We start from the raw sequence: 144179 nt of genomic DNA, 5'->3' as shown, positions 1-144179 counted from the left end.
AGAGTGGCTGAAGCGCAGGGAATGATAGGGAAGGCAAGGCTGAAAACAGTGGACAGATCACGAGGTCCTAGTAGGCCATAGAAGTCTTGTCTCTATCCTCATAACAGGACTCCTTAGAGGATTCTAAGGACTTTCATTTGTGTTTCTAAAAGGCCACAGTGGCCACACAATGGAAAAGGGTTTGGAGAAGGGCAAGGGCAGAAGCAGGAATTCCAGTTAGGAAGCGATTGCAGTTGTCCAAGTGAGAGATGTTTCGATTGTGGTAGTAATAGAGGAAGCAGAAATAAAGCATGAAGATAAATTTAAGAAGTAAAACTGACAGCACTTAATGATGGATGTATATCTGTGAGTGTGTGTTGTGTCTAGAAAAATGTCTTGGAAAATAGCCACCAAAATCTGAACAGAGACTATCTCTGGATAGGGAGTATATTATTAATACATTTTATTTTCTTCCTTTTGACTGTGTTTTCTAAAATTTCCACAATGAACATGGACTACTTTTGTAATTAAAAAAGGAATAAAGTTATTATATGTTTAAAATTCCTAAGGAAGATGACATTGACCTTAACCATTGACACAAGGGTGCTCTTTGATATGCTGATCCCCTCAAGAGGCCCTCCACTCCCCAGAGAGAAAACCCCCCTGGGAAACTGCCTTCAGGACCTGCAGCCCAACCATGCAACCTTCTTGATGGCTTCACGTCTTCATCTTTTGAGAAAGGGCATAAGGTTTTGGAAACAGTCATAAGCTATTTGGAACCAGATCTGTTGGAGCCTGCCTGGGGTGGGGGTGGGAGTGGGAATAGGGGTGGGGTGGAAGGCTGGATGATACTATGTTAGTTAAGACAAGCACCACCTGTGACTCCAAAGTAGTAAGCCGTGGTTGTCTTTTTTGGTTGGTAAATTGGCTCTGAAGGGAAAAGGGATATTCCAAGGAAGCCTGTTTCCAGGTGGCTTTTGAGGAATGGGAGCATCCTTAGAGGTAACCTATACAGCCCCCCAAGTTTAAAAATCAAAATCAAGCTCATGACCTTACAGTCATTCTTTACATATTATAGGCAAACTCTCCTTTCAGAACAGCAATGAGAAATTCCTCCATCTCATCCCATTCCTTTAACCAACAGCCTGGGTTTTAGGCATTGTCCCCACATGGCACTAGTTTAATGTCAGAGATGATATTCAGAAATGTTATTAAGTACATGAATCAGAAACAGAAGAGAGAGGCCTCTTCTGGGAAAGCAGAAGACCGAAAAGTTGCCAGCACAGAAGGCCGCAGCTATATTCCATGATCAAAGGATAATGGAGAAAAGTGATTGAAAAAAAAAGATTACAAAATATGAGTTTGGGCTCTTTTCCAGTTCCCTTGCTGATAACCCAAATGCTGATACCAGCCAATCAGATGTGATTTTCAATCACAGGCAGCAGCTGTTTTGGTTCTAAAAGAAAAATAATGAGTCATCTAACTTTTTTACCAATTTATGTTAAATTTTCTAAAACTTACCTCTTGTCAGTGATACATTAGATGACTCTTAGTATTTTATGGTGACGCATAAAAATAATATAATTGTGGATGTGCCATTTGCAGAACAAAGTCAGTATCTTGGGGAAAATTGCTATTGTAATTGGCTTCAATAACTATCCTGGGTTTAAGGACCCGAAATATGTGATTGTCATGCAGAAAAACTAAAGGAAGTTACAATAAGGACTTCAGTGCTAAAGTACATAACTTTCCCCAGGATCTTAGTGTCTGAGTGCTCTCCATTGGCTCTAGGTCTAGAAAGGGAAGAAAGTCACTGGTCTGCCTGACCCTCTCAATCTCTGCTTGAAAACTAGAGTTAGGATGCTTCCGAGCACTAACCTAAGACCATGGCTATCCCAAAGCACTGCAGAACTCCAGAACAGTGAAAAGATAAAACCTCACTTGTTTTGCCAAGCATTTGAACAGATTTTTGAATGTGACTCTTTATTACTTACTTGTTTAAATGGAAGAGAGATTTCTAATGCCTTATCTCTTCAGAGGAAAAGGTAAGCTCTCATGGTCTGCTTCCAGACACATCTTCCAAAACTGCAGGACTGATCATGATACTCACCTGTCAAAACACCTCTTGGTGCTCTCAGCCCACCCCACACTGCCTTCCAAATAAAATACATGAGCCTGTCAGCCAAAGCCCTCTAACTGCCTGGTTCCCAATCAACAATTCCAACTGTATTTCCCAATACACAGAACCCCTTTCACATACACTACACTCAAGGTAAATTTAAGTAATTCCTATTCCTCTAACGTGCTCCAGGCTTTCCTGCCTTATTCTCTATATCAATGTTTTCTCCAGCCCTTCTCTGTTTTGTTAAGTCCAATGGTGAATTTTCAATCCTCATCTTACTGAACATCTCAACAGCATTTAATCCCGTGACTGCTCCCTCTTTCTTGAAATTCTCTCTCCCCTTGGCTCCTGGGACACCTCACTCCCCAGAGTTTTCTCCTATCTGTGTGGCTTCCCTTTCTTCTTTACCAGGCTCATTCTCCTACTCTTCACAACTTGTTGATATGGGAATGAGTGAGGACTGAGTTGAGTCCTAGGCCCCTCTTCTCTTTTCTATATTTTTTCCTTAGGTGATCTCATGTAGCCTCATGATTTGTATAAAAAAAAATAAAGAAGGAAGGAAAAGAGAACCTCTTTACAAAGGTAGTTCTCAAATTTGTATCTCGAGCTCCAAACTCTATCCTAGCTCCAGACTTATGTATCCAACTGCCTACTTGTCTTCTCCACTTGAATCTTAAATTAAACAGAGGATCAATCTCCCTCTCCCCCTCCACACACTATATCAATAAATTTGCCTCTCCCTCAATCTTCCCCATCTCAATGAATGACAAGCCTAAGACAGAAGAGCTAAGGCAGAAACCTAGATCTCATTTTTGTGTTCCCCTTTCCCCACATTCCATAGATCCAGCCACTAAGAGAGAGATGCAAGTTTTATGAAAGGAATGGCAAGTTCTGATTTACACTTATGGAGTCTGGGGTGCCTGTTGGTCACCCAGGTGGAAATGTCAAATAGGCAGTTGGACTTATATACGTGTAGCTCAGGAATGAGGCCTGGGCCAGGGATTTGGGAGTCATCTCAAATTCAAAGAAGAGGGAGATGAATGACAGGAAGGCGTCTTAAGGCCCAAATGATTAGTTTGGGTGATTGAGTGGATGGTGATATCATTCACTGTGACATAGAACACCAGAGACAGAATAATTTTCAAGAAAGGTGATGGAGGTCAGGTGTGGTGGCTCATGCCTGTAATCCCAGAACTTTGGGAGGCCAAGGCAGGTGGATCACTTGAGGTCAGGGGTTCAAGACCTGCCTGGCCAACATGGTGAAACCTCATCTCTACTAAAACACACACACACACACACACACAAACAAAAAAAATTAGCCAGGTATGGTGGTGTGTTCCTGTAATCACAGCTACTCAGGAGACTGAGGCAAGAGAATCACTTGAATCCAGGAGGCGGAGGTTGCAGTGAGCGAAGATTGCACCACTGCACTCCTCCAGCCTGGGCGACAGAGCGAGACTCCATCTCACAAAAAAAAAAAAAAAAAAAAAGGTGATGGGGTTGGTCTTAGATCTGTTGAGTTTGAGATGCCCATGAGTGACCCAGATGGAAATATTAAATAGGCAATTGCCTGTATAGTTTTGGAACTCAGGAGAAGACCGTGGCTGAGGATAAAGCCTTAGGCAACATTCACATTTAAGCCATGAAAGAAGGAAAGGGGGCCCACTAAGGAGTCTGCAAAGGAAGAACAAGAGAGGCCCAAGGAGACCCACCTCATGCTTCCAGCATACAAGAGACACCACATCAAAATATCAGAAATACAGCAGCATTCCACTCCCAGGTCCTGGTTTTCTCCCAACTTTAAACCCTCCGTTACAGTTTGGAAACTTGTAGATGCTGAATGCCAGAGCTGGATCAGAACTTAGAGATAATCAAATTCATAGTATGGAAGTGAAGTGCACAAACACTATAGCGAGAATGCCTGTTTGTCCTTAAACAGGAAATTTGTCCCTCAGATTACTCATCTGTAAAATGGGTATAGCCCATTCTTCATAGGGCTGTAATGGGGATTAAACAAGCTAATATTTGTAAAGCACTTCGAGCAGTGTCTGGCACATAAGTGAACAGGATACAAATGTTTATTAAAATAAATAAAATACAATAGAATCAGCAGAAGAGATTCTGGTTTAATTGATATGAGCTGGAGCCAGGCATCAGTGTTTATTTAAAACTCCTTAGGTTATAATGTGCAGCCAGGGTTAAGACCCAATGATCTAGTCCAATGCTTCTTAAATTTTAATGTGTATAAATTCACATGGGATCTTGTTAACATACAAATTCTGATTCAGTAGAGTTGGGGCAGAGGCAGCATTTTTAACAAGCAAACCGGTGACACAGATGCTGCTGTTCCATGGACCACACATTGAGTAGCAAGGATCTGATGCAATTTCCTTTAATTTCCAATTAATGTTAATGACTTGCCTGACATCATACAGCTTGTTAGTAGCAGAACTGATTCAAGATTCTGACATATCTTTCTATTTTCTTTTATTTTTCAGCTCCATCTTTACTACTACCTCACACCAAACACAAAATGTGCCCTTGATATTCAAGAGCAGCATCTCTCCATCTTTTTTCTTAACAATGATTCTCTTGCCTTATGGGACATATCCATGCATGGAAAAGGCATAGGCAAACCTGTAGTCCCTGCTGTTTCCACATCTCTAGTCATACCTCCTCACTGTCTGCCATTTCAGGAAACAGGTTCAGGTGCGATTGAATGAGGGCAACATCAATAGAGGGTCAACTCTGAATGTGCTTAAACTTCTTGAGTCACTGAAACTTTGGTCCATTACTAGTAACATGACCACCCAAGCCCTCACCATCAGTCTTGTGGTACACATCAAGCACAAGGATAGTGCTATCTTAGAGCCTTGTTTTTAAAAGGATTCCATAGCTGGGTGGTGGTTCAAGCCTGCAACCCCAAGGCTTTGGGAGGCCAAAATGGGAGGATCACTTAAGCTCAGAAGTTCAAGACCAGCCTGGGCAACATCGGGAGACCTCTTCTCTACAGAAAAATAAAAAATAAAAATTAGCTGGGCATGGTGGCATGCACCTGTAGTTCCAGATACCCTGGAGGCTGAGGCAAGAGGGTGACTTGAGCCCAGGATATTGAGGCTTCAGTGAACTATGATGGCACCACTGCATTCCAGCCTGGGCGACACAGCAAGATCCTGTCTCTAATAAATAGATAAACAAATAAATAAATAAATAAATAAATAAATAGGATTTCTCATGGTGACTCCTTTTTTTAAAGCGAATCATCTTAACAAGGGGAAAAAATTGTCCTCTTAGAACATCTGTGGGCATGTGGACTTTTATAGCTCAGGGTTACTTGAAATGGGCTGTGCTAATGGTGTTTGGTGGGCATAGGTAATAAGGAATCTGGGTGGCTGTGTGAGCCCCAAGGCCTGGAGAGGTGGGGGAGGGGAGTTGTACTCGTTGCTGCTAGCAGCCTCTGGAAGACACGGCTCCACCAGATTCTTCCCCCTCCCCAGCAGCCACATCCCTGGCTTTCCCAGAGGTCTTTCCCTCATCAGCTGCTCCACCTGCTACTCAACTCATTTAAATGTCAAACCAGCTTCACCAGTTAGCACCGGCCCAACCATCCAGAGCCTGAAAAGGAATGAGATGTAAATGCAAAAGTCAGGATGAAGAAGCCCCTATAAAATGCCTCCCCTGCACAATGTGCAGGTTTACTACATATGTGTACATGTGCCATTTTGGTGTGCTGCACCCATTAACTCGTCATTTATGTGCACACCAACATGGCACATGTATACATATGTAACAAACCTGTACGTTGTGCACATGTACCCTAGAACTTAAAGTATAATAATAAAAAAATCAATTAAAAAAACGCCTCCCCTGACCGGCTCTTGCGTTTCGTCAATGTAGAAACGCTTTTTCATAAGATGCTGTGGGAGCAGGGAGGGTGACACATGAGCAACAAAGCAAATAGGGCCAAGAAAGACCTTAGTGATCTTTTCAGGTTCTGTTTGCAAAGCTGTATTGAATTTTCTCTGGAAACCTTATGACATTCAACAGGGGAAATAAAAGTATTGCTGTGAAGTGTTCACATGGAGATTGTTAATAAGCAGTACATTCAACTGTTTGTATGGATTAATCAGACTCATTAAAAGAGAAATGTTGATAATTGTGTCCAAATGTGCTTAGGTTTTATGACAGATACAAGAGTCACCTGGGACTTTCCTGAGATGGCCATATGCACCCCGATTTGGACTGCAGATGATATTTAGCTATCAGGCACTAGGATCAAATGGCTGCTTTATGACAGACAACAGTCTACACTTTCTTAAGTTTTTCAACTGAGTCAAACTGGTAATGCCATATCCAGGCAGCAAAATGATAGTTGTAATTAACACTACTATTTTGGACCTCAGTTCCTCAAAGTTACCTCAAGAGAAATGGTCCTCACTTCTGTTTGCCCTCCATCTTAAAGTGCAGAAGCACCCACTCCCAGCTCCCAGGGCTGCTGCCACCAATTCTTGTCACTAGCAATGATGCTCAAGAAAGAAGAAATGTCCCAGGGAAAAGTCAGGCAGCAAAAGTCAGACTGAAGAATTCAGGACTGGAAGACCCAGAGTCAAGTCCATGATCTGCCACTAATTCACCTGGTAACCCCTCTGGTACTCTCTCAGCCTCAGTTTTCTCATCAGTAAAATGTGGGGAGCAAATGAGGTCAGCTCAAACATGACATCCAGATCCTACCTGCTAGTGTTTCTCCAGATCCAGTTTACTTTCTCTTAACTGTCATTGCACCGCCACTGAAGCACATGTGCCTAATATATTTGTGCTCAGATTCCTGCTTTCCACCAAAGGGCCAAAGTCTCCAAAACTGGAGGAAGGATGCTGTTGATCATCCGTAGATTTGTTTCAGCCTTTGCAAACCAATTCCCCAAGGTCTCCAGAATTTCTATTCTAAACATGTTTGTAAGGCAGAACTTTCACAAGTCTACAGTGAGCAGGTTTTAGTACTTAACATATGGATTAGGAAATTGAGTCAGAGAAAAATCTCAAGACATCAGGTCCAACAGAGCAGACAGATCTGGGTTTGCATCCAAACTCCACCCCATCCTAACTGTGTGACCCTGAGCACATTACATAACCTCCCAGAGTCCCAGTTTCCTCACCTGTAAAATGGGGATGCTATTAATAGTACCTACCCCACTGAGTTCTGCTGAAGATTAAAAGAGACAAGATATATGCCCTTCCCAAAGCACGGTGAACATTCACTAAAGGGCAGGTCTGATGATCAAGCTTTTCATTGCCCTCCTGCACATGCAACAGTTGGAGGAGCAGATGTCTCCCTGTCTGCCTGAAGTTTTTACACACCCATATATCTCTCATAGGTCCTCAAACAGAAATGCTGGCAGTGCTGCTGGATGCAGATGGAGAATGAATGGGACAAACCCACATGAAGAAAGAAAAAGAAAGGCAAGACCAAGAAAAAAGAAAGAAGGCAAGGCACATTTCATAGGATTTTAGGTGATACTTTGTGTACTTATGGCTTTTGAATCTCTTGTTTTGAGGTTGTGGTTGTGACTATGACTGTGGTTGTTTCGAAGATGGAACTTTTTTCCCTTTTGCCTAGAAACTAGCTGGGAAATTCCCTATGGGTGGGGCAGAGGAACAATTAGGTTCATTCTTTTTTGGCACCTGTTGGATTAAAGTTCAAATTATTTAGTCCAAGCAACATGGAAGCCGAAAACTTCTGGAGAAAGTTCTACTGGCTCCCTCCTTTGTTTTAGGGCCCTAAACTGAATTTAGCAGAATACATTACTTGGAAGTGTGCTATTTTGCTTTCTCACCCATCAAAATTCAAAATCAAGATCATCTAAGCCTTTCTTAGATGCCTAAGATCAGAGTCATTCCCTCTCTTCCTTCACTGGCCCAACGAAATTTTCTTTCCAATCTTTTGTTGGAACTTCTGAGAAATGACAATGCAGAATATTGGTGCCGAGAAGCATTTTGCTCTGCAATTGTTTTCATTTTTCCTTTTAGAAGCAATAGCAATTGAAGAAAAATGAAGTTGGATTATCTTAAGATAGGAAAAAAATGTATGACCAAATAAAAAAAAATCACAAAATGTTCTTCTTTGCACTGAGAAAAACAAATCTATTACTTCTCTCTTGGGGTCCAAAAGCCCTCATACAGCATATGGTGTCTGGGCACTTCATAAATATTGTTTAATGGGATGATGATGATGATGATGATGATGATGATGATGATAATTTTAATGGTAAGAACAAATGCCTCCCCACCATGCACACGTCTTAGCCTTCTTTTCTATAACAGAACTAGTGTTTTTCCTTTCCCATCTTTCCCTATAGATGACCTTTTCTAGGGAATATCAAAGAAGGGTTCAGAGCAGGGGATTCAAGTCCTGACTCTGCAACTTACCTGCTGTGTGTCGTCAGACAAGTTATTTAGACTCTGTGTACTTCAATTTCTTCGTTTTGAAATACATTTCTTTCCCAGTTTTGCTGTGCTGATTAGAGTCATGTAACATAGGCTAAGAACCTGACACATAGACGTTGCTCGAGAGCTGCTTGCATGACAACCCTTTACTGTAAGGACCGTGACAACTGTTTGACATCAAAGACACTCCATCGACCCCTACTTATTCAGGGAAACAGTCAGAAAATCCTCTACCCTTAACATTGAATAATTTTTTATCTCTTTTGAAATGTCACCAAACTGCTTATTTGCCCCCTTGCAGCCAACCAAGGACTGCCAAATATACCTGAAGACCCATTACAAAGTCTCCCCTCATTCTAAAATTCCCATTCTAATAAAATGTTTGCCAATCAGAGGCTTTCTCAGTATTTCCTCTTTTATATTCTAAAACTCACTGTCCTTTCTAACACTTTTGTACCCCCACTAAAATGAAAATGATGGCCACAAGTTTATGAATAAACAGCCTTTGTCAAATTTTCTCGGATTTCTTTTTTTTTTTTTTTTTTTGACAAGCTCAGGAAAAAGTAGCTATGTTGATTCATAGTTCTAAACCCCTCCCAGTTGCCAAATGTTTTATATCAAATGCTCAATAGGGCCTTGCACATAGAAGGCACACGATCCATATTCATGAAATAGTTAATTGTATGTTAATAATTATTCTATCCAATATTTGTTAAGCCTTCTATGTCACTAACCAGTGTGCTAGAGGTTTTCATACACAATCCCTCTTTTTATTATATTATTGACAAACTAAATCTTATACAGTTTGAAAACCTGTTCATTATTTTTTAGAGGTTGTGTTAACAGAAAGAAAAGGGGGAGCTCTTGTGTCTATGAAAACTGAGATTTGGAGAAAATCCCAAGCCCAAGACATTTTTGACTTATACTTCAGCTACGGGTTTTCGTCAGCATGCAGGAATCAGGACAAATTAAATAATGTTCTTCTCTCTTCTCTCGTTTTGCTAACTCATGAAATGCACTCTCCCTAATTGCCTTCAGAATCTTTTCAAATGTTATGCTGTGTGGGAATGTAAGGTAGGGTCAGTGGAGGAAAGATCCCTTTAAAATGAGATGTATCCAACGTTCATTGATAGATGAATAGATAAATGAAATGTAATATATCTATATAATAGAATCTTACTCAGCCTTCAGAAGAAAAGAAATTCTGTATTATGCTAAGTAAAAGAAGCCAGTCACAAAAAGACAAATACTGTATGATTCCACTTACATGAGATAACTAGAGTAGTCAAATTCATAGAGACAAAAAGTAGATGAGGGAAGGGAGGAATAAGAGTTGGTATTTCAAGGGTCTAGAGTTCAGTTTGGGAAGATGAAAAAGTTCTGGAGATCTGTTGTACAAAAATGTGAATATACTTAACATTACTGGACTACATAGGATGGTAAGTTTCATGTTATGTGCTTTTTATCACAATAAAAGAATAGAGGATGAAGATTCCATAGTGGTCAGAGAGCCTTGGTGGAGTGGAATAAATCCAACAGGCACAGGCGTCTCCCATGATGCCTTTTCTTTCAAATGAAGGCCTGTACTCAACACACATACCTCTCTTCCATTAGCATGACTTCTGGATCTTCTTAATTTATGATCCTGCTAGTGAGCTTTACTTCAGGGTAGGAGGCTAAGGAGGCAGAAGTGTATGAGACAAGCATTTTCCCACCAATTGTCTTCCAATTGATATTGAGAAATTTTCTACTCCCCCTAAAGAACAGCAAGCAGAAATTTGCAGCTGCTCATCTCAACCATATCTCTTATTACCAGGAGCTCTCTCAAAGTCACTCCACGTGAACTTTTGCCTAAGTTTGTGCATCAACTAAGTCACTTTCTGCATATGAAACATATTCATAATACATTTTTTAAACCCCAGAGCCTACTTTTAAATATCCTCATTACTGTAAAACTCATCAGTTAAAAAAAAGGGACTCCAAGGCAAAAGTGACCTAACAGCACAAAATTGATGGGCACAGAGTGACTTGGAGAGAAAAAAAAAACTCAGCTCCAGTTAAAATTTCACCTTGTTGATCCTGGGTTTTTCGTTTGTTTATTTGTTTTTGTGTGGTGATTTCTGACTAGTCTGGTATGTTTTAATTTATTGTAGTGTTCATATAAACAAGGCAGTTAATTGTCCAAATGTTTTAAATATTTCCAGCCTAACTGAGGAGAACATCAATATGGTTTTTTGACCCCTAACCATTTACATAATAAACTCTAAACAAATCTCTCATTACCAACTTCCCTAAAAAACAAACATTACCTCCTAAAAATGGAAATCCCACAAACAGATGGAGATGGGCGATCCCAAATCACCTTCATTCTGTCCTCATAGTTTCGTCTGCCCAAGACCTTGCCTCTCCCTCCTCCACTCCCATATCCCCTGCCTGAAGCAGTGCCATCCTATCAGTGGATGCTTACAAAATAGTCCTCTAATCATTTCTTGACCATTGGATGTTTTCTTAATAGTAGTAACAGCAGCAGCAGTGATGATGATGATGATGATGATGATGACGACGATGATGATAGCTACAATTAGTTGAGTCCTTAACATGTGTCAGGCATGGCAGTACATTTTTTTATGTACATGGCCTCCTTCAATACTCATAAAAAGTACTATATTGTGAAGTAGGCATTACTGTTACCTCACTCTACAGATAAAGAAAATTAGCTCAAAACTCAACAGAACTAGTAAGTGAAACTAGGTCTGTCTGATCCTTTCTGCTTTCCCACACCACCCCTAAGAATTGTGTTTTCAGGCTGGATGTGGTGGCTCACTCCTGTAATTCCAACACTTTGGGAGGCTGAGGTGGGAGGATTGCTTGAAACCAAGAGTTTGAGGCCAGTCTTGGCAAAGTAGTGAGACACAGTCTCTACAAAAAATTTAAAAATTAGCCACGTGTGGTGGCAGAGCCTATGGTAGCTAATAGGGAGGCCTGAGTGGGAGGATCACTTGAGCCTGGGAAATGGAGGCTGCAGTGAGCCATGATCATGCCACTGCATTCCAGCCTGGGTGACATAAGAGAGACCTAGTCTCAGAAAAAAAAAACAAGAATTATGTTTTCAGAATTGGGCAAATATTATAAAGAGCTCCAGGTGTTATATCCCACATTCATATAACATATGAATACAAAGTCAAATATGGTTTGTGTTTTTCAACCAACCACCAAAACCAAGTGAATGATAACACTCTGAGTTGTACCCACAGGAGGATATACACTGATTTCAAGGACATAAACAGTGCTCCAAACTTTCTGCTGCACTTTTTGTCACAAATTTCTCCAAAACTCACTTTTAAGCCACACAGGAAAGTCCTTCCCAGAGAGACACAGCTCATTTCTAAACCCAAAACATTCATCACCAAGCATGATTACCCACTTTATCCACCAGTGTGGGCTCTGATGACTTCTAGCTGTTTGTTTAAATATAGCCTATTCTGAGGACAAAGATTTGTCACCACTGAGGAGATTCAAAGGAATGTGCGACAGGCTCTGAAGGCAATTTGACAATTGGGTTTCTTCCTCCTTTTCAACATTTAGCATTTGGTTTGCCTTTTCAAAATTTTGTGGTGAACAGACAATGAGAAATCAGGTTTCTTTCTGAATTGAAAAACTTTTCCCTGAAAAATTCCTCAAAGTGTAATGATGAGTTCCAGAAAGTGTGCGCTCTCCAAGAGACATTCATAGACCCTGGAAAGGCTATAAGTGGAAACCAGTTGCTATTTGGCCTTTGATTTGGAGTGGCCAGAATCCAACTGGCTTCCTGGGGGTTATTCACAGTGAAATAGGAAAAAACTACTTCTCACTGCAACTCTCCTTCACTTTTTACTCCAGTAACAAGTCAATTTATGGTATAAAACTCTATTCATAATCTGTCTGATGTATGTCTGTGAGAGGAGAGAACAAGCTCCTTTGCTAGGTGGCCTCTTGGAGACAAATGGGCACTGGCAAACCGATTGCCAATTGGCCGTCCTTGCCACCAGCTTTAAATACATCTTTCAAGCTGGCTCTCCTGCCCCTACTGATAAAATATTCTAGCATATTTATTGCCCAGGAAGTAGTCATCTCAACATAAGCTTGATGTACCAAACCACATTGCTAAGTAAGATATATGTTTCATGGATCGATTACCTTTATGCAAATAGCACATCACTTTAATTTAGCACTCTCATTAAGTGTCGAGCTTTTTGCATTTGAGTGCGACAAAGGACACAAGGAAGAATTGTTTTTTGGTGCTGGGCATATTATGCCAACCTAACATCCCCGGGCCAAACAATGAGACTTTCTGGATGTGGGAGTTGCAAAAAAAAAGAAAAAGAAAAAAAAGGCAGGGAGGGACTTCAAAATAGCCTGAGCAAGCAATGGCCAACCTATGGCTAACCCTTGAGCAAGTGTGGAAGAAAACCAAAAGCCATTCTGAATGGGATTGATGCCATAATTAAACGTCATGTCATATCCCTTGGATTATATATTGCCTTTGAAATTCTGGGAGCACTGTAATCAACAAGCAATGGAGAAAAGGGGTTTCATGATCTTTTTTTTCCAGTAAAGCAAACAGTGGATTGAACCATTTGTCAGAGGCACTAGTGATGTCTAGCATTTGCCTGTAGATTCTATTGAAAATCTCACTCTGAATAATCCAGGAAACAATATTTTTGGCAATTTACTGGGGGGCTTACTGAACTCTTGAACTTTTCTACCACCTTTCTCTTCTCACTTTTCATTCCCAGCCTCCCACGTTTCTCTCTATCTCTGATAGTCAACTGAATTAACTCTTATAGACCTCAAGAAGTTGGTCTAAGATGCTACTCTGTGTTAATATGCAGTCTTTTGTGACTGTCTTAAACCTGCGTTTAACTTTGTAAGGTAACAAATTCAAGTGAAACCCAGCTGAGATACCCAACTGAGGATCTGGTGTGAAAAGCACATTATCAACCAAATGTGTCTAGAATATTCTTGTTAGTGAGTAAAATTCACATCCCTATATGAACTGGAAATGCTCAATTTCTTCCCCAGGGTTTTCCCTCTTGCCAGGCTGACTTCAGCAGAGTTAAGGCACAGTAAAATATCTCTTATTTCTGTGTGTGAGTATGCAAGCCTCTAAGAGCTCTTTAGTCATTCTCCTCCTCAGTCTGGCTTTTAATATTCCTCAAGGGAGAGAAATTTGTTTCACATGTAACCTGAGAACATGACAATGTCCAAATCATTTTATATGCCAGTGAAATGTTGTAATAAGCACTGTTAGAAAGTAAGCAAGGTCCATAAACGTCACCCATGCTTGCTGCACATTTGCTCTATTTCCATGATCCATCTGCATCAAGAAAAGTTTTAGAATAGGTGCAGTGGCTCAGGCTTGTAATCCCAGTGTTTTGGAGGCCAAATCAGGAGGATCATTTGAGCCCAGGAGTTCAAGACTAGCCTGGGCAACACAGTAAGACCTTGCCTCTGAAAACAAAAAAATTAGTTGAGCATGGTGGCGCATGCCTGTGGCCTCAGCTATTCAGGAGCCTGAGGTGGGAGGATCACTTGAGTCTGCAAGGTCAAGACTGCAGTGAGCCATGATTGCACTGCTGCACTCTAGCCTGGGTGACAGAATGAGACCCTGTGTTAAAAACAAACAAAAAAAGAATGAAAGAAAAGTTTTAGCAATATTAATGTGGCATTATAACCCTGAATGCATTTGGTTTTCTTTGTTTATAAATAGAAACAGGAAGACCTAGGTTATAAGGCTGAATGCCTGGCTGTGGAAGCAGTTCCTTCTTTTTCTGCCATGTTATTTTCTTCCCATAAAGACTGTTGGTTCTTGGGAAATTTGCTTCTTGGTGAGCCACATGAAAACTCAAATTGATAATGAGGAATTTGCATTTTCCCTAGCTCCCAGGAGACTGTCAGCCAGAGAGAGAGCATTCCCAGTTTGCCATTTTTCAGGCCAGCATGTGGTCTGCCGCTAGTGAATCACAGATCATGAGTACAATTCCTCTCAACAGCTGCATTTGCTGCAGTGGAAGTTTGTGGAAACACCACATTTGGCAAAGAGTAATTCTACGTAAAGTTCCCTGGTACTGAGACCAGATTTTTTTTCTCTGCACCTCTCTTCAAAATGTCTCATATTAGTTTAGAAAATCGAGCAGTGAAACAGCTTCTAATGGCATTCCCATAACCTGTCAGCAGCCCCAAAGTCAAGTTATAAGAGCCACTCGCAGAGCTCTTGTAGACTTGTTTAGAGAATTCCTTTCCTTTGTACTACAGCAGAGACCTAATCCCCATTTAGGTAAAATGCTTCACCAGTTCAATATCCTGCCTGGATATTGCTGCAAATTCTCCCTGCGCCATTCTTTAGGAGGAGTAAGAAATTTATAAATATCAATTGGTAACCATTTAAAGCATGCATTGATGAAAGACTTTGTGAGTAATGGCTATGGGTACAGCCCTGGGAGGGTTGCTGAATACACACTTTGACTTGATGAAGTTTTTATGATTGTGAGACAAATCAGAAATCTATTCCCAGCCCGGAACCATTGAGAAGATGTGAGTACATCTTCAGTAAAGTCAATATAAAGTGAATATAGTCTCACTTTTTTAGTTGTTGCTAGGAGATTTCTCAGCCTGATGACATTCCTAATACTACTATTCATTGTCAGTTTATAAATGTACTCGGCAAACATTTCTCCCTTTATTTGCACAGAAGGCGTCCAACTACTTATTGATGATAAAACTCACTGGTCAAAGGAAGTGCTCAATTTGGCTTTTTTTCTTCTCCCATTTTTGGGACTGTGTCAAATGCCACATGGACCAGCATTAGCAGCTGTCTACAACTATAATCATTTTTCTCTAATAATACCTGCATCTACTCTTAGAGAAGAGGGGGCTGAGCAGGGAGGCAGGCAGGGAGAAGGGGAGGAGGAATGGAGTGACTTACATTATCACTACATTGTAGTGATGGTGTAAAAATGGAGAGCTTAGTGAAGCCCCTTGGAATAATGGTAATAGTGCTTACTCAACTCCTAGTATTGGCCCACATGTCAAAACCAAGAAAAATTAATTATTTCCTCTGTTCTTTAGGAAAATACGTATTATTTTAAGTACTGAGATAGGTTTTCTACAGCCTGTAATATAGCTGAAATTGGCTTGTTCTGCACACTAGACCCCAGGACTCCTGTCATTGCCACGTCACTTGGGTTTAAGTCCTAGTTCTTCTCCTTTCTAGCTGTATAATCCTGAGGAAAGTCACTTCACCTCTCTGAACTGTTTTCTATCAGGAGAATGTAGAAAATCACAGTACCTACTGCACAGGGCTGTTGTGACACTCAAAATCGTGATGAGAGGATAGGGCACCGTAAAGTGCTCTATGCTGCATGCAGACACTAAAGCAGCCTATAAATGTAAAGTGGCATTATCTACAATGTAGTGGTAACCTCGGTTCATGTGGCTGCTGAGAGAAGCTGCAAGATCCCAGAGTGCTTTTTGAATCCACAAAGGCACATTCGATTGTATGGAATATAATTTTGCCATAAGAAGTTTGCTGTGTTCTTGTGCCTTTATGCATGTGCCATCCATTCATGTGGCATATATCTATTAAGCAAAGCAGTTGGTTAACCAGAAACCCCACCTCCCAATCGGTCTGGGTAGAAGAGTTAACCAACTCTTTTTAACGCAGAGCTGGGTGCACCCCCTCATCTTGGTGCCTCTCTTACCCTTCCCAGGCATCAGACACCTCCTGTTTTAACATGCAGGCTTCTGCAAGTAGCTCTGGCTTCCCAGGAGGAAATTGCATCTTTACCAACATGCACAAGAGAGATGGAGTGAAATCTATGTGTGGTGTGACCCCTTTACTACATGTAAACAACCAACTGGAAGCTACTTGGCTATTGGCCACTCAAATCCTAGAGACCATCTAGCAATGAGATTGCATTTACCCCTCCTGGGGCTTACAGATATACACTGGACAGCAACTAGCTCAATCCATGGCTATACAATTTCACTCCAGCTATCCTCCACAAAAATATTTATGCCTAATTCCAGCATGAATAACCAACTAACAACCCATTGTCATTGGTTGGTCACATAAGTACTGTGTATGAGACAAGCATTTCACAGATATGATACCAGGTGTATTTGTATTATATTCTCGTGAAGTACTTTGCCTCACATTATTCTACGTTTCTCCTGACAATAATCCTGAGGAGCAGGCTAGGCATAGACAGGTGCTACCCTCCACACTTTCTAAATGATGAGATTAAGTCATAGGATGTTACATGACTTCCTTCAAGTAATACAGCTGGTTAATGAGAGGCCCAAGCCTCAAACCCAGGCTTCCTGACTCCCCGTGCTTTCTCTAGATGCTGATTTGTAAACATTTATTATATGGCTTAATAAGAAAATAAGTTGGAGTCAATGTAAGTGATGAGAAACAGAGAGGAGCTATCAGAACAGCCACATCACGACTACCATCTTTGTTGGCTCATCAACATGCAGCACTTCCAAGGCAAGCTCTTTGATTTTCAATGCAAACCCTGACTACCTGCTTCAAGAAAGGAGAAGCACCCTATGTTAACAGGCACATTTCTTTGCATTCATCAGAAAATGCTGGCTGTAACGCAGTATCTTTTTCTCCCTAGAAACCCAGCTTCTGCTGACTCCTATCTGAAATTCACCAGCCTAACTTCCAGAATCACGTTGTGTAACCCCTACAATTTTACTGTGACATCATTAATTCCTCGGCTTCTTGGCTTCTCTTTAGGAACAAGCAGGAGAAAAATCACACTGCGACAAGAACATCTTGGATCATTCATTAGCAGTCATGGCAGGAAAAAAATCTCAAAGAAAAACAGGGCTGTCTTTAAACAGGTTGCATTTTCTTCACTTTCCCCTGGACTGGATCTCTGCTGAGCCTACGAAAAAAAAAAAGAAAAAAAGAAAACAAAAGCTATTTTTGTTGTTTTTACAAACAGTAGTCCCCCCTTATCTGTGATTTTCCTTTCCACAGTTTCAGTTACTCACAACCATGGTCTGAAAATATATACAATAAGATATTTTGAGAGAGAAAGGGAGCTCAAACACATTTGCATAACTTTTATCACAGTATATTGTTATAATTGTTCCATTGTATTATTATTGTTGTTAGTCTCTTACTCTGCCTAATTTATAAATTTAAATTTATCAATAGATATGTCTGTATAGGGAAAAACATAATATATACATGGTTTGATGCTATCTGTGGTTTCAGGCATCCACTGGGGGTCTTGAAACAGATCCACTGTGGATAAGGGGGGACTAATATAATGAGCATGCCTGTGGGACTGCAAACTTTCGCATTGGAGAAAAGTTGCAAAGAAAACAGTCATGCTATTAAGCCACAAACATTGGAAGTCATTTTCATACTCCCTAGCTCTACTAATTACCGAAAATAATTATGCAACAGTAAGAGCTTTCTTCCTCATTGTGGCTGGGTTGATCATAATAGACCATCCTCAGGCAAATTTGAAGCCCAACAACTGCTTTGTTCCAAGTGGGAGACAACAGTAAACTGGGAGGAGGAGAGCATGGGGCAGAGCCAAGAACTGGAGCGATTTAGGTTCACTCAGAAACTTCTCACATCAGAAATAGAATCAATTTCCTAATGGTTCTTCTTGCATGTTAAGTGCAAAGCAATAACAGCTCTTGTGTACCCCAATTGACTCTTAGGCTCTCCCTGAGCTGGAATAGGTAACCCTTTGGTCAGGTAGATAAAGGTGATTTTCTTGCCAGAGAGAGGCCACTCACTTTGGTGGCAGTTCCCCACGAGGAATCCCAGAAGTCAGTTGCAACCAATGAATCCAAGCTGCTGCTCTCAGGGAGGGGCTTACCTAGACTCTACCATGCCCAACTCACTGCAATTGCTCATGGCGGGTCTCATCCTGGTACCTATATCCCATCCGTTGTTTGCTCCTTTACAATTGTTGCAAGTAAAATTTATAGAGAAATGCACAAATCTTAAGTGCAACATTCAGTAAGTTTTGACAAACGCATATACTAGGATAGCCCAAACTCCTATCAAGATATAGAACATTTCAATCACCCCAGAAAGTTCCCTCATGCCCCATTATGGTGAGGACAAACATACTCAGAGGCAACCACTGGTTTGATGGTTTGCAACGTGGTCTATTTCAACTGCTAAGGCAATTGGAAGCCTTTGTCAGGCAGTGCCATGATCTCCTTAGTGATTCAGAATGGGAACTGTGGTGGTTTTAAAATATGGCTGCAAATTCTTTGACACACTTCCCATTGAAAGGTGGAGTCTATTTCCCCTCCTGCTGAATCTGTGTGTCATGACTGCTTTGACCAGTAAAGTACAAGGGAAGTGATGCTATGTGATTTCCAAGACTACACATAGAAGGCCTTTCAGTTTCCACTATGTTCATTTAAATATTCATTATTGGAAACTGACCAGCATGTAAGAAGTCTGATTACCCTGAGGATATCAAGCTGTAAGGAAGCCCAAGCCACATGGAGAGGCCACATATACAGATTTATCTATTCAGTTGTTCATTCCTTTGTATTGCCGAGTAGAATGCCAATACATAACTGTACCACAGTTTGTTTATCCCTTCACCAGTTCACAGACATTTAGGTTGTTCCCATTTGGAGGTTATGACAAATAGAGCTGCTATGAGCATGCCGTTACAAGTGTTTGTGTGGATGTATGCTTTCATTTCTTTTCTGTTGGGTAAATGCCCAAAAGCAGCATTGCTGGGATAGAGGGTAAAGTATGCATAGTTAAATATAAAACTGCTAGATTTTTTTCAAAGTGGTTGTACCATTTTACACTCCCACCAACAGTGTATAAATATTCCAATTGTGCCACACCTTTGTCAACACCTGGTATTGTCAGTCTTTTTATTTTTGCCATTTCAGTGGTTGTGTAGTAGTATCTAGAGGTTTTGATTTGTATTTTCCTGATAACTAATGATGTTGAGCACTTTTTCATGTGTTTATTAGCCATTTATTATATCTCTCTTGGGAAGTATCTGTTCAAATCACTTTCCCATTTTAAATTGGATTGCTTGTCTTTTTATTATGGAGTTATAAGCATTCTCTATACATTATAGATATAAATCTTTTGTTTTATGTGTTGTAAATATTTTCTCTCAGTCTGTGGCTTACTTATCCATTTTCTGAAGGGTGTCACTTGGTGAGAAGAAATTACAAATTTTGATAAAATCTAGTTTATCATTTTTTTCTTTTATAATCTTTGTTTTCTGTGTCCTAAGGATCCAATCCATTTTTAAGCTCACCTCTTTAGCTGGTCTCAAATCTAGCCCCTCTTCTCCTCTCTTTCCCTTTTGCAAATGACCAACTCCAAGCCACCATCATCTTTTGTCAGGACCACTGTGAGAGCTCCTTAGAGATCCAAAATAGAACTCACAATATCCAACCCTCCACCCCTGTCCCTACCTGTCCCTCCCTCACTCTTCCCCACCTCTTTAAAAGCACCGCCATATAACTGGTCACTCAAGACAAAACCTAGAAGTCATCCTGGGCTTCTCTCTCCCTCACTCCCTACATTCAGCTCATCACTAAGTCCTTTGGATTGTACCTCCTACCTATCTCTCAAATGCATGGGCATTTCTTCATCTCCTCTTCCACAACCTTAGCCCAGGCCACCGTGACTGTGGCAGCAACTTATATTTTTTTTTTCTGAGACGGAGTCTCACTCTCTCACCCAGGCTGCAGTGCAATGGCACGATCTAGGCTCACTGCAACCTCGGCCTCCCGTATTCAAGCAATTCTCCTGCCTCAGCCTCCCGAGTAGCTGGGATTACAGGTGCCAACCACCTCGCCCAGCTAATTTTTGTATTTTCAGTAATGAAGGGGTTTCACCATGTTGGCCAGGCTGGTTTCAAATTCCTGACCTCAAGTGATCCATCCACCTCAGCCTCCCAAAGTGCTGGGACTACAAGCATGAGCCACCACGTCCGGTCTACAGCAGCAACTCTTAACTACTCTCTCCAATTCCACTCTTGCTCCTTCCAAGCCATTCTCCATTGAGAAGCAAGAATGATTTTTCCATTTATCTACTCCTGCCTAACAAAGCACCCCAAAACACTTAGCAGTGTAAAACAACCACCATATTTTGTGCCCCGAGAGTCCAGGGGTCAGGAGTTTGGAAAAAGCACAGCAGGGAAGGCTTTTCTCTTCTCCTTGATGTCTGCCTCAGCTGAGAAGAGATGAACAGCTAAGGACTCAAATTATCTGGAGGCTTCCTCACTCATAGGTCTGGCTCCTGGCCTGAGATCACTTAAAAACTGGGTTCAGCTGGGACTGTTTGCCAGCGTGCCTATATGTGGCCTCTCCATGTGGCTCGCGCTTCCTTACAGCTTGGTATCTCAGAGTAACCAGACTTCTTACATGCTGATTCAGTTTCCAAGAATTAATATTTAAATGAACATAGTGGAAACTGAATGGCCTTCTATGTGTAGTTTTGGAAATCACATAGCATCACTTCCCTCATACTTTACTGGTCAAAGCAGTCATGACACACAGATTCAGCAGAAGGGGACATAGATCCCACCTCTCAATGGGAAGTGTGTCAAAGAATTTGCAGCCATGTTTTAAAACCACCACAGTTCCCATTCTGAATCACTAAGGAGATCATGGCACTGCCTGACAAAGCCTTCCACTTGCCTTACCAGTGACTCTCAAGTGAACATAGTCCCGTCTTAATGGTGGCTCAGGATCTCCTGAGGAGCAGTCCAGCCTTCCAGAAGTTTATGTTCTTCAAAGTTCATGAGCTTAACCAACCAGGTAATTTTTATTCATGAGCACCAGAGAACATTAAAATAAAGTCATTTAAGACCTTAAAAGGATTTCTTTATAAAGGTTAAGCAGTAGGAAGAGGGAATGGCCTAACGAAGATGATGGAAAACTTTCTGAAAAGCAATTTAGCTCTCTGCATCATAAGATTTTGACCTACCAATGCCTCTTTTAGAATTCAATCTGGTAGGAACTGGGGGAATCCAGAAAAAAATTATGTACAGTAATTTTCATTTATAATAGTAAAAAATGGGCAACTGAAATGTCCAACAATTAGGGACTGGACGAGTACTATAAGGGAATACTATACAGTCAATGAAAGTGGTTATTTTTAAGACATTTAATGACATGGGGAAATGCTCATTTAAGTTGGTAAAGCAAAACTCAGAAGTACATATGCAGTATGCATATTTTTGTTCTTTATTGCTGTATACACAGTGCCTAGAACAGCCCCTGGCAAATAATAATGCCTGGCTTAATAATCACTAAATATATTATATATATGTATATACAATATCTGGTTATATATAATATATAACATGTATATATAATTTAACATTTATAATATAGTAATTGAATAACTAAAATGACTGAGTGCTCACAATGTGTCAAGCTTTATGCTAAAGCTATATGTGGTGTAACATAACATTTAATCTCATAATCGTTGTGAGACAGTTACTGACATCATCCCAATTTTTTCGTTTTGTAGAGATGGAGACTCATTCTGTCATCCAGGCTAGAGTGCAGTGGTATGGCCATAGCTCACTGCAGCCTCAAATTCCTGAGCTCAAGTGATCCTCCCACCTCAGCCTTCTGTGTAGCTGGGATTACAGACACAAGCCACCATGACCAGCCACCCTCAATTTTTCCAGATGAGGAAATTGAAAATCTGAAAGGATAAATGATTTTACTTAAGGGCACATAGTTACTAAATGCCAGAACCAGGATTCAAACCCCAGCAGCCTGACTCCAGAGGCCAAGCTCTTTAACAATATAGTATTACTTTATGCACAGTTTTGAACACGTAAGGAACAAAGACTGGGAGGAAAAACACCAGTGTGTTACCAGGGCCTTATTTCTAAGTGGTAGGATATGAGGGAACTGGTATTTTCTTCTTTTGCTCTTCTTTATTTTCCAAATCCTTTACAATAATTATGTGTTGCTTTTGTGTTCAGATTTGTAAAATAATTTTGCTTTTAACCAACCAAAGATTTTGGAGTTCTCAGTAATCATCCCCAGCCCTTGGGAGCTTGCCACTTGGAACAGATTCACCCACTCTGCAGTCCTAACCTGACAATGTGTTCTGCTTCTCCCTCAGCAAACCTACCTTGACTGCAAGCTGCCAGTGTAAACAGCACTTCTGGCTCATGTTTGCATTAACTGTGTCCCTTTGCAGCTTTCCTGCGTAGTCTCTGCTCTAAGTACCCTGTTCTGCCTTTGCCACCTAGGTGCTCTGCCTCCTGGCAAATCATATTCTTCATGCTCTATCCTCATCTTTCATTCTCTCAGAGCCTATAGGCTCAGGATGATGTCATAGCAACACCCAGTGCAATAGTTAGGGGATGAGAAGGGAGTCTGTGTACAGAGTACTTGCAACACACAGTATTCAGGGACAAGCCACGACAGCCTTCTCTTTCCTCTGACTTCTTCACATCTCTCTTCAATTACAGACCCCAAGCTAATCACACTACTCTAATAAGGCCCTGATCAATGCTAAAGGTTATTTTATGATTCCTGTAGGTTGTATTTCTGTTATTATTACACATCACTGCATTGCATTAGCTTTCAAAAAACAACCAGCATTGATTTGCTGACTCACTCTATGGCCTCCTATGACGCCCAGATCTTTCCATTATGCTTGCATCTCTAGGCAAAGAGAGAATTGATTTCCTCTCTAGTCCTTTGTAAGAGGTTCCTGTTCACTAGCCACTCCCAATCTTCCCTCCAGCCTCAGTACTACAATTGGAGAAGTATGGAAAGCAACAAAACCCTGAGTCCATTTATCAAACCCCCAAACCACAAGAAAACAAAGCAAAACAAAAGGATCATAAGTAAACTAAAGGCTCTGGCCTACTTTCCACCAGATCTCTCCAACTTTTGTTTTAAAAACTTGGGTAGCCAAAAGTACCGTTTATTTTATAGGTTGGAAACGAATGGAGTAGGATAGTCAAGAGTTTAAGCTATGGAGTCAGGGAGATCTGGATTCAAAATCCAGTTCTGTAGCCCCATAGCCAAGTCACTTTTCCTCTTAAGCTCTCAGTTTTGCCACATGCAAAATGGGAGTAATTATAGTAAGCTAGTTCTGCTAAACTGTGACATATGTGTTCCTAAAAATTTCCACACTGTGCAGAATTGTGCATTAAAAGTCAGAGGGCTTATGGGAAAAAAATGGCTTTAGAGGTACAACACTCAAAAACTTCATCAAAACATTTCAAAAGATAAGAACCTAATGAAAACAGCATCACAGTTTTGCAGACAAATACCACAATAAATGTGGAACTTTAAAAAGACCTGAGTTTGCTTGTGGAAGTGACTCTTGGAAGAGTCACAGTTCTTGAGTTCTTGTGAAGTGGTAAAAGGATGGTGATCTGAAATCAAATAGAAGTTTTAACAGCAGATGTGGCCCAGTGTGGCTCATCCCACACATCTTGGTGAACTGAGGTAGCTGGTAAATGTTGGATGTGTGTGTATGTGTGTGTGTGTGTGTGTGTGTATGCATGCAAGAATGCCCATGATTTGTGTTTTCCTGTGTGGTTCAATTCAGCTGGGTACAGTTTCTTGTATTCACTTAGTGTTTCTTGTGTTCACTTAGTGTTTCTTGTGGAAGAAATTGCCCATAAGCAAACAAAAAGTTCATGTTATGCCCAAATTGTTCCCTAATATTGTCAATCACATAAAGCAAATTCACATTTTTCAAAACAAGAGTTATAGCAGAACTAACTGTACCAACCTTCCCGGCTAGAGAAAATTACATGAAATAATGCCTTGGATAATGCTTTTAGCAAAAGGCCTGGCGCACAGTAAGCTCTCAATAAGTGATAGCTGCAGGTATCAAAAGCAGCAGTAGAATGTTCAAACATATGGAACCCTCCAGTGCCTGTAGGTGGAACCTGGAACTGCCTTGATATGAGTTTTCCTTCACACATCTGATGAGAGGCAATGGAAGCCCTGTAAAGGTCAGCTCTGTGAGGAGTCACCTCTCTTCACACCCCGCCTGCCAATGAAGTGCCTGTGACATTTGCAACGAATTCTATGACTCTCTCCTTACGGCCCTAGTGTGCCAGACAGGGGCTAGGCAGTGTAGGACCTACAAGAGGAGTCAAGGGCTCAGCTTATTCTCTAATGATTGGTGAGAAGGATAAGGCATGATCAAGACCAGAGTGGGCTGGCTGGAGGGTCTCCAATAAACAATAGAGAGATACTGTAGGTTCTGGAGCAGGGCATTGACAGGATTAAAGCCATGTTTCACAGCAGATGTCAGCAAGCATTTTCTGTTAAAGGCCAGATAGTAAGTTTTTAGGCTTTGTAAGCCATCTGATCTCTGTCAAAAGCAATCAAATGTGCCATTGTAATGTGAAACCAGCAACACATACACCAGTGAATATGGCTGTTATCCAGTAAAACTTCATTTACAACACAGACAGTGGGCAGGTGTGCAGGCTGTAGTTTGCCAACCTTTGTTTTAGCAATCCCGTCTAATAGAAATAGAATTTGTGCCACAAATGTAAGCCACATAATTAATTATAAACTTTTCTAGTAGTCACACTTTAAAAAGTCAAAAGAGGCCTAGTGCAGTAGCTCATGCCTGGAATCCCAACACTTTGGGGGGCCGAGGCAGGCGGATCACCTGAGATCAGGAGCTCAAAACCAGCCTCACCAACATGGTGAAATCCGTCTCTACTAAAAATACAAAAATTAACCAGGTGTGGTGGCGGGTGCCTGTAGTCCCAACCACTCGGGAGGCTGAGGCAGGAGAATTGCTTCAACCTGGGAGGTGGAAGTTGCAGTGAGCCAAGATCATGCCACTGCACTCTAGCCTGGGTGACAAAGTGAGACTTTGTTTCAAAAAATAAATAAATAAATAAATAAAGTAGTCAAAAGAAAGAGGTGAAATTAATTTTAACAATATATTATATTTAAACCAATGTAGTTGACCGTTGAACAATGAATGCGGTGCTTAGGGGAACTGACCCTAACTACATATAACTTTTGACTCTTCCAGAACATTACTAATAGCATACTTTTGATTGGAAGGCTTACCAATAACATTGACAGTCGATTAACACATATTTTGTATGTTATATGTATTATATGCTATATTCTTACAATAAAGTAAGCTAGAGAAAAGAAAAATTGTGAATACAATCATTAAGAAAAAGAAAGTATACTTATTATTCCCTAAGTGGAAATGGATCATCATAAAGGTCTTCATCCTTATTGTCTTCACACTGAGTAGGCTGAGGAGGAGAAAGAAGAGGGGTTGGTTTTGTCTCATAGGTGGCAGAGATGGAAGAAAATCTATGTATAAGTGGACCCGTGCAGTTCAAATCAGTATTGTTCAAAGGTTAACTGTATACCCAAAATGTTATCATTTCAATGTGTAATGAACAAAAAATTATTAATAAGATGTTTTACATTTTTTATCATACTAGGTCTTCAAAATCTGTTATGAATTGAATTGTGTCACCCCAGTAGATGTTGAAGTCTTAACCTCTAGTACCTGTGAATGGATCTTATTTGGAAATAGGATCTTTGCAGATGGTCAAGATGAGATCATTAGGGTGGGCCCTAATCTGACATGTGTCCTTATAAAAAGGGGAAATTTGGACACAGATACAGACATGCACACGGGGAGAACACCATGTGAAAATGAAAGCGGAGATCAGTGTAATATTTCTACAAGCCAAAGAATGCCAAAGATTGCCAGCAAACCACCAGAAGCTACAGGAGAAGCATTAAACAGATTCTCCCTCACACCCCTCAGATGGAACCAATCCTGTCAACTCCTTCACCTTGGACTTCTAAGCCTGCAGGACTGTGAGACAGTACATTTCTCCTGTTTTAAGTCACTCAGTGTGTGGTACTTTGCTATGGCAACTCTAACAAATTAATACAAAATCTAAGTCTGTGTATTTTACACTTCCAGCACAACTTAATTCATCCTAACCACATTATAAGTGCTCAACGCCATCCATGGCTAGCAGTCACCAGATTGGACAATGATGTAGCTTGAGAAAGAGCAATTTGGTTACCCCAAAAGTGGTGATTAGCATGAGAAGAGAAAGGAGACAGAGATATGGGGAGCTTAGGTTTAAGTGTAGACAAAGAACTTTTTTAAAGCCTTAACCTTCTTTGAAAACGTATTAAATGAGATGATGCTAGGAGTTTACTTTCTCTCATCTCTTTGGGAGCGCTCAGGAAGTGACCATGGCACAGGCAAAGAATGCTGTATTTTCTTTGGCCAAAATTATCTCATCCCAGAGCTCTGTTTTTGCTTCTGTGGTATGTGATCATTTTTGTATCCCAACTGATTTCCTCTGGACTCAATATGTGATATTTTTCCCTTGAAGTAATTTGGCAGTTTCATCATTTTATTCATCTTACATTCCCCATTAACTTGGCAGTTTTATCATTTTATTCATCTTACATTCCCCATTAACTGTACTAGAGCACGTAATATATCACCCAAAGTGACAGGGAGATTGTAACAAGAAGTCCAGCTCCATCTTTTATATTTAACCGCTGACAGCTTTTGAACTCCCCACTCCCCTTTTCCCCTTTTGCCCCACATCTAGACAAGTCAATAAGAAAGCCCAAACACTCCCTCCCTTTTCCTTTGTGCCAGTGAGGAAGCTCAAACCAAAAAACCAAACAAAACAAAACAAAAAAACAAAAAAAAAAACAACAACTCTGGCCCACATGCACAGAACTTCCCTCCGACTGCACTCCTAACCACACTAAAAACCAGAGCCATTCATCCCTCTTTTACTTCAGCCCAATGGACAGGCTTGAGTGCTTTCCGTAATCTCTCCAGAAAACCTCATGATATGAATAGTAAACCTTTTCATACCCTCGTGGTACATGTGTGGCATCATCAGTCTCAAGATCTAAACTCTCGGGTAGGGGTAAGGGACTTGGCCTTCCCCTCTGAGAAGAAACCTCAAGACCATTGGTGCTGAGAGCTGGATGGTCTAAGAGATGACTATTGCCTCCTGGAGGGCTTTCTTCTCTTACTTTCAGTTTACTAACTGGCTCTGAAGCCTGCTGGCAAGCATGCACTCAGAGCTGCTGCCTGAGTGTGCTCTTTGAGCTGTGCTCCTGCCTGCTAGTAAGTTTGTGTTAGAGTTGTTGCCCTAAGTCAGAAGTTTCACATTTAGGGACAAGAGTACAGGATTGCAGCCCTCCTTAAAATTGCCCCAGTTTTGGTATCTCAGCCCAAACCTATCTATTTCAGATTGAATCATGTGCCTCAATTTCAGCATGAACTGTGACTGATGCTAGACTCAGAGAGATGACTCTTACTCTGTGTCTATTGGTTGTGTGTTTCAGCCAGGCATTGGTCTCATTCTATAGAGTGTTCAAGAAAAAGATTGATACCATGTGCAATATGCAGGCCCATCAGGTGGTCATGGGTGATTGCTGGTGTGAGGAAGAAAATAGGCAGTCACTATGTCGAGTGCTGAGGTCACATTCTTAAAAGAAGATGGCTCATTAGGACCCTAAGTGCTTCTAGTGCAAAAAAGATCCTGATCCTCAGAATTATAAGGAGAAACACCCATGACACCCCCATGACAGAAACCCTTATGAAAAGCACTCTAAATGTTTTTCCCCTACCCCTCTTAAAGAGCCAGAGGACACCATCACCCTATTGGATAATTGTAAAATGGACCAATGAAGACTCTAGGTCCTATTGAGAGCCACAGCTGATCAACATGCGAAGGAGTTAATTCAAACTTGACTTAAGTTTAGTGTACCTTGACCCAATGAAATAATAATTGCCATATTAAAGGCCCCTAACCCTGATGATACTGATTTGGGACTCTCTGGAGGAAGAAATTTATAAACATGATCAGAGACAACCCCTTTTCCCCCATAAGGTATATCTGGTAACCACCAAAACAAAAACAACAACAAAACAAAAAATTAATACAAGGTGAGGAAAGAGTAGCTGAAGCAGAGGTTTGAAATTTGACCAAATTGTATACCCAAAATTTACTAAAATAATTTATGCAACAGAAAAATGAAAGAGTGCTGATTGGCTTTTGCACCTGACATAAGTCCTAAATTAACTTTAACATCTGCTGAAATGCACCAACTGGCAAACTTTCATGGCCTTAATTGACACTAGGGCTCAAATCACAGTTATACATGGAGGTCCACTAAATTTAAATGTGGGATCTTCTATTCACTTACGGAAGTTACCAGATATAAAAATAGAAAACAAACAGGTATGTTTCACCTTAACCATCAAGAACTACTGCCTTAACTAAATTCCCCATGGTCATAGTGCCCATTGCCCTACATAGCTGGACCCTCTCAGTACCCACATCATTAAATGAAGCCCAACATCTTTCAGACATTTTTGGTCCTGGAGGTAACATATTCTTTGTTTACAATTTTTGCTTAAGCTCACTTATACAATTTTTGCTTAAGCTCAGCCCATCTTGTATGGGACCTCCTGCTACAAAAGGCTCCAGAATGTGTCTAAACTGCAATGGCAGTTCCATTAGTGCCCTCCAAAGAGTTCTTCACTGTAGGGGTTTTAGCAACCTCTTGTGTCTTGTGGAGTCTCTGGACCAGCTATGATGACCGTAAGTTGTCTGTGGGCTGTTGATGCAAAAGAAAAACCTACTCTCCTCAGCCCCACACTACATACCGTTAGAGCAACAACTGCTGGCTGCATACTATGCCGTTTTGGAGACGGAGACTCTGACGGGGGGCTCTCTGCACCCAGCTGCCCATTATGCTTTTGATCGTGAAGGCCACACCCCTCCTTATTGAAATGAAAATGATACTTACATGATGGAGCCAAACCTGGGCCATCTGGCATAGTCCACTGAAAGGAAGGGGTGGCCTCTCCTGTCCCCAGTCCCTTAAGAGATGCAAAGGAGATTACCCATGTCTCAGATTCAATGACCACATGGGGAGCCCCTTGGGATCAACTGGATGATCAGAAAAGGGAGTCTGTACACCTTACACATGGCAGTGTTGCTGGAGAGCTGCTGCTGTCTATCTCCTACCCTGGATGTCCCTGATCAAGGATGTTACCAACAATCCGGCCATCTGGTCTAACCAATGGCACCTACGACCCCTTATCCAAGGTTTCCCCCTTTAAGGCAAAGAATTCTGGAAATTTATTCCCTCACAAATAACCAAAATACAAATCAAGCACATATTCAACACCATAATACAAGGCCTCACCAAGGAACTAATTATCCTCTTCAGAGTTCCAGACATCATTGACAGTGACCAAGGCACTCATTTCACTTCTCAGAATCCACAGTGCTGGTATCTTAAACAAGATATTCAAAGAAACATTCACCTGCCTTACTGATCTCAGGCTGCAGGCCTCATAGAGCACCAAAATGGCTTACTTAAACAAGTTCAAATTCAATTAAATAAAACGTAGCACAATTCAGTCATCAGTGAAACATCAGAGGTGAATTGCAACAGAGTCTCACTTCGATTTTGATGTTTGACTGCTAACAGCTTTCAATCCCAACTATCCCCTTTCCCTTTTTCCCCATATTTGAGCAAGCCCATGAGAAAGTCTAGGTAATACTTCCCTTGGAGCCCATGGGGAAGTTCAAACCATGCAAACTTCAGCCCATGCATGTGAACTCTCACCCCAACCCCATGCCCTAACTACAATAAAATCAAAGCCACTAGCCCCTTCCTTCACTCAGCCTTTGGTGTCTGCTTTTGGACCTGTTTGGGGGCCTGCCCTGCCCTCCCAAGAAAGTCTCATGAGGCAAGAATGCCTTTTCATACTTCTTGGTGCATGTGTGACATCATCAGCCTCAACTTCCAAACCAGTTAGGGGTAAAGGGTTGATCCCACCCTCCTTAAGGCAACCACTAGACAGACATTCTAATTAATAAGCATTATAAAGCTTATTAATCATGTTTCTAATGAAATCTAACCCCACCTCCAGCAGAAATTGACTTTTAGTTACAAAGGGGATTTTCTCAATTGTATTTGTGAAGGAAGAAGACATTTTAGAAGCTTACATAACATGTCACATAGCTCCCCCACTCCCACTTAGCTGCAGATTAATTTCCCCTTAAATGTATTCGCAAAAGCTGACTTTTCCAGTCAGGCAGAAAAGAATACAAGATTCAAAGTCATCATCTGTACAGAAATCCTGATAAAGACTTTAAAGAACTGCAACGTCACAGCTCCCCTCAGATTGTTAATCCTTGAAAAGGGGAGTCTACATTGTCCAAGCAAGCTTTGTTAATACTATAACAATCACACATTTGACCAACAACAACAACAAAAAGCAGCAGCATTAAGATTGAAGTTCTAAGTAGGTTTTATAGAACAGAAGGCTCTGTAAGACGTTGTATAGTGAAAATGATACTGACAAATGCCATAGCAACCAAAACTGCTTGTTGCCTTGTGAAAATTAAAATCTTCCTGATAGTCAGGCATTTGGTGCGTGCCCATAAATGAGTATGTGAATAAAAAGGCTCCCTTGGAATAAAAATCCATTCCATCATTGCTAACACTGTTCAGGAAAGGGGAAACTTTGATTCTAAAAATCTCTTTTTCTCAGACCAATCCTGCACAGAAGATATCAATTTTGGCTTTCACTGAGAACAGTAAGAAGAAATCTGTATTTATGCGAGAATGTGAAGCAGAAAGATGCCTCCAGAAGCATCCACTTAACTGCCTGCCCATCAGCGGGGTTGTGCTCCCAGGCAAGGCTCTTTAGAAATACTGTGTTTCCACAGAATGGGATTTCATTTCCTCCCTTTGCTAAACACTGATCACAGCCCTCACTCACAGAGTTCTTTCCGAGTCTAACTTCCATTCTTCTTGCTTCTTCTGTCAGTGCTTCTCTTTCTTTTGGAGATTGTTTTCCTTACACCTAATTGGTAGATTTGATGACGGTTCAGCATCCTGTCAGTTTTGGGATAAGTCCTCAGCTCCTTAATCCAGGCTGGTCCATAGGTTAACAAACTCAGAAACATTCCTATTCAATCACCATGCTCACCCTAGCACTAGTCCCCTTGAACATGAATCCTCCTCTCTCTTTCCTAGGAGTTGCTGCACTTCACTATTTTCATGAAAAAGGAATTCTAGTGAACAGGTGTTTTCTCCTTCTACTGCGCCCCCATCCCCACCTCAAATCAACAGGTTCTCAGGATCCACAATCTCACCAAAAGCAGAATGAACAACAAGTTAAACTCTTCTTATGAGCTTCCCACTTGATGAACCTCTCTGATCCTCACTCAGCCCTATAGGTGGTTGTTGTCCATTTCCACATGAGGAAACTGAAGCTCTGAGTCAGAGGGAAACCACTCAAAGTACTAGTACTTCGCAGAAGGAAGAATCCAAACTTTAACTCCTAGTTGCCAAATGTGCCCCCAGGGGCCTCAGGCTAGCCCAACTCCTCACCCACCATCCAGCCTGGAGATCTACGTCACTCCTTCCCTCCCACCTTGAAAAGTGCTGGTGACACCAATGAGAATACCCAGTAGCCCTTTCTGGGAGTCCAGCCTACCACCCCAACTGAAGAACGCCTCGTACAGAAAACAAACAAACTAACCATGCAGAGGTACGTCCCTCAGGCCCTCTGCCTACTTCTCTCAGGGGTCTTGCCTACTTCCCTCTAAGCCAAAGATATATGAGTCTCTGCTAAGTCGTGAGCAGTGGGAATCTTCTTTGATATTTGGCCTACTCTTCCCTCCCAATTCTTCTACTTGCAAGGAAGTTGCACAGTTGCAGAGAGGAGCAAGCATTTGAAAACTGACAGAAAAAATCAAGTTTGAACCTTGGATTTTGTACATGTAGGACAATAGAATTTAACATATAGAGAATATGTGCAGTTTGCTGCATAGCTCAGGGGTTAGAGCACTGGCCTTGTAAAATGTAGAGGAGGTAAAAGGAGAAAAAGAAAAAGAAGAAAAACACGCATTTAAGAAGATCCACACAATATGAGTGCTGCTGTAAGCTTTGGATTGTTTGAAGGTGGCATGCAATGTTTTTTGAAATTGTATTTCTCTTATCATTTTCTCTCTCCAGCCTCTTACAAATCTGCCTTTCACAGAAAAGACATTTAGTGATGGGTACTAAATTGGAATGTTCTACTTGTGATAAACCTGTCCTACCGAGTTTACATAAAAGGAGAGGGGAGAAGGAAAAAAAAAAACTCAAATAAGAGAAGATAATGCCATAATTCAAACAATAATAATTCTTCTTACTTTGTACTTTAAAACATTTTAACATTGGAAGGGATGAATACATGTTCTCGCAGTCTCTGCTGTTCAATAGTAAAACTCATTAGGTGGCAACAGAGAGAAACCTTGGTGTCATTAAGAACACAGAGAAGGGGGGAAATGAAGGCCAGTGTTACAAGCCCCATGGCCAAATTCAGAAATGAATGATAATTAAATTGCCTTTCAAAGTGCGCTCGCGATCCAGACACACATTTTGAATCCCATCCACATTTGCAGAGGGAAGAGGTAGACAACGCCTGGAATGTTGTCTTTCGGAAGTATTAAATGAGCACTATAAATTTCATCCACGTATTAATGATAATTCAGTCCTCATTAAGCGCCCGTGCTGATAGCAACCCACATTTCGGCACAGCAGGCCCTGGCAAATTTATTTTCCCTTTGTTAAATCCAGTTTACTCTAACAGTTTGCCAAGCAATAGACAGAAGCTGCGCGGGTGGTAGAAATCGATGTCTAAGTCTGATCAAACACCGGGTTTTCTAAAACGACAGCGCCCGCGCGCGAGCGGCACGCGGGCATCTTCCTGGCATCCGAGGAGATGGGGCTGCGCCTGGGGCCACCGGGTTACGTTTAGTGAGGAGTAGACTGCCCCTTTCTCCTCTCAGTGCTTCTCCAAACAAAAATGGTAGCGAGGGCAGCAGATGACAGTCGCGAGGGCGCTGCGAGATGGGGACTCGCACCTCGAGTTGAGTTAGGGGTGTGGGTGACCCCTGCTGAATCTTATCGCAGGCGCTGCTCTCTGGAGGAGACGGCGCCCTCGGGGACAGGTGCCGCAAAGTCAAAAACCGACAGAGCCCCCCGTTTTAGTAAACTTTTAGCTAAATAAATAAATGAAAAACAAACAAGAAGCGGTCTCGGATCTGCATCTTATGGGTCTGTGGGGGGTGGTCAGGACACCCAGGAATGAAGATTGGGGTATGCGGCCGTGCCAAGGGATCTTCACAAACACCCTTGGTGGGGCGGGGAGAGCTGGGGCCGCGGGCACCCGCGCAGTGACAGCTCCTGGGCACTAGAGGGCGCCGTGCGCGCAGTTTGCCTTCGCTGCGAGCAGGGAGAGGGCGGGGTTAGGGGCCTCCCAAAGGGTGGGAGTAGGAGCGAGTCTACAAGCCCACTCCAACCTCCGCTAGTTGCCCGCACCGCCCGCGGGCCACCCCTGGGCGGCCCACGGGGAGGGGCCTGCCCTTCTCGGGAACATCAGACCAGATAATATCTGACGACAACTCAGCAAAACGCAAATGAAGGAGGGGGAAGCATCCATAACACCTACAGCAACTCAACCAAATGTCATTTTTAAACTGCTGGGGATGAGCAATTGCCGTCAGACCCCATCGTGCGGCACCTCACAATCACCCAGAGCTGGCGATGTCCGGAGGTATGCCCACCTGGAAGATGCGGAGGTCCCACACACCGCAGGGGGCTTCCTGTACGGGACGCCACGGAACTGCACCATCATCATCACAATAGTACCTACTACTTGCCATCCGCTGCTGTGAGCACTTTCACACCAATCATTTGATCCTTAAAACAATGAGGTACTCTAGTTAGCCCCACTAGTTCCCATGAGTTACTCTAGTTAGCCCCACCTTCCCCACTTACAGAAGGGGAAATTAAGGCTCAGAGGGGTTCTAGAACCTCTCAAGTTCACAAGGAACCCATGTTCTTTTTACTTCCCAGCACTGCCTCACTGATGGGAAGCACAGCTGTCAACATGGTTGCTTATACACTTCTTCAAACCAACAGGAAATGTGGGAGCTAAAAGTATGCATATGAGTTCATGAAAATAAAGCTGGCTCTAATCGGTGTTCACCTTGGAAACGTCCCCCCGCCCCCCAACTTTTCTCTGGTGTGCTTTGAATGCTGTATCTCAGGCTGGTTGAGGGAAGGAAGTCTTCTGCACTTGAGTTAGGAATTGATTGCACACACCAGGAGCTGCAGCAGCCCCAGACACCCAAAGCCTTTTCTTTCGGACTCGGGCATGGGCTTTCGCCAGGATTTGCAAGATCTGCTTTCTGTACACAGAGGAACGAAAAGTGTCCAGTTGGCCCCGAGGTGTTACCAAGCACACTGGTATGAACTGCTGATGCTAGGGTCTTAGCTCCTCCCAGAAGCTCTCAGCCCACATCAGCTTCTTCTACCTCTGACCTTCCCCCAGCATTTGATGTATGAACCACCTTATAGCAACTTGCTTGCTTCCATCTCCTGTTCTCTGATTCTCTCCTGTGTGTCTGTCTCCCCAGTGGGCTGATGAGAACCACAGGAGCAGAAACCATGTCAGCACTGGGCACATAGCAGCTCTCAGAGAGTTGTGAAATTGAATTATGCTGCATCTCTACTTAGAACATCTACCACTTTCCACCAAGTAAAAAAGATAGCCTTGTTTGCTTTTTTTCTGGTTTTTGAGCTTGTTTACTTCAAACAATGAAGTCTGCTGACAGGTATAGTTTATAAAAAGACCAGTGAATTTGTGAAAATATGAATCATTTCCTTTGCACAGTGCAATGTTCATTTCATCCCCTCTTCATTTGCATCCCTGTTTCATCTCTCTTTTGCTCCCGTCTTTTGATAACAGGTACTCACCTATGCTATAGGAAGCCAAATACAAAGTAATGGGGTTTTTTGTTTGTTTGCTTTTTTGCTTGTTTGTTTGTTTGTTTCTTGAGACGGAGTCTCACTCTATCGCCCAGGCTAGAGTGCAGTGGCGTGATCTCGGCTCATGGCAACCTCTGCCGCCTGGGTTCAAGCGATTCTTCTGCCTCAGCCTCCCGAGTAGCTGAGATTATAGGCACCTGCCACAGCGCCTGGCTAATTTTTGTATTTTTAGTAGAAACGGGGTTTCACCATCTTGGCCAGGCTGGTCTTGAACTCCTAACTTCATGATCCACCTGCCTCAGCCTCCCAAAGTGCTGGGATTACAGGTGTGAGCCACCACGCCTGGCCAATACAAAGTAATGTTAAAAGGAAACACTGTCATCCAGCAGATTCCCATCTTCTCCATCAGTTGCTAGAATGTGCTGAGCCTGTTCTATAGCAATCAGACCTGCTGGGCTAGATACCTCCCAACTCCCGCATAATGCAGTACCCAAACTGGCTGTTACTGGTAAGAAATGGAAAGATGGGTAATGAATGAGGGGGAGTAAGGGAGGATTAATGAGGAAACAAGAAGATAAAAGGCAGAGTGTGGAGGGGATGGTGTGGAGAGGAGACATTGGAAAGTCAGAAAGCAACAAGGCGTATGGATTTTATAAGATCCAATAACTGAGGAGACTGAGGGAAGTTATAGTAGTATGGATATAAGAAGTTGAGTATGGAGCTGGGTGCAGTGGCTCACACCTGTAATCCCAGCACTTTGGTAGGCTGAGGCTGGTGGATCACTTGAGGTTGGGAGTTAGAGACTAGCCTGGCCAAAATGGTGAATCCCCATCTCTACTAAAAAAAAAAAAAAAAATTCAAGGAGAACTACAAACCACTGCTCAAGGAAATAAAAGAGGATACAAACAAATGGAAGAACATTCCATGCTCATGGGTAGGAAGAATCAATATCATGAAAATGGCCATCCTTCCCAAGGTAATTTACAGATTCAATGCCATCCCCATCAAGCTACCAATGACTTTCTTCACAGAATTGGAAAAAACTACTTTAAAGTTCATATGGAACCAAAAAAGAGCCCGCATCGCCAAGTCAATCCTAAGCCAAAAGAACAAAGCTGGAGGCATCACACTACCTGACTTCAAACTATACTACAAGGCTACAGTAACCAAAACAGCATGGTACTGGTACCAAAACAGAGATATAGATCAATGGAACAGAACAGAGCCGTCAGAAATAATGCCACATATCTACAAGTATCTGATCTTTGACAAACCTGACAAAAACAAGAAATGGGGAAAGGATTCCCTATTTAATAAATGGTGCTGGGAAAACTGGCTAGCCATATGTAGAAAGCTGAAACTGGATCCCTTCCTTACACCTTATACAAAGATCAATTCAAGATGGATTAAAGACTTAAATGTTAGACCTAAAACCATAAAAACCCTAGAAGAAAACCTAGGCATTACCATTCAGGACATAGGCATGGGCAAGGACTTCATGTCTAAAACACCAAAAGCAATGGCAACAAAAGCCAAAATTGACAAATGGGATCTAATTAAACTCAAGAGCTTCTGCACAGCAAAAGAAACTACCATCAGAGTGAACAGGCAACCTACAGAATGGGAGAAAATTTTTGCAACCTGCTCATCTGACAAAGGGCTAATATCCAGAATCTACAATGAACTCCAACAAATTTACAAGAAAAAAACAAACAACCCCATCAAAAAGTGGGCGAAGGACATGAACAGACACTTCTCAAAAGAAGACATTTATGCAGCCAAAAAACACATGAAAAAATGCTCACCATCACTGGCCATCAGAGAAATGCAAATCAAAACCACAATGAGATACCATCTCACACCAGTTAGAATGGCAATCATTAAAAAGTCAGGAAACAACAGGTGCTGGAGAGGATGTGGAGAAAGAGGAACACTTTTACACTGTTGGTGGGACTGTAAACTAGTTCAACCCTTGTGGAAGTCAGTGTGGCGATTCCTCAGGGATCTAGAAGTAGAAATTCCATTCGACCCAGCCATTCCATTACTGGGTATATACCCAAAGGACTATAAATCATGCTGCTATAAAGACACATGCACACGTATGTTTATTGCCGCATTATTCACAATAGCAAAGACTTGGAACCAACCCAAATGTCCAACAATGATAGACTGGATTAAGAAAATGTGGCACATATACACCATGGAATACTATGCAGCCATAAAAAATGATGAGTTCACGTCCTTTGTAGGGACATGGATGAAATTGGAAATCATCATTCTCAGTAAACTATCACAAGAACAAAAAACCAAACACCGCATATTCTCACTCATAGGTGGGAATTGAACAATGAGAACACATGGACACAGGAAGGGGAACATCACACTCTGGGGACTGTTGTGGGGTGGGGGGAGGGGGGAGGGATAGCATTGGGAGATATACCTAATGCTAGATGACAGGTTGGTGGGTGCAGCGCACCAGCATGGCACATGTATACATATGTAACTTACCTGCACATTGCGCACATGTACCATAAAACCTAAAGTATAATAATAATAATAATAATAATAATAATAAAAGAAAAAAAAAAAAAAAGAAATTCAGAGGAAGAAACACTATAAGATAGATCACATATACATTTTAGGACCTCTTATAAGCAAGTTATGCTATTAACATTATTAACCACCAGCTTGGATAACATTTTATGCCAGGAATAGATATATAGAGACATGTATGTATATGTATATATTTACATACCTACATTCCTAGAACAGAGTAGAACGAAGGTTAAAGGAGGCAGGGGAGGTTGTGTTTACCCAGAGAAGGTTGAGAATGGATCTGGAATAAGAGGAACTGCCAGGAGGCAGGTCTGTACCAGAGTAGGTTGGTCTTGGGGTCATGGCAAAGCTCATGAAGAAGGGACACCAGTTCCTCCACCCCTACCTGCAAATAGGACTAAGCCTCCAGTGACCTTAGAGGGATGCTCTTCCCCCAAGGAAGAAGATGTTCAATGTAAGGGATGGGAAAAGAGAGACTTCATCCTAAAAAGATAATATCAGGTTTACCTTTGTAACCATCAGGGTAAAATTAATGTCATTTTAAGGTCCCCTTTCATGACCAAAACTGTTCCCACTCTTCTCAACATTAATGAAAATTACTTCTTTAACTACAGACAAAGTATTTCACTTTACAAATAGAAATAAAAGATTTAAAAGGGAAAAAAAAAAAAAAATTAGTGGGGCATTGTAGTGTATGCCTGTAATCCCAGTTACTCTGGAGGCTGAGGCAGGAGAATCCCTTGAACCCAGGAGGCGGAGGTTGCAGTGAGCTGAGATTGCGCCACTGCACTCCAACATGGGTGACAGAGTGAAACTCCATCTAAAAAAAATAAAAAATAAAAAAGAAGAAGTTCGGTATGAATATTACAGAACCCAAGAACTGGGCCTCTGGGAAGGCCTGGAGGGGCGGGACTTCTTGCTAGACCATGCTTACCACCCAAGTAGCTCCATCCAAAACACACACATATGCACAGATGTCATGATGATGGAGCTTCCAGATCCCCCCACCTGTCCAGAGTTTCCAGATCCTCCCCTCTGCACCCTTCACCAGCACCCCCAACCAATGCTGAGCTGCTACCTCGGCTTAAACATGAGTTCCTCAGGCTAGTTAGGTCCTTTGGATTGAAAGGGACAGAGAGTCTCATTCAGGCTGCATTCAGAAAGTGTCCACCTCATGAATGAAAGAATCTAGTCAATGATGCCCAGTAGCTGCTAACATCATAGAAAGAGAGATGACCAGACATCATGCATCTCATGATGACACTGTTGCACATATCACCATTTCTGAAGGAGTCTTGCCAGAAGGCAAATGTGAATCTCATCAAGCCTTAACCCAACTACCAATTTGCAGGAAATACAACTGACAGAGGAACACAGTAAAAGACATCACAGAGATGCAATTAGCAAGATCCAGAATACGGGAAACTCTACAGAACAAATGGTCTCATTTCTTCAACAAATAGATTGGATAGAGAGAGAGAGAGAGAGAGAGATGGAGGAAGGGGAACATATAGATAAAAAATGCTTAAAATACATATCAACCAATCACAATATGTAGAGCTTATTTTGATCCTGATTCTAACCAACTGTAAAACAAAAAATCCTACAGCATTTAAGAGATAATTGGAAATTTTAACATTCATTAGATTGTTTATGACATTAAAGATTTATTGTTAATTATTTCACATGTGATAATGGTGTTGTGTTTGTCTTTTTAAAAGACTGCTGTGTTTAATGTAAAGGTACATACTGCAGTATTCACAGATGAAATAATATGATATCAGGGGTTTGCTTCAAACTGCTCTAGAAGTGAATATTTATAATAACATTGTTCATAATAGCCAAAAAGTAGAAACAACATAAATGTTCATCAACTGGTGAGTGGATAGACAAAATGTGGTATATCCATACAATGAATTATTCAACCATAAAAAAGAATGAAGCGTTGATAAATTCTATAATGTGGATGTACCTCAAAAACATTATGCTAAGTGTAAGAAGCTAGATGCACAAGATTACATGTTGTATTATTCCATTTCATGTAAAATGCCCAGAAAAGGCAAATCTGTAGAGACAGAGAGCAGATAAGTGGTTGCCAGGGTCTCAGGATGGGAATGGGAGTGAAGGAAAATGGACACAGGGAATCTTTTCAACACGATAAAAATATTCTAAAACCAGATTGTGGTGATATTTGTGCAACTCTGTAAAGTTACTAAAAGACACTGAGTTTTACACTTAGAAGGGGTGAATTTTATAGTATGCAAATTATGTCTCAATAAAGCTGTTTTGCTTTTAGTGCTCCAGAGGATAGGAGGAGTGGGTGGGAATTAAACGAAACGAGATTGCCCATGAGTCAGTAATCACTTAAGCTGGGTGATGAGAACATGGAGTTTGTTAAGCTATTGTCTTTAATTTTGCATATGCTTGAAAATTTCCACAATAAAAAATAAAAATTAAAAACTGAGAGAGGGGTTTGGAAGTTGAAAGTCGTCAGGAACTAAGTCTTCTCTGGAGGCCTGCTTCTCTGTTTCTCCCCCTCATGTGCCTCTCATGGTATCTCTACATCTCCTGCCCATTACCTTCCCGCAACCAACTGACCAAGCCTCTTGGCATGCTCTAGCCCAAATGCCAAGGCCACTGTTAGGCAAAACCCTTGGTGCCAGCCTAGGTAGGAACCAGATGTCCATTTCTGATCCAAACAGCCCACACCAAAATCAAAAACAAAACTCACAAACACAATGGTGTGACCCCAGTTTCCTGAGTAGGTAGCTGTGGAATAGGCTATTTCATACAAAACCAAAAGTTAAGCACAGCAGACATTAGTATGCCCCATATAGCCCCTATTCCTACCATCCCTACCATCCATGGATCATAAAATGAGTCATATCATTTCTGGAAATGCCTCTGCTGGACATGGCTCCAGCAGTTGAATCTGAGACTGAGCGCGTCACCTGCGAAACAAGAGTGAACAAAAGTGATGGAAAGTGCCCCCAGCCAGTATTGGATAGCAAAGATGCTAAGAGAGGTCTAAGAAGAAAGGAAAAAAAAAAAAAACTTCTAGGCTGGGCATGGTGGCTCACACCTGCAATCCTAGCACTTTGAGAGGCCAAGGCAGGAGGACTGCTTGAGGCCAGGAGTTCAAGACCAACCTGACCAACATAGCGAGATCCCATCTCATAAAAAGAAAAAAAATCATATAATTTTTTAAAAAACAAAAACTTCGAAAGGAGCAGGCCTGTCTCTGCCTACTTGTGGAGTGGCAAGTAAGTGATAGTGAGTGGATCATTAGCAGCAGTTCACCCCCGCCACCTCCGAAGTGATTGATTTTAAACCATTCCTGGGGTTATTTCCCCACGAGCGCATCCACAGCCACCCACAGAAACAGCATGTTGCCCTAGGCAAGGAAAGAGCTACATCTGAGCAAAGAAAACTATTCAGCCTCCAAGCCCCATTGGTGTGTCCCACCTGAATACATGACTGGAAAAGTAGGACTCCTCCTGTCACAATTACACTACAGTTGTCACTCCTGCTCTTGGGATGGGCCAATACCAAGAGTAAATTCATGATGCCAAGTAGATGCCCAAGGCTGACACAATTAATTTCAATTAGCTGACCCCCCCTCTTCCTCTGCCTACCGTCTCCAAAGGAGCTTTTCTCTAATGGTACCAGACTAGACAAAGCTCTTTCACAAGCTCCATGTCTTAGATCGTCACTCTCCATAATTGTTCAAGGTGGTGTGTCCATCCAGCAGTCAACTCAGCTCAGCCTTTAGAAAGGACATTCTGTTGCAAAATGGACCAAGCCCAGTTATATTAAAGATGATCTGCCTACACCACACAACACCTCAGTGCTTTTTGCCCAGCTCCTTCAAATTTCCACTCTCTGCATCCCAACATCCCTCTCACATTTCTCCCACAGCTCCATGGCACCCACAGAAAATCATGACATCTCCATCAAGAAATAAGATACCAGGGTGAGAGAGGTTCCCCCTAAGAACATTCCCTCTCCTCTACTATTTACTTTTTCTTAGGCTCGCTTCTTTTGTAGGCCACTGGCTTTCTAAGTCTGTTCATTTCACCCTCATTCAGACTGCCACTTTGCATTTCAACATACTTCCCCCTCAAATGAGCATTTATTTTACTGTTCACTTGGCTGTTTTTTAATAGATTTTGGGGGTTATAATAGAAAGGAGTGGAATCTCCTTCCAATTTGCCAATGACAGAAGCACTTGCCAGCCATTCCATGTCCACCAGGAATCCTTCCACTAGAGAAAGCTCCTTGACCTGAGAGGCTGTGAGAATCTGCTCGTTTGGCCCTCATTCCCTCTCCTTTTTAATTGTTGGCATGGTTTAGCATAACTTTTCAGCTATAGAATTAGTGTCCAAGAGCCAATGGCTCCTTCCAGAAACAATCAAGGCTCTGGATCAATTCTGGTGGTTTGTTGATCAACCACACTTGTTCTAGTCCATGAAGTCAGAGTATAACCAAGCTGCAGGGGAGGCCACTGAGATCAGCGCAGGCTAGGAGCCATCTTCTAGAGCAAGGGTTTCTAACCAGGGTCCCTGGACTCCAGACTCTATGGATTGCCTTCATAGGTCCAAGAACCCCTTGCAATTGAGTGTGTGTGTGTGTGTGTGTGTGTGCATCCGCACGCACGTATGCTATGCCCACTTTTCTATAGCTAGAGTTCCTAGCTTATATCATCTTCCCAAAAAAGTCCCTAATCCAAACATAAACTAAAAAGGCAAAAATCACTATTCTCAAGAAACTCTAAGCTTGGTCAGCAGTGCTTCCCAGCGCATTGTGGAAAAGGTTAGAGAGCCAGAGTACAGGGCTGGCCTGGTGAAACTGGGAATTTTAGGACCCTTTTCTCCAGAGCCAGATAGTCCCAGCCACCGACCCAGATATGAATCCAGAGCTCAGGTTTCAGATACTGGAGGGGTCCAAAAATTTTGCCCAGGGCTGAGTCAATCTGAATCTAACTCCTTACTTATGGGCAATAATGAACATTAACAAGGCAGTGATGCACACTGAACCACTGATACCACATTTCTACATCCCCATCCCTCCCGTAAGCCAGATCCTTCATTAAAATGAGGAAACTGAATTGAATCCAGAGAAGGAAAAGGACCTACCTTCTATCGTACAGACTGAATGTTTGTGTTTCCCCGAAGTTCATGTGTTGAAATCCTAATCCCCAATGTGATGGTATAAGAAGGTCATTAGGAGGTCATTTGGAGGTCATTAGATCATGAGGGTTAGGCCCTCATAAATAGGTTTAGTGTTCTTATAAAAGAGACCCCAGAAAGCTCTCTATCTCTCTTTCTACCATGTAAGGATACAAAAAGAAGACAGAAGTCTGCAACCCAGAAGAGAATCCTCCCCAGAGCTCTGTCATGCTGGCACTGGGATCTCAGACTTCTAGCCTCCAGAACTGTGAGAAATGGATTTCTGTTGCTTATAAGTCTCCCAGTCTATGGTGCTTTTCAATAGCAGCCTAAACTGACTAAGACAGTGACTGAGACAGGCTAAAAGCCAGATTCTCGAACACCATAGATGATCTCAAAGCACCCACTGGCTTTATCCATCCTCTTCCTGGGCTCCTATGGAATATGGAGGCCTATGATCAGTACTCATCAGGTTAATTGTGAATAAAGTCCTCAAAAATGCTGATCCCAGCACAACCAGGGCCAGCAACCCAGTGGGAAAGGGAAAGCCAAAGAAATCCACCACATGCTTATTTACTTCATTCTAGCAAATAGAACCTTGACCAAATGTAAACATTAGGAAAGAATTTGAAAGAAAGAGTTAAACAAATGAGTCAATAACCACAAGAGGCCTGTAGACAGTTTTAAAAAAACGTCTTATGGACAATCCAGGGTATGCCGAGAGTCCAAAATCCCAGAAACGTGGAAACAACCATGTTTGAGCAACTAAATAGCCAAGTGAGACAGATGAGCAGTGTGAAAGGAGCTCAAGCAGAGGGAACATAGACACTCCCCACAAATAGAAAGTCAGAGGCAAACTAAAAATCAGGGAACACCAATGGAACTGGAGAAGAACCAGGCAAGGTACCTGAAAGCCAAAGCCTAGAGCCCATTGAGGTAGCTAGGGAGAATGCCAGCAAGACAATCCATCAGTGGGAAAAATCAACAGCTGGGAAAGCGGCTCTGCTTGGCAGGCCAGGAAGTCAATGGATACCAAACTGGATATCACTGGGATGTCCATTTCTCACAGCTCATTGAAATTGTCCATGCACTGAACCAGATAGGGGCAAATGCTGTGGATGTCCAAGGCCTAAAGAATAGCCTAAATATGCACCCTTCACTAAGACTGAGGGCTAAAATGTTCTCATGAAACTAGGTCAATAGATACAGCTTGTCCTTACCGAGGGCCCACATGACAAAGACTGGAATCTTGCCAATATGAGTTCCATTCATAAGATAGGTTTCTAAAGAGACTCTAGGGTACAAGCTTGCAAACACGTGATTTTTGTAACAAAAGATGGGCTCAATGACCACTTGGACAACATTTTACACAAGTGGTAGTCATGCGTGACCTATCTGTCAAAAAATTTTAAATGGTGAAAACACACATAAATAAAAAAGGGAACATGAAAACATATTGCCAAATCACTATGGGATTGAGGTGTGGTTGTATCATGAATAAGCAACAGGCATAGGGACAGGGAACAGAAGAATAAACCTGATCTTCTCTAGGGAGAGAAGTGTAGACACTATGGCCTCCCATCAAAGACTGGTGGAGAGATATGTCTTATTTGACTTACTCAAAAATTATGTGGAAGAGAATAAGCCTAGTAAAAACTTCAGGTTTCCAGGCAACACCCAACCTTTCTGGGTAGTAGCATGTTAAGCTCTCTAGATTAAACTGCAGGAAGATGCTGGGAGGCTGTGTGAGTGGGCTGGAAAGTAGCAGGTGAGCATCAGTGTAGGCAAGTGTAACATAACGCACTGAGAAAAAGAATCCCATTAACCACTCAAAATAACACACCAAGCAATCAAGCCTCCTTTGTACAAATCCTCAGGACATCTGCATCAAAAATGAAAGGGCCAATTTTGCTATTAGATCAATTGAGTAATACAGAGGTCATCCAGCTCAGACTCCTCCCTTGAGAGATGAGGATATGAAGACCTAGAGCCAGAGCCAGGATTAGAACCCAGGCCAGAACACTTTGTTCAGGACCACAGTCCCTGGATGAGATTATCAGCCTTTAAGCATCAGCAGACAGATCAAGGGTCTTGGAAACAGTGGATGTAATGGAGGGATCATGGGTTGCCATGTCAGATATATTCAAATCCCAGCTCCTTTTCTAGCTATGTACAAGTTAAGTAAGTGTCTTCATCTCTGAGTCTCAGTTGCGTCAACTCTAAGATGGGAATCAGGACACACACTTTGCAAGGTTGCTATGAGGAAGAGAGATATTTTTAAAGTGCTCTACCAAAAGATCTGAATAGATATTTCTCCAGAGAAGATACACAAATGGCAACACACACATGAAAAAACACTTGACATCATTGGTCAGTAGGGAAATGAAAATCAAAACCACAATGTGACTCTACTACACATCCATTAGGATGGCTATAATATTAAAAAGTGGAAACCAACAAGTGTTGGTGAGGCTGTGGAGAAGTTGGAACCCCCATACATTGCAGGTGGGCATATAAAATGTGGGAAACAATTTGGCAGATCCTCAATAAGTTAAACAGAATCACCATATGAGCAAGCAATTCCACTCGTAGGCACATACTCAGAAGAACTGAAAACAGGTGTTCAAGCAAAAACTCATTTATGAATGTTCAAAGCAGCACTATTCACAATAGCCAAAAGGTAGAAACATCCCAAATGTTCATCAATTGATGAACACATAGGCAAAAGGAGGCATATATGTACAATGAGGCCAGGCACGGTGGCTCAGGCCTATAATCCTAGCATTTTGGGAGGCCGAGGCAGGCAGATCACTTTGAGCTCAGAAGTTGGAGACTGGCCTGGGAAACATAGCAAAATCCTGTCTCTACAAAAAAAAAAAAATTAGCCAGGCATGGCAGCACACACCTGTAATCCCAGCTACTCAGGAAGCTGAGGTAGGAGGATCTTTTGAACCCAGGAGACGGTGGTTGTGGTGAGCTGAGACCACACCACTGCACTCCAGCCTGGGCGACAGTGAGACACTGTCTAAAGAAAAAAAAAAAAAAGAATAAAGTAATAAAGTAAGGAATAAGGGACCACATGCTGTGTGGTTCCATTTCTATAAAATGGCCAGAAAAAGAAAATCCATGGAGACAGAAAGGATAAGTGATTGCTGGGGGCTGATGGGTGTGGGATGATAGGGGACCATTAGCTGAAGGGTACAGAGTTTCTTTTTGAGATTGTGAAAATGTTCTAAAATTGACTTTAGTGATGATTCTACCTATCTGTGATTATACTAAAGTCAGTTGAATTGTACAGTTTAAATGGATGAATTGTATGGCATGTGGATGATGTCTCAATACTGTATATAAACAAAAATAAAGTGCTCTACAGACAGCAATGTGTTGGTAAATGTTTAACATCTGGCTCTCAGATGACAAAAAGTCCTGACTTGTAGTGTTGGATGCTTTTCATGGTGAAAATATTCCCGTGGCCAATGTCAAGCAACCAATGTGCTATTGGTGAATGTGGAGCTGGGAAGAAATATGTAGAAGCTCACTGTTGTAGATTATTTGCACCACAAGATCACAGATAGTAATAAAAGGTGATAAAAATATTAATTAAGAAGTGATATGTTTTGAGTATTTATTACGTTTGTTTTAATGTAATTTATTTAGCTGCAATTTCATATAATTCACATTTTAACAATTGCTTGCAAAATTCCTGAAAATGTAACAATCAGCTCTCACCAACTGTATGGACTGTCTCCAGGTACAATGCTGCTGTGACCACAGACCAGTCTTTCTGAAGAATTTCACATGAGTGTCTTCTAGAAAAGTGCAAAAACTTGTATATGAATGTTCAAAGCAGCACTATTCACAATTCATCCTTTGCATTCCTCTGAGCAAAAACTCAAAACTTATGTGGCCATTCTAGTTTGGCTTAGACAGATTGATTTTTCCACCTCTAATGCTAATATCTGAGCATGGCAGAAATATTTGCCTAAATGTGGAAACATAATCCTATTTTCTGTAGTCTCCATTTTGAGGCATTTTGGCAAGATCTCTACAGCCAACAAACAATACCAACAGTTTAAGCAAAGCACCTGAGCACACTTGATGAATCACCTTTCTCTGGTTAACTCATTGGCTCCAGGGCACTCTCCTGATTCGTAACTGCCATCAATCTCAGTTCTTGTACTGTTTTATGAAGTCAAACTTCCTAACATCCTAATTCAATGACAAACAATATATAAATGAGCCTTCTAAAACCCTGTAGTCCCTGATATTTAACACAGAGCCATGGGAGGTTTGCAGTGTTTGATACTTTGAATATTTAATATTGATTAGCAATATGTCAGTTCTAACCATCCAATCCCTCCATTCAAGAAATATATGTTGTAGAACAAGGTAGGTCATTCCAATGCTCCCAGCACCTGATATCACAACAAAGTTATGTTGTGAAATTCTTGAGCCTCTGGGCAACTAGATGGGAGAAGATCAAGCATGGTTCTGAGATTAGCGCGTTTAAGGCTTTCTTGCCATGGACCTGGAGGTGACAGTAAGCAAAGCAGCTACAAAGAGTGGGCTCTGAAGTCAACCACACACTATTGGGGTGGCTTTGAGCAAATTATTTAGCTTATCTAACCAAAGTTTTCTCATCTATAAAATAAGGAATATTAACATTAACCACCTCACAAAATTGTTGGAGAATTAGATGAGACAAGGAGTATAAAATTTCTTTCCAGGGATACATTTTTTTTTTTTTTACTTTAATTATTCTTTTAGTTTCAAGACAATCTTAAACTGGAGTTACTAGTATTGTAAATCTTTATAAAACTCTTCCACAACTCTTAAGCAGTCTACGTTAGTAAAGAGTACACAATCATTAAATATATAATTTTCTATTTCTTTCAATAGTTCCATACACTCGTGGTTTACAACATGTACATACTGAATGATTTCAACAGCTGTATCCATGATACTTTTCATTAAAAAAAATCCAGGGATACATTTAAAAATACAATAAATTTGGCTGGGCGCAGTGGCTCATGCCAGTAATCCCAGCACTTTGGGAGGCCAAGGCGGGCGGATCACCTGAGGTCAGGAGTTCAAGACCAGTCTGGTCAACATGGTGAAATGCTGTCTCTACTAAAAATACAAAAAATTAGCTGGGCGTGATGGTGGGCACCTGTAATCCCAGCTACTCGGGAAGCTGAGGCAGGAGAATCGCTTGAACCTAGGAGGTGGAAGTTGTGCCATTGCACTCCAGCCTGGGCAACAAGAGCAAAACTTTTTCTCAAAAATAAATAAATAAATTCCCTATAATAGGAAAGCAAAATAGAGTAGCAGCTAAGCATCCTAATGCTTAGTCCTAATGTCAGTCCTAACTTCAAAATCTAGCCTTCTTGTTCCTGAGTGGCTCTATGTAAACCGTTACTCCATTCTGATCCTTGTTCCCCATTCATAAAACAAGGCTAATGATGAGAGCATCTATCGCACAGCAGTCATTAAATGAGCTGGGAGAGGTCAGGTACTAGGTGAAGGGTAAATACCGAGTAACTGGGAGCTATTATCTGCCATGAGGTGATGACCAAAATTTTGCAAGTACTTGAGATGAGCTCACATTGCGTTCCCATCACAGAATGAAAATGGAAAAAGGAGACTGATTACTACAACACAACAGTACTGTACTAGAACGCAGAGTAGACTGATGAGAGCCAAGACAGATGTGATCGGCGGCCTATGGTCCTCTCAGGGAAAAGCCAGTGTTCTAATACCAGGAATAGGATCCTGGACATGCAAATCATTGGCTTTGGGATTTTTTTCCCCCAGTGATTATTTTCTTACAGTTTTATTTGGGTTTAAGAAAAGTAGATAAAACTGCACACATCTAAAGAGTGCAGTTTGATGAGTTTTGAAATAGGTATAAACCAACAAAGCCATCATCCCAATCAAGATAATGAACACTTTTATCACCCCAAGAAGATTCTTTATGACCCTCTGTAATTTATCTTCCTCCCTCTCTCTTTTCCCTCATCTCAAGGCAACTACTGATTTGCCTTATGTCACATTAGATTAGTTTGAATTTCTGTAATTTTACATAAATGGAATCATACAGTATGTACTCTTTTTTGTCTGGTTTCTCTCATTCTGCATAATTATTTTGAGATTCATCCTTGTTGTGTACATCAGTAACTTATTGTCTTTTTTGGCTGAATATTATCCCAATGTGTGGATATTCCATTCACTTGTCGATGGACATTAGGGTGATTTCTAGTTTTTATCTGCTACAAATGAAAGTGTTACAAACATTCATGTACATCTTCACATGGACAGAGTCATATGGTAGGTAGATGATTACCACTTTTTAAAACTGGCCAAACTTTTTTAGTGTGGTTATACTATTTTCCATTTCAAAATCAGTGTATGAGAGTTATAGTTTCTCCAAATCCTTGCCAAAAATATAGTGAGGATTTACAGAGAAACTACAAGCATTATGATGTGGCTTGGTATGGTTTTCTTCATATTTCTTGTGCTTGAGTTTTGTTGAGGTTTTTGAATCTGTGGGTTTATATTCTTATTACATTTGGAAATGTTTCAGTCATTGTTTCCTCAAATAATGTTTCTGCCTCCCTACTTATTTCTGGGACTCCAATTAACATATATTAGGATACTTGAAGTTATCCCACAGCTCACTGCTGCTCTTATTTACTTCTATCTTTGTTCTTTCTCTTTCACTTTGCACAGTTTCTATTATTGTGTCTTCAAGTTCACTAATCTTCTCTTCTGCAGTGTCTAGCATGCTAATAATGTCATTCAGTGTATTTTCTATACCAAACATATTTTTTTTACCTCTAGAAGTAAGATTTGAGTCTGTTTTATATTTTTATATTTTTCATGTCTCGCTTTTACGTGCCCATACTTTCCTCTACATTCTTGAACATATGAATTATATTTTAAAAGCCATTTTAATATCCATGTTTACTAATTCTATCATCTGCGTCTGTTTCTATTTAAAAATGTCTCTTCTCATTAGGAGTATATTTTCTTACCTTGCATGCCTTATAATCTTTTATTGGATTTCACATTTTGCAAATTTTAGCTTATTGGGTGCTCCTTAAAATATTATTGTATTCCTTTACTTATTGTTGAATCTTGCTCTCGGTGCAGTAAAGCCACTTGGAAACAGTTTTATATTTTCAAAACTTGTTTTTAAGCTTTCTTTTTTTTATTATTATACTTTAAGTTTTAGGGTACATGTGCACAATGTGCAGGTTTGTTACATATGTATACATGTGCCATGTTGATGTGCTGCACCCATTAACTCGTCATTTAACATTAGGTATATCTCCTAATGCTATCCCTCCCCACTCCCCCCATCCCACAACAGGAAGGGGAACATCACACACCGGGGCCTGTTTTTAAGCTTTCATAAGTGGGATCAGAGCATACTTGACACTAAGGCTAGTTTGGCTCCACTACTGAGGCAATCCTCCTCTGAGCACTTAGTCTGATGCACTGTATCTTATGAAGTCTCTTCTCTCTGACTACTGGGAAACTGAACTATTCCCAGTCTTGTGTGAGCTCTACAAATCACTCCTCCTACTCCTTTTGAGTGGTTCTATCCCAACCTTGCATACTTTACATGCATGTGCTGATCAGTATTCAGCCTTGAGGGAAATCTTTTACAGAGTTCCGCAGTACTCTTTCTGTGCAGAGCCCCTCTGGCACCTTGCTCTGCAAATTCTGCCCACCCTCACCTCCTTGAATTTTGAACTTTGTCTCCTAAATTTAGGCGGATTTCCAGGCTCAGCCTGGATTCTGTCTTCCTGCACAGAGGACTGGAAATTCTCTCTAGGTAGTAAACGAAGGCAATTGTAGGGCTCACCTCATTTGTTTCTCTTTTGTTGAAGATCACTGTGCTGTACTGTCTATTTTCCAATGTCTAACAACTATTATTTTATGTATGTTGTCCACTTTTTTAGTTGTTTATGATAAAAGGGTAAATCCTGTCTCTTACTCTTTCATGGCCAGAAGCAGAGTCCAGCTTTCAGTTTTTTAATATTTGGGTCAGATTAGTTTGGGGTTTTTTAAAATAACACTCAGATAGAAAGTAGATGGCATCAAAGATCATAGACTGACAAGATCCTTAGAGACTACCTAACATCCAACCCCTAGCCCCACCACACACACACATTCATTTGGTGGATTACAGAAGTGAGATCAGAGAGAGGAAGGGCATCTTCCCAAAGTTACATGCAAGTTAGCCACAGAATTAGGGCTGGAATTCAAGTCTTCTGCTCTCTAGTTTTAATCCATCGAGTTATTTTCTGCTGATTTTCTCTTCCAAATCAGTTTATTTGGATAGACATAGCTTTGAAATCCAGACCTTCTGTACTGCCCAAGCCCACAGAATGTGAAATATTAGCTCACACCCAGGTGATACTTGATTTTGTTTCAGTTTTGCAAACACAACTTCTAGGAGTTGGCCTGAAATGAATTCCAGAGTAACACATAACACTGAAAAGTGTAAAACACACCCATGGGTAGGCACTCCAGAACAAAACCATATATTTCTCCCCGTTGACTAATTATGAACTCGCTAAGCAAAAAGGAGTGTGACTTAGGACTTAGATTGACTGATTTAGTCTTTTTACCACCTATGGGAACCATGTGTCTGTCCTACAAAAAGAAACCATTACCATTGCAAATGCACTTGTCTTTTCACAATTCTAGCAATTCCTAGTCCCCTTTCACCTAGATTCAAAAATTTTATCTGAGCTGGGTCTGGGAGCCCTTCTGTCTTGTCTCTGCACTCTTCCTTGATGTAGCCTAGGAAATGCCCCTGCTTTGGAGTCAGAGTAGGCTTTAACTCTCAGCTCCAAAACTTATTTGCTGTGTGACCTTGGATAAGTTACTTAACCTCTCTGTAAAGACAGGGATGGTACTGTCTTACATTGATTCTAAAGCACATTTTTTTTTTCACATTCTAGCATCTTTGAAATCAAGATGTATCTTGTTAGCCATGGTATGATGGTTAAATTTTCAGCGTTTTTCCACTTCCTAGTGGTATATACTGTGTCATGCTTTCAGAAAATACAGTATTGATTCCTAACTTGCAGAGCTTCCTCAAGGATTTAATACAAGACAGCAAGCATAATGTAGGCACTCAAGGACTCTTGCACCCTTTATTACTAGAATGAATGACTAGAACTAATACCTGGCTGAGTCTTGGGTTTCCCAACTTCCCTTATCTAGCTATTGGTACAGCAATTGGGGCAATTAGTCTGACAAGGTGAATAAGCCTGAGGCCGGCACACTACTGACCAGTGTTGCAACGTGTGATTGTCGTTGGGACCTTAGGCCCTTTCTTGTTGGTAGCTTCTTGCCCTCTAGCCCTGGTCCATTAATATCATCAGCTTGATCGTGCCTCTGTTGCTACTGAATTATGAAGGTAGGGAAAAGGACTGGGTGACTTCTTAAGCCATCATCCCAAAGTCTCCCTGTTTCATCCCAAAGACTCTTCCCAGAATGTAATGAGGCTTGTCAGTTGAAGGACTCCTTCAAGGCTATCAGAATCAGACCCTGCAGGGCTGGAAGCCAAATCCACATTCCCCAAAGCTCCACCACATACTTCCAGTTGGGGAGCTGATATTTGGATGTCTTTGAAATCCAAGGATACCTACTCTGCTCACATCTGGAGGGAAAGAGAAGACACCAGAGGATTAACCACCCTCAAACATCTCCCTATACAGAAAAATAGCTGGTATTTATTTCCTAGCACTTCTCTGGCTTTTTTCCTATCTCCGGCTGGCAGGCTTGTCTCAGTTGCAGAGACCTCATCCCACCCAACCCCTTGCACTCCCTGTTATCCCCCTTCATGCCCAAAAGTGCAGCTGCAGACTCCATGAGCCCATCCCTCTGAGGCACCCATCTTTAACATGTGTCTAGAGGGTCTCCTGCTGGAACCTAGCAGTCTCAGGCATGCTCACAACCACAGTAAAAATACAAAAGGTCAAGAAAGTCTGGCCTTTGTCTCTGGTCACTTCTAGCAGCTTCACTGCCTCCCAAGTGATTATAAAATCATTGAGTCTGAACAAACTGCCGCTTGACAGTGCATGCCACTCAGGATTCTGTACCATGGCCAGCACGAAGCTAGGAATTAATAACTGTGAGTGATTATCACGGAAACTGTCTCTAGGAAAAATGACCAGGTTTTTACCATTCAACCTTGGGGAGATAAAATCAGGCATAGCAGAAAAAGGACAAATGATCTAAGAGCAAATGCAGGACTCCAGATGCAAAGAGCATTCTTGAGGCCCGATTATACACCTGTCTCATCTCCCTGTCTCAGAGGCAGGTGACGAGAAGGGGAGGAGGTATCTCCATCCAGCTCATCAACCAACTCCAAACCCTGTGCTCATTCTAGACCCTCCCCAACACCTCCTTGCCCTTATTCCCTGTCAATTTGCCTCTCTGTAGGTCTCTGCTTGCCCCGCTTTGTTGGACCTGTCAAGACCCTCCTTGTCTCCTGCCACAGCCTCTCTTCAGCTTTCTCTATCCAACACCAGCCCTGATTTTAGAATATCGCCCTACCTAAAACCCACCAATGAACAAGAATGGCAAACTACCCTTGTGAAGGCTGGGTAATAGGAACATGGAGGATTATTTTATTATTCTCATTACGTTTGTGTATGCTTGAAGTCTTTCATAATAAAACGACTCTCCAATGACCTCCAGGGATCTCAGGGTAAAGTCCGAAGTCCGCAGACTGGCATTCAAGACCCCTCAGGATTTGCCTCTACCCAATTTAACCAGCTAACCTCCTGGCACTCACCATGCTGAAGCCTCTCTGCTTTCCCAGCCTTTGGAACCCAAGTCTCTCTTGCAGCCCTAGTTTTACCCCATGCATCTTCTTTTTTACAGAACACGTTTCCCCTTGTGCCCTGCCTAGAAAACACCTCCTAATCCCTTGGAAATCTAATGCAAATGATCCCTGGTCTGGGTCACCTTCCCTACCTTCTGGGGGCAGGGAAGAGGGTGCCTCCTTAGGCCTGATATACAACAAATACCCAGTATGTGTTTAGGAGAGACCAGAATGTCTTGGTTAATAGAACGTGTGCAATATTTACTTGAACTTAGGCAAGTAGGGTAATCTTTCTTGGCTTCTGCTTCTGTCTCTATAAAATGAAGATAATAGCGGTACTTATCTCACAAGGCTGGGGTAACGATTCAGCGGTATTCTCTGTGTAAACAGTTTAACACAGTACCTGGCAGAGAGAGAGGGAGAAAGAGGGAGAGAGGGAGAGGTGCTGACTGACTTACAGACAAACATACTTCAATCAAAGAATATAGTGGATAATTATGCGGCTTGTCTTAAATGAAATGCTTCCAAATCCTACAGGGAAAGCATTGCCGCTTAGCTCTTCCTGGGAGCTAGAGAAATTCGTGGAAAATCGTTGACATTAAAGTCACGATTGCTTTCTCGGGCTCAGGGGCTATTCATACTTTGGAGGGTTTTCAGAAGTCGAGGGGAGTCCCGGGCCCTCCTATTTGGAAGAATCGGAAGGATAGTGCAGGGTCCGTGCCTGAGAGTTGCGCCGAAATCCGGGAGCTAGGAAGGCACCGGGTTTACACGAAAATCAGCCCCGGTGACAATCTCCAGTCTGTGAGGTCTCGGTGGACTCGGGGCCCCAGGGGTAGGAACCCGGAGTGAGAAAATCTGAGTGGGGTCTGGTGCAGGGCCCCCCACCTGCCAGCCCCGCTCCCCTGGGCTGCGGCGGCCTCGTGCGTCACGGGCGCGGGCGGGGGCCGAGGGGAGGGCGGCACCGCAAGGTGAGGGCACCGCGCTGCCTTAAGACGCCGCGCGCCCCCGCTGCCTCTCAGAGCTTGCAGCGCGGCGCGCTGGCCGGACGTGCGGGCACAGACGCTGTGCCCCGCTCCTGCCGCGCCCGCAGCGCCCGCTGCCCGGTGCCAGCTCGCAGCCGCCCGCGCCCCGAGAGGCGGTCGGGACGAGCGCGAGGAGCCCCGAAGGACCTGCACGCGGCACCCGCGACGCCACGTCCGCAGCAGCAACAGGTAACCGGCCCGGCCCTACTCCGGGCTCCGTGGCCCCTAGCACCCGGCCGGGCCCCGAGCCTGGGAGCCCACGACGCCCCCTCTGAAGCGTCCCGACGGCTGCTGAGCTAGCAGGCGCGGTGGCCCGCGGTGCGGCCCCTTCTCGCCTTTCCCTGGCCATCCTCCCGCCCTCGCGTTTTCTCTCTCACTTTTTCTCGTGCGTTCTTTCCCCCCTTCCTCTCCATTCTCTCGTTTTTTCCTCATCCTTTCCCTCTTCCTCTGCTTGTTCTCTTTTCTTATTCTTTTTTGCTTTTTCTGTCTGCGTCTCTCCCAGTCTGTCTTGCTCTCTCATTCTCTCTCACTCTCACGCTCCCATTTCTTCTTTTTTCTTTCTGTCTTTCTCCCTCTCTGTTGCTCACATTCTCTCTCTATATATGTATCTCATTCTTTCGCTGTCTCTCATTTCCTTTTTGTCTCTCTGCCTCTCAATCTCTCTCGCCCTGCCTTTCTGACTCTCTCCACCACCCTGCACCCCTGCCTCTTTTGCCTTTCTCCCCAGCTCCTTTCCCACTCCCCTCGGCTGCCACCTACACCAAGCAGATCGGAGAAAGCAAAGAGGATGCCGAATTGGGAATGGGGATGGGGCTGTGGAGGGTGAGGGTAGGGGAGCTCAATAGGCATCCTCTCTGCATTTTCCAGTCGCCATTGCACTGCTGATAAACTAAGGGTTTTTTAGCCAAAGCCCGCGGTGGCCAGGGCTGCAGGTGGTTTCCACGGCAAAATAAAGTCCACAGGGAGACAGAGATCCAAAGAGACAGAGATCCAGCCAGAGAAAAACCAAGGTGAGGGGCCATGGGAAAAAGATGTAGAGAAATAGAGATGCGCACACACTCAAAGATACAAAGCAAGTGTTTAGCCAGAGTCCTGGGGTGACAGGAAAGTGAAGGACAGAGAAAGCAACTAGAGAGTGCACACGCTAAAGAGATAGCTTGAGAGACAGGTGAGACAAGCAGTAGAGTGTTAGAGATCAACGGAGAGAGAGGCAGAGCAATGCAGAGAGAACTTAGGCAGGGAGAGACAGAAACCACACGGAGAGACACAGAGACAAGAGGGTCCGAGAAAGACAGAGCAAGCGCACACGTGCCAGTGAGAGACAGAACGAGACACCTAGAGAACCCGAGGGAGACGCAGAAACAAGAGAGTTGGAGAGACACGGAGACGGGCAGAGACACAGCGAACGACATTGAACAGGTGCGCTAGGGACCCGCAAAGATGAACTGCTAGGGAAATAGACTGAGAGAGAAATGGAGAGACAAGAGAGCATTAGGGAAAGACGGAGACACACATGAACTAGCGAGCGACACAGTGAGAGGCAGAGACACAGAGAGACAGACTGGATCAGAAAGAGACTGAGGGAGAGACAGGGGCAAGACTGTGAGAAAGACAGGGAGCGAGAGCGCAAGCCCTGCAGAGAAAGTGCGCTAGCGAAAGAGACACACACAGAGAGATTGAGAGACAAACAGAGCGGAAGAAAGAAATGAGAGTAACAGAAAGGAAAGAGCGTGCACGTGCTATCGAGAGACGGAGAAACAGAGACAGACATGAGTGAGAGACAAGGATGAGAAAGAATCAGGAAACGGTGAGACACATACAGACACACACCCCGAGAGATACAGAAAAAAAAAGTGCGCTAGCGAGAGACACTGGAGAGAGACAGAAACTGACGGTCGTAAACAGACAGAAACAGAGAGCGCACGCGCATGCGCTAGCGCTAGCGACCAAAACTCCCCAGAGCCAGAGACAGTGTGAGAGACAAGCAGAGAAAGCGCGCACACGCACGCGCCAGCAGGAGAAACAGATGAGAGGAAATCAGAGCCCTGGAGAGAGACAGGCAGACAGATCTGGAGAGTCCGGAAAGGAGCCATAGAAGCTGCCCGTACTGGGGATGGGGCCGTGCGGGAACCCGGGGTAGGGGGTCCTGCAGCGCCCTTGCTGGGCGCAGAGGCTTCTTCCCTTGACTGGTGACTAACTCTGCCTGCGTGTTTCTTTTGTCACCAGCATAGGCACTGAGTGCGGTTTGTGCACCCCTTTGCCACCCACCGGTGCCAGCACTGAGCCTGCACCCTGTCTCACGCCCTCTGGCTGTTGCCATGACGTCCACCTGCACCAACAGCACGCGCGAGAGTAACAGCAGCCACACGTGCATGCCCCTCTCCAAAATGCCCATCAGCCTGGCCCACGGCATCATCCGCTCAACCGTGCTGGTTATCTTCCTCGCCGCCTCTTTTGTCGGCAACATAGTGCTAGCGCTAGTGTTGCAGCGCAAGCCGCAGCTGTTGCAGGTGACCAACCGTTTTATCTTTAACCTCCTCGTCACCGACCTGCTGCAGATTTCGCTCGTGGCCCCCTGGGTGGTGGCCACCTCTGTGCCTCTCTTCTGGCCCCTCAACAGCCACTTCTGCACGGCCCTGGTTAGCCTCACCCACCTGTTCGCCTTCGCCAGCGTCAACACCATTGTCGTGGTGTCAGTGGATCGCTACTTGTCCATCATCCACCCTCTCTCCTACCCGTCCAAGATGACCCAGCGCCGTGGTTACCTGCTCCTCTATGGCACCTGGATTGTGGCCATCCTGCAGAGCACTCCTCCACTCTACGGCTGGGGCCAGGCTGCCTTTGATGAGCGCAATGCCCTCTGCTCCATGATCTGGGGGGCCAGCCCCAGCTACACTATTCTCAGCGTGGTGTCCTTCATCGTCATTCCACTGATTGTCATGATTGCCTGCTACTCCGTGGTGTTCGGTGCAGCCCGGAGGCAGCATGCTCTGCTGTACAATGTCAAGAGACACAGCTTGGAAGTGCGAGTCAAGGACTGTGTGGAGAATGAGGATGAAGAGGGAGCAGAGAAGGAGGAGTTCCAGGATGAGAGTGAGTTTCGCGGCCAGCATGAAGGTGAGGTCAAGGCCAAGGACGGCAGAATGGAAGCCAAGGACGGCAGCCTGAAGGCCAAGGAAGGAAGCACGGGGACCAGTGAGGGTAGTGTAGAGGCCAGGGGCAGCGAGGAGGTCAGAGAGAGCAGCACGGTGGCCAGCGACGGCAGCATGGAGGGTAAGGAAGGCAGCACCAAAGTTGAGGAGAACAGCATGAAGGCAGACAAGGGTTGCACAGAGGTCAACCAGTGCAGCATTGACTTGGGTGAAGATGACATGGAGTTTGGTGAAGACAACATCAATTTCAGTGAGGATGACGTCGAGGCAGTGAACATCCCGGAGAGCCTCCCACCCAGTCGTCGTAACAGCAACAGCAACCCTCCTCTGCCCAGGTGCTACCAGTGCAAAGCTGCTAAAGTGATCTTCATCATTATTTTCTCCTATGTGCTATCCCTGGGGCCCTACTGCTTTTTAGCAGTCCTGGCTGTGTGGGTGGATGTGGAAACCCAGGTACCCCAGTGGGTGATCACCATAATCATCTGGCTTTTCTTCCTGCAGTGCTGCATCCACCCCTATGTCTACGGTTACATGCACAAGACCATTAAGAAGGAAATCCAGGATATGCTGAAGAAGTTCTTCTGCAAGGAAAAGCCCCCGAAAGAAGATAGCCACCCAGACCTGCCTGGAACAGAGGGTGGGACTGAAGGCAAGATTGTCCCTTCCTACGATTCTGCTACTTTTCCTTGAAGTTAGTTCTAAGGCAAACCTTGAACTGTCCATAATACGAGAAACAAGAGGAGATTTCTTTTCAATGGACCCACAATTCATTAATGCCAAACCATACCATTTCAGGCAAAGGTGTTGCACACACATGCTCTTCACCACAAGGTAGATAAATATATAGAAGAGGCAGGAACTGGGGTCTTTCCGTAAAAGCATGGACTTGAGGATTCTGACTGAAATTTTCCCCCCAAAGATTATTAGGCTGTACGTTTCTTAAAGCAACAAGGGCTATCCATTTTGGACTTGTAGTTGGTATTCTGTCTTTCCAGAGCTACAGCATGCCAACTTTAGCTCTGAAGGAAAGGGAAGATGATGCTTGTGAACTTGAGGACTTTTTGGCCCTCGGGTCGGGAGCTCATGGGCCAGAGCTACAGCTTATGTTCAACTGAAAGAAAGGCAATGGACCAAATCATTCATGGAGCCCAAGAAACAGAACCTAATGGACTGATCAACATATGAGCCAAATTCTGAACTGAACAGCCCCACAGTCGGGTGCAAAGACTGTTATGCAAACTAAAACAAAGGGCCTCCTGCAGTTAAAATCTCAAGAAGGTTTCTAGATCCCCTAAAGGGATCCAGAAAAGTAGAAGGACATGTATGAAATGGGAAGCTAGTCCAAGTGAAAAGATTGAGAAATAACACACATCCAGGGGGCTAAACAGTTGACTTTTTTTCCTATAAAATCTTGGGTTTATGCATGGGCTGGAACTGAGGTCATTAAGTGTAAATTGTCAATTGACACAAATATTTTCTGTCTCCTGTTTGAATAATAGTGGGGCAGAAATCATGCCACTATTTTACAACTTCCCTTATGTGACTGTATTGAGATGCTGGTAGGAATTCTTCAGATCTCTGCCAACACTTGTGTTTTCTTTTGGTTTGTTTTTGTCAAATAAGCCTTTTTTAGTCAAACAGTATTTACAGAAAAAAAGAAATTCAACTAGAAGTGGCCTAAGTCCTACAAAATTCATATAATGTCACTGAGGAACAATTTGTTCATCAGAAATATATTTTGTGTCCATGAGATCATAAACAATAATGTGATCTCCACATGGGGAGCAAGGAAGGCAGAATGAACATTTTTCTTCCTCCAGGCACACCCATGTGTCTTTTCCACCTGTGGCTCTCTTTAAAGCTTTAAGCTCTCTGCAGATGTGAGAGAGAAATATCAGAGAGTCAGAAATGACAAAGAGGATGGTTTCACAATACCTGGAAAACATCTAACCTATTCCAAACAGTCCTAAAATCAGAGCATTCAGGTCAGACATATCCTAATTAGTGCTGTTGAAATAAATCACGTTGGGAAAACTTTAACAATATCTAAATTATCCCTAGGTCAATTCACAGGAACATTCCTCAAATCCCAAACTTCAAAATAACTTTGGGCAGGGATATACATATACATTTCTGAGGGCATGGGCCATATGTATGTGACCAAGTAACATGGAACCAAAAAAACAGTCAAGCCAGTGTTTTTGATCCTCCTATAGAACAAGCTAAAGCAACTCTAAAGTCAACTAACTGTTCATGCAGAAATCCACTGTCAATATGGGTGGAGGAAGTGTTTGGTTGAAAATGGTTAATCAGGTAGTTGTATGATGTAAGATGACCATCTTCAGAGTTTAGCCTCATTCTTGCGTGATTGTCATGCCTTTATTAGAACTCGTTTCATTTAAATAAATGCCCAGCTCACTTATATTTTTTTATCTCTTCCTCCTCACAGATTTCAGCATGAACTTCTCAAAGGGTAAACAGCAATGTATTCGGACTGTGAATACCTCTGCATGGGAATTTGGGATTGCCATGTTCAGAATTTAGGAAAGGAGAGGGAATAGAACCAAATAATATAGAGCTGATCCACCAAATAAAAATACCACGATAACCTTATTAATCCCAACTCCATTAATTTGGAACTTGTAGTTATTCAGACAAGGCATGGGGGCTGACATTTACCCTTACACCATCATTTATTTTTCTACCAAAATGCATAAAGTGAATTAACAGTCATAAATTTGTTCTACCAATTTATCGCCAAACTCTTGTACTGACCTGTCCTTAAAGGATATCTGGGTGAAGAAATGGACTATGTGATCAATCCTCCTATGGGGGAGGGGCAGTGCCTTGAGGTCTGTTCAAATTGTCAAAGGAGTTCAAGGTAGCTATAGTCTATCCTTTGAGTAGAAATGCTTACTTGGGTAGGAAACAGGATTTCAAACATAAATGCCTCCAAACATTGTGTTAAAACTGAACTTCTTGTTTTATTTTTAAAGCTCAACCCCTTCAAAGTGTATCAGAGAAAATTGTTTGCCAAAATCCCAAATCAAAATGGAACCAGAACCTGTACAAGTATGGTAAGTCCATTTAACAGCACGCACAACATTCTCAAGGGCACTGAGATTCCCTGCTTTCCTTTTTGAAGTTCCTCTTTTCCCTATTTTAGTCATTGTCCATTATTTTGGTAAATTGGATTCCTCAAAAGTGAAGACCCTTTGAAAATATGAGCCTGGAAAAGGGGACCTTTTAATTAAGAGCATTCTGCTTTGATGACATTTTCTTCTAAATGAACAATAAGGCCTATGGTTAGCTTGGAGATAGCAAGTACTCGAAATTTTTTGCTATTTTGAATAAAGCACTATCAACTTAATGAGGTTTTACTGCACATACTGTTTTGTCATTTGAAAATCTGAAAGCACACAAAAAAAGTCATCATTAGCCTCACAGATCCTCATGTGCAATAGCTTTCCCTGAATGTTTTTAAAGGATGTATTCTTTTGCCAAGGCCACTTCATATGTGCAGTTAAAAAAAAAAAAAATCCCATTAAAGTACACGGGCCAGACAAACCAGACTATGAAATGATGTGATTTTAAATTTAATGATTTTCCTTATTTACGAATAATAGAGCATCTAGTTTGCCAAGAAGTCACAGGTGCTTTGACTAACACACCAATTTCCACAAACTTGGGAAGGCAGTAATAAGGAGCAAGCCCTGGGCTTCTGTGACTTCTATGATGCTAGGGTCCCTCTTCTCTGAGACACCACAAGTACCAGCTGCTTGGAAGGCCTCTGCACTTCCAGCTCCCTGCCTACCTCTTGCCATCAGCCCACTGCCTTCACCTGCCTCACTCCCTCTCCCTCTGCTGCACTGGCCCTTCAGGAATAGTCCATGCTTGAAGCTCTGCGTGTTCACCTACTCCCCATCCATCCCTTCCCAACCCAGAGCTGACAGATTCACAGGGACCTGGGGGCCTATGGAAGCAGGGAAGGAGAGAAGTGAGCCATAGGAGTGACCAGCAATGAAAGGTATTTTTCTGTCTCCTACCCAACTCCAATCCAATTTAGAGATGACGGGATACCTACTTCAAATTCAACAGGTAAGGAAAAGTGCCAGTTATTATTTAGTAGAAGGTAGGCACCTAATTTTTTACCAAAAAAGCACCCAGTATTACGCATCATTGGGGGAATAGTCAATACGGTAGATACTGTCCAATTATTTCAGCAAAAATAAAACACTAAAAAATCTTTTACCTACAAAATTATAAGATGCCTAACGTTGCCTTATTTTATACATAATTAGCCAACTAAGCTAAGTAAAGTTATTTCAAGAAGATTTTTTCATACTACCTGAAGAATAATTTACATGATTAAACTAGGCTTACTTAGACTTTGCCAAAAAAGCTTTTAAAAGTGTCTGAAACACATCATTTGGAAGAAAAAAAAATACGCATCATCTGGTAATTTGGACTCTCAAGATAAAACTCTCATGGGTTGTTGGGATAAAACAATGAGTAACAATTTAAACTACTGGACTGTATTTTTCTCTCATAACCACCCTGCCCAATATTTTGAGGAAAAAAACAACGTGTTTTCCCCTCATAATGTCTTTTCTGTTGTATTCCTCTTTAAGAAAGACCTCATGCTGTCAGGAGAGGTTTCTCTAAGCAAAATGCCATTTCCTTCTAGAGCAGACGAAAGATTACATGAACAGTTGGCTGTTAGCCAGTGGCCAAGATAAGGAGAGAAAATCTGGCCACTCAATGGCTTTTAACCCTCTCCCTCCTTATCTCTTTCTCTTACTTTCCATGGGCTGGACTAGTGCTCTCGGCCCCTCAAAGCCCCTCTGAGCTAAGGCATGAGGAGACAGAAGCAATGAGCTGGAAACAGCAAATGCGATAGTCTAAAATCCAAAAAGAAGAGAAATCCTTGTCATAAATTCTTTCCAATTACTTAGCAATGATCTCTTCCTCTACGGCAAATGCCCAGCTTACTTACAGCAGTCTTTTGCCCTAAGTAACAAAACTGGCTAGAGGAAGAAACAGCGAAGCTAAAATCCACTGAAAGAGGAAGAAACAGGAAAGCTAAAATCCACTGAATCTGGCCACAGATTGCCAGGTCACTGACAAGTTCACTGCTCTTTGGTAAATAGAATAAGAATCCTCAAGGTAAATGAAGGTTGCTAATAGGTGTCAAGGGTTTCCATCATTGCCTCCCAAAGCCTCCATATCTCAGAGTACACACACCAAGGGAAAACCACAGTGACTTAGACACTCAGCAGGAGGTTTACTATGTCTGAGGAATAATTATTCTGTCTTGTTCTAAAATGTAGAGAAAAACCAGATTGGTTTTAGTTTGATGTTTCAAACGTGAGTGGATTTTCCCCCCTCTTCATCTGTGCTACAACTTTAATGTTAAAAGTTTGGTATTTTCGTCTTGTTTTAGTGATGTAGTGTTTTTTGTAGTAATTCTCCTAAGTGTAAACTATCACTGTATATAAAATATGTGTTCTTGGAGATACGGTGCTAGGTATTAGATTGTATGTGTTTGTAGATAGTGTCGTCCTCAAAGGTAGTATGTACATGTAAAGTTAGTTAATAAAATGCATGCCAAATTCTATGTGTGACCTACAACTTGGTCAGTTTCTGATGTAGAACATAGTACATTTGTTTTTTAAATTTATTTTTGAAGTATATACTACAGGATATGTAAAATGGCAACAAGGTGGGGTGGCAGGAAGTGTTGCCTTTCATTCCTTAAATCCCTAATATGATATATGACAGGTGATAACTTATTCTGGTACAATTGGTCATTAGGGTGAACTAATCATCGTGGCTGAAGTCCTTGCTGACAGTTTTCCACAACACACTTGGCACTGGTATGCCTGTTTTCTATTCACTGAATACACAGAATGCAAACTCAAAGAAGACCATCCTTCTCCATTAAAAAGGAAGGACTCTAGGATAGGCAAGTAGAGTCCAGTTAGCAGGATGAAAAGAATACTGCACCCTGAAGACCCAACCAACACCTGACCGTGAACTGACAGGTTTTGCGCTTGGCAGATCCATAATGTGACCATCCATGCCCTCCTAAAGCAGTAGCAAAACCCAGAAAAAGGCTGCTCTGTTTTTCCCCCTTTGGTTGGTTGTCTGAGAGACAAGATAGAGACAGCATGGATGGCTAACGAGATAGAGAGGTAGTGGGACTCCTCTATGGGGTCACAGCTACGGTGTTTGATAGTTACAGTACTGTATCAACGCAATTTGTGTCAGACAAGAAAAGAAAACTATAAGATGATTTTGTTATATTTTCAGAACAAAATATTACAACTAAAAAACTATATATACCCTCATTAAATTGTTTTTAAAACTGCCTTTAATACCAAATTTTGTGAGCTGCTTTGAAACTGAAAACAGAAAAATGTATTTAATCAATAAACAGTTCTCTTTAATATTTTAACGTTTGAATTTAAAAGTTTCATTTTACTTTAAAAAAAAAAAAGAATTTGTAATTGAAAAGTGCCTTCTCAAAGGATTGTCAAACTACAGTCCTGGGGCCATTTTCCCATTGGCACGACTTACCTTCAGGTGCACAAAACAGGTAGGCTTTATCTTCCTCCCATCAACAAGAAGAGAACCCCACTCACACCCCAATCAAATTCATAAATCAACACTGTTACATGGGCCAGTAGTCCCAGAGACTCTGCCCAAGGCCAAGGTTTCACATATTGGTTGGCTTTAATTGGATCTCTTCTAAAATGGTTACAATGCCTTTTTTTTTTTCTTTTGCTGGAAAGGAATAACGGACTCCTGCTTGGGAAATGCAGAGAAATTGATGTTTGTGATTTAATTAAGTATTATTAAGTGATGTTTGTGTTTCTTAAATAGGTGCTGTTATTCTATCCTTGGTATATTCCTCTTAAATATTCTAAATAAAGTCGAATTTTATGTGTGTATCTGGTTTTTATGCCAAGATCCTTGAGGAAACAGTGAGGGAGACACATACCTTGGTCTCCATCCCTTCTCTTTTGCTTGAATGGAGGAGACAGGGGATGAACAACTAACTGCATTACAAAGTAGAATGAAATATATGGGCTCCAATATTTCATATTCCAGTATTCTAATATAAGGAATATGCAAGGGATGGAGGGGGGTCAGCAGGAAGGGCTTGCTGGAAGAGCATAAGCCTGGTCTTCTATGAATGAAAAGGATTTCAAAAGGAGGGAGGGGGTGGGCAGAGAGAAAATCTGGGGCCAGATGGTTTGTGGGACTCTCAAATGCCCAACTTTATTCTAAAGACAATGAAGTCTAGGGGCAAGGGATGCGGAGAGGACAGTGAGTAACCTTTGTCTTTAGGAAACATTACTGCCTAGCACCCAGGTCACCGCCACTGGGCTCCAGCCCCTGCTGCCCTACCACTCTGGCCCAGGCCACTTCCCTCCACACAACTCAGCCCAGCCTGGCCTAGTTTCCACACACACCTTGGTTCAGCCCCAACTCACCAGGGTTTATAGAACAGGAGGGCAAGAGCACGTTCCCTCAAGCCCTCCTTTCAGAAAATGGTTATACCTGTATTGCAACCATTACATGTGAAACTACTGCACACAGATGAGATAGGCAAATATATCTAAAACCTAAGAGCCCCTAGTTCCTATTGAGTCGAAGTACTTGACCTACTAGTAGCTCCTCTTCTGATACTCTCATTGGTAGCAGAGGAACTGCATGCCTCCTGCCTCCAAAGTGGTATTCGTGGGCCCACACTGGGAGGCTCAGGGAGCTATTCAGCCCCATTTCAATCAAAGTAAAGTGCTCTTCTCCATTTTTCACTCCAAAATCAAGCTAAATGCTGACTTACTATTTCAAGATGTTCAAAGATGGCTGCCATGAGACCTGCAGGTGGCTGCCTTCACTTTAATCTATGAACACCATCTAGGCAATGACATTTTCCAGCTGCAGAAATAAATGTGCCTTTCTAGCAAACTACCACCATCAATGCAAATAAGTGGGCTTGGGAGCTCAGATAAAACAATCAAGCAGCCAACCTGGTGGGAAAAGAGGTCCCTGAAGCTCAATATACCACTATTTAGTTCAGAGTATTTAGAGGAGAATAGAACTGGCTCCAATGAGGCCTCATAACCGCAGTTTCTCCTGTCAAGCAGGGCTAAGGGCTCAGCCCTAGGTTATGAGACTGAATGGGAGAGAGTTGAGAGGAGGTAAAAATTCCACTGTCAAGAAACTTTCTGTAGCCTTCTCTAGCCACTCCCTCCCACACGAGGCTGCTCTAGGCCCCAGGCCCATTTGCCACCAGTCGTAGCCCTGATCCTTCCAATAGAGACACATTACTGGCTAGTGAATTATTTTCTTCTTCCATGAGGTAACTAGTCAACTTCTTCTCCTCCTTTCACTGTATTTCAGAATGCAACTCTCTGACCCTGTCCCTCCTCATTCCAATCTCCCATCCAGGGGCAACATAAACTCTTTGATCCCTGCACACACAAACAAGTACTCCTCAGCTTAAGGATGGCTTTGAGAATATTCCTTAATTGAAGGGTATGTGTAGACGCTTTTCAAACATTTTCCTAAATGAGACCCATATTTATCAATACAATTTGATGTAGAAAATGTATGATTTTCATGACTGCTCCCCCAAAACTACAAGCTAGTAGAATACTTGCAATACAAATTCCCAGCATTTTGGGAGCTGTGATACCTGACTATTGTTTAGGCAAAGCAAATAAACCCGAGAAAATTGACTCCAAAGATTTATTACTTAAACACAGCTAAGTCAAACTTGAACATTCTCCGCCCCCCAAGTAACGGCAAACAGAAATAGACAACCAACAACTAGAAATGTGCAGATTTCACTGAGGAATAAGAGCATTATCTGGCATTTCATAAACTCTATGTGCTAAACCAATATGCATTTTTAAATGATCACTCAGATACAAAGGTGTAATACAGTTTGTATAATCAACTCCCATTAGAAAAATACACATTTTACATAAAATTTATTTGACAATAGTTCTGATGGAATTAGATGCTCTGAGCAATATGAAGGAGAAAAAGGAAAAGAAAGAAAATTTCATCTGAAAAACCAGTATGGTACTCAACTTTAATTTTTTAAAGAAATGTGCCACCCTTGCTCTAATTGCTTTAATTTAAATCTTTTTAAGGTATCTTTTCAGGAAAATATGATGTAGAATAAATCTGTTTCCCAACCTGTTTTCTTCCATACAATTGGTATTTTGTGTCATACAAACTGAGGCCAGACAATGAGATTTTACATTTATATATATATATGCTTAAAATTATGTAATTAGGGGCACACACACATATATCTCAATTGATGTTCATATAGATATACAGATATTCAAGGGCAAGGGAGATGTGCTTGGAATCCTTTGGGGAAATACTTTACTCCACCTTCAGCACACTGTAGATTTTAGCAATTAACCAGAAACAGGAAAAAAATCCAACTGTCCCTGAAACAAAATGAAAAAGATCTTTGTTAGCCAGACATCATAGCAAATGAAAGTAGCTTTCTCAAAAACACAAAGCATGTCAGTTTTGAGGTGGGCTACTGATTCTCCAACTCTCAAGATTTGTACATTTATCAAATAAAAACCAACAGGTTCTCTTGCTGAGCAAACAGGATGAGCAACAGGGCCAGAGGCAGTCATCTGCAAACGGGTGTGAGAATCCATCTGATTGAATTCTGCAGGTCTCTAACCAAAGCAAGAAAACAAAATTAGTAGCTTAACTTCTCCATTTCAAAAAGAATAAAAGAGGTCCAAGCCTAGTTTCTGATACAAAAAAACTTCTTATAACTTGCTTCAATTTAGAAAATGTAAATAACCCTTATCACTACACATAGCCAAAGGGGGTAATAATCTTATTTATTTACATATCCAGAGCATATATTAGTTTTATAAATCAAAGTTTTTTATCATTAAACTTTAAAAACTTTATTAAACTTTTTTTTTTTTTTTTTGAGACAGTCTTACTCTGTCGCCCAGGCTGGAGTCCAGTGGCGTAATCTCGACTCACTGAAACCTCCACCTCCAGGATTCAAGCAATTCTCCTGCCTCAGCCTCCCGAGTAGCTGAGATTACAGGAGCCTGCCACCATGCCCGGCTAGTTTTTGTATTTTTTTAGAGATGGGGTTTCATCATGTTGGTCAGGCTGGTCTCAAACTCCTGACCTCAAGTGATCTGCCCGCCTCGGCCTCCCCAAGTGCTACGATTACAGGCATAAGCCACTGTGCCTGGCCTTAAGCTTTATTTAAACTCTAAAACCATCTTGGAGTCAGGTGCACTGGCACGTGCCTGTGGTCCCAGCTGAGGAGGCTGCGACGGGAGATCGCTTGAGCCCATGAATTCAAATGCAGCCTGGGCAACATAGCAAGCCCCATCTCAATAAATAAGTGAATAAAGAAATAAATGAGAAAAACATCTCATTTGGAAGGATTTATCCTAAAGAAATGGCCCCATATTCAAAAAATTACATGCAAAATGGTGATCATAATACTATGATTTATAAAAATTATACATATAAAAAAAGAAAATTAAAAACAAACCAAATGCCACCAAAATAGGCAATTAGCTAAATTATGTCCCAAGTGCTCAATGAAATAATACAAAAATGACCAATGTAAAGACTATATAGCAGCATGAGGCAATCTTTATAATATGGTATCAGGTGATAAAAGGCCTTAAATGATTCCCAGGTATCATACCAGTGTGAACATAATATAAGCATAAATATGTGCACCAGATAGAGCAGAGCACAGATAAAAGAAGGCACCTTTATATTTCAGGATGATATAATTATGAGCAAATTTTTCTTTAATACATGATTTCATTGATGTTCATATTATTAAAAACTTTTCAGATGATATTATAGTTCAATGACTTAAAGAAAATTCCAGATTCCATAGTCTAATGGTGCACCCCAGGACAATTCATCTAGGAAAACATCTTACTCAACAAGGAGATGGCAGAAAGTTTTAGGCAGCAGTTGGTACCTTTTGCCTTGCCAGATTCCAAACTTAGGATAACTTTCCATCCAATATATCATACCACTTCCTTCTACTCTTCAGTGCTCATCAGGAATCAGTATAGTATAGTGATTAAGACCATGGGCATAGAGTAACACAGATCTACTCTATTGGTTTACTAGATGTCTGATCTTGGGCAAGTAACAATCTTGCCAAGCCTCAGTTTTCTCAGCTGGAAAATGGGGATGATAATACCTATTCTTACTCTAAGCTTCCTTCTCTGAATCCAACTTCAAAGGTTCAGGAGATGGCAGGTGTATAGCTAACACATGTCTCAGAATCGAAAACATCTCTGATTTTGATTTGCTGCCTATTTTCCCCATAAACCATTGAAATGTTTATGAATTCTCAACTTTTTGATGCTTTACCTAAAATACACAGTTGTCTTCTACCTAAAACACAAAAACCCATCAACCCTCACACTATTTTGGTAGTCAGCTGAGCTAAAGAATCTGGACTTTGGAGTCAAGCAGACACTTAGCTATATGATGTAGAACAAGCTACCTACCTCCTCTGTTTCTCAAATGTGAAAAGGAATTATGCTCACGCAACTAAGGCTTTTCCTGAGAGAAAAAGGACAAGATATATTAGAGTGCATGTCAGAGTAGGCACTCAAGAAATGATAGCTATTATTGATGTTCTGATTTGGGGCTTGAAATTTATGATCACATGGGGTTTATCTGATTAGCGTGATAATTCTCAACATTGGCCGCACATTGAAATCACCTGGGGAGATTTAAATACTACCACCTGGGTGACACCCCCAGAGATTCTGATTTAATTGATCTGGGATGTAGCCTGAGAGTCAAGATTTCAAAAAGCTCCCCTCTCAGCTAGTCTTCCCCTCCCTCCCTCCCTCCCTCCCTCCCTTCCTTCCTTTTGTCTTCCACTGAACCAAAGGGCCACTGAACCACACAAGTTAAAAGCAACTTAAAGGATCTGGAGAGATTAATTTTTTTTTCTACAGCTGAATTGCTTGAATCACAATTTAAGAGTAGAAAACAGCAGATAAAACAAAAACGAGGAGAATTATCACCCTGATATCTTTGTTTACTTTTGCTTCAGGTCAGAGAAAGCACTAAACCAATATTAAAAATGCCCTAGCTTCTTTCTTTCTTTAAGACAGAGTTTCCCTCTTTTGCCAAGCTGGAGTGCAGTGGCATGATCTCAGCTCACTGCAACTTCCACCTCCCGGGTTCAAGTGATTCTCCTACCTCAGCCTCCTGAGTAGCTGGGACTACAGGCACGTGCCACCACACCCGGCTAATTTTTGTATTTTTAGTAGAGACGGGGCTTCACCATGTTGGCCAGGATGGTCTCGATCTCCTGACCTCGTGATCCACCCACCTCGACCTCCCAAAGTGCTGGGATTACAGGCGTGAGCCTCTGCGCCCGGCCGCCCTAGCTTCTAAGCTTCAGAACCTTTTATAATGATACAGAACCAAAAGACAATCCAACCACAGGATCCTCAATGAGGCAGTCCAAGAAAAGCAGAGAAACCCATTTTTCCCCTTTCCCTTCCCTAAATTGCAATTCTACAATGAAAATAATTCAGTCTGATCCTGGGATAGGTATCCAATGTATATTTCTTCTAAGGGTTTCCCAATGTGGTCATATAACTACACTAAAAAAAGAAAAAGAAATTAGTTAAATAAAACATTTTGAAAGTCTACTACTTTCTATTCAACATAAACAAATCTTTTGGTGGGGGTGTGGTGGTGCACGCCCGTAGTCCTAGCTACTAGGGAGGCTGGGGCCAGCCTGGGCAACATAGTGAAATCTATTCTCAAAAAAAAATCTCTAAAGAGTCTTTCCACAGCCACTGTGGAGACTAAATTCCAAGAACTTGCAGCAGTGAATGAGACGTGCAGCAAAAAGATTGTCCATAAAGCTGGAATTTCAGCCATTGTGCAAAATAATAAAGGGAAAACTTATTTGGGGACAAGGGTCTTGGGGGCCTTGACTCCCTTTAGCCACATTTGATTTTGCGTTCACTAAGCACTTTCTCTGGGCCTGGCACTTGCCAGGTAGTGTGAGGGATAGAAAAGGGGTTCTTGTAGAAAATAATCTCAGTTGGTGGCTGTGCTACACATCACTATTGATGTAGAGGTCAAAGTCGGAGACCTGGAAATCACCCTTAACTCCTCCCTCTTTTGCACCCACATTTGTTACCAAGTCCTGCAAATTACAACTCCTTAATAGCTTTTGAATCCCTCTCCTCCATATCCATCTGTCTATCTCCACAGCCATGGGATATTAAGCCACTCCCTCTTCATCTCTCACTTAACCAACTGTTTGTTGACTTCTCTCCCTACCTCCAGTCTTCCTCTCAAATCCATTCTCTACTTTGTCAGTGTGATTGTGATATTTCCAAGCCACAAAATTTGATTGTCATGCCCTTAAAAACCTGGCCGGGCATGGTGGCGCAAGCCTGTAATCCTAGCGCTTGGGGAGGCCAAGGTGGGCGAATCACCTGAGGTCGGGAGTTCGAGACCAGTCTGGCCAATATGGTGAAACCTTGTCTCTACTAAAAATACAAAAAAATTAGCTGGGCATGGTGGCAGGTGCCTATAATCCCAGCTACTTGGGAGGCTGAGGCAGGAGAATCGCTTGAGCCCAGGAGGTGGAGGTTGCAGTGAGCCGAGATCATGCCACTGCCCTCCAGCCTGGGTGACAGAGCCAGACTCTGTCTCAAAAAAAAAAAAAAAAAAAAAAAAAACCAAAAAACTTCCCCATAGCAAAAGTACTCAAGCCCTGGAGTGTATTAGGAACCGGTTAAGCCATTAGAAATACAGATCAACAGGGATTCTGACCCATAGGCTCTTCGATAGTCCCTGGACATCAGATTTATTGGTTTTAGTTGATGTTATATAATTGCCACAAGTGAATCTGATGCACGTCCAAGCTTTATCTGGCAAAAATTCCAACTCCTGGCCAGGTGTGGTGACTCCTGCCTATAATCCCAGTGCTTTGTGAAGCTGAGGTGGGAGGATTACTTGAGGCCAGAAGTTTGAGACCAGCCTGAGCAACACAGCAAGACCCTGTCTCTACAAAAAAAAAAATTAATTAGCTGGGCAGGGTGGTACATGCCTGTAGTCCTAGCTACTCTGGAGGCTGAGGTGGGAGGATCGCTTGAGCCCAGGAGTTCAAGGTTACAGTGAACTATGATGGCACCCCTGCACTCGAGCCTGGGTAACACAGTGAGACCCTGTCTCTAAAAAATAATTACAACTCCTTAGTGTTGGCACACAAGGCCCCCCAGGGTCAGGTCATGACCTACTCCTTCAGGCCTTGTTCCTGCCAGTTTACACCTTAAATTTTAAACTCCAGCAACCCCAAGTGATCTAGAGATATCTATATGCCATGCCTTGCTCAATTGTCAACTTTACATTCTACTTTTAAGATTCAGTCTTCCCTCAAAACATAAGACACATCTCTATCACTTTCTACAGAAGTGTCTTTCCTTCCCTCTTTCCCTCTCCCCAAGTGAGCTAAGTGCCCTCCTCTGTGCTTTCACAAAACCCTGGGCTTCAATGTATCAGGCTCTGTGCTGCCATGCATGGAGATGACCCAGTTAAGGGTCTTCTCTCTTAAGACTATAGCCTTCGGGCTAGGGATTAAGTCTTAATCTTATGCCCCCAGTGCTTAGCATAGTGTTGGGCACATTGTAGGTGGACAATGCATATTTGTTAAACTGAACTATTTAAATTAACTGCTTAGCAATGTAAGCTCCATGAGGATCAGGATTTTTATCGCTTTATAGTTTTGCTCACCACTAAAACCCCAGCCCCTACAGCACAGCCTGGCACACAGTTGACGTTGAATATGTACTTACTGAATGAATGAATGGTGGGACTTTGGAGAAGGCGAGTAAAGTTCTATAAAGCTGGGTTCAGACACATTTAAGGATGGGAGACAGCTATTCCAGAGAGAGGAATAAAGTTCCCATAAAGGCCTAAAAAAACACTCAAAGCCCTGGCAGTTTTAAGGAACAGTAAGAACCATGACAGAGGTTTTGCAGCATTAAAAGTGTAAGATAGAGAATTAAGGGATCATTAAAGAGGGCATATATGCCTCTACTCCTAGGCACTTGGGAGGCTGCAGTGGGAGGATTATCTGAGCCCAGGAGCTCGAGGCTGCATTGAGCTATGATAGCACCACTGCATTCCAGCGTGGGTGACACAGTGAGATCCTGTCTCTTTTTTTTTTTTTTTTTTTTTTGAGAGAAGTCTCGCTCTTGTCCCCCAGGTTCAAGTGCAATGGCTTGATCTCGGCTCACTGCAACCTCCGCCTCCTGGGTTCAAACAATTCTCCTGCCTCTGCCTCCCAAGTAGCTGGGATTAAGGCGCCTGCCACCACACCTGGTTAATTTTTGTATTTTTTAGTAGAGACGGGGGTTTCACCATGTTGGCCAGGCTGGTCTCGAACTCCCAACCTCAGGTGATCTGCCTCGGCCTCCCAAAGTGCTGGGATTACAGGCGTGAGTCACCGTGCCCGGCCTAATTTTTTTTTTTAATAGGAGAAAAGACTGCAAGAGTAGATAAGGGGCCAGATATTGCATGCCAAGTTAAGAAGTTTGGATTTGACCATGTGGGCAACTGGGAGCCAGTGAAGATACATAAGCCAGAGAATAAGACAATTAAATTTGTATTTCATGAAGATGATGATAATTATAATTAGCTTTTACTAAATTATATGCCTGTCTCTGAGTTACAGGCTTCACATGTGTGATGACATTCAGTTGTGCTTTTCTGAGGCGGGTACTATTATTTTCCCCATTCCACAAGGAAATGGAGGCTCAAAGAGGTGAAGTGACTTGCCTTATAATACATACCCAATAAATAGCACAGATAGGAGTCAAAGCCGATTCTGCCCTTGATTGTTCTAGGAAAGATATCAATATAGGCTGACGTGACCAGAAACCACTTTGTGCAGAAAGACCTCAAAAAACAAGCAGCAGTTAGACAGGAAAAGGTAGAGACCAACCCAGGCATGAGATGCCAGAGGATGTGAAATGCACAACACAAGAATGCCAGAGAACGTAGCTTCTGATTACTTCTGGGGGAATAGAATGCCTCTTTAAGAGGAGACTTTCTGTTGAAACTTTTTAGTATGATACTCAAAACTCGAAGAATACTAACCAACACAAGGCCCATAGTTAGTCTATAACTACTTACACTGAGTAAAAGAATAGGACCCAGAGGTTTTCTGTATCCTTGAGAATAGGGATGACTGTGTCCTGTTCTCCTACAGAACCTACCACTTTCTTTAGTCCATAAATGTAAACTGAGATCAAAATAAGCTGGAATTGAGGACGTAATGGAATTATTCCAGAGGTTACACTAGTCTTGACTCCCTGTATCCCAGAATCATGTAGTAAAACAGAAAGGATGTGTTTTTTAAAGAAGGGTTGAAGGGGCATGGGAAAGACCGGAGATATTCTATTGTCATCCTATATTCCTGAGGGTGATATTGTATTGCTTTACATGCACCAGTCTTAGTTCCCCCAGTTAAGAGCAGTCCACTTGGTCAAATAGAGGACTACAGAGCAGATTTTGGAGGCACCCTTTAGTTGTTGGTTTGGCTCTAGCTCAAGAAAAGTGCCTCTTGAGGAGGACACAGAGAGTTGTACTTTGAAAGAATGAGCTTTGAGGTCAGACCAACCTGGGTTTGAAAGAATCATGGCTCTACCACTTACTGGCTGAGTGACTGTGAACAAGTCAATCTCTCTGGGCTTCAGTTGCCTTATCCATGCAATGGGAATAAGGTGACCTACAGCTCATGGCTATTGTGAAAATTAAGTGAGATAAATGTGTGCAAATAGCTGGCACATAATCAACTCAATAAAAATAGTATTATATCTTAATGTTTCCACATTCTCAATTAATATGTTACCAAGCCCATAGAAGATGCTTAATAAATACTTACTGGTTAGTTAACAATCAGCATTAATATATTTTTATCTCTTTTTGATCTTTCAGCCTTTAAAACTGAAGAGTTTAATAAGGTAGAGCTAGCAACAACTTGGTATAATAAAACACAAAAGGCCCATTATAGCTAACATTTGTGTGTTAAGATAATTGGACATTTCCTTCAGTATACTGTATTTCATCTTGCTCTGTGTGAAAACATGAAATCTTCTTTAATTTAGTGATAAAATATTACACAGTAGACTGTCTCAAAATATACTGAACTTCATTAGCTTCTTTTAATGAATAAAAATATATTCAAAGCACAGACAGTGAGAAAGCCAACAGAAAAGCAGTCTTCATTTGGCTAATACTTCTTCTGGGTCTTAAAAGCTCTTTGTAACACACTGGCTTCAATCACTGCCCAGTGATTGGTGGTGCAGTCTCTCAGACTCTCAACATAATGTCTCAAAATGACCAAAAATGTATTCTGAAAATAGCATTAACTCCCAAGTAAATGTAAGGTTCAAAAATAGTTCACTCTAGACCAGGATTTCTTGACAGCAGCACTATTGACGTTTTAGGCCAGATAATTCTTTGTTGTGGAAGCTGTCCGGCACACTGTGGGATATTTGGCAGTGTCACTGATGTCTATTCACTACATGTCATTAGTATCCTCCCAGTCATGACAATCAAAAATGTCTGTATACAGTGCTAAATGTTCCCTGGGGGAGTGGGCAAATTGCCCCGGTTGAGAACCACTACTCTAGAATAAGGAGACTGTAGCTAAATGCAAACATTTTTAACTACTTCCCTAAAATATAGATCATTGTATAAAATATTTAATTTACTACCCAATGGCAATGGCAGCCAATTCTTTTTTTTTTTTTTTTTTTTAAGACAGAGTCCTGCTCTGTCACCCAGGCTGCAGTGCAGTGGCATGATCTCAGCCTCCCAAGTAGCTGGGACTACAGGTGTGTGCCACCACACCCAGCTAATTTTTATATTTTTAGTAGAGACAGGGTTTTGCCATGCTGGCCAGTCTATAGTCTTGAACTCCTGGCCTCAAGTCTTGAACACCTTGGCCTCTCAAAGTGCTGGGATTACAGGTGTGAGCCACCACACCCAGCCCAAAGTTTATAATTAACTACAAATTCCATTATTATAGTACTAGACAGCTTTTAGGCTTTAAGACAAGGAAACCCAAGTGTTAGATCTTAATTGATTGTTTTGATCTTAAGTCCATTATATCAAAATAGAAATACATTATTTTAATTCACTGTCTTAAGAGTTTAACTCATTTGTTGATATCTAAAACAAAATCCTGAATCAAATAAAAAATCACTACACTTTGGGAGGCTGAGGAGGGCAGATCACCTGAGGTCAGAGGTTTAAGATCAGCCTGGCCAACATGGTGAAACCCCGTCTCTACTAAAAATACAGGAAATAGCCAGACATGGTGGTGGGCGCCTGTAATCCCAGCTACTCTGGAGGCTGAGGCAGGAGAATCACTTGAACCTGGGAGGCAGAGGTTGCAGAGAGCTGAGATCGTGCCACTGCACTCCAGCCTGGGTGACAGAGTGAGACACCATCAAAAGAAAGAAAAAGAGAGAAGGAGGGAGGGAGGGAGGGAGGAAGGAAGGAAAGAAAGAAAAGAAAGGAAACAAAGGAAAGAAAGGAAAGAAAAAAGGAAGGAAGGAAGGAAGAAAAGAAAGAAAGAAAGAAGGAAGGAAAAAGAAAAAAAGAAAGAAAGAAGGAAGGAAGGAAAGAAGGAAGGAAGGAAGGAAAGAAGAAAGAAAGAAAGAAAAGGAAGGAAGGAAGGAAAAGAAAGAGGGAAGGAAGGAAGGAAGGAGAAAAAGAAGGAAAGAAAGAATGCAAGAAAGAAAGAAAGAAAGGGGAAGAGAGAGAGAGAGAGAAAAAGGAAGGAAGGAAACTAATTAGGATTTGGGGCAAGTCATCCAACCTTAATTGAAATTCATTTGCATTTATCTATAAAAATATAAAATTTCACTCCTGGTACCTTTTCTTCATATGCTGTGGTTTATCCTCCCTATTCCTGTCCCTTGAGTCATATTTTGACTTTTCATTACACATCTGTAAGTGTGCTACCCAATAAAAATTGGGTAGAGGAACACCAGCCAGAATATATATCACTTCCTTTTGCTCCAAAACCGAGGAAGAAAACAATGGGGTGCCATTTTAGACACACTGCATGAACAAAAAAGAACACTGCTTTTTGTTTCTTTTTAAAAATAATACCCAATGCCAGGCAAGGTCACAGCAGAAAGGCATTAAAAAAAAAAACAAAAATATTCATGTTTTTTTGACCGTCATCCCACTTCACAGACTATCTTAAGGAAATAATCCAAAATGGGGGAAAACAACAAGTTCAATAGTGAAGAAATGGTTCAGCAAAGTAATCTGCCCAATATGCAGCCATAAACATGATAAATATGAAGGGTATATTGCAACATGGAAAAGTACTTACTATATAAACAAAGTGTCTTCCTACAGTCACAATACTCAATATTGAAAGGTGACAGGTATCAATAGCACAGTGCAGTGGCTCACACCTGTAATCCCAGCACTTTGGGAGGCCGAGGTGGGCAGATCACCTGACGTCAGGAGTTCAAGACCAGCCTGGCCAAAATGGTGAAACCTTGTCTCTACTAAACATACGAAAATTAGCCAAGGCATGTTGGCAGGCGCCTGTAATCCTGGCTACTCAGGAGGCTGAGGCAGGAGACTCACTTGAACCCAGGAGGCAGAGGCTGCAGTGAGCCAAGATCATGCCACTGCACTCCAACCTGGGCGATAGACAAAGATTCTGTCTCAAAAAAAAAAAAAAAGAAAGCAAGGTGACAGCTATGAAGTCCTGTACTTCTGCTGTGATGCTATGGATGAATTCAAGCACCAAAGGGGAATGTGGTGACCACAAGGAAGAGCTTTGAATGAATGCATAATTATTCTAAATAAGTTTGAATCAATAAGCATGAATAAGTGTGAAGCTCCTCAGCATGTTTTAAATGAGTAAGTATTGCTAATTTTAAAAATGTTTGTCCACAGGAAAAAGGGTAATCACAAATTAATAATTGTACTTTTATGTACATCTATATTCTCAAGGCTAATTATTTAATTGAGGACTTATTCCTCACAAGTGAAACATGAAAATAGATAATAAGCCTTGCTTCCTGCTATGAACCTCAACATATAATGATAAAATATAAAGAAATGCCATTTAAGAGTCTATAAGAAGACAGCTTCTTAAAGGACAGTTCTAGAAAACAGATGTCAAAATCAGTTATTTTGTGTGTGTGATATGAACAGTACCCAGAATTTACTTTGGAGGTTTCTCATACCCATGATTTAATTTTAAAACTGATATACAAAAATGATCCCATGATGTTATCTCCTCTCTTCCATACTCTATGAAGTCAAGAAGAATATGGGCTTAGCACTCCAAAGGACACAAAATAGGCATACAGTGTAGTCCCTGCTCTCAAGGAGATGCCGATCTAGTTGGGGAAACATGCTAAAAAAGTCAGGATATGCCAGGTGCGGTGGCTCACGCCTGTAATCCCAGCACTTTGGGAGGCCGAGGCGGGTGGATCACGAGGTCAGTAGATCGAGACTATCCTGGCTAACACAGTGAAACCCCGTCTCTACTAAATATGCAAAAAAATTAGCCAGGCGTAGTGGCGGGCGCCTGTATTCCCAGCTGCTCGGGAGGCTGAGGCAGGAGAATGGCGTGAACCCGGGAGGCGCAGCTTGCAGTGAGCCAAGATCGTGCCACTGCACTCCAGCCTGGGCGACAGAGCGAGACTCCGTCTCAAAAAAAAAAAAAGGGCAGGAGACAAGCTTGAACTTAGTGAGTAGTTCAGCTTTCAGAGGCTTAGAAAACACACTGAATAACAAGCAAGACCACATTATGGAAGCTCCCAACACCAAGGTGAGCTTAGACCTTGACAGAGGAGGAAGTATGATGCTATTACAATTTTTGAATAGGGAAAATGGCATTATCGCCCTGTTTTATTTTCATTTTATTTTTGAGGCAGGGTCTTGCTCTGTCACCCAGGCTGGAGTGCAGTGGCACCATCTTGGTTCACTATAGCCTTGATCTCCTGGGCTCAAGTGATCCAACTACTTCCTGAGTAGCTGGGATCACAGGCACACACCACCATTCCTGGTTATGTTTTTTAAAATATTTTTTGTAGAGACAAGATTTCATCATGTTGCCCAAGCTGCTTTCGAATCCTTAGGCTTAAGTGATCTGCCTGCCTTGGCCTCCCAAAGTGCTGGGGCTATAGAAATGAGCCACTGTGCCTGGCCTATTACACTGTTTAAACCCTTCAACTTCCCATCACTCCCACAATAAAACAAATTCCTTAATATTATTTACAAGATCCTCATAAGATCTGACTGTTCCTTTCCTTTCCTTCCTGCCTGCTTCCCTCCCACCCTCCCTCCCTCTCTCCCTCTTTTCTCTTCTCTTCTTTTGTTTGAGACAGGGTCTCACTCTGTCATCCAGGCTGGAGTGCAGCGGTTCAATGATCATGGCTCACTGCAGCCTCAACCTCCCCGGTCTCAGATGATTCTCCAAACTCAGCCTCCCAAGCAGCTGGACTACAGGCATGTGCCACCACATGCCAGCTAATTTTTTGTAGAGACAGGGTCTCATCATGTTGCCCAGACTGGTCTCAAACTCCTGGGTGCAAGGGATCCTCTCATCTTGGCCTCCCAAAGTGTTGGGATTATAGGCATAAGCCACTGCACCCGTCCTATTCCATACCTTTCTAACTTCACTATTGCCACCTCCCTCCCTTGCCATGCTGGACTTTTCTGTGTTCTTTAAAGATGTCAAACTACTTCCCACTAAGGACTTTCAAACATGCTGCCACCTCTGCTTGGAACACTTGACCATCCACCTCTTCTTCAACATCACTTATTTCACAAAGCTCACCAAACCCACAATTTTTCTTTAATGTCTCCCACTGGAATAGAAGGGTCCATAAAAACAGGGAAACTTATCTGTCTTCACCACTGTGTTCCCAACACTTACACAGTGTCCAGCACAGTGTAAGCATTCTGTAAATATGAGTTGACCTGTTAAAAGTAATCTTGGGGCCGGGCACGGTGGCTCACACCTGTAATCCCAGCACTTTGGGAGGCTGAGGTGGGTGGATCACGAGGTCAGGAGATCGAGACCATCCTGGCCAACATGGTGAAACCTCGTCTCTACTAAAAATACAAAAATTAGCTGGGTGTGGGGGTGTGTGCCTGTAGTCCCAGCTACTCAGGAGGCTAACGCAGGAGAGTCACTTGAACCCGGGAGGTGGAGGTTGCAGTGAGCCGAGATCACGCCACTGCACTCCAGCCTGGGTGACAGAGCAAGATTCCATCTCAAAAAAAATAATAATAATAATCTTGGACTGAATTGCACTATTTTTTTCCTTTTTTTTAAAATTATACTTTAAGTTCTAGGATATATGTGCAGAACATGCAGGTTTATTACATAGGTATACATGTGTCATGGTGGTTTGCTGCACCCATCAACCTGTCATCTACATTAGGTATTTCTCCTAATGCTATCCAGCCCCTTGCCCCCCACCCCACAACAAGCCCCAGTGTGTGATGTTCCCCTCCCTGTGCCCATATGTTCTCATTGTCCAACTCCCACTTATGAGTGAGAACATGTGGTGTTTTGTTTTCTGTTCCTGTGTTAGTTTGCTGAGAATGACGGTTTCCAGCTTCATCCATGTCCCTGCAAAGGACATTAATTCATCCTTTTTTATGGTTGCATAGCATTCTGTGGTATATATGTGCCACATCTTCTTTATCCAGTCTAACATTGATTGGCATTTGGATTGGTTCCAACTCTTTGCTATTGTGAATAGTGCTGCAATTAACAGACGTGTGCATGTGTCTTTATAGTAGAATGATTTATAATCCTTTGGGTAAATACCCAGTAATGGGACTGCTGGGTCAAATGGTATTTCTGGTTCTAGATCCTTGAGGAATCACCACATTGTCTTCCACAATCATTGAACTAATTTACCCTCCACCACTGATGTAAAAGCATTCCTATTTCTCCACATCCTCTCCAGCATCTGTTGTTTCCTGACTTTTTAATGATCACCATTCTAACTGGTATGAGATGGTACCTCATTGTGGTTTTGATTTGCATTTCTCCAATAACTAGTGATGATGAGTTTTTCATATGTTTGTTGGCCGCATAAATGTCTTCTTTTGAAATGTGTCTGTTCATATACTTTGCCCACTTTTTGATGGAGTTGTTTTCTTCTTGTAAATTTAAGTTCCTTGTAGATTCTGGATATTAGACCTTTGTCAGATGGATTGATTGCAAAAATTTTCTCCCATTCTGTAGGTTGCCTGTTCACTCTGATGATAGTTTCTTTTGCTGTGCAGAAGCTCTTTAGTTTAATTAGATCCCATTTGTCAATTTTGGCTTTTGTTGCAATTGCATTTGGTGTTTTAGTCATGAAGTCTTTGCCCATGCCTATATCCTGAATGGTATTGCCTAGGTTTTAGGTCTTATGGTTTTAGGTCTTACGTTTAAATCTTATACCATCTTGAGTTAATTTTTGTATAAGGTGTAAAGAGGGGTCCAGTTTCAGTTTTCTAAATATGGCTAGCCAGTCTTCCCAACACCATTTATTAAATAGGGAATCCTTTCCCCATTGCTTTTGTCAGGTTTGTCAAAGATCAGATGGTTGTAGATGTGTGGTGTTATTTCTGATGCCTCTGTTCTGTTCTATTGGTCTATGTCTAGTTTGGTACCAGTATCATGCTGTTTTGGTTACTGTAGCCTTGTAATATAGTTTGAAGTCAGGCAGTGTGATGCCTCCAGCTTAGTTCTTTTTGCCTAGGATTGTCTTGGTTATACGGGCTCATTTTTGGTTCCACATGAAATTTAAAGTAGTTTTTTCTAATTCTGTGAAGAAAGTCAATGGTAGCTTCATGATAGGAATAGCACTGAATCTATAAATTACTTTGGGCAGTATGGCCATTTTCATGATACTGATTCTTCCTATCTTTGAGCATGGAATGTTTTTCTATTTGTGTCTTCTCTTATTTCCTTGAGCAGTGGTTTGTAGTTCTTGAAGAGGTCCTTCACATCCCTTGTAAGTTGGATTCCTAGGTATTTTATTCTCTTTGTGGCAGTTGTGAATGGGAGTTCACTCATGATTTGGCTCTCTGTCTGTTCTTGCTGTATAGGAATGCTTGTGATTTTTGCACATTGATTTTTTATCCTGAGACTTTGCTGAAGTTGCTTAACAGCTTAAGGAGTTTTTGGGCTGAGACGATGGGGTTTTCTAAATGTACAATCATGTCATCTGCAAAGAGACAATTTGATTTCCTCTCTTCCTATTTGAATACCCTTTCTTTCTTTCTCTTGCCTGACTGCCCTGGCCAGAACTTCCAATACTATGTTGAATAGGAGAGGTGAGAGAGGGCATCCTTGCCTTGTCCCAGTTTTCAAAGGGAATGTTTCCAGCATTGGCTGTGGGTTTGTCATAAATAGCTCTTAATATTTTGAGATACATCCCATCAATACCTAGGTTATTGAGTGTTTTTAGCATGAAGGGTGTTGAATTTTATCAAAGGCCTTTTCTACATCTATTGAGTTAATCATGCAGTTTTTGTCATTGGTTCTATTTATGTGATTGCGTTTATTGATTTGCATATGTTGAACCAGCCTTGCATCCCTGGGATGAAGCCGACTTGATCGGGGTGGATAAGCTTTTTAATGTGCTGCTGCATTAGGTTTTCCGGTATTTTACTGAGGATTTTTGCATCGATGTTCATCAGGAATATTGGCCTGAAATTCTCTTTTTTTGTTGTGTTTCTGCCAGGTTATGGTATCAGGATGATGCTGGCCTCATAAAATGAGTTAGGGAGGAGTGCTTCTTCTTCTATTGTTTGGAATAGTTTCAGGAGGAATGATACCAGTTCCTCTTTGTACCTCTGGTAGAATTTGGCTGTGAATCCATCTGGTCCTGGGCTTTTTTTGGTTGGTAGGCTATTAATTACTGCCTCAATTTCAGAACTTGTTATTGGTTTATTCAGGGATTCGACTTCTTCCTGGTTTAGTCTTGGGAGGGTGTGTGTGTCCAGGAATGTATCCATTTCTTCTAGATTTTCTAGTTTATTTGCGTAGAGGTGTTTATAGTATTCTCTGATGGTAGTTTGCATTTCTGTGGGATGAGTGGTGATGTCCCATTTAACATTTTTTATTGTGTCTATTTCATTCTTCTCCCTTTTCTTCTTTATTATTCTGGCTAGTGGTCTATCTATTCTGTTAATCTTTTCAAAAAAACAGCTCCTGGATTCACTGACTTTTTTGGAAGGGTTTTTCGTCTCTCTCTCTCCTTCAGTTCTGCTCTGATTTTAGTTATTGCTTGCCTTCTGCTAGCTTTTGGATTTGTTTGCTCTTGCTTCTCTAGGTCTTTTAATTGTGATGTTAGGGTGTCGATGATCTTCCTGCTTTCTCTTGTGGGCATTTAGTGCTATAAATTTCCCTCTAAACACTGCTTTAGCTGTGTCCCAGAGATTCTGGTACATTGTGTCTTTGTTCTTATTGGTTTCAAATAACTTATTTCTGCCTTAATTTCGTTATTTACCTAGGAGTCATTCAGGAGCAGGTTGTTCAGTTTCCAAGTAGTGGTGCGGTTTTGAGTGAGTTTCTTAATCCTGAGTTCTAATTTGATTGCACTGTGGTCTGAGAGACTGTTTGTTGTGATTGCTGTTCTTTTGCATTTGCTGAGGAGTGTTTTACTTCCAATTATATGGTCGATTTTAGGGTAAGTGCGATGTGATGCTGAGAAGAATGTATATTCTGTTCATTTGGGTGGACAGTTCTGTAGATGTCTATCACATCTGCTGGGTCCAGAGCTGAATTCAAGTCCTGAATATCCTTGTTAATTTTCTGTCTCATTGATCTGTCTAATATTGACGTATGGGGTTAAAGTCTCCCACTATTATTGTGTGGGAGTCTAAGTCTCTTTGTAGGTCTCTAAGAACTTGCTTTATGAATCTGGGTGCTCCTGCATTGGCTGCATATATATTTAGGATAGTTAGCTCTTGTTGCATTGATCTCTTTACCATTATGTAATGCCCTTCTTTCTCTTGTTTGATCTTTGTTAATTTAAAGTCTGTTTTATCAGAGACTAGGATTGCAACGCCTGCTTTTTTTTTTTTTTTTTGCTTTCCATTTGCTTAGTAAATCTTCTTTCATCCCTTTATTTTGAGCCTATTTGTGTCTTTGCACATGAGATGGGTCTCCTAAGTACAGCACACCAATGGGTCCTGACTCTTAAACCAATTTACCAGTCTGTGCCTTTTAATTGGGGCATGTAGCCTGTTTACATTTAAGGTTAATATTGTTATGTGTGAATTTGATCCTGTCGTTATGATACTAGCTGGTTATTTTGCCCATTAGTTGATGCAGTTTCTTCATAGTGTCAACGGTCTTTACATTTTGATATGTTTTTGCAGTGGCTGGTACCAGTTTTTCCTTTCCATATTTACTGCTTCCTTCAGGAGCTCTTATAAGACAGGCCTGTTGGTGACAAAATCCCTCAGCATTTGCTTGTCTGTAAAGGATTTTATTTCTCCTTCACTTATGAAGCTTAGTTTGGCAGGATATGGAATTCTGGGTTGAAAATTCTTTTCTTTAAGAATGTTGAATATTGGCTCCCACTCTGTTCTGGCTTGTAGGGTTTCTGCAGAGAGATCCGCTGTTAGTCTGATGGGCTTCCCTTTGTGAGTAACTCAACCTTTCTCTCTGGCTGCCCTTAACATTTTTTTCCTTCACTTCAACCTTGGTAAATCTGGCGATTATGTGTCTTGGGGTTACTCTTCTTGAGGAGTATCTTTGTGATGTTCTCTGTATTTCCTAAATTTGAATGTTGGCCTGTCTTGCTAGGTTGAGGAAGTTCTCCTGGATAATATTTGAAGTGTGTTTTCCAACTTGGTTCCATTCTCCCCATCACTTTCAGGTACACCAATCAAACGTGGGTTTGGTCTTTTCACATAGTCCCATATTTCTTGGAGGCTTTGTTTGTTCCTTTTCATTCTTTTTTCTCTAATCTTGTCTTCACACTTCATTTCATTAAGTTAATCTTCAATCTCTGATATCCTTTCTTCTGCTTGATTGATTTGGCTATTGATACTTGTGTATGCTTCATGAAGTTCTTGTGCTGTGTTTTTCAGCTCCATCAGGTCATTTATGTTCTTCTCTAAACTGGTTATTCTAGTTACAAATTCCTCTAACCTTTTATCGAGGTTCTTAGCTTCCTTGAATTGGGTTAGAACATGCTCCTTTAGCTCAGAGGAGTTTGTTATTACCCCCCTTCTGAAGCCTACTTCATCAAACTCATTCTCCAACCAATTTTGTTCCCTTGCTGGCGAGGATTTGTGATCCTTTGGAGGAGAAGAGGCATTCTGGTTTTTGGAATTTTCAGCCTCTTTGTCCTGGTTTTTCCTCATCTTCGTGGATTTATTTACCTTTGGTCTTTGATGTTGGTGACCTTCGGATGGGGTTTTTGTGTGGACATCCTTTTATTTGATGTTGATGCTATTGTTTTCTGTTTGTTATTTTTCCTTCTAACAGTCAGTCCCCTCTTCTGCAGATCTGCTGGAGTTTGCTGGGGGTCCACTCCAGACCCTATTTGCCTGGGTATCACCAGTGGATGCTGCAGAACAGCAAAGATTGCTGGCCTGCTCCTTCCTCTGGAAGCTTCATCCCAGAGAGGCACCCGCCAGATGCCAACTGGAGCTCTCCTGTATGAGCTGTCTGTCAACCCCTGCTGGGCGGTGTCTCCCCGTCAGGAGGCTGGGGGGTCAGGGACCCACTTGAGGCAGTCTGTCCCTTAGCAGAGCTCCGGCACTGTGCTGGGAGATCCACTGCTCTCTTCAGAGCCAGCAGGCAGGAACGTTTAAGTCTGCTGAAGCTGCGCCCATAGCCGCCCTTTTCCCCAGGTGCTCTGTCCCAGAGAGATGGGAGTTTTATCTATAAGCTCCTAACTGGGGCTGCTCCCTTTCTTTCAGAGATTCCCTGCCCAGAGAGGAGGAATCTAGAGAAACAGTCTGGCTACCATGGCTTTGCGGCACTGTGGTGGGCTCCGCCCACTCTGAACTTCCCAGCAGCTTTGTTTACACTGTGAGGGGAAAACCGCCTACTCAAGCCTCAGTAATGGTAGACACTGCTCCCCCACCAAGCTTGAGCTTCCCAGCTCGACTTCAGATTACTGTGCCGGCAGCAAGAATTTCAAGACAGTGGATCTTAGCTTGCTGGGTTCCATGGGGGTGACATCCGCTGAGCAAGACCACTTGGCTCCCTGGCTTCAGCCCCCTTTCCAGGGGAGTGAACAGTTCTGTCTTGCTATTGTTCCAGGAGCCACTGGGGTACAAAAAAAAAAAAAAAAAAACTCCTGCAGCTAGCTTGGTGTCTGCCCAAATGGCCACCCAGTTTTGTGCTTGAAACCCAGGGCCCTTGTGGTATAGGCACCCGAGGGAATCTCCTGGTCTGTGGGTTGGGAAGACCGTGGGAAAAGCATAGTAGCTAGGCCACAATGCACCATTCCTCACGGCAAGTTCCCTCACGGCTTCCCTTGGCTAGGGGAGGGAGTTCCCCAACACCTTGTGCTTCCTGGGTGAGACGATGCCCCACCTTGCTTCTGCTTGCCCTCTGTGGGCTGCACCCACTGTCTAACCAGTCCCAGTGAGATGAGCAGGGTACCTCAGTAGGAAACTCAGAAATCACCTGCCTTCTGTGTTGATCTCGCTGGGAGCTGCAGACTGGAGCTGTTCCTATTTGGCCATCTTGCCCGGGAACTCAAATTGCACTATTATAAGAAGAAAAAAATAAGTTCATCTGAAAGCAGGTTGGCATGAAAAGTGTGTTAGAAAAAGAGAGACTAGAGTTCAGCAAACCAAGTAAGAGGCTATTGCAATGATCCAAGAACAAAGAAGTAAAGGCCTGGATAAAGACTGTAGGAGTATGAAAAAAAGGAATATATGGCAACAAGAGGTTTCTAAGAAGAATAAATAGGGAAGTTATGATTGATTAGCTATAAATCATGGAAGGTGATATGGTTTGGTTGTGTCCTACCCAAATCTCACCTTGAATTGTAGTTCCCATAATCCCCATGTGTCATGGGAGGGACTCAGTGGGAAGTAACTGAATCATGGAGGTGGTTACCTCCATGCTGTTCTCCTGATAGTGAGTTCTCATGAGATCCGATGGTTTTATAAGGGGCTTTTCTCCCACTTCACTCTGCACTTCTCCTTGCTGCTGCCACGTGAAGAACGTGTTTGCTTCCCTTTCCACCACGATTGTACGTTTTCTGAGGCCTCCCCAACCATGCAGAGCTGTGAGTCAATTAAACCTCTTTCCTTTATAAATTACCCAGTCTCGGGTATGTCTTTATCAGCAGCGTGAGAATGGGCTAACACAGAAGGGCTATGTTAAGAATTTATTCAAAATAGGTCAAGGAGATCAGAGATTAGTGATGATGGTCAAAGACAGAAAGAAATTAAGATAAGTCAGTTTGTAGAGAAGGAAGTGCTAACTTCATTTTGGGAGCATGGTGAGTTTGCAGTACCAGTGGGACATGGAAATGTTCAGAATTCAGCCAGATAGAGACTATGGTTAGAAATACAGGTTGGGGAGCAGTCAGCATTGAGGAGAAAAGTGAAGCCATGGGACTGAATGAGCTCTAAAAGGGAGAGTATAGAAAGGAAGGTATGAAATACTGATAAAAGCTAGAGTTAAGTGATAGGAAGAGGAGGGAAAACAAGAAAAGGCACAGAGTGGTACAAGGAGAATCATCCAAATGATGTTGAAATGACTTCACAAAATAGATGTTGAGTGGTATTAAATAAAGAAACCAAAGAAGGCAAAGACTAGGAAAAATCATTTAATTTGGCAAGAGATCACCCTTTGAGAGGCAGTGTTCAATGTGGTGTGGTGACAGAATCTAGAATGCAGGTTCTGGAGCCAAGGAACAGAAAAAGATTTTTGTGGGCAATGTTACCATTCAAGAGTACATCTGTTTTAAAAGAAGCTGTTGTAATATAAGACTCCCAGAAAAAGGCAACCTGAGTTAAAGTGTTAGATAATGAGGAAAACATAAGTCTGAAATTACTGTGCTGCATACATCCAACCTGCATACTACACAAATATAAAAGCTAGTTACTCACTGGGCAAAGTAGAAGGTGGATCCAAAACAAAAGACATGAGGGACACAGACTGCATCTACACACAGTGATGTGGAGGACTCTCACAAGCAATATAAAGGGCAAGAAACCAACCACAAAGAAATCAGACAGAAAAGAGTATTATTATGTGGTGTTTGTAAATCTATTTATATACAATTCAAAGATGGGCCAAATTAATCTATGCTGTTATGGGCTGAGGTGACCAGGAATCACTTTGTGCAGAAAGACCTCAAAAAACAAGCAGCAGCAGTTCACGCCACACTGAACACTGCCTCTCGAAGGGTGATTCTTGCAAAATTGAATGGCCTTTCCCTAGTCTTCACCCTCTTTGGCATCTTTAACACCACTCAACACCTACCCTGTGAAATCATTTCAACATCATTTGGATGATTCCCCTTGTGCCACTCTGTGCTTTTTCTTGTTTTCCCTCCTCTTCCTGTCACTTAACTCTAGTTTTTATCAGCATATCAATCTTTCCTTCCTACACTCTCCCTGCTAGAGCTAAGTCAAGATAGTGGGTGCCCTGTGGAAAGCAAGTAGAAGCAGGCCCAACAGTGGCTTCAGGGCTGATAATCATGAACTGGTTATTGGTGGGGGTGCTAGTTACAAAGGTGTGTTCACTTTGTGATAACTCATCAAGCTGTACACTTATGATGCGTGCGCTTTTCCGTCCACATGCTTCAATTAAAAGGTTTTTTTTTAAAAAAAAAAAAGCATAAGGAGTCTGCTCCTTGGACTAGAATGGTGAGAAGCTCTTAAGCCTTCAGTTTTAAATAGAACTGCTGGTGGCTGAGAGATTAGAGTAGGACTACATGGTCTCTTCTTTACTGAGCAGTTGAGACCAGTAGTACGTAAGAGGTAATATATATTTTAGATATTACATAGAAAAAGGAACCACCACCAAGATGCCGGGTTTCTCAGATAATGTTTACATTTGTCTGAATGTCTTGATTTTTAACAAATGTCCATTGTTTATTTTTATATATTTGTTGAACCTGAGAGTTAAAATCAGAGAAAATCCTTAAACTTTTCCAATCTGACCTATACAAGTGATATGACTTGAGTTAAAGCCAGAACTTGACATGACACAGGCAGAAATGCTACTTTGCTTGCATTCAGAAGGTCCCAGAGCTCTCCAACTTCATTATTTCTCCAAGTGGAGCATTTTATAAAACATTCCATTTTTTTCCACCTGCTTCAAGCATCAATCTAGACAAAAGTTCCCATCACATATGAATCCAAATAACAACCCCAAACGAGTAATCCTGAGAAGTATACATTTTGTCCTTCACATATAATTGCTTATATGATGACATATTTAATCTAATTTTACTAATTTAAAAGTTATTCAAGTAGGTTATTTTTTATGCTTGGAGTCTGTTCAAAGGTGATTACACATAACCCTTTCTGTGCTTTGGAACATATTCCTGTTTTAAAACATTCACAAGGGACAGTCTTGTAGCTAAGTACATAAGGTCCCTCCAGGTCCCTCAGCTTTGCAATCTTTTATCTGCAACACATAAAAATGAACATGATGACTTTGTTCCCTTTTCCTTCCACTAATTGTTAATTGATGTTTATTACATTACCGCTATCTCCAAGACTCTTAGGAGAGTCTGAAATATACTGAGTAATTCTGTAGTTACCTATGAAAAGGAAGAAAATCAACACAATGATCATCGTGTACCCAAAGTACAAAATAGAGCTCACAATTTCTGTGATTTGAAGTTTGGCAGAGAAGTAATGAACTGCATACGTAAAAAGATAAATAGCTATAAAGCTTCTGGTTAAAAATCGTCACCACCAATGATAATCCTGTAAAAAGAAGTAGAAAAAATGACTTTTCAGATGAAATTTTAACCATAAATGGGTTAGCAGTTATAACAAGAACACAAGATAAGCTCCATAAAATAATGGATTAAAAGGAATAAAAGAGAAACTTTTATAAGAAATTTAATAAAATATGTAATGTATGTCCCTGCTTGGGGTATCCTAACAATTGTCAACTCTTTGTTTCCAGGGATACCACATGTGCCCTCTGGGATTGGACTTTTAATGTGTGCAGGCTGACTATCATAACATTTCCTCAGCCCTGGAAGGCATTCAGTTCAGCTTCTACATACTGGCCAGAGTTGTGCTATGCCTATTGATGCCTCAGGCTAGCCATTTTTTTAAAAGGGGGATAATATAGAAATTTAGGCTAGACCTTGTGGTTAATAAGATTTGCTTTAACTGGCTCAATTCAGGACCCATGGATGGCATGACTAAGGTCAATACTGCAGGTTGGTCTCACTCTGTTCCATGGACTCCTACTGACGATGATAATATTGCAAAGACACTGTGGCCAAGGACCATGGGAAAAGACAGTGCAGGAAAGAATTAACGTAGTAGATCTGAGGCTACTATCTTTAGAAAGCCTGCTTGCAAGGTTGGCCCTTGGTTTGCATCTGGGAATTTGGCATTTAGTCATTCCCTGACTGATGTAGACTGGTTTGCTATGCCTAGAACTGTACAGACAATGTGATTTATGGTGAATACTTGCTTTCCTTTGGGGAGTCTGGAATTTTGTAGTTGCTAGGCAGAGGGTGCCTATGTGACTACTCCCCATAAAAACCTTGGATGCTGAAATCTCTAACGGACTTCCCTGGGCAGAACATTGCATATTTATCACTGCATTTCTCACTGCTGGAGAAAGAAGCATACTCAGTGTGCTTTCTAATGGGAGGGAACAACATAGGAAGGCTGTGCCTGGATTTCTCCAGGCTCCACCTGTCTTTTTCCCTCACTGATCCTATGGGCATCCTTTCTGTAGCCTACCCATGTATGCATCTGTATGCTCAGTCCCACGACTCCTTCTAGTGAGTCACCAAACATGTGGGTAGTCTTCAGGACCCCCCGAAAACATTTTCTTAGGAATAAAAACATATCCATTATATGCTTATTGTTGTATGCCTCATTAATGATTGCTGCAGATTCTCTAAGGCAAAATGTACCATACAATTAATGACCAGCTGATATGATTTGGCTGTGTCCCCACTGAAATCTCAACTTGAATTGTATCTCCCAGTTGTGGGACGGACCCAGGGGGAGGTAATTGAATCATGGCAGCCTGTTTTTCCCATGCTATTCTCGTGATAGTGAATAAGTCTCATGAGATCTGATGGGTTTATTAAGGGTTTCTGCTTTTGCTTCCTCCTCATTCTTCTCTTGCTGCTATGTAAGAAGTGCCTTTCGCCTCCCGCCATGATTCTGAGGCCTCCCCAGCCATGTGGAACTATAAGTCCAATTAAACCTCTTTTTGTTCCCAGTTTCGGGTATGTCTTTATCAGCAGTGTTAAAATGAACTAATACACCAGCTAAGTATAAGTATACTACATAAGTATATTTAAGTATATATATAGTTATATTTTGTACCTCTATACCAATAGCACAAGAAGAAAATGTCTAAGACAACATGTATACAACAATCATTCCCTGAACCCTCTATTGTCTGTCATCTTTGAAGAGTCATATTTAACTACCAAAATAAAATGGATTTAGGGGATTTAAGAGAACAATGTACACTACCAGCTGTTATCCAGAATGATATCGGGGAAAAATGGGACTGGGGTAAAAAGAACTATTGTGTCTGTGGTAACCAAAAGGCAATAAAATGAAAGAAGAGAAAGGACCTTTAGCCACTATCTCAAACCAACAAACCAGAATCCTGGCTTAAGCTGCAAAGAAAAAATTTAATTGTTAAAAAGAAAACATCGGCTGGGCGTAGTGGCTCATGCCTGTAGTCTCAGCTCTTTGGGAAGCCAAAGAGAGTGGATCACTTGAGCCCAAGAGTTTGAGACCAGCCTGGGCAACATGGCAAAACCCCGTCTCTACTAAAAACACAAAAATTAGCTGGGTGTGGTGGTGGTCACCTGTAATCCCAGCTACTACAGCTACTAGAGAGGCTGAGGCAGGAGAATCGCTTGAACCCAGGAGGCAGAGGTCACAATGAGCTGAGATTGCACCACTGCACTACAGCCTGGACGGCAGAGTGAAACCCTATCTCAAAAAAAGAAAAGGAAATATCATTGAACTTGATAAATATTAAATCGGTCCCTTATATTTTTCTGTTAACCGAATATCATGCAGCAATTACAATAACCAGCCAAAGAGAAATCACTTTCTATTTAAATTTTCCATCAAAGCAGCCTTAACTTGACAGCCACATCAAAGTCAAAATGTGTTAATAGGAAAACACAATATAAAACTGATCCCAAGTTGTAGAAACATGCAGTTATCATTTATTTCAATTATTTTCTAAACACAGACTTCCAATTCCAATAATGCAAGTATAGCAAATGCATTAGTTTCTTATGGCTTTACCTCAGCATATAAATGAAAATAATACGGCAAAACTGTAACTTCTGAGCAAGTAATCACAAGAATTATAAAGACTAAGAAAAGGAAGCCAAACATGTAGTACAGCTAATGAGACCTGAAAATAAAAATAAGAGGTTTAAATAAACTTTAACTTAACAGTACACACAGAAAGATCAATCCAAATCTATACAATAGACAGTCACACACTTCTTTAAACCTTTTTTTTTTCTTTTTATTTTTCCCCTAAACATTCAACTCTGTATTCCAAATCTCCACTTACCCATTAAGTACCAAAAAATAGTCCCTTACCTATGCAGTTTCAGAGTTTGGCCATATCTTCTCTAGTCAGAACCAGTGCTGCTCTTATCCATGTTTCTCTGGTCATATAAGTTAGTTCTCACTTGAGACTCATCAATATCACCATAATTTTCTCCATACATATTTAAAAACATTCTCTTCAGAAATGGAAGGCTGCAAATGCCATAAATACCAACAACTACATCATACAGAAAATCACAGATTCAAATACCACTTTTGCCTTAGAAAGCCTGCTGACATTCAGCTTTTCCAAATATGTCTTTACAGCACAGCACACATAATTCTATTAAATATACTTTCAAACGTGCCTTTTAAAAAAATCTGTGTGTGGATTACATCTAGGTGAAACTTTGAAAGAATGCAGTTAATTCTCGTGGTTATTACAGACCTGAGCTAAGTTGGGATGATCAATGCCCATTCCAATTAATTAACTAATACTTTAGAGACAGGGTCTCACTCCATCACCCAGGCTAGAGTGCGGTGGTGCAATCACAGCTCACTGCAGTCTCAACCTCCTGAGTTCAAGTGATCCTCCTGCCTCGGCCTCTCAAGTAGCTGGAACTTACAGGCTACCATGCTTGGCTAATTTTTTAGCCAAGCACGTGCCACCATGCTTGGCTAATTTTTTATTTAATTTTATTTCATTTGTAGAGACAGGATCTTGCTATGTTGCCCAAGGCTGGCCTTGAACTCCTGGCCTCAAGTGATTCCCCCTGCCTCAGACTCCCAAAATGCTGGGACTAAAGGCATGAGCCACCACACCCAGCGACAACATCCATTTTAAAAAGCCTTCTGGAAATAAAAAGAAATTGATGAACCGATCAATACCCCACCTAAAAATCTCATGTAAAATACATACCTGAGTATGAGAGTGAGGGATGAGTATTGAGGAGAAGCACCTCCCTAGATAATAAATGTATACAAAGTTGTATGCAACAAATACATTGCTTCAAGACCAGCCTGGCCAACATGTTGAAACCCTGTCTCTACTGAAAATACAAAAATTAGCTGGGCATAGTGGTGCACGCCTGTAGTCCCAGCTACTCAAGAGGCTGAGACACGAGAATTGCTTGAACCTGGGAGGCAGGTGGAGGTTGCAGTGAACCGACATCACACCACTGCACTCCAGCCTGGGTGACAGAGTGAGACCCTGTCTCAAAAAAATAAAAAACAAAAATAAAATAAAAAACAAGCACATTGCTTTTCACTGAAATGAAAATTAATTGTCTGAAAAACCTTTTAGTTTTCATTTTAAAACTACTTTCCCATCAAGAACATCTGGAAAATATGGTTACTATAATCTATTTTGCAGCTTGTTTGTTTTTTTTTTTTTTTTGAGATGGAGTCTCACTCTGTCGCCCAAGCTGGAGTACAGTGGCACGATCTCAGCTCACTGCAACCTCCACCTCCCAGGTTCAAGTGATTCTCATGCCTCAGCCTCTCGAGTAGCTGGGATTACAGACAGTCACCACCACCACGTCCGGTTAATTTTTGTATTTTTAGTAGAGATGGGGTTGCACCATGTTGGCCAGGCTGGTCTTGAACGCCCGACCTCAAGTGATCCACCTGCTTTAGCCTCCCAAAGTACTGGAATTATAGGTGTTAGCCACTGCGCCCAGCCAAAAAAGTAAATCTTTATAAATATTTCCATCAAAACGTGCCTTTTAAAAATTGTGAATTCAACAGGGTGACTATAGTCAATAATAGTTTAATTGTACATTTTAAAATAACTAAAAGAGCATAATTGTATTGTTTGAAACACAAAGGATAAATGCTTGAGGGAATGGATACCTCGTTCTCCATAGATGTGATTATTATGCACTGCATGCCTGTATCAAAACATCTCATGTACCCCATAAATATATACACCTACTGTGTACCCACAAAAATTAAAAATAAATATTTTTAAAGTCATGAATTAAGTCTCGGTTTTCTAGGAAATTCTTCTAGGTCAGATTGTTATTTACTGGATAAAGTGGAGGTAAATGAAGTATTATCATATCAGAATTTTTTTTTTTTTTATTCTCTTTTTTTTTTTATTCTTTTTTTTTTTTCTTTTATTATTATTATTATTATCATTATTATACTTTAGGTTTTATGGTACATGTGCGCAATGTGCAGGTAAGTTACATATGTATACATGTGCCATGCTGGTGCGCTGCACCCACCAACTTGTCATCTAGCATTAGGTATATCTCCCAATGCTATCCCTCCCCCCTCCCCCCACCCCACAACAGTCCCCGAAGTGTGATGTTCCCCTTCCTGTGTCCATGTGTTCTCATTGTTCAATTCCCACCTATGAGTGAGAATATGCGGTGTTTGGTTTTTTGTTCTTGCGATAGTTTACTGAGAATGATGATTTCCAGTTTCATCCATGTCCCTACAAAGGACGTGAACTCATCATTTTTTATGGCTGCATAGTATTCCATGGTGTATATGTGCCACATTTTCTTAATCCAGTCTATCATTGTTGGACATTTGGGTTGGTTCCAAGTCTTTGCTATTGTGAATAATGCGGCAATAAACATACGTGTGCATGTGTCTTTATAGCAGCATGATTTATAGTCCTTTGGGTATATACCCAGTAATGGGATGGCTGGGTCGAATGGAATTTCTAGTTCTAGATCCCTGAGGAATCGCCACACTGACTTCCACAATGGTTGAACTAGTTTACAGTCCCACCAACAGTGTAAAAGTGTTCCTATTTCTCCACATCCTCTCCAGCACCTGTTGTTTCCTGACTTTTTAATGATTGCCATTCTAACTGGTGTGAGATGGTATCTCATTGTGGTTTTGATTTGCATTTCTCTGATGGCCAGTGATGGTGAGCATTTTTTCATGTGTTTTTTGGCTGCATAAATGTCTTCTTTTGAGAAGTGTCTGTTCATGTCCTTTGCCCACTTTTTGATGGGGTTGTTTGTTTTTTTCTTGTAAATTTGTTGGAGTTCATTGTAGATTCTGGATATTAGCCCTTTGTCAGATGAGTAGGTTGCGAAAATGTTCTCCCAATTTGTAGGTTGCCTGTTCACTCTGATGGTAGTTTCCTTTGCTGTGCAGAAGCTCTTTAGTTTAATTAGATCCCATTTGTCAATTTTGGCTTTTGTTGCCATTGCTTTTGGTGTTTTAGACATGAAGTCCTTGCCCATGCCTATGTCCTGAATGGTAATGCCTAGGTTTTCTTCTAGGGTTTTTATGGTTTTAGGTCTAACATTGAAGTCTTTAATCCATCTTGAATTGATTTTTGTATAAGGTGTAAGGAAGGGATCCAGTTTCAGCTTTCTACATATGGCTAGCCAGTTTTCCCAGCACCATTTATTAAATAGGGAATCCTTTCCCCATTTCTTGTTTTTGTCAGGTTTGTCAAAGATCAGATACTTGTAGATATGTGGCATTATTTCTGACGGCTCTGTTCTGTTCCATTGATCTATATCTCTGTTTTGGTACCAGTACCATGCTGTTTTGGTTACTGTAGCCTTGTAGTATAGTTTGAAGTCAGGTAGTGTGATGCCTCCAGCTTTGTTCTTTTGGCTTAGGATTGACTTGGCGATGCGGGCTCTTTTTTGGTTCCATATGAACTTTAAAGTAGTTTTTTCCAATTCTGTGAAGAAAGTCATTGGTAGCTTGATGGGGATGGCATTGAATCTGTAAATTACCTTGGGAAGGATGGCCATTTTCATGATATTGATTCTTCCTACCCATGAGCATGGAATGTTCTTCCATTTGTTCGTATCCTCTTTTATTTCCTGGAGCAGTGGTTTGTAGTTCTCCTTGAAGAGGTCTTTCACATCCCTTGTAAGTTGGATTCCTAGGTATTTTATTCTCTTTGAAGCAATTGTGAATGGGAGTTCACTCATGATTTGGCTCTCTCTTTGTCTGTTATTGATGTATAAGAATGCTTGTGATTTTTGCACATTGATTTTGTATCCTGAGACTTTGCTGAAGTTGCTTATCAGCTTAAGGAGATTTTGGGCTGAGACGATGGGGTTTTCTAGATATACTATCATGTCATCTGCAAACAAGGACAATTTGACTTCCTCTTTTCCTAATTGAATACCCTTGATTTCCTTCTCCTGCCTAATTGCCCTGGCCAGAACTTCCAACACTATATTGAATAGAAGTGGCGAGAGAGGGCATCCCTGTCTTGTGCCAGTTTTCAAAGGGAATGCTTCCAGTTTTTGCCCATTCAGTATGATATTAGCTGTGGGTTTGTCATAAATAGCTCTTATTATTTTGAGATACGTCCCATCAATTCCTAATTTATTGAGAGTTTTTAGCATGAAGGGTTGTTGAATTTTGTCAAAGGCCTTTTCTGCATCTATTGAGATAATCATGTGGTTTTTGTCTTTGGTTCTGTTTATATGCTGGATTACATTTATTGATTTGCGTATATTGAACCAGCCTTGCATCCCAGGGATGAAGCCCACTTGATCATGGTGGATAAGCTTTTTGATGTGCTGCTGGATTCTGTTTGCCAGTATCTTATTGAGGATTTTTGCATCAATGTTCATCAGAATTTAACCTCCTTAAACTATAGGAATGTTAATTTACTAAAAACTAACACTTTTAAGATTATGAAGATGTAATACTCACCAAATACTGTTCAGAATGAAAAGGAGTTGAATAAAAATACAGCCGAAGGGGAAAATGCCACCAATTATGATGCCAAGAAGTGGTTTTGTAAAGAAGTTCTATGGAGGAATCTGACAGGTGATCTGGTTTGTGTGAACTGGACAACTAATCTGCTCGGAAATAAATGAAGTGAGAATCAGAATGAAATGAAACTGAAAAACATCTATACAGATATTATCACAAAACAGAATCTTGACTCTGAAGAGGGCATGGAATATTTACAGGAGCATTTTTCTCAAAGGCAGCTTTGAGAAAACAACAATTGTATAAAGAAAACAACAAAAAGCAGTCGTGTGGGCAGGGGCTAGGCCAGTGCTGTGCGATGGAAGTATAATGCAAGCCACGTGTAGTTTTAAATTTTTTAGTAGCCCCCTTAAAAAAGTAAAAAGCAACAGATGGAATTAATTTTAACATCATATTTTATTTAGTCTAACATGTCCAAATATTATGATTTACACTTGTGTTAATATAAAATCATTGAGCAAATATTTTACATTATCTTTGTCGTGTTCTAAGTGTTCAAAATCTGGTGTGTATTTTCCACATAGAGCCCATCTCAATTCAGACAGCCACATTTCAGGTGCTCAACAGCCACATGCGACCAGTGGCACCATACTAAATGACACACAGCTAAACAGTCAATGAGGATATTTATCCTTTTTTATAATTTCCAAGGGAGAGACTGGAAAGATTTACTAGTGACTATTCTAATGCAAAATAATCTAAAATGCCCAAAAGTTCTCTCTTAGAATTTGTCTAAGAATGTGTCAATAGTTTTCAGAAAATTTTCTTTTTGCTGCTCTCTGTGGAACTCCACCTCCCATTTTGTCTTTTCCAACATTTCTTCTGCAATCTCATGCTGTATCCTTGAAGAGTTTTTTGGCTGTGTGGCCTCATTGAGACTTTTTGGTATCCTATACCTTTCTCCGATATGTGGAATAGGCTAACTTCAAATCTGTAAACTGAATAGCCCCATTCCTTGGACTACATCTTGACTTTCTTCTCTCACTGTATAACCCTATTAGTTTCCTGAGTTGGCCGATGTCAGCCTTTCTACAATATATCCTTTTAATTTGGTTCATCAGAGGTAAAAGGAAATATAAACAATTGATAATGTAGGAAATGCATTAATGTCTTTGAAAATGTTACTGTCCTTTACTTAATTTTTTTAAGTATCTTTTATTTCAAAATGATTATTCTCTGTAGTTTTCTCCAGTGGGAGTTTTCATATTTCACGTGTAATATTATACACTGAGGTATTATTTCAGTCATCGCTCAGTGGCCAAAAGCAGTATTTTAGAAGTTTACCTTTTCTTTATTTCCAAAATATGCACCAAAAAATGTTAGTGGTACTGAAATTCCAAACCAAATTGTAAGGATATCTAGCAGAGTAGCAAAGGAGATGACAGCTGATGACCCTTCCATCCAGAGAATTTTCATCATAATAAAGAGATCAGCAAATACAATTCTGAAGGGAGAAAAAAGTCATTAGAAAACAAGGGGTAGGGAGAGATTTGTTAAAGGCCACAAAATTACAGCTAGATAAGAAAAATAAGTTCTAGCATTCTCTAACGCTGTAGGATGACAACAACTAATAATAGTATGTCATATAGTCTCAAATAGCTAGCTAGAAGGATATTGAATGTTCCCAACACAAAGAAATAATAAATTTTGAGATGATGGATATGCTAATTACCCTGATTTGATCACTATACTTTATACGCATTGAAATATCACTATGTACCCCAAGAATATGTACAAATATTATATGTCCATTAAATTTTTAAATTTTTAATTTAAAAATGTGTACAACAAAAGAAAACAATGTACTTTCAGGAAAATGTTATAAACATAACTTTTTTTTTGAGATAATATCTTGCTCTGTCACCCAGGCTGGAGTGCAGCAGCACAATCATAGCTTACATGTAGCTTCAACCTCCTGGACTCAAGCAACCATCCCACTAAAGCTTCCTGAGCAGCTAGAACTACAGGTGTGTGCCACCAGGACTGGCTAACTTTTTTTGTAGAGAGGAAGTCTCACTACCTTGCCCAAGTTGTTCTCAAATTCCTGGGCTCAAGTGATCCTCCCATCTCAGCCTCTCAAAGCACTGGACTGGTGGGCAAGAGCCACCACACCTATGAATATCCAGACATTCTTTTCATAAGAAGGGTATAATAAATTACAATGTTAAATCCTAGAAGAATATTAAATCACAATGTGTATACCCAGTCATTGAGCTATGGCTTAAACTTAATACCATATAAGAAAGAAGATGGAAGTTTCTTATAGGATGTAATTTCCACAGCCTACTCATCCTTGCACCTTCAAAGTCTAGCAGAAGGTAAATAAGGTGTGAGTAATAGACTATGGAAAAAACTCGATATGCTATATAGTGAACACAATCAAGAAATAGCATACATGGAAAATAGATTTTCAAATCCTAGGCTGAAAGGGGCCATAAGATGCCTTCAAGTTAGACAGGTATTCACTTAAGGAGTTTTAAATTGGTTGCTCAAAATCAACAGGCCAACTTCTAAGTCTACTGGATACATTACCAAGCAAGCCTAGCTGCTGTGTCCCTACTTATTTGGTACACCAGACAAGTTTGACCAAAGCTACAAGTGGGGATGGGTATGGAGATGGATATGAGTGTTTCGGAAAGCCTAAAAAATAAGGTTGAAACAGTAGACAGAGGCTAGACTGTGGAAGACTTTGATTTTCTCCTTTTGGCATTAAGAAGCAACAGAAGAGTTTTTTACAATCAAAACTCTGATACACAGTGCAGTTGTTTGGGAAGATGAATCCACAACATTGTGGAAAACAGAGCTAAGGGACGAGATGATAGAGGAAAGGAGCCCAGATAGGAAGAGGTAAGAAGCTGCATAATGTGGTGATGGGTAAAATGAAAAGAGATGGATATAAAAGACATGAAGAGTTAAGAATACCCATGAAACAAGTGTGCACGTGTACCCCTGAAGGGAAAATAAAATAATTTTAAAAAACAAAAAAAGAATTAAGAGACTTTTGGTTAAAGATGGCAGATAATTTAACTCACACATTTAGCTCTCCTCCTTCCTCAAAACCCTGATAAAATTACAGTAAGGGAATTATAAAACGGCATAAACACACAAGGTAGGAGAATAGGGAGAGAAGACACTAGCAACAAATTTTGGAAACTAGATATAGCAGCTGAACAAATAGTAACTGAATTACCAGAACTGAGAAACATGCATCCCAAGTCATCAGTAGGGAAAGCTGAAACGCAAATCCACTTATACCACAGAATTCCAAAAGGGCTCAGGAACTTGTAGTACCAGGTACTCCTGTAAGTAGGCATGAAAGAGAGGTAATAACCAGGAGGACTGCTTGAAAGTCAGCCTAGGAAGCTGACTTGCAGATTCCTTGCCCTATTCTGCAGGGCCAAATAACTTCCCTTCCCCAAAACCAGCAGAAAACTGGAGGTCTGTTCTCTTGGGGAAGATCCCTGAAGCTCAGAAGGAAACTTTTAAAAAGAAAATCTATCATTGACATCCTCGGAGGGATTAGATGAGATATTGTGACCATAAAACAAGAACAAGAAATTTTAAAGTCTACTGAGAAAACAAAAGAGCTCTTGGGAATTAAAAATATGACAAGAGGAATTAAAACCTCAATAAAAGGGCTAGAAGATAGAGATGATAAAATGTCTTAGAAAGCAGCATTTAAAAAAATTGAAAACAGGCAAAAAATTATACGAAAATTAGATGAACAACCCAGACATCCGAAGAACAGGAGTTATGGAAGGGGACAGAGTTCCTTATTAATGTCTTTTAGGGATATTAAGTACTTTGCTCAAGGTCAAACAACTAAAAGAGGCAGAGCTGGGATTCTAAGTCAGGTGTGTCTGATTTTTTAAGTGCAAGTTTTTTCTCATTCCACTATGCTATAATAAAGCCTCTATGATGATAACTCTAGAATGTTAATATGTGTGCAACAAATCTGTAACTGTCCTCCAACTTCATGTTTTTACAGTCGAAATATTTCTTCCTGGGTGCAGTAGCTCATGCCTATGATCCTAGCACTTTAGGAAGCCAAAGTAGGCAGGTCACATGAGGCCAGGAGTTCAAGACCAGCCTGACCAACATGGCGAAACCCAATCTCTACTAAAACTACAAAAATTAGCCAGGAGTGGTGGTGCATACCTGTAATCCCAGCTACTCGGGAGGCTGAGGCTAGAGAATCACTTGAACCCAGGAGACGGAGGTTGCAGTGAGCAGAGATTGCGCCACTGCACTCCAGCTTGGGCAATGTAGAGAGACTCTGTCTCAAAAACAAATAAATAAATAAGCCTCTATGATGAGAAAATTATCCCTGAACCCACTCCACCAATTACATCTGTCTTCTCCCCTCCTGGACATTTTGTCAGAGACCAGAGAGAGAGAATGTATTAATAGCCACTCTATGATATTACCAGTTTAGTCTTTGAGGTCTACTGTTCAGGGAATCTCTGGTTAGCTCTTTCGTTGTAAGTTCTCCCAAGGTCCGTTCCAAGTCTATCGTTTTAATTATGCCATCATATTTGTCATCTCTTCTCAATTTCTTATTTACGATCATTGTTTTGGATGGTTTTTCATCTCTCATTACAAGTGATTTGGCCTTTACTCAATCAACTTCAGTCATTTGTTCTTTCATTTTACTATTTCTACAATGTTTACATTGTAAATTGTGTTTATAATTTCTTCTGTCTACTAACAACTTTTTCAGTAGGTATAGCTATTCTGCTCTCCAAAGGCTCATACTTTGCTCCTGTTGGAGATGTAGCTTCAAGCTCTTTCAAACAAAACAAAACCTCCACCTTATGTCTCATCAGTTTCTGGCACCTTAATAAGGAAGCCTGGTTTTCCATGATTTAACTCCACTTCTCAAAATGTTTTTAATACCTTTCTGCTCTAATGAATTTGTTTAGCCACAATATTCCTCTGCCAAATTTCCTAGCTTTTAAGAGATTCGTTTCAGCTGTTATCATTCCTTGGCCAGAAAAATTACTTCTCACTTGACAAATCATAACCTCCCTTTTTATATATAAACTCAATTAACCCGTCTCAACAATTTCCCTTTTGAAAGTACACTCTAGAATGTTAATATGTGTTTAACAAATCTGTAACTGTCCTCCAAGTTCATATTTTCACATTCTAAATATTTCTTCCTATGTCAATCTCTAATTATTTCTAGACCTCTTCATGGAATCTTAAACAGCAAAACTAGAAGGAAACTTAATAGGTCATCTGAGTTCATCTCCGACGTGAAACATTTATTCACACATTCATCAAACATTTATTGAGTACCAGTGTGTTAGGCCCTGGTGTCCAAAGATAAATAAAAGAAAAATCTTAGCTCTGAAAAAAGCTCAATCTAGTGGGAGATAGATATAAACAAATAAATTACAATACAACATGGGAAGTGCTATAGCAGAATGATGAACACAGAGCAGTAAGAACCCAGAAGAAAAGAGTGACCAAAAATGCTTTGTAACTCACAAAACAATTTCACAATCCATTAGTTCATTTACTTCTCTAAATACCTCTGTGACATAGGCATTACATGCAAGGAAATGGGCAATCAGAAATGTTATAGGACATTCCCAAAGTCACTCACCTAATATTGAGTGCTGAAATTCAAACTTTCTTCTTTGTATTTTAAAGTTTCGATGCATACCCATCAAACTCTGCTGCCTCTTCCCTTCCCTACCTACCACTTTGGGGGTTACATGGAGGAAAAGTACATTGTTTAACAAACTTTACTGTCTTCACATTCTTGTAGGGAATATATATGTTCATTAGTCTAATCGCGTCTCCATCTGTAAGTTGGTGCGAAAGTAATTGCGATTTCGTAGCTGAAAAGAATTGCAAAAACCAAAATTACTTTTGCACCAACCTAATAAATCCAAATCCATTTATATGCTGTGAGGCACTGAAATTCTCTTTTAATCTACCACATTTTGAGAAATAAGAATCCAGTATCTTATGACTCTCTCTCCTATTCACCTGAGAAAGTCCATAAACCACTTAAGGGAAGTACATCCTTTGTATCATTCTTGGTTTATCGCTTTAAAATTGCATTCAGATCTACTAACAGAACTAGAAAACTCAATCTGTTTTGCATTTTTAAATTATTCACTTTATTCAGTGATACAGTAAACATTTACTGAGCACTTACTCCATTACAAGGCACTGAGTTACACACTGAAAAATACTGAGGTGAAGAAGACATAGTATTCACCCTCATGAGTTTTAAAATACAGAATGGGAGACAAGACATGTTACAAATAACTACAATCTAAGGAAGACTGTGATAAGTGTTGTAATAGTGATAATAGACACTGTACAAGTTAAGAGCATGGAAGTGGTGGTATTTGAGAATGAAAAAAAATTGTCATAGGGAAATTCGAAAGAAGAAATTACAAACAGGCCAGGCACCATGGCTCACGCCTGTAATCCCAACACTTTGGGAGGCCAAGGCAGGTGGATCACTTGAGGTCAGGAGTTTGAGACTAGCCTGGCCAACATGGTGAAACCTCGTTTGTACTAAAAATACAAAAATTAGTGGGGAATGATGGCGAACGCCTGTAATCCCAGCTACTCAGAATACTGAGGCATGAGAATCGCTTGAACCCAGGAGCCGGAGGTTGCAGTGAACTGAGATCACACCACTGAACTCCAGCCTGGGCAACAGAGTGAGACTCTGTCAAAAAAAAAAAAAAACCCGAAATTACAAATAGATGGAACATCATGAGCAAAGGCACGATGGTAAAAGAAAATAGTAACTAATAACCACAGCTACCATTTATGGAGTACTTATTCTGTGTTAGGCACTGTTCTAAATGCTTTACATACATTATCCCACTTAATCCTTGCAGCAACCATACAAGGTAAATAATATCATTATTTCCATACTGCAGATGAAGAAATCTAAGTTTAGAGAAGTTAAAGAACTTGCCCAAAGTTCCATGATTAGTAAACATTATTTGTTTGAAACTCCTTTGCTGCCTATCTAATTTAAAAGACAATTGCATAGTGCAATAATTATGTATCCATATTGATGGGCATATGAAGTATAAAGATATAGTTTGTATGACAATGACAGCACAATGGAGGGGGAGGGAAAGGAGCTGTAGAGGAGCAAAGCTTTTGTATAATATTGAAATCAAATTGGTATTAATATGAGCTACATTGTTATAAATTAAGATATTAGCAATCCATAAAACAACCACTAAGAAAATAACTAAAAAAAAAAGTAAAAGAAATGACAAGGGAATAAAAATGGTACACTAGAAAATACCTACTTAACACAAAAAAAGGCAGTAATGAAGGAACAAAGGAACAGAAAAGACATAAAATATATAGAAAAAATAGCAAAATGACAGATGCAAATTCTACTTTATTGATAACTACATTAAATGTAAATTGATGAAATAACTACATTAAATGTAAATTGATAAAAATTAAAAAGAAGAGATTGGAAAAAGTGTTCAAAATATTATCCAAATATATGATGTCTACAAGAGGTATAATTTTGATTCAAAGGCACAAATTAAGTTGAAAGTAAAAGTATAAAATGTGTGTGTGTGTGTGTGTGTGTGTAGCAAACAGTAACCAAAAGAGAGCTGGAGTAGCTACACTTCTATCATGTAAAATAGACTTAAAGACAAAAAGTGTTATGAGAGAGAAAGGACATTCTGTGACAATATAAAAGTCAATACATCAAGAATAAATAGCAATTTATAAACATATGTGTACCTAACCACAAAGCCCCCAAATTATATGAAGCAAAAACTGACAGAATTGAAGGAAGAAACAGACAACTCTACAATAATAGTTGGCGATTTCAGTACCCCACTTTCAATAATGGATACAACAACTAGACAGAAGATCAACAAGAGAATGAAAGACTTGAACAACACTATAAACCTACTAGATCTAACAGACATCTACAGAACACTCCATCCAACAAGAGCAGAATATACATTCTGCTCAAGTACATATGGAACATTCTCCAGGGTAGACCACGTGTTAGGCCATAAAAAAGTCTCAATAAATTGAAAACAACTGAAATCATACAAAGTATAATGTCATTGAAATAAATTAAACAAGGCCAAACAAGTGGAAAGATACCCTGTGTGCACAAACTAGAAGACTTAATATTGCTAAGATGGCAATATTCTCCAAATTAATCCACAGATTCCATGCAATACCTATCAAAGTCACAGCTGGCTTTTTTGTTTTATTCTGTTTGGCTTTTATTTTTTTGAGATGGGGTCTTGCTGTTTTGCCCAGGCTGGCCTTAAACTTCCTGGGCTCAAGGGATTCTCCTGCCTCAGCCTTCTGTGTAGCTGGGACTACAGGCACATACCACTGCACCCAGCTTACAGTTGACTTTCTGAAGAAATTGAAAAGTTCTTCCTAAAATACATATGAAAATGCAAAATTCTAGCCAAAACAATCCTGAAAAGAAAAATGTTGGAGAACTCACACTTCCTAATTTGAAAATTTAATACAAAGCTACAGTAATCAAGATGTTGTGGTACTGGCATAAGGATTAACATATAAGGATAGGCCAATATAATAGGATTGAGAGTCCAGAAAGAAACCCATAGATTTATGACCATTTGATTTTCACCAAGGAACTCCAGACAATTAAATAGGGGAAGAATAGTCTTTTCAGCGAATGGTGTCAAGACAAACTGGATATCCACATGCAAAGAATGAAATTAGACTCATCTTGTGCCATATACAAAAGTTAACTTGAAATGGATCAAACACTTAAATTTAAGACATAAAAATATAAAACTGTAAAACATAGAAATAAATTTTAGTGACGTTAGATTAGGCAATGGTTTCTTAAATGTGACACGAAATCCGCAAGCAACCAATGACAGACTTTATCAAAATTTAAATTTTGTGCTTCAAAGAATTCAGTCAAGAAACTGAGAAGACAGTCCATGGGATGCAAGAAAACATTTGCAAGTCACATACCTGATAAGGATTTAGTATCCAGAATATATTTTTAAAACTCTTAAAACTCAACAATAAAAAGAAAAATAATCCAGTTTTCAAATGGGGATTTTAATAGACATACTTCCAAAGAAGACATGAAAATGGTCAATAAGCACATGAAAAGATGCTCAATATCATTAGTCATCAGGGAAATGCAAATTAAAACTATAAAATAGGCGGTGCACCCTGGGATAGGGAGCGATCTCCAAGCGAGGCGGCAAGATGGACGCAGGATTCTTCCACCGATCAAGTGCAGAACAGTATAATCAGTTCAGCAACAAACAGAAGAAACTACTGAAGCAGCTGAAATTTGCAGAATGCCTAGAAAAAAAGGTGAACACGAGCAAAGTAAATTTGGAAGTTATAAAGCCCTGGATAACAAAAAGAGTAACGAAAATCCTTGGGTTTGAAGATGATGTTGTGATTGAGTTTATATTCAACCAGCTGTAAGTGAAGAATCCAGACTCCAAAATGATGTAAATCAACCTGACTGGATTTTCTAATGGAAAAAATGCTCGAGAATTTACGGGAGAACTGTGGCCCCTGCTGCTAAGTGCACAAGAAAACATCTCAGGAATGTCTTCTGCTTTCCTAGAACTGAAGAAAGAAGAAATAAAACAAAGACAGATTGAACAAGAAAAATTGGCATCTATGAAAAAGCAAGATGAAGACAAAGACAAAAGGCATAAGGAAGAAAAAGAAAGCAGCAGAGAAAAAAGGGAGAGGTCTCGTAGCCCAAGAAGATGCAAATCTCCTTCCCCTAAAAGACAATCTTCCCCTATTAGAAGAGAGAAAGCGCAGTCATTCTCATCTCCCCATCAAAGAACCAAGAGCCAGAGTCCTTTTCCTGCTCCAGAAAAGAAGGAAAAAACTCCAGAGCTCCCAGAACCTTCAGTGAAAGTAAAAGAACCTTCAGTACAACAGGCCACTTCTACTAGTGACATTCTGAAAGTTCCCAAACCTGAACCTGTACCAGAGCCTAAAGAACCTTCTCCAGAAAAAAGATTCCAAAAATGAAAAGCAGAAGGAGAAGACCCGACCACGATCTCGGTCACACTCCAAATCAAGATCTCAGACGCAGTCCCGCTCTCCTTCTCACACTCCACCTAGACAGCGCCATAGATCCCAATCAAGATCGTATTCACCTAGAAGGTGGCCAAGCCCAAGGTGGCGGCCATCTCCTTGAAGAAGAACTCCACCAAGAAGAATGCCCCCTCCACCAAGGCATAGAAGGAGTAGATCTCCAGTAAGATGAAGACGTTCATCAGCATCCTTGTCTGGGAGTAGCTCATCATCCTCTTCATCTCATTCCCGGTCACCACCAAAGAAGCCTCCCAAGAGGACATCCAGCCCCCCTCAAAAAACTCATAGGTTATCTCCTTCAGCAAGTCCTCCAAGGCAAAGGTACAGGCCATCTCCTCCTGCAACTCCACCACCCAAAACTCAGCATTCCCCAACACCCCAGCAGTCAAACTGTACAAGAAAAAGTCGTGTTTCCATGTCTCCAGGGAGAACTTCAGGTAGTAACAAAACATAAAGGTACTGAAAAAAGGGAGTGCCCTTCACCAGCACCGAAGCCTAGAAAAGTAGTTATCTGAATCGGAAGAAGATAAACGTGGTAAAATGGCTGCAGCAGATTCTGTGCAGCAGAGACACCAATACAGACAACAAAACCAGCAGTCTTCATCTAACTCTGGCTTCTCTTCCTCCTCAGAAGATGAACGATCCATGAGATCCCATGTGAAGAATGGTGAGGTTGGCAGGTGGCGGAGACATTTCCCTTCCCGGAGTGCCTCTCCATCACCACAGAAGCGCCAAAAAGAGACTTACCCTCATGGTAGACAGAGGAGAACTCCATCCCCACCACCCACCAGAAGGCTATGATCTCCTTCTCCTGCCCCTCCTCCTCAAGGGCACAGTTCTCCCACGCCACCACCACGAAAACGAACTCCTTCTCCTCCCTCACATCGGTGCTCACCTTCTCCTAGAAGATACTCTCCTCCAATACAGAGGAGATACTCTCCTTCTCCACCTCCGAAGAGAAGAACAGCTTCTTCTCCTCCCCTTCCTGAACAAAGAGCATCACCATCTCCACCACCAAAGCATTGGATCTCCCATTCTCCACCTCCCAAACAAAGAAGCTCCTCAGTCACCAAGAGACGTTCACCTTCATTATCATCCAAGCATAGGAAAGGGTCTTCCCCAAGCCGCTCTACCCACGAGGCCTGATCACCACAACCAAACAAATGACATTCACCCTCACCATGGCCTCGAGCTCCTCAGACCTCAAGTCCTCCACCTGTTCGAAGAGCAGGGTCGTCATCACCCCAAAGAAGGCAGTCCCTGTCTCCAAATACTAGGCCCTTTAGGAGAGTCTCCAGGACTCTGGAACCTAAAAAGATAAAAAAGGCTGCTTCACCAAGCCCACAGTCTATAATGAGGGTCTCCTCATCCTGATCTGTCTCCGGGTCTCCAGAGCCAGCAGCTTAAAAGCTCCCAGCACCTCCATCCCCCGTCCAGTCTCAGTGACCATCTACAAACTGGACACCAGCTGTACCGGTCAAAAAAGCCAAAATCCCAACACCAAGAGCATCACTGCCAAGAAATCCAGATCAAGAAGGAGGTGGGAAGAAAAAGAAGAAAAAGAAGGACAAGAGGGGGCGGTTCCAAGATAGCCAAATAAGAACAGCTCCAGTCTACAGCTCCCAGCGTGAGCGACGCAGAAGACAGGTGATTTCTGCATTTCCAACTGAGGTACCGGGTTCATCTCACTGCGGATTGTCAGACAGTGGGTGCAGGATAGTGGGTGCAGTGCACCGAGCGTGAGCCGAAGCAGGGCGAGGCATCGCCTCACCTGGGAAGCACAAGGGGTCAGGGAATTTCCTTTCCTAGCCAAGGGAAGGGGGGACAAGCGGCACCTGGAAAATCGGGTCACTCCCACTCTAATACTGTGCTTTTCTGACAGTCTTAGCAAACGGCACACCAGGAGATTATATCCTGTGCCTGGCTTGGACGGTCCTACGTCCACGGAGCCTCACTCATTGCTAGCACAGCAGTCTGAGATCGAACTGCAACGCGGCAGCAAGGCTGGGGGAGGGGCACCCGCCATTGCTGAGGCTTGAGTAGGTAAACAAAGCAGCCGGGAAGCTCGAACTCAGTGGAGCCTACCACAGCTCAAGGAGACCTGCCTGCCTCTGTAGACTCCACCACTGGGGGCAGGGCATAGCCAAACAAAAGGCAGCAGAAACCTCTGCAAACTTAAATGTCCGTGTCTGATAGCTTGGAAGAGAGTAGTGGTTCTCCCTGCACGGAGCTTGAGATCTGAGAACGGACAGACTGGCTCCTCAAGTGGTTCCCTGACCCCCGAGTAGCCTAACTGGGAGGCACCCCCAAACAGGGGCAGACTGACACCTCACACGGTCGGGTACCCCTCTGAGACAAAACTTCCAGAGGAACGATCAGGCAGCAACATTTGCTGTTCAGCAATATTCGCTGTTCTACAGCCTCCGCTGCTGATACCCAGGCAAACAGGGTCTGGAGTGGACCTCCAGCAAACTCCAACAGACCTGCAGCTGAGGGCCCTGACTGTTAGAAGGAAAACTAACAAACAGAAAGTACATCCACACCAAAACCCCATCTGTACGTCACCATCATCAAAGACCAAAGGTAGATAAAACCACAAAGATGGGGAAAAAACAGAGCAGAAAAACTGAAAATTCTAAAAATCAGAGCACCTCTCCTCCTTCAAAGGAATACAGTTCCTCACCAGCAACAGAACAAAGGTGGAAAGAGAATGACTTTGACAAGTTGAGGGAAGAAGGCTACAGACAATCAAACTTCTCCGAGCTAAAGGAGGAAGTTCAAACCCATGGCAAAGAAGCTAAAAACCTTAAAAAAAGATTACACAAATGGCTAACTAGAATAACGAATGCAGAGAAGTCCTTAAAGGACCTGATGGAGCTGAAAACCATGGCACGAGAGCTACGTGATGAATGCACAAGCCTCAGTAGCCGATTAGATCAACTGGAAGAAAGGTTATCAGTGATGGAAGATCAAATGAATGAAATGAAGAGAGAAGAGAAGTTTAGAGAAAAAAGAATAAAAAGAAACGAACAAAGCCTCCAAGAAATATGGGACTATGTGAAAAGACCAAATCTACATCTGACTGGTGTACCTGAAAGTGACGGAGAGAATGGAACCAAGTTGGAAAACACTCTGCAGGATATTATCCAGGAGAACTTCCCGAACCTAGCAAGGCAGGCAAACATTCAAATTCAGGAAATACAGAGAACGCCACAAAGATACTCCTCGAGAAGAGCAACTCCAAGACACATAACTGTCAGATTCACCAAAGTTGAAATGAAGGAAAAAATGTTAAGGGCAGCCAGAGAGAAAGGTTGGTTTACCCACAAAGGGAAGCCCATCAGACTAACAGCAGATCTCTCAGCAGAAACTCTACAAGCCAGAAGAGAGTGGGGGCCAATATTCAACATTCTTAAAGAAAATAATTTTCAACCCAGAATTTCATATCCAGCCAAACTAAGCTTCATAAGTGAAGGAGAAATAAAATCCTTTACAGACAAGCAAATGCTGAGAGACTTTGTCACCACCAGACCTGCCCCAAAAGAGCTCCTGAAGGAAGCATTAAACATGGAAAGGAACAACCAGTACCAGCCACTGCAAAAACATACCAAATTGTAAAGACCATTGAGGCTAGGAAGAAACTGCATCAACTAACGAGGAAAATAACCAGCTAACATCATAATGACAGGATCAAATTCACACATAACAATATTAACCTTAAATGTAAATGGGCTAAATGCTCCAATTAAAAGACACAGACTGGCAAATTGGATAAAGAGTCAAGAACCATCAGTGTGCTGTATTCAGGAAACCCATCTCACGTGCAGAGACACACAGGCTCAAAATAAAGGGATGGAGGAAGATCAAGCAAATGGAAAACAAAAAAAGACAGGGGTTGCAATCCTGTTCTCTGATAGACATTAAACCAACAAAGATCAAAAGAGACAAAGAAGGCCATTACATAATGGTAAAGGGATCAATTCGACAAGAAGAGCTAACTACCTTAAATATATATGCACGCAATACAGGAGCACCCAGATTCAAAAAGCAAGTCCTTAGAGACCTACAAACAGACTTAGACTCCCACACAATAATAATGGGAGACTTTAACACCCCATTGTCAACATTAGACAGATCAATGAGACAGAAAGTTAAAAAGGATATCCAGGAATTGAACTCAGCTCTGCACCAAGCAGACCTAATAGACATCTACAGAACTCTCCACACCAAATCAACAGAATATACATTCTTCTCAGCACCACATCACACTTACTCCAAAATTGACCACATAGTTGGAAGTAAAGCACTCCTCAGCAAATGTAAAAGAACAGAAATTATAACAAACTGTCTCTCAGACCACAGTGCAATCAAACTAGAACTCAGGATTAAGAAACTCACTGAAAACCACACAACTACATGGAAACTGAACAGCCTGCTCCTGAATGACTACTGGGTACATAATGAAATGAAGGCAGAAATAAAGATGTTCTTTGAAACCAACAAGAACAAAGACACAACATACCAGAACCTCTGGGACACATTCAAAGCAGTGTGTAGAGGGAAATTTATAGCACTAAATGCCCACAAGAGAAAGCAGGAAAGATCTAAAATTGACACCCTAACATCACAATTAAAATAACTAGAGAAGCAAGAGCAAACACATTCAAAAGCTAGCAGAAGGCAAGAAATAACTTAGATCAGAGCAGAACTGAAGGAGATAGAGACAAAAAGAACCCTTCAAAAAATCAATGAATCCAGGAGCTGGTTTTTTGAAAAGATTAACAAAATTGATAGACCGCTAGCAAGATAACAAAGAAGAAAAGAGAGAAGAATCAAATAGACACAATAAAAAATGATAAAGGGGATATCACCACCAATCCCACAGAAATACAAACTACAATCAGAGAATACAATAAACACCTCTATGCAAATAAACTAGAAAATCTAGAAGAAATGGATAAATTCCTCGACACATACACTCTCCCAAGACTAAACCAGGAAGAAGTTGAATCTCTTAGTAGACCAATAACAGGCTCTGAAATTGAGGCAATAATTAATAGCTTACCAACCAAAAAAAGTCCAGGACCAGACGGATTCACAGCCAAATTCTACCAGAGGTACAAGGAGGAGCTGGTATCATTCCTTCTGAAACTATTCCAATCAATAGAAAAAGAGGGAATCCTCCCTAACTCATTTTATGAGGCCAGCATCATCCTGATACCAAAGCCTGGCAGAGACACAACAAAAAAAGAGAATTTTAGACCAATATCCCTGATGAACATTGATGCAAAAATCCTCAATACTGGCAAACCGAATCCAGCAGCACATCAAAAAGCTTACCCACCATGATCAAGTGGGCTTCATCCCTGGGATGCAAGGCTGGTTCAACATATGCAAATCAATAATCCAGCATATAAACAGAACCAAAGACAAAAACCACATGATTATCTCAATAGATGCAGAAAAGGCCTTTGACAAAATTCAACAGCTCTTCATGCTAAAAACTCTCAATAAATTAGGTATTGATGGGACGTATCTCAAAATAATAAGAGCTATCTACGACAAACCCACAGCCAATATCATACTGAATGGGCAAAAACTGGAAGCATTCCCTTTGAAAACTGGCACAAGACAGGGATGCCCTCTCTCACCACTCCTATTCAACATAGTGTTGGAAGTTCTGGCCAGGGCAATCAGGCAGGAGAAAGAAATAAAGGGTATTCAATTAGGAAAAGAGGAAGTCAAATTGTCCGTTTGCAGATGACATGATTGTATATCTAGAAAACCCCATCGTCTCAGCCCAAAATCTCCTTAAGCTGATAAGCAACTTCAGCAAAGTCTCAGGATACAAAATCAATGTGCAAAAATCATAAGTATTCTTATACATCAATAACAGACAAACAGAGAGCCAAATCATGAGTGAACTCCCATTCACAATTGCTTCAAAGAGAATAAAATACCTAGGAATCCAACTTACAAGGGATGTGAAGGACCTCTTCAAGGAGAACTACAAACCACTGCTCAAGGAAATAAAAGAGGATACAAACAAATGGAAGAACATTCCATGCTCATGGATAGGAAGAATCAATATCGTGAAAATGGCCATACTGCCCAAGGTAATTTATAGAGAAATGCAAATCAAAACCACAATGAGATACCATCTCATACCAGTCAGAATGGCGATCATTAAAAAGTCAGGAAACAACAAGTGCTGGAGAGGATGTGGAGAAATAGGAACACTTTTACACTGTTGGTGGGACTGTGAACTAGTTCAACCATTGTGGAAGACAGTGTGGCGATTCCACAGGGATCTAGAACTAGAAATACCATTTCACCCAGCCTTCCCATTACTGGGTATATACCCAAAGGACTATAAATCATGCTGCTATAAAGACACATGCACACGTATGTTTATTGCGGCACTATTCACAATAGCAAAGACTTGGAACCAACCCAAATGTCCAACAATGATAGACTGGATTAAGAAAATGTGGCACATATACACCATGGAATACTATGCAGCCATAAAAAATGATGAGTTCATGTCCTTTGTAGGGACATGGATGAAGCTGGAAACCATCATTCTCAGCAAACTATCACCAAGGACAAAAAACCAAACATCACATGTTCTCACTCATAGGTGGAAATTGAACAATAAGAACACTTGGACACAGGAAGGGGGACATCACACACTGGGGCCTGTTGTGGGGTTGGGGGAGGAGGGAGGGATAGCATTAGGAGATATACCTAATGTAAATGACGAGTTAATGGGTGCAGCACACCAACATGGCACATGTATACATATGTAACAAACCTGCACATTGTGCACATGTACCCTAGAACTTAAACAATTAAAAAAAAAAACTCCGATATCAAGCAGTTTAGCTCTTCCCAGCTCAGCTCAGCTGTTGAAATTTCATGGAAGAAATTGTTTTTATTGTTCTAAATTTTGTGTCATTTATATAGAGAAAAAGGTAACAAAATTGCATCATATATTAAAAAAAAAAAAAAGGACAAGAAACACAAAAAGGATAAGCACAAGAAGCACAAAAAACACAAGGAAAAGGCTGTGGCTGCAGCCGCTGCGACCTCTGCAGCCACTGCAGCTGTCACAACCACATTAGCACAGGAAGAACCAGTGGCAGCGCCAGAGCCGAAGGAGGAGACTGAAAGTGAAGCTGAAGATAACCTTGATGACTTAGAAAAGCACCTGCGTTGGCCAGGCACGGTGGCTCATGCCTGTAATCCCAGTACTTTGGGAGGCCAAGGCGGGTGGATCACGAGGTCAGGAGATCGACACCATCCTGTCTAACACGGTGAAACCCCGTCTCTACTAAAAATACAAAAAAATTAGCCAGGCATGCTGGCGGGCACCTGTAGCCCCAGCTACTCAGGAGGCTGAGGCAGGAGAATGGCGTGAATCCCGGAGGCGAAGGTTGCAGTAAGCCAAGATCGCGCCACTGCCCTCCAGCCTGGGTGACAGAGTGAGACTCCGTCTCCGAAAAATAAAAATAAAAAAGAAAAGCACCTGCGTGAAAAGGCCCTGAGATCAATGAGGAAGGCCCAAGTGTCCCCACAGTCTTAGGCGGAAATGTTTGTTGTGATGTAAATTTTATTTGGTTTGTAGGCAATTCAATTTCAAAATTGCTAAAATGTGTTTGAGCTTTAGACTCTAACATTTGTTGTAATAATTGCTAGGTTGAAGTTCACCATGTAAAAACAAGGGGCATGTATTTACATTGCAAAAGTTGTCCACACTGTATTAGTGACATTCTTTCATTGACAGTTGACATAATTCATTTAGAGTGAAATATTTTAAGCCAAAAAAAATACCCTTTTTAAAAAGGGAGGTTTAAATATTATTAGCATTTTTATGGTTCCTTTAAATACCCTGGCTATTCCCAGAGGGTTTTTTTTGTTTGTTTGGTTTGGTTTTGGTTTTCTTTTTGTTTTTTTCTTTACATTTTTTTCATTTGAGTCTTAGCACCCATTTAAGTTATGCTTCTGACCTGGTATGGTCTGTAAGCTTGCCCAGAAATAAGACCACCATTTTGAACTACCATAAAAGTATAAATGAATATTTCAATGCCATAATCTTTCCTGTTGCCTGTGGAGTCTCTGCTGAAATGAATCAGGATTCGAGCTCTAGGATGAGACAGAAAATGAAAGCATGCTGTTTGCCAGGACACTGTGGATTTATACTGATGTGTATCAAGTTCATTTGGAACACTGGACTCTCATTTTATTCTTCTGGTTTTGTGTTTTTGTTTTCTTTTATCTTTTGTAAAGGCAATGAGCTAGTCCCAGGAAGGATCCTTCAGTTACATACAATTTTGTTTAATGAAATGTCATGGCTCTGTTCATATTTTTCTCTTGTTCTTCCACAATCAGTATATACAACTTTCAGAGTTCTTGTATTTGGAAGGCTGGAAGGGTCCAGACTTTGGAATAGTGTCTTGGTTTCACTGTTTTTGTTTTGATTTTTTTTTCATTTTTTTTTTTAAACTAAAGCTATATAAAGTTTGTGGATTAAACAGAATAAATTTCTAAATTTTTTAAAAAACTAAAAACACTTCATACCCACTAGGTGGCTATAATAAAAAAAAGAAAGAAAAGAAAGGATAGTAACGTGTTGGTGAGGGTACGGAGAAACTGGAACCCTAATACATTACTGATAGGGATTTAAATGGTGCAGCCAGGTTTGAAAACAGGCTGATAGTTTCTCAAAATAATAAACATAAAGTTACCATATGACCCAGTGATTTCACTCGTAGGTATATATGCAGTACAACTGAAAGCATATATTCACTCAAAACATTGTACAAAAATGTTTATAGGCTGGGCGCAGTGGCTCACTACTGTAATCCCAGCACTTTGAGAGGACAAGGTGGGCAGATCACGAGGTCAGGAGTTTGAGACCAGCCTGGCCAACATAGTGAATCCCTGTCTCTACTAAAAATACAAAAATTAGCCAGACATGATGGCATGTGCCTATAGTCCCAGCTATTCAGGAGGCTGAGGCAGGAGAATCACTTGAACCCAGGAGGCGGAGGTTGTGGTGAGCCGAGATTGCACCACTGCTCTCCAGCCTAGGCAAGAGCGAGACTCCGTCTCAAAAAAAAAAAAAAATGTTTATAGCAGTATAATTCAAAATATCCAAAACGTAAAAATAGCCCAGATGTCCATCAAACAAAAGGTGGTACATCCATACAAAGGAATATTATTCAATCATAAAAAGGAATGAAGTACTGATACATGCTACAGTATGAATGAACTTTGAAAACATTATCCTAAGTGAAAGAAGTCAGACACAAAATATCACATGCTTCATGATTCATTTATATTAAGTGTCCAGAATAGGCAAGTCCATAAAGATAGAAAATAGATTAGTAAATTCATAGCCAAGGGGATGGGAGAACGGGGAGTGTCTGCTAGTAAGAACAGGGTTTCTTTTTTTATTTTTATTTCAAGTTCCAGGGTATATGTGCAGGTTTGTTACATAAGTAAACATGTGCCATGGTGGTTTGATGCACCTATCAGCCCATCACCTAGGTTTTAAACCCAGCATGCATTAGCTATTTTTCCTAATGCTCTCCCTCCCCCCACCCCACCCCCAACAGGCCCCAGTGTGTGTTGCTCCTTTTCCTGTGTCCATGTGTTCTCATGAACAGGGTTTCTTTTGAGGGTCATGAAATGTTCTCGAATTAGGATACTGGTGACAGTTTCGTAACTTTGTGACTATACTAAAAACCAATGAACTGTAGGCTTTTAAAGGGTGAATTTTATGGTATGTGAATGATATATAAATGTTCTAGAAGAATAAAGAGTAAGGGTAAAACTAAGAATGAATACGGTTTTTAGCCTACGTGACCAAAACAGTGGTGATAATATGAACAAAAACAAGAACTTCATGTGAGAGAACTTGTTTGATAAATAGAAATAAATAAATTCAGTTATAAAGACATAGTACTTGAAACTGATCATGAAAATGGATGCCATCACTCAAGGAGAGAGAATGCAGAAATCAAGAAAAAGAGGAAGAGGAGAGAGGAAGAAGGTGGAGGAAGAGAAGGAGAAAGAGAGGGAGAGGAAGGAAAGAGAAGAACCCACAGGTGAGGATATAACTAGGAAGAAGGTTCACATTTGATAGGAGGATGACAGAAGGGAGTTAACAGAAGGAAAAAAGAGGTGGAAGAACTAGAAGAGTACAATGACAAGAATAGCGAAAGAGAAGAACTTCTCATAAAGATGAGTGTAGCTGGCCAGGCACGGTGGCTCACGCCTGTAATCCCAGCACTTTGGGAGGCCAAGGCAGGCAGATCACCCGAGGTCAGGAATTCAAGACCAGCCTGACCAACATGGTGAAACCTCATCTCTACTAAAAATACAAAATTAGCCAGGCGTGGTGGTACATGCCTGTAATCCCAGCTACTCGGGAGACTGAGGCAGGAGAATCTCTTGAACCCGAGAGGCGGAGACTGCAGTGAACCAAAATCCCACCATTGCACTCCAGCCTGGGCAACAAGAGCAAAACTCCATCTCAAAAGAAAAAAAAAATGAGTGTAGCTAATAGTCTGTCAAATGTTACAGACTGATCAAGGAGACTAGGAACGCATGCAATGAATTTGACAAGAAGAAAGGTCATCTGTCAACTTTCAGGAATGCTTTTCAAAAGAGAGATCCAAACCGCCAGTATTAAGAAGAATGGGTCATAAAAATAGAGAGAGATGATTGGGAAACGAAGAGATATGGGACAGGAACACGAAAGGATGTAGAAGGACAATAGCAAATAAACTGAAGTGCACAAAACCTGACACAAAAAGACACTTGTCCAAGCATAATCTATAATTAACGTAAAATACAAACAACCTAAATTTTCTAACAATGCATAAAAAATAAATGATTGCACAAATATAGAAGCATTGTCTGGTATCATGATTAAGAGAACAGACACTCAAGCCAGACTGCTTAAATTTGAATTCTTATTTATTTATTTATTTATCTGAGACAAGGTCTCGCTCTTTCGCCCAAGCTGGAGTGCAGTGGCGCAGTCTCAGCTCACTGCAACCTCCCCCTCCTGTGCTCGAGCGACTGTCTTGCCTCAGCATCTCAAGTAGCTGGGACTATAGGCGCATGCCACCACACTCGGCTAATTTTTTTGTATTTTTTGTAAAGACAGGGTTTTGCCATGTTGCCCAGGCTGGTTTGAAACTTCTGGGCTCAATCCCTGATCCACCCACCTCAGCCTACCAAACTGCTGGGATTACAGGTGTGAGCCACCACGCCCAGCCGAATCTGAATTCTGACTCTACCACTTACTAGCTGAGTGACCATGGGCAAGTTACTATACTATTCTATGCCTTATTTCCTCATCTGCAAAATGGGATAATAACAATAATATCTACCTCATAGTGTTGATGGGAAGATTAAATATGTTAGTATTTGCAAAGCATTTAGAACAATATCTGACATATAGTTAAGTACTATATAAGGGTGAATTATTATTATCAATAAAATAGAATACATGTGGTTGTTAAAAATGATATCAGAGAATTTCCAATGATTACCTAAAATATTGAGACTTAACATTTAACAACACATTAAGTGAATAAAGCTGGAAAAAAAATGTATACATTATGTGACATCATAATTTACACACACAGAAAAAAAGACTGGAAACATAACAGAAGGTCAACACCAGTTCACTCAAAAAGATGGGACTGTAGGGGATTATTATTTTAATCTTTATGCTTTTCTGCATCTCTAAATGTTCTATCACAACAATTTATTATTATAGGTGGAAAAAATAATAGTGAATTCTAGGCTAACATGGCTGACTGAATACACATATCTTTAATCTTTCTTCTGAAACCAGAGGAAAATTATAAAAAGTATTTTTTTAAACAATCTTCAGACAGGGAGAACAGGAGAGCAGATAGCAGAAAAAAATAAAAGGAAGCCAGAAACTATTGCAGGCAGTGGAGAAAGCTGAGAGGCAACCCAATTTACACTAAAGAATCCACAAAAAGCTCAGAAACTGGCAGCAACAGGTAATCTGTGAGTAAAGTGTGGTGGGGTGACTAATGGAAGAGAATTCTGTGAAAGCTTTCTGAGAAGTAGATACATCTATCATCTCCCTCACTCTATAGCATATATCTGGAGGTTTATTCTCCAGGTTGGAGAACATCAGACATGATTAAGGGCTTGGGTACTATATGCAGCTACATGGCACATGTCAAGACACTTGGCTCCTTTCCCCTAGACACCTCCCAGAATGCTGACAGCCAGACATTAACCCTTCAGCCAGGAGATTAGAATTTCCAGGTTTTCTCTGGGAAAAGTTACTATCTCAAGGCTTAAACCCTAAAGATATTGACAGAAGAGGGTCCACTAAAAACAGTGCACCTAGATCAGCAAACAGTGAAGCTCCAAGTCTATAAACTTCCCTACACACTCATAACATTCATTTAGTATTTTATTCTCACACTTTTCATCATATGCGTACATATAACCAGCCATTGCCAGACCTTTGAGGAAATCCTGTAGCATGAAAGATAGAAATGAAAACAAAAAGGGAAAGTCAGTCTGAAGAAAATGATACTATTCATTGAGAAAAAATACTTATCATTAGTAACCCAAGAGAGGTATAATATGATACTACACTCATGGAACACTGACAAGATGCTTTTTTAAAGGAACATTAAGAAAACAAGGCCAGGCGCAGTGGCTCATGCCTGTAATCCCAGCACTTTGGGAGGCCGAGGTGGGCAGATCACTGGAGGCCAAGAGTTCGAGATCAGCCTGGACAACATAGTAAGACCCTGTCTCTATTAAAAATACAAAAAACTTAGCCAGGCATGGCGGCACAAGCCTGTAATCCCAGCTACTCCGGAGGCTGAGGCACAAGAATATCTTTAACCTGGGAGGTGGAGGTTTCAGTGAGCACAAATCACAACACTGCACTCCAGCCTGGGTGATGGGGCCAGACTCTGAAAATAAAAAAAAAAAAAAAAAAGAAGAAAGAAAGAAAGAAAGAGAGAGAGAAAGGAAGGAAGGAAGGAAGGAAGGAAGGAGGGAGGAAGGGAGGGAGAGAGGGAGGGAGGGAAGAAAGGAGATTTAAAAAGAGCTCTAGGGAGCTAAAATCTAATGGCAATAATGACAAAAATCAATATAAAAATTCAAAATCTAGAAAGTAGAGCAAAAATACAGAGATAAAAATTACAAGAGAAAAAAATGAGAAATTTAGAGGACAGGTCAGGAGTCCTCAACAAATACAGATGTTCCTTGATTTACAACTATGTTACATCCCAGTAAAGCCACTGTAAGTTGAAAATATCGTTAAGTTGAAAATGCATCTAATACACCTAACCTACCAAACATCATAGCTTTGACTAGCATAGGCATTTTGTAGACGTGATGGGATGCAAAAACACAAAACACAACATCCAAAAATGCTAGCAACACAGTACACTGTAGAGTGTCTGTTGCTTGCCCTCATGTTGTGTGGCTGACTGGAAGCCGCAGCTCGCTGCTATTGCCCAGCATTACAAGAGAGTATCATACAGCTTATTGCTAGCCCAGGAAAAGATCAAAATTCAAAACTCAAAGTACAATTTCTACTGCAAGCATATTGCTTTCACAATTTCTATTGTAAGCATATTGCTTTCACAGCATCATAATATTGAAAAACCGTAAGTCAAACCATCATAAGTCAGGGACTATGTGCATTAGCAAACCGTATCTAGCCATATATATAAAGAATAAAAACCATGACAAGGCTACTCAGAGCATTTTACTTGTATTTATATTATATTACATACCTTCAAGTACCACTTCTTGTAATATTAACTTTAGAGTTTTCTTGAAAATTTAATGATAACCAGCATTGAAATTAATCCTGGGAATGCACAACTGGTCAAAAATAGAAATCAAATCAATGTAATTCACCATATTAATAAACTAAAAAAAAAGAAAACCATATGATCATCTCAATAAATGCAGAAAAAGCATCTGACAAAATCCAAAATCTATTACTGATAAAAAGTTCTCAGCAAAGGAAGGATAGAAAGAAACATCCTCAACCTGACAGAGTTCATATATAAAAAACCCTCAGCTAACATACTTAGTTGTAAAAGACAAGATGCTTTCCCTCTGAGATCAGGAACAAGGCAAAGATATCCATTCTTACCACTTTTCAACATCATATTGGAGGTCTAGTCAGTGCTATATGGCAACATCAACAAAGGCATCCAGATTGGAAAGGATGAAATACAACAGTCTCCATTCACAGCTGACATAATTACATACACAGAAAATCACAAAGACTCTACAACAAAGCTCCTAGAACAAATCAGTGAGTTTAGCAAGGTGAGAAGATACAAGGGCAACATGTTGAAATCAATTATATTTCTATATGCCTGCAATGAATAACTGGAATTCGTTTTGTAAAATACCACTTACAGCACCAAAAAAACAAAAGAATGAAAAGGAAGAAAAAAATATGTAGGTATAAATCTAACAAAATATGTGCTGGAGCTACAAAACGCTGATGAAAGACACTAAAGAGGACCTAAATAAATGGAGAGAAATACTGTACTCATTGATTGGAAGACTTCATATTATGAAGCTATCAATAGTCCACAAATTGATCTATAGATTCAATGCAATCATAATCAAAATCCCAGCAGAACTTTTTGTACATATTAATAAGCTGATGCTAAAATTTATATGGAAAGGAAAATAAACAAGAATAGCCAAAACAATCTTAAAGAAAAATCAACAGAGTTAGAGGACTCACACCACCTAATTTCAAATTTTGTTACAAAAATTTAGTAATTAGTCTGGGCGCAGTGGCTCACACCTGTAATCCCAGCACTTTGGGAGGCCAAGGCGGGCAGATCACTTGAGGTCAGAAGTTTGAGACCAGCTTGGACAACATGGTGAAACCTCGTCTGTACTAAAAATACAAAAATTAGCCAGGTGTAGTAGTGGGCACCTGTAATCCCAGCTACTCGGGAGGCTGAGGCAGGAGAATGGCTTGAATCCGGGAGGTGGAGGTTGCAGTGAGCTGAGATCATGGCACTGCACTCCAGCCTGGGTGACAGAGTAAGACTCTGTCTCAAAAAACAAACAAAAAAAATTCAGCAATCAAGACACTCTGATATTTGTGAGCTGATAGACACATAGATCAATGTAACACAACAGAGTCCAGAAACTGGCCAAACATATATGGGCAATCGATTTTGACAATGTTGCCAAGGTAATTCAATGGAAAAAGAACAGTCTTTTCTACAATTAGTACTGAAACCACACGGCACCCATAAACAAAATAAAAAAAAACTTTGAGCCACAACTCACATATATCCAATAATTAAGTGAAAATGGATCAGAGGCCTAGACATAAAACATGAAACTATGCATCTTTTACAAGAAAACATAGAAAATTCTGTGATCTTGGATGAGGCAGCATTCTTAAATACAATACAAAAAGCATATCCATAAATGAAAAAAATTGATAAATAGGACTCATCCAAATTAAATCCCTTCATTCTGCAAAAGACCCTGTTAAGATATTAAGAAGATAAGCACTGAGAAAATATTTGCAAATCACATATCTCACAAAGGACTTGTCTAGAATATATAAAGAACTCTCAAAACTCAATAAGAAAACAAACTACCCAATTTAAAAACAAGCAAAAGATCTGAACAGACACTTCACCAAAGAAGAGACATGGATAGCAAATAAAAACATGCAAAGATGTTAAGCATCATTAGTCATTACAGAAATACAAATTCAAACCACAATTAAATAGCAGTACACACCTATTCGAATGAGTAAAAGAAAAACAAAACTGACAATACCAAGTGCTGACAATGATGTGAACAAACTAGCATTCTCATACATTGCTGGTAGAAATGTAAAATGGTAACCACTTTGAAAAACAATTGGACAGTTTGTTTCTTTCTTTCTTTCTTTTTTTAGATGGAGTTTTGCTCTTATCACCCAGGCTGGAGCACACAGTGGCACCATCTCAGTTCACTGCAATCTCCGCCTCTTGGATTCAAGCGATTCTTCTGCCACAGCCTCCCGAGTAGCTGGGATTACAGGCATGAGTCATCACGCCCAGCTAGTTTTTGTATTTTTAGTAGAGACAGGGTTTCACCATGTTGGCCAGGCTGGTCTGGAACTTCTGACTTCAGGTGATCCACCCGCCTCGGCCTCCCAAAGTGCTGGGATTACAGGCATGAGCCACCACGCTCAGCCTAGGCAATTTCTTATAAAGTCAAACATACTTTTCATATGACTGAGCAATTCCACTCCTAAGTATTTACCCAAGAGAAATGAAAACTTATGTTCACATAACAACCTGTTTTATAAATGTTTTACAGCAGTTATGGCATAACCATCAAAAACCATCAAAAACTGGAAATAACCATCAAAAACTGGTTATTTATTCATAACCATCAAAAACTGGAAATAACCTAAATGTTCTTCATCTGGTGAATACATAAACTGTGGCACATCCCATACAATGGAGTACTACTCAGTAATTAAAAAGTAAGAAGTGAAATAAACCAGATCCAAAGGGCTCTATTTGACTCACTCTATGGCTTATTTATATGACATACTAAAAAAGGCAAAACTCCAGGGGTCGAGAACAGACTCATAGCTGCCAGGGTTTCAGGTCGGGGAAGGGGTTGACTACAAAGGGTTAGCACGAGGGAAGTTTTAGACTGATGGAATCTTTCAGCATCTGGATTGTGGTAGTGCTTCCACGACTCTATGCATTTGTCAAAACTCAAAGCATTGTACACTAAAAAGAATGAATTTTTGAAATAAGTATATATTTAAATAGCATGTCTGCGTGTGGTTCTTTGCATTATGTGATAACTGCAACATTATCTCAGGAATAAAATATATAATCATTTTTAAATTTACAAAAAAATTTCTAAAAAGCGTAAGTGGTGGGCCCAAGGGGTAGAAAGGGAAGAGCCAAATATATTTATAAGCAGAAAAAAGGGGCCTCAGTGGAGAGATAAAGTAGATATGCAAGAAAGGAGCAGTAATGAATTCAACAAGACTGTGAAAGAAATGGAAGGGAATAGAATCAAGCACAGAAGCGGCCAAGTTCTAAGTATCTTTCAAATCATAAATTAAGCATTATTACCTCCACAAAGCCTTCCCAGGAGCCCCAAAGTAGAAATTACCTTTTCCTCCCCTGAAACTCTACATCATTTTAAACATACTGTCTGATAACTCTTCCTAATTACTATGAAATAGAATTATTACTATTTTACATGTCTTATCTCCTGTTCCTGCCCCAACAACCCACTAGATTATAAATTATTTGAAAGCAAAGTTTCAGGAGCAATTTATACTTCTTTCCTCCACAGTGCTTTGGATTGTGCTTTAAATATAGTAAAAATAAAAACAAAACAAAACCGCAAAACCCACAATAAGGATGTTGAGTAAATAATGCAGACAGTAGTAGATGGTTTACTGATTGATTCTTGCATGTGATATTCTTTGTATTACAATGCAGTATAATGACTTTTGCACAATGGCACTCTTGTTGTCAAACGTATTCAGTTACGGATTCATCTGAGTCTTGAATTTGAAGCAATAAACGTTTGAAAAAATGTCAAGGACATCAGTTACTTACATAAATACATTAAAAAGTTCACCTCGGCTGGGCGCAGTGGCTCATGCCTGTAATCCCAGCACTTTGGGAGGCCGAGGCGGGTGGATCACCTGAGGCCAGGAGTTCAAGACCAGCCTGGCCAACATGGCAAAACCCTGCCTCTGCTAAAAACACAAAATTTTTATTAGCCAGGCGTGGTGGCACGCACCTGTAATCCCAGCTACTCGGGAGGCTGAGGTAGAAGAATCACTTGAACCTGGGAGGTGGATGTTGCAGTGAGCCGAGATTGCACCATTGCACTCCAGCCTGGGTGACAGAGCAAGACTCCGTCTCAAAAAAAAAAAAAAAAAAAATCACCTCAGGTAAGACCACCTATTCTAATTCCCTTGAAAAGTTATAGAAAAAGCAGATGGCTCTACAAGATTGGGGGTGGTGGGTGCATTAGGTGCATTTTAAGTTAAGTCAAAAGCATAATTTTAAAAAAAAGGCCGGGTGCAGTGGCTCATGCCTGTAATCCCAGCACTTTGAGAGGCTAAGGCAGGTGGATCACGAGGTCAGGAGATCGAGACCACCCTGGCTAACACGGTGAAACCCCGTCTCTACTGAAAATACAAAAAAAAAAAAATAGCTGGGCGTGGTGGTGGGTGCCTGTAGTCCCAGCTACTTGGGAGGCTGAGGGAGGAGAACGGCATGAACCTGGGAGGTGGAGCTTGCAGTGAGCCGAGATTGTGCCACTGCGCTCCAGCCTGGGCAACAGAGCGAGACTCCATCACAAAAAAAAAAAAAATTCTGGCCAGGCATGGTGGTGTCATGTCTGTAATCCCAATATTTTGGAAGGCCAAGGCAGGAGAAGCACTTGAGGCCAGGAGTTCAAGACCAGCCTGGACAACACTGCAAGATGCTTTCTCTACAAAAACTTAAAAAATTAGCCAGGCATGGTGGTACACATCTGTAGTCTCAGCTATTTGGAAGGGTGAGATGGGAGGACCGCTTGAGCCCAGGAGGTCGAGGCTGCAATGAGCCATGGTTGGGCCACTGCTCTTCAGCCTGGGCAACAGTGAGACCCTGTCTCAAAAAAAATAAAAATTCTGAGGTACATGTATTTAATGTGCAAGTTTGTAATGTTCAATTCTATCAATGACCTGTTTTTTTCTTTCTGTACATATGCTTACTCATCTTTCAATGATCTTATTTCCATGGAGTTTAGGGATAAATAAGCCACATGTAGATAAAATATTATCAGGTTACTGAATGTATCACTGAATTGCATCATTGATGGCATTATACTCAGTTACAGAGCATTATGAATTCATCTACTCTCATTTTGTCACTAATCAGTATATCATGTCCATGTAACTGAATTTACTCTGTAAAATTTTTAGTGTAGGACCTCTTTTCCTATTATGATACACTTCCATCATTAAGGACGTGGAAATTTTGTTACAAATAGTAAGTTAAGTACCACATAACAGTTAAGATATAATTCATTACTACTTCCTTAAAAACAAAACAAAAAGACGGTCCTTCAGAACATATCAAGGAGACAATTTTTTTCTTTCTATGAATGAATGAAACATGCTATGGAATGAATTGTGCACATCCCTCCCCCCCGCCGCAAATTCATATGTTGAAGCCCTAACCTCCAATGTGATTATACTTGGAGATGGGGCTTTTCAGACCTAAGTCGGTCCCTATGATGGGATAGTGCCCTTATAAGTAGAGACAGCTCTATCTCTATCTCTCTTCTCTTCTCTCTCTCTCTCTCTGTCTCTCTCTCCACCCTGCCATGTGAGGACACAGGGATAAAGGCAACCATCTGCAAGCCAGGAAGAGAGCTCTGACCAGAAGCCAACTATGCTAGCATCCTGTTTTTAAGCCACTCCGTCTATGGTGTTTTGTTATGGCAATCCAAGCTGACTAAGACAAAAACATATCAAGGAATTTGGAGACAAAACCCTAAGCAATTCAGCACTTTATCAGTCAAGTATTGCAGGAAGAGGAATGGATAGGATGCAGGAGAGGGGACACTGAGTTACATACAGCCTGGCCCTTTTACTGACTTCAAGTGAGACCCAGAACAAGTTGCTCTTTAGTTCGTAGTTTGGCTACAGATTCTGCATCTATATAATTACGACACTAGATAAGCTACTCTCACAGCCACTGCACAGCATCACTCCCACCCTCACTTTGACTATGACTGTACCTTGCAACTGCAGTCACTAACGACGCTGCAGTAACTAGGTGAGACAGGAAGAAATAATCACTGAAGGCAGCAACAAGGAGAATAACAAATGTCATGCATAAATTGCAAGTCTAGCATGACAGAATGCAAAATGTATAACTGAGATAAACATTTATAAAATCTGCTTCAAAAACAAAGATCAAAATTGAATACTGGCCAGGAGTGGTGGCTCATGTCTGTAAATCCCAGCACTTTGGGAGGCTGAAGCAGGTGAATCACCTGAGGTCAGGAGTTCGAGATCAGCCTGGGCCAACATGGCGAAACCGCATCTCTACCAAAAATACAAAAGTTAGTTGGGCATGGTGGTGTGCACCTGTAGTCCCAGCTACTAGGGAGGCTGAGGTGGGAGGACCACTTGAGACTGTGAGGCAGAGATTGCAGTGAACCGAGATTGTGCCACTGCACTCCAGCCTGGGTGACAGAGTGAGACCCTGTCTCAAAAAAAAAAAAAAAATTGAATACTGCACCACCATCACCATCTCTTTGTACTAAAGCTTAAGACGTACAAAAAAATAAAAAGAATGCAGATACAACAGAAAGGGAATGCTGTGACTACACAAAGCACAATGGTCATTCATGTCCTTCCTACTTTTTGTTATAGTATACAACGATGTTTTTTTCCAAGATGAAGTATAAGGAAGCATATAATTGCACAAGGAAAAGAGAACGTGAGATACTAACCCCAGACATAATAGTGCTGTCAGCAAGGCATTTGTCTTCCACTTAACACCCCTAAATGCTAAGGAAGTAAAAAACAGAATAGTTACTTTACCAACTTGATTTAGTCCACTTTACAAATACTTTAGAGTAATCAAGGCACAATTAAATTTTCATAAGTCGGCTAAAATTCCCCCATGCAATTTTTTTTATTTTTTACTTCACAGCCTTTTAATTTCTACATTTCACACGACAACTTCCTGGAATAATAACAGTTGTAATGTTTACTCTTATACATTATAGCAGACACATATCTGGCAGGGGTTCCCAGAAGGACCCATAACACAATGGCACAGGTCATTAAAGCTCCTCCATTGGCAGGAGAAGGAAAACCAAGGCAGGCCAGACTTAAAGGCACAAAAATGAAATAGAAAACCAGCAACAATAATAGTCTCAAAAGTACATAGGACTTCATAAGAAATTAAGCACAACCTTATTAAGACATTATATGAAACAGCACACAAGGCAATTATCTAATGGGAGTACTACAAGCAAGGGATGCTACAAGCAAATGTTATTTGCTTGGCTAAGTACTTGACACTTTTTCTTAATGAAAAAGTCTGATTTTCCATTCAAGGTAAGTGGAAGTAAGTTTTCATAAGTTGAATTAGCCTTAATTTCACTGTCTAAATCAAAATTACACAAAGTATCTCCCCCTTTCCCACTTCGGTAGTCACTCCAAAAACAGCACTTCTTTTTTTCCCCAAAGAAATTTCCTTCTGTTTCCTTTTATTCAAGCTGAGGAATGAAAAAAAAATCAAAGTGAGAATTGGTCTCAGGAAAATATAACCCTAAAAGCTGATTTTTGAAATTATCATTGACATCTGAAACATCTAATGAGCCATTTTTTACAGCAGCTTTGTTTACGAAAATCACTACTCTGGCTATCAAAAACTGACAAGCTCAATTTTTAGTTTATAAATGAAGGCACTAGGGTTCATCAGCCATTGTGAGCCCACTACAGATGCCATTCCATTTATGCACTTAAAGACCAGCACTTAGGCTTGCTATAGCATTTCAAAATGTTAGCTTTTAAATCATGAACTCCCTTAGCCCACTTAAAATATGATTCTGCTCACGTACTGATTTTAAGAATGCGTTTATTTTGCAAAGCAAGGAATATACATATTGGAGTTTACAATAAACTATTCAGAACTAAAGAAGCTACGGAAGGTGCTTGATATAGGAAGATACTTAGACTAATATCCTTAATTTGAGAAGACAGAAATGTAAATATTATAAAACACAGATTTCCTTTAACTTTAGGGTATAATTTTCCAAGTCCCTTTGTACAAAGGAATCAAAGTTTAACATATGCCGGCAGCTTACTATGAATGTTTAAGACATATCTGAGTGTACTCATTTAAAGTAATAAAGGTAACAAACAAAATTTGTGTTCCTTGACCCAGGAAGGCTGACAGCAACATTGCGTTCTTTGGGGGCCTGAAAACAACTGCATGAATCATCTTCCAGCCAAACTCCTGCTGGGCATCCTCCCACACATAAGAAAGTCTCTAACAAACATACAAGATACTATGACAGAAAGTTACAAGAGCTCTGAAAGTTAGTTGAAACAGAATTTTCCTTTAAAGCAGACTAACTGGAAACCAATGGCTCATTATGAATTTAGCAGGTCTCTGAAAGGTACATGATCCTGCCACACAAATGAATCACTCCCTTACTCGAAGTTTTGCATCCGAGGGAGTGTGTTAATTACATAAAACACACAACTGATTTACTTTTCATGAAGAAAGCAAAATGATTTAACCTACATAAGGAACTTGACCAATGTTATAGCAATTAAAAACTGACCAATACACAAGTGGTCACAAGAGTCAAAACAGTATAAACAGTATAACCTAAATTATAGTATTTTGCAATGTTTGATATTGCTATCTCATACTTCTAATCAATGAAAATCTTTAATAATGATATTTTGAGAGTTCAGAAACACATAAAAAGGAGTATAACCAAAAAGTTGATAACAAACAACTCTCTAATAAACCTCCCTGTTCTTTTAAAAAAATTTACTCAACTCTGTACTTTCTGATTTGGTATAACATACAAAATCACTAGGCATAAAAAATGTGTTGTATTCAAGGTGCAATACTCTAAGTAGAAATATAACATTGATGAAGACTGGGCAGAATAGGCACTTAAGTATTTGCTGAATCAAACATATGCATTTTTACTTATGGGAGAATTCATCTTATTATATCTGATAATATCTTTATGGAGAATCCTTAATATGATGATAGCCACCATTCCAGATAAGAAAAGAATAACAACAAAGGAATTCACAATACTAGAAAATTTAAGAAAGAAAAAAAGAGAAGTTAAATCTCAAAACTTCCTAATTGAGCACTGAAAAAAATGCACGTACATATAAAAGAAAGACATTCAAATTATCATTATGTAAATCAGTTTTCTAACGTTAAATTTAGATCAATGACTGAATGCATCAATATATTCAGTGAACTTAAAGTTATGTTACAAAAGAGTATTATAAATAAAGTAATAAAAGCAACACTATTCTTAAGGTTATTTTTAGAAAACTTTAAGAGTACCTTTCCAAAGAGAAATAAGTAAATAAGATCTGTAACACAAACTTAGTTTGGGAGCATGGAACTGACAACCTAAGTTCAGGAGACACAGGTTGAACTAATGGCTGACTGGCTTCTTAGCCAATGGATCAAGGCCATAGTCTTTAACTCTATTACTCTATCAGCTTCAGGGCAAAGATCCCAAGGACCACTTATCTACCAGCTCTTACTTACTGTTTCTAAAACTAAAACTTAAAAACTATCCCCAAAGCAAAGCCAATGCCTTCTGCCATCCCATCTCCCCAGCCAAACCCATACACACACAAAAAGTTTCACCAGAATCTATGAAAGGTCCAGCACTGTTTTAGTGAGATGCCAATAAGGCTACTGACGTCTAAATGTCTGTTAAATGTTGTAAGTAAATTAAGTCATGACAGAAACTAAAATACAGTACATTTGTTGTTACATTACTACTACTAGAAATTAGCCCTCATAATCTATCTAGAGGTCCTTCACTTTCACAACCCCTTTGGAGAAACCATTTAAAATAAATTGTATCTGAGGAGACTTCTGGGCCGTGACAAAATGGGATTGGAACTGTTGCCCAAACAGAAGCCTCTCTGAAAAAGCTACCATAGGAAGAAGCAAGAGGACAAGGAGCAGGAGGAGGAGGAGGAATAATAGGAACAAGGAAAGGAGAGGAAGGGTATTTTCATTTTAAAGTCAATGGGAGTATAAGGAGAATCATCACTCCAGAAGACCATACTCCTAGTATCACACCATTCCTTACTTTCACTTTTTGAATTTTTAATTTTAATTTTATTTTTAGAGACAGGGTCTCTCCATGTTGCCCAGGCTGGTCTTGAACTACTGTCCTTAAGTGATCCTCCCACTTTGGCCTCCCAAAGCCCTGGGATTACAGGTACGAGCCACCACACTGGGCCCTTACTTTCATTTTTACTTTTGTAATCTCCTTTGACCCATGATTGCTTTATTACAGGATATAAAGACAACAAGGAATAAAATACAATACAGATAAATTCACTTCTTTTTGACCAGCTTCTCTGTTCAGTCTCCTAAGTTACTAACTTCACATCCTACTCCCACTCTCAGCACTTTATCACAGCCCCAATCCATTATTATGTTCTCAGTCGGTCCATCCCTCACTGAGTCCATCCCATGTGAAACTACTCTTTCCATAGTCACAGGCTTCTAACTCTGTGGTTTCATCCTGTTGAAGATTCCTGAGGAATCAAGTCCTTTCACTCTGGATCCACTAGCATGTCCTCTGCCTTATTCACTGTTGAGCTCAGAGCCTACCATAGCATCACGATAGGGACTAAAAAGAGTAAATGGTCCTTCACTGGCAGACATTATCTCCATACGATCCTCTCCTCTATATGACCTGCCTTGATTACACAGCCACTTGAAGTTGTGGGTTTGTCATATGAAATCCTTTCACCCTTTTCTCATCCCTTCCCAGATTTTTATGACATCCCTACCTTCCTCTACACCAGCTGGTTACTATTTTTCCTAACTCTCTACTGTGCCTGAACTTTTTGAACTCACAAACAGAAGCTTCCATTCCATTTTATTTTTCATCTCTTGCACAGTGTCAACTTCCACAGTCATATCTCGCTGACTCCCCACCCCCATATTCATTCCATGCAGATGTAGTATCTCCATGACATTTCAGATTGCTCTTTCCCTTCAGCATAAATATTAACATATTTAAAACACATTTATCTTTTTTTTCATTGTGTATGTGGGGAGTGGAAGGGAGAAGAGGAGAGAGGAAACTACAGTCACAGGAGAAGGAAAAAGATGTAACCCAAGATCATCTGTGATAACAAAATACGTTAATTTAAATATATATATTTACATTTCTACCTCAAAACTACTTACTTTTTACTTCATGAAGTGCTTACCTAAACCACTGAATATTAGTATGAGGCAGAGACTCCAAAATCTAATCCCACTTAGAAGCCCACTTGACAGTTTTGCTTTCCTAAAACAGGAATATAAAATCATATGACCAAATGTTAGTTGAGTTTTTGCTGGTTATAATCCTGAAACCAATGGAAAAACGATTCTGCATGTACTTTCTCCATTTCTTTACTTTTAACTTCATGGAATTATATATGATCTACTTTGACATTTTTTAATTTTCTTTTTTCTTTTTTGTTTTTGTTTTTGTTTTGAGATGGAGTCTCACTCTGTCACCCAGGCAGGAGTGCAGTGACACGATCTCAGCTCACTGCAGCCTCCGCCTCCCAGGTTCAAGCGATTCTCCTGCTTCAGCCTTCTGAGTAGCTAGGATTACAGACATGAGCCACACCTGGCTAATTTTTGTATTTTTAGTAGAAATGGGGTCTCGCCATGTTGGCCAGGTTGGTCTCGAACTCCTGACCTCAGGTGATCCACCCGCCTCGGCCTCCCAAGTGCTGGGATTACAGGCATGAGCCAACATGCCCAGCCTTCTTATTTTCATTTCCTAATATTCTACCTCATTTAAAAGAGACTAGGAGGAAATAATTTTAGCTTGCTGCTATTCACCAATAATACCATCTCTTTGCTACTACTTTTCTGTAACCCTAAATCCACCCCATACTTCATTTCATTTTGTCCCTTTTGTCCTGATCATATTTCCATCTGCAAAGGTACACAAAAGTATATATAATGAGAGTCACTGTAGCTTTGTCTGTAAATTTAAAAACCTAGAAACAACCAAATATGCCCATCACAATGAGAATAAACTATGGTAATCCATGCAAATAATATGCAACCATTAAAAAGAATGATGTGCATCTATAAGTGACAATATCTCTATGAAATAGCATTAAGTGAAAAAGAAAGGTGAAAAGTATGTGTGGCAAGATTCCACTTTTTCCCAAGAATATGATATACATATCTTGTAGGTACAAATATTTTTCTGGAAGGATAAATAAGAAAAAATAATGCTTATACTGTTAGATAGAGAGAGTAGGAATTGGAGGGTAAAGGAAGGGAGAGATTTACTTATACCTTGTCTATTTGGTTTGAAGTCTTCACCATATACAAATATACAAATGTTATTGATATTACTTAAATTCAACTAAAAGACAACTTGCTTCACTGCAACCCACCAACTCCACCCTCTGCAAATAGGTTTGTTATTAGAGTATTTTGTTTGATTATAAAACCTTGTTTAACTACTTAATCCATCATTTGTTTTTTGTTGTTGTTTTTTGGTTTTGGGTTGTTTTTGTTTCTGTTTTTGAGACAGAGTCTTGCTCTGTCGCCCAGGCTGGAGTGCAGTGGCATGATCACGGCTCACTGCAACCTCGACTTCCCTGGCTCAAGTGATCCTCCCACCTCAGACTCTCAAGTAGCTGGGACCACAGGTGTGCGCCACAATGCCCAGCTAATTTTTTAGTTTTTCGTAGAGATGAGATCTCACTATGTTGCCATGGCTGGTCTTAAATTCCTGGGCGCCGCCACACCTGTATAATTTTTTTTTTTTTTTTTTGTATTTTTAGTAGAGACGGGGTTTCACCATGTTGAGCAGGCTGGTCTCAAACCCCTGACTTCAAGTGATCCACTCGCCTCGGCCTCCCAAAGTGCTGGGATTACAGGCGTGAGCCACCGCTCCCAGACACAAGTTATTTTTAAGCCTATTTCCTCATTTTAAAAAAAGTGATAATGTCTGCTTCATAAAACTGTTATAAAGACTAAATGAGATAGTGGTACATAAAACACCTAGCAGAGTAATTGGCACATAGCAAAGTTCAATAAATGTTAGAATCCATCTCCTTTGCAAGTTACAATGAGATGTGGGAGCCAAAAAAGCCAGGTGTATTAGTCAGGGTTCTCTAGAGGGACAGAACTAATAGGAGATATATATACATACATATATTTGAGGGTTTATTAAGTAGTATTAACTCACATGATCACAAGGTCCCACAATAGGCCAAGGTAGTCAGTCCGAGTCCCAAAAGCTGAAGAACCTGGAGTCCGATGTTCTAGGGCAGGAAGCATCCAGCATGGGAGAAAGATGTAAGGCTAGGAGGTTAAGCCAGTCTAGCCTTTTCACGTTTTTCTGCCTGCTTTATATTCTGGAAGTGCTGGCAGCTGATTAGATGGCGCCCACCCAGATTAAGGGTGGGTCTGCCCAGCCCACTGTCTCAAATGTTAATCTGCTTTGGCAACACCCTCACAGACACACCCAGGATCAATACTTTGCATTGTTCAATCCGATCAAGTTGACACTCAGTATTAACCATCACGGCAGGTCTTATATATTATGTAGAAGGCTAAATGTTTATTTGAAGTCTCATGTTGCAGATTAATACTTTGCCATCTGACACTTAAGGGGTGGGTATCACTTGTCAGAAATCCAAATACTTTTTAATGCAATATGCCTTTGATAAGAAATAAAGCTCTATACACTAATAAAAAAAAAAAAAAAAAAAAAAAAAAAAATTCCTGGGCGCAAGCAATTTGTCTACCTCAGCCTCCCAAAGTGCTGGGATTACAGGCACAAGTTATCACACCCTGCCCATTTCTTGTATTTTACATTTTTTGCATGTTAATTATTTTGGTGGTGAGTGCCTATTGTCCTAGACACCCAGGAAGCTGAGGTTGGAGGATCACCTGAGCCACGGAGTTTGTGGCTGCAGTGAGCTGTGACTGTGCCACTGAACTCCAGCCTGGGCAACAGAGTGAGACTTTGTTTCAAGAAAAAAAAAAAAGATTTTCTTTTATGTTGTAGTTTTCAGTACTGAATAAAACATGAGAAAACACAATTATGAATGAAGTTGTTTCTGCTGATGTGTGATCAAATTCAACCTGTCAAGAGCTTTAAGATATTGCCAATATATTATGATCTTAAATGATAATCCCCGGCCGGACACGGTGGCTCATGCCTGTAATCCCAGCACTTTGGGAGGCAGAGGCGGGCAGATCACCTGAGGTCAGGAGTTCAAGACCAGCCTGACCAACATGGAGAAACCCTGTCTCTACTAAAAATACAAAATTAGCCAGATGTGGTGGCACATGCCTGTAATCCCAGCTACTCGGGAGGCTCAGGCAGGAGAATAGCTTGAACCCAAGAGGCAAAGGTTGCAGTGAGCCAAGATCGCTCCATTGCACTCCAGCTTGGTCAACAAGAGCGAAACTCCATCTCAGAAAAAAAAAATTATAACCCCCAATAAATACTTAAGCCATTATTGCAGTGTTATTACCCCTCAAGTCCATGGCATGATCTTAGCAAAAGAAAAATACAGGCACAGATTGGCCAAGCTATGCTTGAAATATCTTTGGATTTTTTTTTATGAAGTTTGGGGCATATGAAGAAAGTCACTATATGTTGTTTTTTTAAAAAATAAAAACCCAAATGAAAGATTTTAATTAAAATGAGTTTTATATGAACGAAAAATAAGCCAGAAAAAAAAGATTAAAGAAACAAAAATTTGGAAAAAAATTACTACGAATGTTTTTATCTTTTTATTTTTCTTTTTTGTGACAGCGTCTTGGCTCTGTCACCCAGGCTGGAGTGCAGCAGCTCGACTTCCCCTGGCTCAAGTGGTCCTCCCACCTCAGCCTCCCAAGTAGCTGGGACTACAGCCATGTACCACCACTACTCTTAGATAATTTTTATATTGCCAGCGCTGGTCTTGAACTCTTGGCTCAAGCCATCCTCCCACCTCAGCCTCCCAAAGTGCTGGGATTACAGGCGGGAGCCATCGCACCCAGCCTAAACAAAAAAAAATAAAAACATAAGAAAAAGCTTTTTTAAAATGGGCTTTAATCCTACAATAGATTTGAGGTAAATCCTGATGACCACATGACCATTGTTAACACTACCAGTGACGGGACAGGTTAGCATCATGTGCCTCCTCAGGTATTCCTACCAAGAATGCAGATATCTGGTCATGAGGAAACATCCTTAAGACTCAAGATGATAGTCATCATACAGAACGTAATGTCTGTACCCTTTAAAAATTTCAAGGGTATGAAAGACTAACGAACTTAGTCTAGATCGCAGGAGACCAAAACCATAATCCTGGATAGGACTGTGAACCAGAAAGGGAAAGAGTGACACTGTTGACCACCTGGTAGAATCTGCATGGATGGATATGGATTGGACAGTATTGATTCCTGATTCAGAGGGTTGTATGCTGGTAGGAGAGTGACCTCGTTTTGAGGAAGTACCCTCTGGAGTGTTTAGGGGTGATTAGACAACCTCTAGCTCTCAGATTCAAAGACTAATGATAACGGACACCCACCCAGAAGAATGAACAATGAAGCAAATGAGGTACAGTGTTAACAGTCGGGATATCTGGCTAAAGGGACTACTGGAATTCTTTGTACTATTCTGGCAATTCTTCTGTAAGTCTGAAACTGTTTCAAAATAAATTATTTTTTAAAAAATCCTATAAGAAAATCATAATTTATAGAACTGATAAATCAAAAGGTAAATACTTCATGAACGAACTTAGCCTTCTATTAAAATATTGTTGCATTTTTCTAGGAACTCCTTTAAAAAATATTTTTGCAACAGTAAAATGTAAGTTATTTTGTGAAAATTTGAATTACATGCATCTCTTTACCAGCCTATCCATTGGTTTAACTCAGTTAATTCGTATCATTTAAAAAAAAAAAAAAAGAGCAGTACTTTCAAACACGCACTATGAAGTTTGGATTTTAAGTACAAAGAGGGCCAGGGCAATCTGCAATTGCTATACAGTCATTTTTTGCACCAAACATTGCCATCTACTGGAAATAACAGACCACAACACACATTACTTTTCCGTAGGAAAGTAAAAAATTATTTAAAAATCCTAAGGCATATTTGAGAACAAAATGACAAATGCGAAAAGATAACTAAGTGGTAGAAACTATTTTTAACCCATTTAAAATGAATGAATTATCCTGTATTCTTTACATTCTAGAGTTTCAAAATCTTTTATAAGACAGCAATTCTCATAGTATCATATGAGGTAAACAGGTCTCTAACGTTGGTAATAATGGAGGCACAAGAAGCAAATGTAGAAACATACAAGACTTCTTGATCCATGACACAGTACCCTATGATAGGTCTCATTCAATAAAAATTCATGAAGGGGCCGGACGCGGTGGCTCACGCCTGTAGTCCCAGCACTTTTGGAGGCCGAGGCGGGTGGATCACTCGAGTTCAGGAGTTCGAGACCAGCCTGGGAAACATGGCGAAACCCCGTTTCTACAAAAAATACAAAAATTAGCGGGGCATGGTGGCGCGTGCCTGTGCTCCCAGCTACTTGGGGGGCTGAGGTGGGAGGATGGCGTGAACTGGGAGGTCGAAGCTACAGTGAGCCGAGATCGCACCACTGCATTCCAGCCTGGGCGACAGAGTGAGACCCCGTCTAAAAAAATAAACAATAAAAATGTAAATTAAAAAAAAAATCATGCAGGGACTCAAAAAAGAAATCAAGCCGGCCGGCAATTCGATCTTCTAGTCCAGTTGTTCTCAACAAGAGGAGCAGCACCCTCTAGGGGGCACAATGAGAATGTGCAGCGACGCTGCTGGTATTGAGTAACAGAGATGTCCTGCAAGGCACAGGGAGATCCACACAATGGAGAACTGAGAACTGTACAGTGTCTTACAACTCTTTCAAATGCCCCACTCAACTTTCATGTGGGTGCAAAACTGCTTATGATTACCTGAGCCTAGATTCTAACTCAGCCACACCTTTATTTTATTTTATTTTGAGACAAGGCCTCTGTCTGTTGCCCAGGCTGGAGTGCAGTGGTGCAATCACTGCTCACTGCAGCCTCGACCTTCCAAGCTCAAACGATCCTCAAACCTCAGCCTCCTCAGTAGCTGGGACCACAGGCGTGCCACTACGCCTGGCTTTTTTTTTTTTTTTTTTAATAGACAGGGTGTCACTCTGTTACCCAGGCTGGTCTTGAACTCCTGGGCTCAAGTAATCCTCCCACCTCAGCCTCCCAAAGTGCTGGGATTATAGGCGTGAGCCACTGCACCCAGCCCTAACTCCCTTTTACAGATAAAGTATTTTTACACGGTTTCAATATTCGCTGATATTTTTTCCCAAGAACACAACTACCATGTCAGTTGAAGGAAAATGGTACATGTTTGGCTTGGAATTTTGCCAAAATTAATCATTTCAGAAAATCATGGCATCATTTAGAGTTATGTGGTATTAGAGCCACCAGTGCATACTATTTTTATATGCATGTGTTGCCACATTTACAATAATTATACCCATGGGTGCAAGCATCTGACAACGACTGAAATATATACCTAAATACATATTTTATTAAAGGTTACCTCCCTTTTGTTTCTACTTTATATTGTAGTTAGGATGTTATATTGATGTTTATTGAAACTATGTATATAGAAAAGTTTCATTATCTCTTACATATTAGCATCATTTTAAAATAGTAAAAGGAGAGTTATAAACTACTTGTTAAACGAGGACATCGGCTGAGCGTGGTGGCTTACGCCTGTAATCCCAGCACTTTGGAGGCTGAGGAGGGTGGATCACGAGGTCAGGAGTTGGAGACCAGCCTGGCCAACATAGTAAACCCCATCTCTACTAAAAATACAAAAAAATTTGCTGGGCATGGTGGCAGGCGCCTGTAATCCCAGCTACTTGGGAGGCTGAAGCAAGAAGAATCACTTGAACCTGGGAGGCAGAGGTTGCAGTGAGCAGAGATCGCGCCACTGCACTCCAATCCAGGTGACAGGTGACAGTACGAGACTCTATCTCAAAAAAAAAAAAAAAAAGAGGACATCACTGTGAAAGAGGACATCACTTTGATTTGGGTTGAAAATTACAAATCGAGTTCAACTCCCTCAATTTATTATGGTGAAACTGAGATCCAGAGGGGAAATTTTGGAATTCTCAATTCAGTTAATGGTCCATGCTTCCTGAAAATCAAAGCAATGCCATATATATATACACATATATATACATATACATACACATATATACATATACATACACATATATACACATATATACATATATACACATATACATATATACACATATATATACATATATACACACACACACACACTTTTTTTTTTTTTTGAGACACAGTCTCACTCTGTCACCCGGGCTGGAGTGCAGTAGTGCAATCTTGGCTCACTGCAACCTCCACCTCCTGGGTTCAAGAGATTCTCCACCCTCAGCCTCCCGAGTAGCTGGGATTACAGGACCCTACCACCATGCTGGGCTAATTTTTGTATTTTTAGTAGAGATGGGGTTTTGCCATGTTGTACAGGCTGGTCTTGAACTCCTGACCTCAGGTGACCGTACCTGGACACAATGCTTTAAATTTAGCTAGGGTCCTAGGCTAGCCAACAAATGGAGCTTATGTAACTCAAATATATAGCTAACATTAATGTGATTACAACGAAACCAAAAAGCCTTTGTTTGGTGATATAAAAACAGTACATTTTTGGCCGGGCGCAGTGGCTCATGCCTGTAATCCCAGCACTTTGGGAGGCCCAGGCATGTGGATCACCTGAGGTCAGGAGTTCAAAACCAGCCTGGCCAACATGGTGAAACCCCACCTGTACTAAAAATACAAAATTAGCCGGGCATGGTGGTGCATGCCTGTAATCCCAGCTATTCGGGAGGCTGAGGCAGGAGAACCGCTTGAACCCAGGAGGCAGAGGATGCAGTGAGCCAAGATTGTGCCATTGCACTCCAGCCTGGGCAACAAGAGCAAAACTCTGTTTCAAAAAAAAAAAAAAAAAAGACAGTACATTTTTAAAGCAAAGTATTATGAATAGAAACACCTTATCATGGCATTCAATAATTCATAATAGGCCCTCAATGTTCATAATTCATAATAGGCATTCAATAAATTCATAATAGGAACTCAGTTCATAATAGGCACTCAAGAAACATACAAATTGATAAACAAAAGGTCTTCACTCAAACGTTAACCTTTATGACTCATCTCTCCTGAACAAATGTATTATAAATCCCAAATTTTACACCGGTTTGGGAACCTGTATTATTTTCTGAAAACATTAAAGTGCATTTTCATGACAGTTAATTAAAAAACAAAATAGGGCCGGGCGTGGTCGCTCACACCTGTAATCCCAACACTTTGGGAGGCCAAGGTGGGTGGATCACTTGAGGTCAGGAATTCGAGAGCAGCCTGGGATAGTGAAACCCTGTCTCTACTAAAAATACAAAAATTAGCTGGGTGTGGCAGACGGTACCTGTAATCCCAGCTACTCGGGAGGCTGAGGCAGAATTGCTTGAATCCGGGAGGCAGAGGTTGCAGTGAGTCAAGATCACGCCACTGCACTCCAGCCTGGGCAACACAGAGAGCCTCTATCTCAAAGAAAAGAAAAAAAAAAACAGGCCAGGTGCAGTGGTTCACACCTATAATCTCAGAACTTTGGGAGGCCAAGGCAGGTGGATCACTTGAGGTCAGGAGCTCGAGACCATCATGGCCAACACGGTGAAACTCCGTCTCTACTAAAAATACAAAAATTAGCCAGGCATGGTGGCCCGTGCCTGTAGTCCCAGGTACTCGGGTGGCTAGGGCACAAGAATCACTTGAACCTGGGAGGCGGAGGTTGCAGTGAGCTGAGATCGTGCCACTGCACTCCAGTCTGGGTGACAGAGCAAGACACTGTCTCAGGAAAAAAAAAAAAAAAAAAAATTCAAACTAAAAATTATTATATTGCCTTTGAACTTCTCTGTGTCTAGGCTTGATCAGGGGCTCAGACCCACAAGCTCAGCTGATGATTACAGGCTCTGGGTCCAAACAGCAGTTTGCAGGTGGCTGCAGCAAGGTGGTAAGACAAGTACAGGAGAATGGAGATCGTGATCCAGGTGACTGAGGAGCCACAACTGTTGCATGGCTCTGACATCTGGAAGTGCTTCATCATGTGCATGGAGTTTAGCTTCCTGTCCATGTTCCCCAACCCCAACCCTGTGTCAGGATTGCATCTCCCCTCTCCACTGGCCACATGAATGTCTTTGTGTGCCATAGCCGGGCATGGTGGTACATGCCTATAATCCCAGCTACTTGGGAGGCTGAGGCACCAGAATCACTTGAACCCGCGATGCGGAGGCTGCAGTGAGCCAAGATCACACCACTGCACTCCAGTCTAGGCGACAGAGTGAGACTCTGTCTCAAAAAAAATAAAATAAAAAGATGTCTTTGTGCACCAGACACATCTAAGACAGTGTGTTTCTCCCAGTCAAGGGCCTAGAATCAAACAGGATCTGGTGAAATTTTCTGTATTGCAAATGAGAAGCAGCAAAAGGGAGGGGGGGGGGGGAAAGCATGTAGAAGCACAGAGGAAAGGAAACAGATGCTACACATGAGGTGGTTTAGATCCGTGCCAATATGGCAGCCACTGGTCCTATGTGGCTCTTCAGCACTTGAAATGTGTCTGGTCCTAAGGGGATGAGCTGTAAGTGTAAAATATACACCAGATAAGATATTTCTGTGCCCCCAAAATGCTATATAAACACTGTACTCCAGTGAATGAATACGTTTCTCACAAGGATATGTGTTAGCAGTTTTGAAACTACATGTACGCTAGGGTTGAATAAATAAGTCAGTGCATCATAGATGATGAGAGCCAGGTTTCTCACTTTCAGGTAAAGAAATTACAACTAAACCAGGGGGAAAAGGCTAGAAGAAATGCTGTGGTGCTGGATGAGGGTCTGAGATATCATATGAACTCATGTTTATTTACTTATTTGCCTTTATATTTTTCCATTAGCAGTTAGCAAGTAGTCTGTAGGGTGATACTATAGGCTGTAGGGTGTACAGTCTATAGAGTGATACCTTGCCACTGTTAAGAATAACCAGTTTCCCCAACACTCATTCACCTACAATTTTAACATTCATTGATCACATTGACCTGAATCAATATTTAATTGGAGGTTGAAAAACTAGTGATTTTCAAATTCTATCATTCCCACTGAAACAATTCAATAAGTGATGACTAGGTAACTCAGCTAGTTGACAAAATCCTTCATAGCCCATAATGCAGGTTAAGTTCTTTTATACTTACAGTTACCAAGATATGAAGCTTTGCTTCTAATTTGAACACTGAAAGTTTCAGGTATGTTGCAGGTTCTGAGGATTTTGTGAGCTACTCTAAGACACAACCACCATGGGTACCTGGGGTAGCCAAAATGGCATCCATAGTGGGATCTAAATGCTACCCTAACCTAAGAGAGTACTCCAGGCAGGGCACAGTGGCTCACACCTGTAATCCCAACACTTTGGGAAACTGGGGTAGGTGGATCACTTTAGACCAGGAGTTTCAGACCAGCCTAGCCAAAATGGCAAAACCCCATCTCTACTAAAAATACGGGGGGGAAAAAAAAGCCAGGCGATCCCAACTACTTGGGAGGCTGAGGTGGGTGGATCACCAGAGGTCAGGAGTTTGAGACCAGCCTGGTCAACATAGTGAAACCCCATCTCTACTAAAAATACAAAAATTAGCCAGGCATGTTGGATCACGCCTGTAATCCTAGCCAGCTACTCAGGAGGCTGAGGCAGGAGAATCGCTGGAACCCAGGAGGCAGAGGTTGCAACCAGGCGAGATCCCATCACTGTGCTCCAGCGTGGGCAAGAGAGCGATACTCTGTCAAAAAAAAAAAAAAAAAAAAAGGAAGGGAAGGAAGAGAAGGAAGAGAAGGAAGGGAAGGAAAGGAAGGAAGGGAACTCCAGAGTCGAACACATTTGTAAAATGCTAAGTTAGGCTCAGTCAAGACATTTCTTTACTATGAATGAGATTAGGAGACTTTTAAACACTTTAATAATGTGTTTTGTAAAGCTGAGAAAGGAGGCAGTAGAAAGTAGCATTTTCCAAACTTATTTGACTAGACTAGTGTTCTACATAATGCACTTTGGGAAATGTTGATATGCACTATTATAATTTTTTTTTAATAAAAAAAAAAGCATTTCTCCGGCCTGCATAGTTCACCCACCTCCCTTTCTTTCTGCCTCTGCTGCCGCCACGGTGCCCATAAAGAAGCTTATGGCAAAGGAGGGTTTAAACAACAACAACAAAAAAGCAGGTTCTGAAGTTCCCTCTTCATTGCATCCACTCTGTAGAAGATGGAATCATGATGCTGCCAATTTTGGGCAATTTTTGCAGGAAAGGATCAAAGTGAGCAGAAAAGCTGAGAGTCTCGGTGAAGGGGGTATGACCATCAAAATGAGCAAGAGCAAGATTACTGTGACTTCTGAGGTG

The 144179-nt window shown here is 41.1% G+C and overlaps 2 protein-coding genes and 1 pseudogene across 3 annotated transcripts; 2 read left to right on the top strand and 1 right to left on the bottom strand.

Annotated features, from left to right (window-relative positions):
- Window positions 1-57275: 57275 nt before the first annotated feature.
- Window positions 57276-58928, top strand: GPR101 (G protein-coupled receptor 101). The gene has a single exon (XM_002832179.3). The coding sequence runs from the start codon at window positions 57345-57347 to the stop codon at window positions 58866-58868; it is 1524 nt and encodes a 507-aa protein (XP_002832225.1). The 5' UTR covers window positions 57276-57344; the 3' UTR covers window positions 58869-58928.
- Window positions 58929-66791: 7863 nt separating this feature from the next.
- LOC129053077 (transmembrane 9 superfamily member 2-like) lies at window positions 66792-138333 on the bottom strand. Of its 2 annotated transcripts, XR_008518202.2 has the most exons (7): window positions 128370-132850; window positions 98997-99156; window positions 97650-97798; window positions 93051-93212; window positions 90093-90197; window positions 86926-87007; window positions 66792-67657 (listed from the first exon to the last, which is right to left on the bottom strand). XR_008518202.2 is itself a non-coding variant. In XM_054545134.1 (6 exons), the coding sequence occupies exons 1-5, from the start codon at window positions 134963-134965 to the stop codon at window positions 97748-97750; spliced, it is 441 nt and encodes a 146-aa protein (XP_054401109.1). In that variant the 5' UTR covers window positions 134966-138333; the 3' UTR covers window positions 92863-93212; window positions 97650-97747. The 2 variants fall into 2 exon arrangements, 1 of the variants encoding a protein (XP_054401109.1); XM_054545134.1 differs by lacking the exons at window positions 66792-67657; window positions 86926-87007; window positions 90093-90197 and adding exons at window positions 132877-132956; window positions 134874-138333 and having other exon boundaries at window positions 92863-93212; window positions 128370-128427.
- On the top strand, window positions 106944-115582 carry LOC100441313 (serine/arginine repetitive matrix protein 1-like; annotated as a pseudogene).
- Window positions 138334-144179: the final 5846 nt, after the last annotated feature.

The sequence above is a fragment of the Pongo abelii genome, chromosome X, assembly GCF_028885655.2.
Source record: "Pongo abelii isolate AG06213 chromosome X, NHGRI_mPonAbe1-v2.0_pri, whole genome shotgun sequence".
Classification (NCBI taxonomy): domain Eukaryota; kingdom Metazoa; phylum Chordata; class Mammalia; order Primates; family Hominidae; genus Pongo; species Pongo abelii.
Note: the sequence above shows the minus strand (reverse complement) of the source record. Positions and strands in the feature narration are given on the sequence as shown.

What these genes read in the sequence shown, in the direction of transcription:
- GPR101 (XM_002832179.3), top strand. Translation starts at nt 57,345, where the DNA reads ATGACGTCCACCTGCACCAACAGCACGCGCGAGAGTAACAGCAGCCAC.
- LOC129053077 (XM_054545134.1), bottom strand. Translation starts at nt 134,965, where the DNA reads ATGCTTCCTGCCCTAGAACATCGGACTCCAGGTTCTTCAGCTTTTGGG. An exon ending in TTGTGGGACCTTGTGATCAT is followed by an intron (nt 132,957 to 134,873) that starts GTGAGTTAATAC and finishes TTCCTGTTTTAG; the next exon opens with GAAAGCAAAACTGTCAAGTG. An exon ending in ACAGCACTATTATGTCTGGG is followed by an intron (nt 99,157 to 128,369) that starts GTTAGTATCTCA and finishes TTCTCCCTTCAG; the next exon opens with AATTGTATTTGCTGATCTCT.